At 39.0% G+C, this 135961-nt stretch overlaps 1 long non-coding RNA gene across 1 annotated transcript; it reads right to left on the bottom strand.

The window, feature by feature from the left end:
* Positions 1-31769: 31769 nt before the first annotated feature.
* LOC122809629 lies at positions 31770-101020 on the bottom strand. The gene is made up of 4 exons (XR_006365930.1): positions 100926-101020; positions 99199-99255; positions 98277-98437; positions 31770-31927 (listed from the first exon to the last, which is right to left on the bottom strand). It is a non-coding gene; the product is annotated as an uncharacterized LOC122809629 (long non-coding RNA).
* Positions 101021-135961: the final 34941 nt, after the last annotated feature.

The raw sequence follows: 135961 nt of genomic DNA, 5'->3' as shown, positions 1-135961 counted from the left end.
ACTGCCTTAAGCTATTAATTTGAGAGCTCAGTCATATAGTGAAGTGAGGTATGTCTCACGTCATTCACCCCTACAGGGACTATGTCGGAGCCATACCAGTACTTGTGGTTGAGTGACTTAAGTGACTCAACAGATCCTGGTACCTGACAGACAGCTAATCTCACTCCTTATTCAGCCTGGTGGCACAAATATCCGTGTGACTCACAATGGAGTCATCTGTGACCAAAACATTAGGTTTTGTGCTGTTATACCATATGGGCTTATTGTTGAGATACTGATATGTGTATTATTATGCATTTATTTTGCATTGCTATGTGTGTAAATGGTTTCTGTTTGGGAGACCTTTGATCTTCTGGTAAGTTACTAGTGAGTACTGCCACATATGTGGGTTTGAGTGTCATGTTCTTATTTAGTGTGTGTGTGTGTGTGTGTGTGTGTGTGTGTGTGTGTGTGTGTGTGTGTGCGTGTGTGTGTACTGATGACCTGTTTGGCATTCAATTTGTCCTTATATGAGAGTCTTTCCTCCAATTTCATAGTGTAACTACATCTCTCACATAAAGTAGTTGTTTGTTTGAGGAGTAAGTGTTTGTCAGTATACCGTAGACATTTGATAAATTGTCTCAGGATGCCCATGTCTGTCAGGCTGGCAAGAAAGATGTTGGGAAACTGCCCATCCATGATTACAGGCTCTTATTGTATGTTTTGTTACGAAATAGAATGAGGTAATTTGACAGGATTGAGCTGATAGCACTGAGACTACAAGAGGGACATATACATTGTGTATGCTAAGGTTGATCCATAAGACAATGCTGCTCATTGCACAATAGAGTTGCTCCTAGATTAGCAGGAAAGCTTTTCACTGGACAGCTGTTTAGTGAAAAACTGAACTTTTAGGCTGTTGGGTTTATACAGGACACTGTTATCCACAGCTGCATGAAGAGCAGCACTGCACAAACATGAGCCTTAACATGAGCAAAGACAAACAAGTTTTAAGATAACTGCCAATTATGAAAGCACACAGTAAGCTTTCCACCTGCAATCCCAACTCCAAAAGGGCATATCAATATACTTCTTCCACAAGGGTGCAGAAAAACACCTTCTTAATATAGAATAGCAGGTGTGGAGTACAAGTGTAACAAGACCACAAAAACTACCTACAACAGCCATACAACTAACAGATACAATGTAATACATTGCAGTTAAATAATTCTATCTATAGTTAAAATCTATACAATAGAAGGAGAAAGCTACTAAATGATAGAGCAAAATCCCAAAAAGGGAAGGCATCACTGATCAGTATTAGCAAAAAACTACAGACACTCATAAAATTGTCTAAGGCCAGCTTCGAGAGAAAAATTGCACAGGACACTAAGGATAATCACAAGGCTTTCTTTAGTTATGTTAGGAACCTGGGTGGTAATTCCCAGATATGCTCAGAATTAGTCCAAAATGACAAAAAATACACCGAACCCACAGACATTGCCAACATCCTAGCTGACAGGTTCAGCGCAAACTCCCCCCCCACCAAAAGGGCAAATATCTATCCCAGCAGAGTGCTGCCCCCCTGACATCTCAGATGTTCAGGTAAGAGCCGCCCTCTCCAAAGCAAAAAACATAGCATCAATGGGACCAGATGGTGCCCCAGGCTGCATCCTACATGAACTCCAAGAAGAGCTAAACCAGAACATAAAACTACTGTTCAATCTCAGCCTTACTACAGGATATGTGCCCAAAGAGTGGCATACAGCAACAGTGGTCCATCCTGGAAACTATCACCCCATAAGCCTGATTAGCTTGGTCTGCAAAGCTATGGAAAGGATCATCATGGACCTCATAAATAAAGATATTGGGGACCTACAGACACTAGATCCTACCCAGTTCGGCTTTGTTAAGGGCAGATCCTGCCTCTTAAACCTGGTTGATTTCTTTGAAACAGTCACCAAGGCCATTGACGAGGGGAAGGTGGTCCACACAGCCTACCTGGACCTCGCAAAAGCCTTCGATACAATACCCCACTCGGGCATTATAGATAAGCTCACCAGCTTAATTATAAACCCCATGTCACTAGATGGATTGCAAACTGGCTCAAGGACAGAACCCACATGGTTAGAATTGCTGGAGCCATGTCAGACTCCAAACCAGTTACAAGTGGTGTCCCACAAGGCTCAGTCCTGGGACCTCTCTTGTTCGGTATATATTTCTTGGAGGTACAGGCCAACATGGAAGGACTGTGGCTGACCAAGTTTGCAGATGACTGCAAACTGGGCACCATAATCGACTCTCCAGCTGACACAAGCATCCTCCAAAAGGGCCTCATAGAAACAGACAACTGGTGCCAGAGCCATGGCCTCAAGCTAAATGCCAAAAAGTGTATAGTCATCTCCTTTGGCAAAAACAAAGTGCCCACAAATTACCACATAGGTGGTAATCCATTAAGTACAGAATAAGTAATTAGGGACTTGGGGTACCAAGTTGATAGCAATCTCTCATTTGACAACCACGTGGCCAAAGTGGTTAGAAAAACATTTTATATAGCCCACCTAATCATGAAGGGATTTACATCTAGATCAGGGGAGGTCATCATGCCTCTTTACTCATCCCTCATCAGGCCCATAATTGAGTACAATGCCCCTTTTGGGATGTACTTTACCAGACACCTGCAGCAACTGGAAAGACCCCAAAAGTACCTCACCAAGAGGATCAAAGGGCTCAAACAGATGCCATATGCTGCCTGGTTAAAGAATCTCCAGCTCTACTCAGTGGCATACCACCTGTTCAGAGGCAATCTGTGCCTGACGTATAAAGCCATGTCCAACCCGGAATTAATGGACATGCTGCACCTCAGAAAATCCAAATCCCATCGAGCTACGCGCTCGAGAGACTTGAACCTCAACACTGAAATAAATAGGACATGCTGGAGGGGCAGATTCATAACCCAGACGCACCCTTCACTCTGAAATAAAATCCCAGTCCAGGTTAGGCAGAGTCCCTCATTGACTCTCTTCAAGAGGAATCTTGATGAGTGGATGGGAGATCGTAGGTTTACCCCAGGTATCACTTCTGTGTCACTGTTAGACAGAGGCACAGTATACTAACCTTGAAAAAGGGCATAGCAAAATAAATTTAAAATGGGTGGCGAAAGCCAAACACATTCTGGCTAGGCTTATAAATGCCCTAGGGCAAATAGCCTAGTATGAACCTATGAACCTAATTAAAGTAGCAACAGACATTACAGTTTTTTTTTGAGATTGCTAAAGTACAGTCACAGTATATAACAAAAGTGCAAAAAATATATTTATAGCCCTTTTGTGTGTCTGCAGCTCAGATAGAATAGGTAAACACCTACTGCCACTAGATGAACAATCCCAGTCTTCCTAATGTAAAAGTACAGTAAAGAAGTGGCCAGAGTGAAGTGTTACCACAAACAACTTAATATGAAATGTTACCACAAACAACTTATAGATATGATTACAGCAGTGTACTTTAAGCGCCTTATAAAAGCATGAATACATAATAAAAGTGCTTTACTTTGTATAAATTAGCCAAGAGACACTCAATTGCACAGAATTTGTAAAGGCACTAAAAACAAGATAAGCTGATCAATAAGCCCTCTAGCTAATAAAACTACATTCAGAAATCGCAAGTGTTCCCCAACCTAAACAGACCAGACTACCTCCTACTGCACTACATAGAAAATCAACTGACCTCTTGATGTAAAAACAAGTGCTTGCTACAGTGTAAAAATACATTACTTTATTCAACAGCTAGCTAGATAATAAATTCAGAGCATGTAAATTGGTAGAACAGACAATGAGAGTCAAAATGCACTTTTTCAATATAAGCATAAGGAACGGCAAATAAATAATTCAAGATATCAACAGCACTGTAAAAAGGGAGGAGCTTATTAAGCTCAATTTATAGTAGGGGTGGGCAGCTTAAAATCACCAAGTTTAAAAAACAAATCTACAAGGAAGGAGGTGTAAAAATAACTAGCAAGGAATTACCAGCAGTGCTCTTAATTTATGCAGGCTTGACATATTTTCTGAAAAAAAAAAACAAAGTCCCAGAAATTCACTTTCTATTTAAGTATCACTCAAGAAACAATTTAACCAATAAAAATACACGTGCAATGTGTAGCCTAGATAATTTAAATGTCTATCTCTTATATACAACAAAAACACCAGGCCAAGCACATTTCTTAAAACCAAAAACAAAATGGAGCAGGTAAAACAGAAAGCAGCTCTATCACTCACAGACAAAAATATAGGTTTACTCTCCTCACCCAACATGGAATCACCAGCAGTGCTCTTAGTTTATTCAGGTTTGAAGTCTTTGCAGAAACAGACAACGATCCAGAAATTAACTGCCTATTTAAGTATTACACAAAAAGCAATTTAACTAATGAAAAAAACATGTGACATGTATAGCCTAGATAAGTTAAGTGCCTATCTCTCACATACAACAAAACCATCAGGCCAAGTAGATTTCTTAAAACAGAAAACAAAATGGAATAGGTAAAACAGAAAGCAGCTCTACCACTCACAGACAAAAAATATATAGTTTTACTTTTCTCACCCTACTGCCACTGGATGAACAATCCTAGTCCTCCTAATGTAAAAGTACAGTAAAGGAGTGGCCAGAGTGAAATATACCACAAACAAACTTAAACAATATGAAATTCTACCACAAACAACTTAAATATATTAATACAGCAGTGTGCTTTAAACAGCTTATAAAAGTATGATTACTCAATAAAAGTGCTTTACTTTGTATAAGTTAGTCAAGAGCCACTCACTTGTACAGAATTTGTAAAGGCACTAAACACAAGATAAGCTGGTCAATAAGCCCTCCAGCCAATAAAAGTACATTCAGAAATTGCAAGTGTTTCCCCAACCTAAATAGACCAGACTAACTCCCAGTGCACTGCATAGAAAATCAACTGACCCCACCAGGTTTAAAAACAGATCAATAAGGGGGAGATGTAAAAATAACTAGCAAGGAATTACCAGCAGTATTCTTAGTTTACAGGGGCTTGAAATATTTTCAGAAAAAAAAACAAAGGCCCAGAAATTCACTTTCTATTTAAGTATCACTCAAAAAACAATTTAACCAGTGAAAATACACTTGCAATGTGTAGCCTAGATAATTTAAATGTCTATCTCTCATATACAACAAAAACACCAGGCCAAGCGCATTTCTTAAACCAGAAAACAAAATGCTGCAGGTAAAACAGAAAGCAGCTCTATCACTCACAGACAAAAATATAGGTTTACTTTCCTCACCCAGCACAGACTCACCAGCAACGCTCTTAGTTTATTCAGGTTTGAAATCTTTGCAGAAATAAAGACCCAGAAATGTACTGCCTATTTAAGTATTGCAAAAAGCAGTTTTAACTAATGAAACAGGATGTGAACTGTATAGCCTAGATAATTTAAATGTCTATCTCTCACATACAACAAAACTGTCAGTCCAAGCAGATTTCTTAAAACAGAAAACAAAATAGAACAGGTAAAAGAGAAAGCAGTTCTGTCCCTCAAAGACAAAAATCTAACTCCAAGATTGAGAATCTTCTACATTTATTTTTAAAATGTATTTTTCTTTCTGTTTTTTTTTTTTTTTAATTATTTATGGCTTAGAGATCAAAATGACAAACTGTTTGTGGCTTATTTTCACTAGAGACCTGGGAAGAAAAGCTCTCATATATACAAGTGATTACAATCTGGAAGCAAAATATTAAATCAACATCTTAGCACTTTTTGTATAAACTCAAATTATGACATAGATTTCAGCAGAATTATACAGAGGATTATGATCAGTTCACTTATCATAAAGAGCACATTATGGGTTCAACACATGAATGCCGAGAAATTCATTCTTGAAGTGAATCTTGGCACCCATGTGGAGAACACATAATATGTAGTTATAATTGGAGAGCTGATCATAATTCTTTGTAGTGCATAGAAATTTATCTGCTCCATGTATTAGAAATTAGTCATAAGTAAGATTAAAAATTTGCAGTTTCAACATGTAAGACCTTTATATCATTTAAAATTCCTTGCATTTACAAGTACCATTTCTGTTGCAACACAGTATTACTGTGATTAAACTTTCTTCAAATGTTGCACTTGCTATATTCTGTGCTTTACTTCATCAGATGGCATGCTTTACTTTAATCACAATAATTGTATTTTAAAATGGGGCATTATACAGTTTGTCTTATGAAAGATGGAATATCTAATGAGTTTCTTTATCAAAAACTGTGCCATCTTCCAAAGCTGGCAAAGTAGTGGGGAAGTTGTTGGCATTCTTATGTTTTTCCTGTGTAAGGGAAGCAGCTTGAATCCAATAGTGAGTGTAATGCAGCAGACAGCAGACAGAAATGTGAGTTGAGTGCCCTGCTGCTGCTGTTTACCAGTAGGTGCTCTCTGCGTTTAGTGCAGACTTGATGTTAACAGCCCCTAGGGTTAATATTTGTTAAGTACCCCTCTAAGAGTTGTTAAGGTCAGGTCTCGTGCTATAGCTACATTAAACAAGGTTGCAACTTAGTCATTTTTTTTTTTTGCATAATTATAGTGCTTCATGCATTGCAAATACATTATCATCAGTAATATATAACATAATCATATAGAATATGCTAAATCAAGCTTTACAATAATAATGTATTGGAAAAACTCTGGCATTCATAACATTGTGCTTTGGGGTATTATCTATACACATATACAACTCTACAGCTTAATAACTTATTACCACTTACTACTTAATTCCAAACCTACTAATTATTGTTTTAATTACAGTCATAATAACCTTCTTTAGCTTGTAAAATAAAAACAAGACTGCCATTTGAAAAGCTTTATCAGTAAATACTCAAATCTGCTAAAATGGAAATAATTAGTCAAAGTTTTCATTAAAAAGTGTTGCAGCTGGTAATGCAAGTGTGTCATGTTGACAAGTAAAAAAATATCCCTCAAAGCAGTCTAATTACTAATCTTCATTTCAAGGCTTCTGACTGCATCCTGATCATAAAAAAGTACTCAACAGGTTGAAATGCATATTTTTAAATAAGATAAACATAACAAAGACTAGCACAAACCTGCAGAGTACTATTTAAAATAATGATTCAATATCTGAACAGTAAGTTTTACTGTTTTCCTGTTTTAGGCACTAAGCAACACCACAAATAAAGTTGGCCTCAGTACTGAAATTTCAAAGTAAGATGCCAGTGTCAATCCAAATTGTCCATTCTTGTATATAATCCTGAAACTACTTGATTCAGCTAGATCAGCTAGTTTTATCACAGAAGGAAAACAGTTTGGTATAATTTGCACTGTTGAGGACTTTGAGTCCAAAAACATTTTACCAGAGAATAGTTTCTGTAGCATTATTAAAGTACATAATATCTGGTAATTACCAGACAGTTGTTCTAAAACCAAATTACTAAAGGAATACTTTGCTTCCTAGATTGTGCTCCCACTGTTTAGCAGCAAGTTCTTGGCAAGATATGGGAAAGAAGATTGTAGCATGCTATGCTTTTCACAGGGAAGGTGTGTCAGGAGGAAGAGGGAAAAATACAACTGTTATCCTTATACCCAGACATTTCTCTAGAAGTTCAGATATCTGCTTCTTTATAATCAATTTAAAATGGGAGTATTCACAACAGAAGGGTAATGACAGCTGCATTGCACAGAAGGTGAGGATAAGAGAAAGAAATAAAATTTAATTTGGTGGTAGGGCTGGAGGCCACAAAATCAAGATGTAAAATAGAGACTCTTTGTAGTCCAAGTATCTAGCTTGTCCTCACTCCAGATGTTTCCTGAACTGTAATTGTGTATGACTTAAAGCTGTCTTAGATGTAATATCTCATGCTTTTTACAGTTTGCTGACATACATTTTGAAAAAAGTAGCATGTGATGATCAACATTTGCTGAAAATAGAGGTAACTTCCCAGCAGTTCAGATGTACAATTTTAAGTCTTGTCAAGGGTGTGGCAAATTTAAATTCCAAATCACTAACAATGAGTCCCTGAAAGGTAGAAGCCAAACCAAAAAAACAAAAATATATCCTGCATAACCAAAAAAATAGTACTTTTAATTTTTTGAGATTTAAATTTCACTTCTATGGCATGGAGAAGGTGCTTAGTAACCAGCAGCAGTATAAGATTCAAGTAATTTTCCCAGATTAAGTTGTGCTCTACATGTTATGAAGCTGTATTTCAGAAAATTTCACCTGGTACTCTTTTAAGGAAAATGTATTGTGGTGCTTTATATAATGGGGGTCATGTGAGTTTTTTTCTGGACCAGTAAGACATGATTGGTGATTGGTGAGTGTGAAATGAATAAGATGATGAGGCATTCCTTGACTGACCTAATTCTTTGTAGCGTTATTGATAAAATTAAGTGAAAGGAAAATAAAAAGAGAACCGAAGTGTAGAAGAAATAAATGAATTCCAAATTATGAGGCTGGTGTCCCGGGTTCACCTATTGACTCAGATGCCTATTAAACCTGTCAAGAAAGGACGGGAGGGAGAAGCCATTGTAAGTTTGCTTATCCTCGGGTAAAGGAGGAAGTTCTGGCTCACCACTTGTCTGACACTTACTGGGAGCACTAGGTGTTGCACCTATGGAGCATGAGCCTGTGCTCTGTCTGAGTACATGAATGTAAGCCAAGAGAGAGGTGGAGGCAAGCTTTCTGCTTCTGTCAGCACAGAAGTGGCGCTCAGGGAACTACCACAAGGATGGTAGAATGTTCCACTAGTAAAGAGTAAGATAACCTACTAGACCTATAAGGTGACCCATTCCAACCCCTTGATTCTCACCATGGGGAGGGGGAGGACCTAATAAGACCCCCTGGCAGGAATGAATGGGTGGTATGGCTCTCATCTAACCTAGAGATATAAATAAATAAATGTGCCAAATGGATGAAAGTAATGTAGCTATCCAGCAATGATGGAAAAATGGAATTGCAACACATAAAAAAGACACAAAAAGCTGCTTCCTTAATCACAGTGTCATGATTGTATTGTGAAAGAAAAAGCACTAAGTACTTTCATTTTTATACCAAAGAAAACTTCAATGGACTGTTTATGAAAGAACTGCCCAACAACATAGCAAGATAACAGTCACATATATAAAAAACAAACAGTGAACTTTACCTTTTTGTGGAGGTGTACACACATCATAGGTTCATAGGTTCATAGGTTGGTACTAGGCTATCGGCCCTAGGACCTATGCAAGCCTAGCCATAACAATTCCCTGGATATTTCTTCCCACAATATTTACTTCTCTGGACCCCTGTCTAGCAGGGCAACTGACATGATCCCCGGGGTGAATGTCCTATCTCCCATCCAATCATCAAAGTTCCTTTTGAAGAGGGCCAAGGAGGCGCTCTGCTTGACATGTATGGGCAGTCTATTGCAGAGTATGAGGAGTCTCTGGGCCAGGAACCTATTCCTCCAGCATGTTTTGTTCATTGTGATGACAAGGTTTAGATCCCTGGAGCATGTGGCTCTGAGGGATTGGGATTTCTTTAAGTGGAGCCTGTTCAACAGCTCAGGGTTTGACATGGCCTTGTATGTTAATCAGAGATCTCCTCTGAGTAGATGATATGCCACAGAGTATAGCTAGAGTCTTTTTAGATGGTCAGCATATGGCATCTGCTTTAGGCCTGTGATTCTTTTAGTGAGGTATTTCTGTGGCCTTTCCAGCTGTTGCAGATGTCTTGTGAGGTACATAACCAACGGGGCATTATACTCTATAATGGGTCTAATGAGGGATGAGTACAGTGGGACAATGACCTCCTTTTTTCTGGATGAAAAGCCCTTAGTGATGAGGTGTGCCAGATAGAAGGATTTCCTCACTGTTGTGGTGATGTGGTTATGGAAAGTGAGACCACTGTCCACCTGTGTCCCTAAGTCTCTCATCACACTTTTGATGTTTAGTGTACTGCCACCTATGTGGTAATTCATGGGTACATGTTTTTATAACTGATCTTAAGCAAGTTAGGAACTGCAAAGGAACCACTTCTTATATTCAGTGAAAAGTATGTAAATACTTGTGTAAAACAATGTATTAAAACATGAACAAGTAAATTAAAGCAAAGGAAATACATATTACACTTTTAAAATTTGGTGCCTATGCTGGTTATCTAGAAGGATAAAGCCATGACTATCGCCTAGGTGACCTGGATTTAATTAGTTGCTCAGGAGCTTGACAACATTTACAAGGAGGATAGGTTTGTGTATCCAGAGGGAAAAGGGAGTAAGTGTGTGTCCAGGAGCAGCTCTGTAACTATGGTGGAGTGAGAGGTGCAGCTGTTCTGGGTGTAAACTGTTACAGAAACATGATTAGCAACAGCAATATGGCAGAAGTGGAGTATCAGAAAAGAACTGCCAGCATTCCTTTGGTATTGACATTTGTCAGTTCAGCATTAGTGTTGTTATTTATACGTTTAAACAATTGTAGCTATGCATCTTTTTAAACGAATTAATTTGTTTTCTGTAATACTAGAACTATATCTGCACCAAAGAGTCAAGAACAATGAGTCGAGCTGTCAACATTCAACATTTTCAAATTTGAAGTCATTGGTGGGGGGGTTGTCCAGGTTGCCAATTTAGTTAGCTACTGTTCTGTCAGTAAGCACATGGATACAATCTGATTCCCCTGGAGGAGACTAGGGAAACAACCAAATGGTAGCTCCTGTATGTGGGTAGGGTGCATCCTACTGAGATCAGCCCATTGCAAACATGAGGGATAGTTCAGCACTGATTCTCCTTACTGACACTGCCCATGAGCTGCCCCTGGGTGGTTGCAAGGGGCCTAGGGCTTAACTGAACCACCTCTGAAGGCTGCTTTAATGATGCCATTTCCTATTGACACTATCCCCAAACAAAAAGGTGAAAAAATTAGAGAACTGATTTTTTGAAAGTCTGTTTCTTAAGAAAATACTTAAAATTAACAACATTATTTAGTCATCCATATTTTTGTGCAATTAACAGTATTTACTAGTAATGCATGTTGTAATCCAGTAATGCTTCTAAATCTATATCTTCACCTTTGTCATCAACTTCATTTTTTTTCAATCATATGTATTTTTGAAACTAGCACAGAAAACACTGTAAAGGACACACTCCAGTGTAGTGCAGGGATGGAGTGATAGTAATGCTCATTCTGTAGCTGGGTTTGAAATATACCTTTAAGATAGAAGGAGATACCTTTAAGACGTAAGGAGAGTGCCACAAAAGCAAAAAAGGGGGAGGGGTACTCTGCCAGATGATAAAGGAAAACATGGGCACAGTCCATAGCAGAACTTACAAAGGTAAGTCAGAGCATGGCTGGAAAGTAATACTGTATTGTGCAAGAACTCTGGATAAGAAGATAGACCATGCATGTAGTGATGTGAGATGAGTGGGTGAATAGTGCTGGTATCACAGTAATATGGGCCAGTGACAAGATGCAAAATGGAGGTGCTTGGTTAAAGGCTGTTTATAAATGATGGACAAGAAAAAGATTTGTGGGGGCCAAGTAATTTTCATAAAGAAGATTATCAGATGTGAGGTTATAGAGGAGATGAACATTAGCCCTTATGGGGAGTAGGGTAAACAGGGTCAGAACCAAGAGTCAGTGCCTTAGTGGTTAAAGTGGAAGAGGGGAGAGTGTTGGAAGGTCATCTCAGTGTGTCAATTGACAGACACATCAAAGGATGATTTATTTATTTATTTAAATTTGTTGACCGGGAGTGTCCGACTGGATGTAGGTCCATTTTCAGCAGAGGCCCGGGGAGAAAAGCTCCACAGTTAAAATTAACCGACAGTAGTTACATTGGATTACATAGTGATTAACAATTTAACATAGCAATTACTTACAACATATTTACAGATGAAGAACATAGTACATCAGTAGACAACTAGAATCTTTATCTGTAAAGTACATAACATACATTAACAAATGTTACAATGAGAAGTTCCTGCTGTATAATAAGTACCAGGCTTATGAGCATCTGAGCTTGCTATAATCAAGGTAGTTAGTGGGGTGGAAAGAAAGGGAGTGGTTGGATGGGGTGGATGATATTAGAGTGGGAGTTGCAAGGGCATAGCCAGCATGTTTTTAGGTGCGCTTTTAGTAAAGTTTTGAAGTGGGTGCATGATGGTACGGAGGTAATTGTGGGTGGGAGTGAGTTCCATAATTTGGCTATGGTGCAAGAGAATAGTGCTTCACCAGCAGAGTTATTGGCTTTAGTGATCTGCAAGTGATTTTTGTTGCTGGATCTTAGTGGTCTGGTGGTGCGATAGGGTTGGAGTAGATTCTGGAGGGATGGGACATTTAGTGGATGGTTTACTAGTTTGTGGATGAGTGAAAGTTGATACCACTGAAGGAGATGAGGGAGTTCAAGCCAGCCCAGTTCAGCAAGTGAGAGACAGTGGTGACTACGGTAGGATGCTCCTGTGGCGAATTTGGCGATTTTGTTGTAGCAGGTCTCTAGCTTGTTTAGATCACATTGCCTTAGGTTGGTATATATTGGAGAGGCATAAATTAGGGTGGAAATAAGGTGGGAATTTGCTATTGAAATTTTTGCTGCTTTGGTGAGAAATTGCTTATTTCTGTATAATGCTCCTAGTTTTTTGTGGACTTTTTTATGGTCATGGATATGTGAATGTCAAATTTTAGTTTATTGTCTATTTCCACTCCTAGCAATTTGGTGTGTTCAGTTGGGTATATAGTGGTGTTGTCTTTTGCTGTGATGTTAAAGTGAGAGTTGTTTTTAGTATGTTTGGTAGGCTGGAAGATGAGTAGTTTAGTTTTGTTTGGGTTGAGTATTAACTGGGCATCGGATAACCAAGTTTCAACAGAGGAAAAGGCTACCTGTGAGACTTTTTGCAGTTTTGGTAGGGGCTGGGCTGAGCAGATGATGGTTGAGCCATCTGCGTATTGTATGAGTGTGCCATGTTTGGTGGCAGAGACTAGATTATTGGTGTAAACAGAGAAGAGTAGGGGTCCAAGGATGGAACCTTGGGGAACCCAATGGAGACAGGTAGTTGGGGAGATGTGTCATTATGCCATACAATGGATTGTTGGTGGTCAGACAGGTAACTCTGAAACAAGTTGGTGACTGATTGTGAGAAGGATAGGTTATTGAGGACAGAGATAAGTTGTTTGTGTGGGACCATGTCAAATGCTTTAGATAGGTCTAGGAAAGTAGCAGAGGAGAGATAGTCATTGTCTTTATGCTGAAGGATAGTGTTAGTAAAGGAGAGTAAGGCAGTGGTGGTGCTATGGTTTGGTCGGAAACCATGCTGAGTGCTGGAAAGGAGGAAAGAAGGATGAGGAAGAGAAACTGCAGGATAGAATGAAGCAGTGGTATTTGAAAAAAATGATTATATTCCATGGGAACTCAATCCACCAGAATCAGCTATAGGGTTTTGCTTTTGATGGTATGTGCAGTTCTCTTCTCAACGTTTTGACCAGTAGGCAAAGCTTAATGCCTGCTATGCTATGATCATGAAGTTGTATGTTTAAACACACACACACACACACACACACACACACACACACACACACACACACACACACACACACACACACACACACAGACACACAGCTACTGTGCACAGGCGTTCCTTGGTAGAGTCATTTGTGTGAGTCCCTGTGCTTTCAGAGCTGAAACACACATATATACACCTGGAGACACTCTTATAGGGAGGTGACACAGGCTCCTCCCACCTTCTTTGGAAAATGAAGCAATGTCAGCCACCAAGTCCCTCCTCTCCCAGTCAGTAGCAAGATCTGCTAGTCAACAATCAGTCACAGAGGAAGCAAGTCTTCTTTGCTTTTTCTTACCACTACAAACTGACTTTTCATAGAGATGTCCTATCAGTCCAGGTTTGCTAAATTCCATGCATGAGAAACACAAAGGTAAACCCATGAATACGAGATAACTATACTTTATTAAGGCATCTGATGCTAAGAATCATGGAACTGTAGAGCCATTAAATAGTTTTTCATTGCATAACTGGATGGATACAGTGCTTGTTGATGAGGAGTTATCAGGAGAAACATCATTAAACAGAAGAGAATCCATAATTGTCATCATGGGATCAATTGTATTTAATTCTGCCTGTGCCAGAAATCTCAGTGTGTTCCTGAAAGCTATATTGCTTTACATGCCAACAACATACATGTTGTTGTGCATATTAGAATTGTCACTGTTTTATGTGAAAAATGTAATTCCAGAAGTCAAGATCTCATTAACAAATGTCTAATTCCATCTGCATTCCATGTACATTCTCAGTACATTTACAGCAGCAAAATTAACAACTTACTTCCTGTTACACCACCCTGTCCAAGAAGGAATAGGAGGGAAGGTTTGCATAATGGTTAACGTCTTAACCTCAAAAATGATAGCAACTTATGATCAAACACTATCAGTTACAGATAGATGCCTTGTCCTGTGAGGTTTCAGTGTTGAACAATGACATAGTGTCGGACTATGAATTTTTCAGATACAGGTATGACTATGACCGTTCCTTCTCTAGTATCAATCAGTTGCTGGACAGACTGAGGAGCAATAAAGTCAAAAAAATGAAAAGGGACAGGCTTGCTTATGACAATGGGTCAGCCTATCCAAAACTATCTTCAGCTCAAATTTCTAATGCAATGAAACCCTTTATTGCTGTACAGCAGTCCAACAATGTTGTGCAATCTGATGACAATAACCAGATTGTTATTAGACGTAGTGAACAGATCCGTAACAACAACGACAACAACTGTGATTATAACCAATAACAAGTGACTGATAATACCAACGTCTCTTTTAACAATTGTGTAAATTTTCGGAAAGACAACCCTACAGGAACAATTCCGAAGAACAAATCATTCCAACAGAACCAGAAGAACAATCGACGCAATTTCAAACGCAGGAAGTAATAACTAATAACTATCCTCGTTTGAACATTGTTACTAACAGTGATGGTGACTTTAACATTTATAATTTTTCATCATTTTCTATCGACTTGCCATTGGAGAATTTATTAGCTAAAGGTAGTACATTCGTACCTGACAAACCATTTAACTTAGTCAAAACTGTCACAGATCTTAAACTGTATGTGAGAAAGTTAAATTTTAATTTATTATTTGGTGACAGTAACTCTGGTGATCATGAGTTAAGGGTGGCTCATACTTAAAATCCCCCACTACAACCTACCCTGAAGATGTTTGAACAAGTATTCGAACTGGATTTTCGATTCCTTTTGAATCCTCATTCTTGTCCATCAAATAGACTAAGTAATGTGAGTCGAAAGGAAAGGGTATTATTGCAATCCATGAGGAACGCTAATGTCAGGGTGGTTAAACCAGACAAAGGTGGGGGATTAGTAGTCTTTGATCAACATGACTACACAGTGAGAATGAGGCACCTGTTAGACACAGAGGCTAACTCTAAAGCATCCTTGAGTGAGGTCAACACTGCATATAAACGGATAAGAGGCTATTTCAATGACTTCTTCATTGATGCCATCATTGATATTGGTACGTTTAATTTCATCTCCCTTCCTTGGCCAAAAATCCCAATTATGTTTGGGATACCAAAAATCCACAAGGATGTGGAAAACCCCCCCTTGAGACCATTAACAGATGGGAGGGGTTCATTAACTTACCCTTGTGCCAAGGTAGTGGACAATATTTTGAAAAAATACTTGGTGTCAGAACCCCAAGTATGCAAAGACTCATGGACCTTTTTAGAGAACATTAACAACTTGGAATTTAACCCCAGTCAAAATTTCTTAACTATCGATGTTAAGGACTTGTATACATCTATTCCAAACTTAGAGGGCATAGAATGGGTGAGTCTTTTGCTTAAATCTAAGAAAGCTTCTTCAAACTAAATTACTTTAGTGGAGTCTTTATTAGACATCATTCTCACTAATAATTATTTCTTATTCAACAAGGATTTTTATTTACAGAAATGAGGGGTCACTATGTGGTCGCCATGTGGTGCCAGCTTTACCAACTTGGAGATGGCGTACTGGGAAAGAATTAGAAGTTATGTACTCACCATAACGTTCCATCTGAGTAGGTGACTTCATTCGGATGCAACCTGTGTGGGTATCGGATCCGACCTCGGATCCGAGCCGGCAATTCAAAAGCTTAGGCTCCGAGCTCCTAGCTCCTCCCTCTTACCCATAAGCCCTTGCCACGCCCTGACTGACCTCAGATTGAGTTTGCCTCAAATACTGACCACAGTATACTAAAACAGCATAAATACTCACTCTAAAAAGGTCAGGGGATGGAAGTCACCTACTCAGATGGAACGTTATGGTGAGTACATAACTTCTAAATCTGAAGTAGGAAGACTTCATTCGTCTGCAACCTGTGGGACAGAGTCCCTAGCTACCTGAATCTCCATCATGGAAGGATGTTCGGATGCTCTTCCTCTAGAAACAACATCCACCTTGTAATGAGAAATAAAAGTATGTATCATCAGAAACTGCCCTAGTAGAATGAGCCGTAACCCTCTTAGGAGCAGGTCTGCCTGAAGTGTCATATGCCTGCAATATGCAATTAGCAATCCATTTAGACAGAGTGACTTTAGACACTGCTTTACCAGAGCAAATTTAGCAAAGGAGACGAACAGCTGATCTGATTTCCTGTGGCCAGCTGTCCTGTTAATATAAAACGTAATTGTCTATGAACATCCAATGAATGCAATTTGTATTCCCCTTTGTTTGAATACTTGGGAAAAAGACAGGCAAATTGATTGACTGGTTAATATTGGATTCAGAAGAGACCTTCGGAAGAAAAGATGGATTGGTCCTGAGGCACACCCTATCAGGGAAGAAAGAAAGGTAAGGCGGTTTGACACAAAGAGCCTGAAGCTCAGACACCCTTCTGGCTGAAGTGATAGCTACCAGAAAGGCAGTCTTCCAGGAAAGGAATTTTAAATCAGCAGAAGCTGCAGGCTCGGGGAGGAGCAGTAAGGGTCTGCAGGACTAAAGACAAATCCACAACCTCCTTGACTGGAGGCCTTAATAAAAACTCCCTTGAGAAAGGATTTGCAAATTTCGCTGTCATAAGGGGAGCTGTGTCCTGTCCAATGTGATAATGCGATATAGCCAATTGTACTTTAATCGTGGATGAACTGGCCTTGATGAAAGAGGTCTGTTAGAAATTCTAGCACCGCAGAGATAGGTGCTGAAAAGGATCCACCGTTCTCTGCCCTGCCCATATAGAGAACCTCTTCCATTTACTCCGATAAACCTGTCTGGTAGAAGGTTTATGGGCAGCCACCAAAATTGCTTTGACGGTGAAGAGATACGGGAGTCCTAATTAAGGTTGGAATTGGAGCAGCCAAGCTGTCAACTTCAGGGGTTGGGAACTGGCATTCCCAGAGGGTGAGAGATGAGATTGGATCCAGAATCCATGGTGGATTGATTTTGTGAGACCAAACCAAGGTTGTCGAGGCCAGAATGGGGCAATGAGAATCATTCTGCTCCCCAAACTGTTGGCTTTCTGCAGAAACCTCTGCATCAGAGGAAGTGGAGGGTAGGCATAAAGAGACCGGGAGGCCAAGCATGCACCAGAGCATCCTCGGGAACGCTACTTGAAGGTTTAGGGGATGTTGGACTTTCGCCCATTCCCAAACTCTCATGGCCTCTCGACAAAGGGATAAGACCTGGTTCCTCCCTGCTTGTTGATATACCAGACTACGGACATGTTGTCTGTCTGAATCATTTCCAGGACATTTATATGCAATGATGTTCTCTGTGGGTTCACGTGCCTTGGACAATCTTAGAATGCCCCCACCCGAGGGCAAAAGCGCCCCGGCCACTGTGGGCTCGGGAAATGCAGGGGTCTTCCTGCTATGGGCTCCGGAGAAAGAAGCCACCACAGAAGACCACTGAACTTGAAGGGTCCATTGAAGAACCATGAAGTAGAAGAGGGATTGCTGCCGCCATAGAACCTAGGGCCCTCAGGACCGAAGCTGCAGTTGGTGACGGTTGAAGGATTGCTGTCACATGACACCTCAGGCTGACGATACGGTCTGGGGTGAGGAAGGCTCGCATTGATCTGGTGTCTAGTCTTCCTCCTATGAAATCTATAATTTGAGTTGGATTCAGGAAAGATTTCTCCCAGTTGATCGTTATGCCCAGCCTTGGTGCTAGTTGAAGGAAGTAATCCCTGGCTGAGCACAGAAGATGCCTTGATGATGCCGTCAGGACCCAGTCGTCCAGGTACGGAAAGACCTGTAATCCCTGGAGCCTCAGGTGGGCCGCTACCACCGCTAACACCTTGGTAAACACCCTGGGGGCTGAGGTGAGACCAAAGGGGAGGACCCTGAACTGATAGTGACTGGCTCCCAGCCAGAAGCGAAGGAACCTCCTGGATCGTCTGTCCATCCGAATGTGGTAGTACGCATCCTTGAGGTCTATGGAACACATCCAGTCGTTCTCCCTCAACAGGGGGAGTATAGATTGCAGGGTGACCATCCGGAACTTTTGCTTGGTTACTGACAGGTTCAACAGGAAAGGTCTAAAATTGGTCTTAAGTCCCCGTCTTCTTTGGCACCAAAAGAACCTGGAGTAAAACCCTAATCCGGCTTGATCTGGGGATCGGGTGGAACATCTGGGAGGCTGCGAGATTTGGGGATCTTGATTAGGGGTATTGAATATCCTCTGGATATGAGTGAAGCACCCAACTGTCTGTTGTTATGGACTCCCAAGAAGTCAGGTGGGCAACCCTTCAGGGCTGCTGCGTGGGTCTTTCAGAGAAGGGTTCTCTGGACCCAAAATTGCCAGGAGCCCCTGCCACCTCCCGTCCTCCTCTGCCACGGAAGGACTGGTTATCGAGCAGGTTGGGACTGCTGCGACTTCGGAACCACATCTTCTTCTGTCCCTTTTGGTTCTTAGAGAAGGACCTCTGGGGAGCTGAGCGGACTCCGACGGCAGACAGCGCTGGACAAGTGTAACAGTCTTGCCAAATAAGGCAGAACCACAATGGCGGAGCCAGGCCTGTCGCCTCATGACAAGGCCTGCTCCGCTGGCTCAGCGGCTCCCTCAGTAGCATGAGACAGCAGCCGCATAGATGTATTGGATACAGATCTGAGAGTGGCCATTCGGGTGGAATAAACCTGCTTATCCTCACTCGAGATGGACTTTTAATCAGATCTCGCTGCATCCTAATGACATCGCCATGTAGTTCAGCTCTCAAGGAGAAGGTCGCTGAACTAAACACTCGCTTCCCAATTCGATCCATCGAACGGGACTCCTTGCCCGGAGGATGGACGGAGGGACTCTCCTGTGCCAATTCCCTCTTCGTGGCTGCAGCCATCATCATGGCATCTACTGGGGACCCTTACTCCAGTGGGTGCGGTCTGATGGAGGAGAAAGAATGCGGTCAGGCGTTTTGGGATAGGCTCAATGGTGTCCGGATCCTTCCACGCCTGATAGATATAAGATCTACCAGGGGTCAGCAGGAGGACACCCAAGAGGTAGAAGGGCCTGCCTCGAATGCCTCCAAGAACACAGACAAGAAGCCTTGGGGGCAGACCACCCCTGATCCTTAACATCTCCATGATGTCTCCAAATGAGACGTCCTCAGGGGGTGACCTAGGGAGCCTTCCTTCATCCAAGTCCGTGTCTTCAGTGACAGGGATCCATGTGCCTCTTGCACTTCTGCGCCCGAGGTACTTCATCGGGGCTGTCAGTACTCTTCAGCAGATGGATGTTCCAAGGGAACCACTTGGGACATCTGTCCCTGGGACCGGCTGGTGGGGGCCTGGCCCAACTGCAATGGAGTGCGGGATGGAGCCGTGGCAGGTCCGGATGTCCTCGACAGTGCCCTTTCCATAACGTTGAAAGCCGAGGGGAGCCAGCTTCTCTAAGCCCGAGCGACCCCCCACCGGATCCGGCGTACGGATCGGAGTCGAGCGAAAACCGCCGGATCCGAGAGACCAGTGTGCTCCGACCTGCACCAGCTCCCTCGGATCTGAGGGGATCCAAATCATTTGCATTTGGGCCTGGATGAATTTCCTCATCATCCGGTCCATATCAGCTTTGCTCATCGAAAAGTCGATCTAGAGGCCGCGGCGGACCTAGAAACCGCCCGGAGACCTCCTGGAAGCCTCCTCCTCCTCAGGTCCAGGAGAGAACCGAGGGGAGTGGAGCCGAGGAGGAGGAAAGCTAGAAGGCACACGGAAGCCCGCTTAGATGGAGGAGCCGAGCTGGCTCCTCTTGTGGTGCTTCTCCTGTGCCTCTCCTCTTCTCTCTCCTACTAGAAATCCCTTCTCCGCATTTTTAAGGGAGGTTGAGTCCCAGCCAACAAGTTGCTGACTGGGCAGTATCTGGGGTAAAGACCCGTGACCCGCCAGCATTGAACCCTGCACAAATGGTACAACCAGAAGACAGGTGTTCAACCCCCAAGAGTGTGGCCATCTGCTGGGGACAGAAAAGACAGCCTTAGGGGCTTCAGACATGACACCTAAGGCCTAAACACACACAGACACACACAAAACTACGAAAAACCCGAGAAATTTAACTAAAGAGGGAGGGAAAGCCTTAATCACACACAACACTAACTATTTTTTAAACAAAAACTGAGAAATTTAACAATTTTCCTGTCAGAAAACCACTTATCTCAAAAAACCACGCCAGGAGCTCAAGAATTCGCGGCAAATGAAATCTGAGGTCAGTCAGGTTATGGGTAAGAGGGAGGAGCTAGGGCTCGGAGCCTAAGCTTTTCGGATCCGATACCCACACAGGTTGCAGACGAATGAAGTCTTCCTACTTCAGATCTTTTGTTTTCAAAGCTGAGCACTTCAGGGCGAACCTCGTTTACTACACACGTTTCTTGGATGACATCTTCGTGTTATTTAATGGAGATGGCATTCAGGCTAAGCTTTTTATTAAATTCCTGAATTCCACAACTGATTTCCTTGTGTTTACATCAACATTTCACATAGCCACGATTGACTATTTAGATGCGAAACTTTCAAAAGATAAAGTCAACAGGGGGTATGTATCACAGATATTTAGAAAACCCACATATTGTAACTCATTCCTACACTTTTCTAGCTGCCACCTGTTCCACCAGAAGTGGTCCATTATAAAAGGCCAATTGATAAGGGCAGCTAGAATGACCACACTTGAGTTTGATTTCCATAAAGAGTGTGATTTACTTAGGAATATGTTTGAAAAGCATGGGTATCCTAGCGACCTTATTGGAACTTTAGTTAGTGAAGTTTCTGATAAAAGAAGACTTGGAATTGTCTCTCCCATCCTTGGGCTAAACAGTTTAGAACAGGACAGTCTTGTTCCTCACATGGCAGATTGTCAAAACAGTGTATTTGTCCCAACATAAATTCCATCACAAACTTTAGCCCCTAACTTCAAAGGTGGATTTATCACTACCTACAGTAATGATAGTGGCCAAGTCAAACGTATTTTATGCAAAAACTGTCAGTTTATCTTGAGTGATATTTCACTATTCTGCAAACTAGGTCCAGTTCCAAATATTGTATTTCGTAGAGGCCACAACCTTAAAAACTTACTTGAATGTGGGGGGCAACAACTTAAAACACATAGGTATGCTGGAATGAATTTGTGTGAATCTTGTAGGATGTGTAGATTCATGGAAATGGGCAATACATTTTGTATAGGTGACAACAAGTATGAGATTAAATTTAAACTCAACTGTAATTCTAGACTAGTAGTCTACATAGCAAGATGTGTCTGCTGTCCCGCATTCTACGTGTGGATGACTGAACGTAGACTGCAGGACAGGGTTTATGAACACACCTATGCTATTTCAGTCAATAAAATTGACAACCCACTAGCAAGACATATAGCAAATAATGTGGGCCACAAATTTACCTTTAAAGCTATAGATCAAGTTCAAGCTAATTTGAGAGGTGGCCCAGTGAATTTACTTTTAGAGGAACATGAGCTGGAATGGCAAATCCGTTTGAATGCATTTGTTGTACCAGGTTTAAATGATGCTTGTAACATTGCCTGTCTTCTGAAACTAAGAAGTTTGAGATGGTAATTGGTATTTTGCTTGAATATAATTCTATTTATTTTAGCTCTACAATATTTTAGAGAGATATATCTGGTTGATTATTCCGTAATTTTGAAGTTTAGTCTAATTTTTTTATTGTTTGAGTCTAACAGTTTAATGCCTTCTGTATAACTATTTATAACAGTTTTGATGACACTTTTAATCTGACAAACTTGCAGCTTTTGTATTTAGGTTTTATGAACATGTGTTTTTTTAGCAAATGTCTCTTTAAGAATTTGACATACTGGAGGTGTGGTCATCATATGACATGTCTCAATTACTTATAAACTACTGTTTGAAACTGTGTATCTTTTCTGAAGAAGATGCTACATTACAAGCAACGAAAAGCGCTTCAATAAATTGTTTTATTTTATATTTTTTGGATTCCTGAAACTTCCTGTGGTGGGTCTTGGTGCTGCTGACTTGGTTTTTGTGTTTCAGAAGTTCGTTGGCTTCCTTTCCCTGGTTTATATGATAGCTACAGTGTTTGATTCTGACCTCTGGGTATTAGCTAGGCTTGTAGTAATCTACAGACTGATAGCCTAGTACTTACCTATGGACATGAGCTTAAACTAATTCTGAAAGCTGCACATAGGTTCATAAGCAAGTACTACTCTAGCTGCCCTTGTAGTCCATTTTAGGCCAAGCCATATTATCTTTTTGTGCTCACATGGCAAACATATTAATTTTTCAGCATTTCATGTTATAAAATAATGAAAATGTTTACACATTAACGGAGTCATTTATTTTCAACAATATTTACACAACATTTTAGGCAAAATAACTTCCCAAACCAGATATTAAACAGGGAAAAGGAGATAAATTACAGTGTTCCTGTTATTTTAAGTATAGCCTTTTTCTAGGATCTTCTATTCACTTGAATCAAGCATGAAGGAAAACAATGCACACTTAAGTAAGATCTCATTGTTGTATTTTTATTAAGACAATAACTACACCAAAATCTCATTCCAAAGGAACATTTGAACTCATCTTTGAAACAGGATATTAATGCTAACATGACACTACTCAGAGATATGTTAGTTACATGACTATTACTTTTCACACTCAGCTGATCAATACACAACCCTTCCTCTCTTTAGATATGCTTCTTCAGTGTAGAAAATTATGTTTGCAACAAGCAGAAACTAGTTTAAACAGGAATCTTTTTTCCTCTTATAATCTATGCGAAAGGATTTTTAACTAAAGTTCACACATTTGATTCATTATGTTTCCAAGTTCCTTCCTATAAAAAATGCAACATCAAAAATAGATGTAGAGGAAGAAAGTCAGGAATTCGCAAACAATGCTGTTTGGATGCTGAAAATTGATTATTCCCTTTGTTATGTAGTCTAATACATACTAGAAAGGAAACATGTTTATTAAACAGTTTTTTCATATTAATAGTAAAAATCTGATAGTGACAGTGAGCCATATTTTGAGACCTATAATAACTATCATTGTATGCAAGAGGGGGGAGTTAGAATTTTATTCAAAATGCTCAAGTTTTTGCATTTTATAGAGGGAACCAAAGGAAAGCATACAGATTTGCTGGAATAACCTTCATCAGGACAGCAGAAGAAAACTTTTTGGCATTATAATCACCATTGACTAACTGAGGTAATATCTGCATTTATTTAACAGAGGAGTGAGATGATCTTGAAAAATCCAGTGCAGCCCAAAAACCAGGCTAGAAAATGCAGTAAGGGCCGCATAGTATTTAGCACACTTAGAAAAACAAAACAAAATTTAAACAAGCAATTTTACTGTGTATGTCCTCAGTACATAAATGGATATCATAGTATGAACTGTGCTTATTTTAAAAAAAGTGAAAAAATATCACATCTCAACAAAGTAGACAGAAGGTGTCTAATCGAATTAACAAAACTTATCAACGTTATTACTGCAAAATATGAAAATGCAGCGATGAAGGCCAATAAAACATTGGGTCATGCAGCATGAAGGTGGGATACCACCACCACTAAGTATATCTTCCATTGTTCAGCCCTCATAAAGCTCTTCCTGAAATAATTTGCATAGCTGTGGAGATTGCGCAGACAATAAGAAAATGGAATGGTCGACCGTCTGTAACTAAGTGTGACCAAAATAATAAATTGCTTGGCATAAAAAACAAGACTTGAAAAGCTATGAATACTCATATCAAGAATGAGAAAAGGAGAACAGAATGGAAAATGAACACATGGCATTTTCTTTCTTTCTTTTTTGTTCCCTGCAGCTGGTTATCGTCTACCACCAGGTTCCCTATTAGAAGATCGAAGACGCATTCTTTCAAATACATCTTGGTCAAACTCAAAAGATGGAAACGGCAAAAGATCAAAGCAGCTTTTAAGTGAATTCTTTCCCTGCGAAAGAATTCACTTGGCCACTTCGTTACTTTGCTGTTTTTGGCACTGTAGTGTGGTCTCGGAGTTGGTATATTTAAGAAGAGGGGGCATATTTGGGGTGGGGGGGGCAAACCCCCCCACTTAATGTAATGTTTAAAGTGTTTTATTTTTGTTGGAACAGCATTTTTTTTTCCTAGGAAAAAAATTGTTGTTCTGACAGTCCAAAATCATAATCTTTCACTTACATAGGGTTGATTAATCACTGTTCACTTTCTAAGCGTTCGGTGATCTAATATAGACCCTACCACCCGCTCCTATCTTCATTCACTGGATCTATTGGACCCATGTTAACCTCCCTCAGACAGTACTGGACCTATGACTAGGGTTAGTGAGGAGACTGCATTCTCTAGTGCAGTGTCATACTGTTCCTGACAGATGTTTTTTCTGTTATGCCCTGGCCCATTCTCATGGAGAGCCTTTCAGTGTATCACTAGCAGTGAGATGCTTACCAGGCTCTTCATGCTGCAGTTGCATTGGGTCAAGCTACATCCTTCTCCCCAAGATGAGTGAGCTGGTGTTGTTCAGTCACTTCCATCCTCTAGCACTCATGTTGCTAATCGAACATTGGTCATCTGAGGTGATATCAGAGTTTTAACTCTCTCCTGCTGAGGCTTGGTGCTGACATGTGGCATAGCTTAATAAAAACTGTGGGAAGGTAGAGATAAAGAGAAGGGAAATATAGTGGAGATGAAAGGGAGGCATTTTAGGCTACACCTGAGCAAATACTGCTTTTCAGCAAGGGTAGTGGAGTCTTGGAATTCAATGAGTGAGGCATTGTGCTATAGCATAAGTCACCCAAAGGTGCAGAGTTTCTTGGGAGTGAGCAAGGAAAGGATGGTGCAAGGATAGTGGAGAGGATGGATAGTTGCATGGGAAGTATCTGCATGATACTGAAGGATTCAGGGGGACATGAATCTCCTTCCAGTTGCACTACCATATCTCTGCATGTTTGGCGTTATAGATTTAATCTGAAATGATACCGCACAGGTTCAGATGTAAACTCATACAGGGTTGTTCAGATGCTCTCACTATGTTGTTAGAAAAACAAACATCTGGCTAGAATGTGTTCTTTTCAGATTGCAACTTATAAATTTGAGCTATTATCTGCTTTTATTCCTTCTTATGTTTATTTTTTTAAGATTCAAGATGATAGCCAAACAAAATGATAAGACTGCCAAAAACAATAACTTCTGAAAGAAAAGTATATTACTATTTACAGATCTGATATTACTGGGATGTTTACAAAGCATAAAGAGGATTTTGTCAGTGTGATAATAAATACTTTACAAATTTAACATTAAAAAAGTCTAAGGATAATTATCAGATTCCCATAAGTTGTACGGAAAAAAATAGCAGATGCCAACCAATATCAATCAGACCATTATTAGCTCAGTACACAAGCATCCATAAATGGATATGAGAAGATGGTTTGACTCACAGAATTATAAGACATTGATCTGCAAGACTGAAACACCACTGGCCAAAATAATTTTTCAACAACCATTTTTTTTTGTGGCCTTAATCTCCACAGCATGATATATGGGACTTTGACGCAGGACCTTTAATTTAAGTCCCAGCTCACAGTCCCACAGATGGCTATTCATGTTCCAGGCAACTTGTATGGGGTACCACTGTAAAAGTATTCATGTTTTAGAAAGATAAGTATAATAGCCATGGTGAAGAAGTAGAAGTGATTAGAAATTTTTAGGTAAGATTTTGGTGTAATTGGGAGATAAGGGTTAAAGTTCAGGAGCAGGGTTTTTCATTAGGGTGAGGGTGTGCCTGGGAGGGTCTATGGAGTGGCTAGTAATTTCTGTTCAGGGAGTGGGGTTTATGATTAGGATTTCAGAGCAATGGGAAGTTTTAAGGTTAGGGTTAAGGAAGGGAGGGTTGGGACTAGAGTTAGAGAGTAACTAGGAGATTTTGGTGTACGGAATGAGGTGTAGGATTAAGGATAGGCAGAAAATAGGAGGTTTAAGTTTAGGGTGTGAGGTGAAGGAATAGGGATAGTGAGCACATAGGAGACTTAGGTTAAGCGAGTGAGGCTTAGGATTAGGTTTAGGGAACTACTGTAAGTTTTAGGGCTAGGGATCAGGGTTTAGGATGAGGGTTGAGGAGTGAATGGGAGTTCTAGGGCTAGAATTATGGAGCAAGTTCAAGGATTAGCGTTAGGCAGTGGGTGGGACTTTTAAGGTCAAACTAAGGGTTCTGGGTGGGCCTAGGTATGGGTATAGTAAAACTGAAGAAATAGGAAGTCAGGTTATTGACATTCCAAGCAAGTGGCAGCGAGCAGGTAAGCTGTATGCTAACAGCATGCAAGCACCTGTAGTAGATTGTACTTTTTCTCATCAATCATATCTTGTAAATGACAGCAATTACCAGTAAGTCAAAGGGTGAAAATTTTGCTATTAGAATTCTTTTTTTGAAATTTGAAGATATGCACAACTGTACAAGAAACAAAAAAAAAATCACACAACTTATATTGTAATGACTACATGCTTACACAAATGAACAAATAATCAGTTAAGCAAATTTAAAGACAAACATAGTTTTAACTATTCCACAAACATGAATCATGCAATTCCTGCTCATACTCTTTAAATACACACTTAAACTCTTTGATTCATAAACATACTCAGTACAATTGTGGTAGGCCTACTGCAGACAAAGCTCATAGTGCAATGTGGCCTGAGGTTAATTATCAATTAACTAGTTGCAATTTCACAACCCTGTCCCCTCTTAATTAAATAAAAAACTTACCCATGAAAATCAACTGACTCAGGGTAAAGGATTCCACAGTTGCCTGCAGGAGTGACAACATATTTCTAACTATTCCACAGACATATGCCTGGCTTACAGAGCAATCTCCGACCCAAACCTAATGAATTTGCTGCATGCCCATAATCAAACGGGACTAGAGCTACTCATTTCAGGGACCTAAATATGGCCTGTAACATGAATAGGACATAATGGAGGGACAGATTTGGCCCCCAACACCTGCTGCAACTTAGGAATAGGCTGCAAAGTCATGTGAAGCAGAGCACCTCTATGACACTTTTCAAAAGGAACCTGGATGAGTGGATAGGGCACCATACATTCTTACCACCGCTAGCACCTACAACCCTTCTGGACATGGACAGTCATTACTAAATACAGTCCTTGATATTTACTAGAATATCTATGGTATTACACTGGGATGAAATGTCTAGGCTTGAAATGACCTTCAGGTCGACAACCTTGTAACCTCCTATGTTCCTATGATCCTATGATCCTATGTCAGATGAGGAAAATGTGCCATGGCTCATGGACATGTACTACTGCAGGAGAATACAGGAAAATAAGAAAACTACATTTAAAGCCCTTCTGCAATGTTTAAATCTGTTTTTTTTACCTAAAAAAGGAGTGAAAATTGGTGTATAAGACAGTAGGAAAATGGATAAGTAAGCAAAGGACCTTAATACAATGGAAACAAGAAAGGTAAGATAAGGGAAGGAAGAATGATATATATTTTGGTTTGGGACAGGCACCCCTTCTTTCATTCTTTCTTTCTTTCTTTCTTTTTTTTTTGAGAAGGGAAGCTGGGGGAAAGATGTAATGGAAAGTAAAGATATGATAAGATAGAAATGTTCAAAGCAGGGGCACCTGCATATACATAAAACAGAAATAAAAAAACAGACAGAAGAAGTGTTAACACACACTGAGGGGTGAGGGGAGGTGAAATTAAAGATACACAGACAAAAGGAGGACACTGCTGATTGAGACAATTGGGCAAAAAGATGAGAGAACAGTGACACACAAGGAAAGGGAACACCAGGATGGGGAAAGGGTGGGTATGGCCTCTCATACTGAACTGCCTGTGTGACACCCAGAGGTAGGTCACCCTGACCACCCTCCCCTCTGTGCCCTGCCAAAATTGATGATTGCAGTGGCAGGATATGTTGTGCATCTTTTATCCTTAAGAGAGGACCCCTTGTAGGTGGATGATACAGACTTCCAGTTGCCGACCTGCCACTTCCCTGCCTGACCACAACACCACCACACCACCACACCACCCCTCCATTAACGCCCTGCACATCACATTCTTTTCAGCATCATGCTGTAACTACCTGAAAAATAGATTGCTAGGTCTATTGTATGTGGACTTGACAAACTTTTTATAGTCACTATACCATCACGACTGCTTGTACTGAATCTGATTTTCTACTGTCATTTAATTAAACATTCAATATTTTATTTAGAACCAATTTCATTAAGTACTGCTAAGAAATAAATGACTGTGCACATCACATTAAATAAATTAATTTCTAACGTTATATACCTAAAACATAGGGATACGTTAAAACCCTTAACAGTATCAAAGTTTCTAGTAATGCCATGGTAACAAAAATTATATTGCAGTATCTGGGCAATGTGAGGTACATAAAAAGATTATATCCTGTGACAGTTCTAGCCAGTCTGTTCTACATATTGTGCACAGCATGTTAGATTTATATATGTGGGTAAAAGTCAGCATCTAAGGTACACATGAGCTAAAAGCATGCCCTTCCTGTAAATGTACTTTGTACTGTAATCTGAATAAAGTCAGGATTTAATAAATGAACTTAATTATGTCTAAAATTTGCAAGATGGTCATAGTATCAGGAGTTTTGCATAGCAGTTTAAAGGCCCCCCAAAATCTGTAAAACATTAAAGTTGAAAGCAGCTCGGCAGACTTGACCACTTTTGTATTTAACATACTATGCCATGGTGGGTATATCTGTATGACTTCTCATCCATCCATCGTGGCTGTTGACCAGCAAACCTAGTCATCATTTTTGAGGTTTGCCTTAAACAACATCATTGCAGCACAATAACAGGATGAGGTCCTGGTGGCGTACAATCTGTTTCAGGATGTAGATAGTCATTAAGACTGTCCAGAACATTTTTGCATATCTTCATCCACTATGTATATAAGCAAAAGAAATCTAAATTTCTCTTAAATTAGTAGAAACTATAATAAAGAATGCTTCATCCTTCTGTAACAGTTTTCCATCACAGGAAGCATTTTAAGGCTACGTAACATACAGGACTAGCTCATTCTTTCCTTGATAGTTTTCAGCCTAATAACAAAGACTGGAACAACTGCAAATTAGCCCAGCATCATCTCGGTACTGAATTTCAGTCCATATCACTGATAAAAACAGAGAAGTGGGATAAATTACATAGAAAACCTTGGGGCACCTCCATATTGGCAGTCCTAGGCATAAATATTTTATTGTGTCATTTAAGTGTCTGCTGCATCCACATATGATAACAGAGTCCTATGCATAAAAAAGCACTGTACAATAATTGCACTTATTGGGCTACAAAGATAATGAAATGTCACTTTTACAGAATAGTAGGCATTGACCTATCACCTTATGTGACTTGTAATAGCTCATAACCATATTACCTCTCGCCTACTCAACATCAATTTATTTCATAAATCTAAAACTGTGTTGCTGAATTATGAAATGATACCTGCATCATGATTCTTGTCCTCCACTCTTTTCCAGTTGCATCCCTTTTTTATCCACTACTTGTCAGTTTGTTAAGAAATGTAATAATACATTTATTGAATTAGATCTGCTGTCACTGAGGCCTACTGTGAATGATGGTTTACAGCACTGAATAAGTCGTGGATTTATATAAGTAATTCAAACTGAAATGACTGCGTCCAACACAGTAACTGCTTGAGTATAATGACACATTACCAAGAAGTTTTGTTCCAAAAGTTGACAGCCATTAATACATTTCATGACACCCTCCCTCTCATCACATTACTGTTTTTTCTCAACCATTTCCTTCCCAAAATCATTTTACAAGATCAGTGTAGAGCATCCCCACTTCAGCCCATTTGACTGTATTCCAAAAGCCATAAGTGAACAATATACCTTGAACCACATGACTATTTCCTTTCCAGGCCAGTCTGATAAGGATTCTTCTTCTCATGTTCGATCAATCAGTTGTATCAGCTATCATACAAACATACAGGAGCAACACCCTGTTAGGATGGCTGTCTGTCAAAAATCATCATCAGCATCAACAGTCAGCTTGTTATCATGTCTATATACGGACGTGAACACTAGGAAAACATGCCAACTCCATACAGAAGAAACCTACTGTGAAATAAGTGTACCATGAGGCAGCTACGCTAACTCATATACACACATTCATACTCATAACCATATATATTATTATATTATGCACTAAATTACATTTTATATATATATATATATATATATATATATATATATATATGTCTAAATATGTCTATATATATAAATAAATATATATATATATATATATATATATATATCTATATATATATATATATAAATATATATATATATATATATATATATATATATTTATATATACATACACACACGCTCACACACACACACACACACACACACACACACACACACACACACACACACACACACACATGTGTGTATATATATATATATATATATATATATATATATATATATATATATAATATAATATACATGTCTATATCTATAGCTATATCTATATATGTATATAGATATAGATATATATCTAAAACACAGTACATGGTAAAAATTCATGGACTAATTTGCTTTAGCCCACTGGTAGTTGAACAGGTTTCTTAAGAAATTATTTTACATGAAGGCAAGAATCCCCATCCTACCCATTCAGAGGGTCTGCACCTCTTACACCTTCCTAATAAATTCAGCATTGAGTAAGAGTTGTCTTGAAAGCTTTCCTGTATTAAAATGTTTACACTGTTTTTTACACAGGTTGGATTATTTCCTTTGTTTTGGTCTATAGTTAGACAGGCTTTGACTAAGCAGTCCGTTATGAAACAACAGGAAATTTACAGTTGACCCTTCCATTTACCTTTGCTGTATACTTTCTGTAGGTGGTACAACACTGAATGTGCCCATAGCTGCTAGTGATTAGGATGTTTTGTTAACTGTCTATGCCTTCCATGTTCCTACCTCCATTCCTTCATCACATAACTGACTTTTCTTCTTGCACATACTACCTTTCCCATCTGTTGAACATTCCTCTTGTTAAATCATTCATTTGGGCACAACATTTCTCCTGTGTGCCTGCTCTGTATTCTCTGACCATGTTCTCAAATCCTCCATTTTGATGCCAGCCAGCCTAATTGATCCATTCCCTTTACCTTTCTTGTGAGACTCATTAGTATCCTATAATGTAAATAAGTTAGACTGCCACTTTTCTGTCCGTGTACTGCATTTCACAACAAAATACACAACACCAAAAGTAAGAATATAAAACATCCTCCTTACCGTTTCCTATATTTGAGGCTGTTAAAGCTGGATGTTTGGGCTTGTGAGCAAACGTTATAGCATTGTTGACCAGTGCTTCCTTTATAGTTTCAAACCCATGAAGAAAGACAACGGGTGTACTTCCTAGATAGATTCTGAAGACATTCCCATATCTTTTTGCCAGCTGGAATTGGAAGAAAAATTGTTAATCTACTTGCTGTATTATTCACACTTTAAAGCATAAGCAGAATGGACTGACTCCACTTTAGTATAACCAACCTAAACGGACTATATGAAGCCACAAATAAATTATTTCACAAAGGCAATCAATTCCCTTTTCAGCATTTTATACATCCATTTACTTAACACCAAGGTCAAGCAGGAAGATCTGTGCATTTCTGGATCATCCCTTTATGCTTGTCATGCCTAGAAAGAATGTTACTTTTCTGTTTTGTGGTGGTATCCTTCCATGCTCCATCTAAAAGTTTTTAAAATAGGATGTTTATAATCTCAGTCATTTCTTGTTAAACCTTCCAGTTATGCCAGCTAACATAGTGATGTGCTTGAGATTTACAGTCTGTAGATCCCTTGCTTTTCTGCCATGCTGGATGTGACGTTTCACTTATCTTCCATGATCATTACCTGCATGTGATACCATGTCATATCTTCCTCAAATGAAAACTGAAAATAGCACTTTTGCTGATGTTATTTTGGCAATGGTCTCATTTTTTCAACCAGCTACATAATAGTTTTTTTTATACAATGAAGTGTGTCAGGTTATATTTACCAATGACATTTCTTAGCTTGTGATGATTTAAAGTATTATGCAAAACAGACATTACTTTGCATTCATGTCTCCCATTTGGACATATCAACTATGTTATGTTATATAATATTGCTCTGTTGATTAATCATAATTCTGAGACCTCAGCTGAATGGCAAGCCAAATGAAAGAGCAGCAATGAATGCTGTTCACCTGTTTTGGTAGGGAGAAGGTCACTACTAAGTCTGTATTGTAGGCAATTCTTAATGTCAATGTACTGTCTGAATTCAAAATGTCAAAGACATCTTAATTATAATGCATAGACAAGCAAGTAATTTATCCCCTCACAGTTTTCTATAATATATGAGATAAGGTTTACCATGTCTTGTGCAAGGCAGATAATACTTGTTCAGCCTTAAAGATGTTGCAAAAGTTTATGGCATTTATTTATTTAATTAGTATTGATTACTGGGGTAGAGGAGTGATCAGGCTTCCTAACTGCAGGCAGAGCCTAGGATACAAACATAGTAGTAACAGTAAACTGCAAATAAGGTATTTTACAGACATTTATATAACTAAAGTCGAGTTTTCCCAGAGTACATGTGGTTTCCATTTAAACCTTCTAGTCTATGATTCTTTAAGTATTGGTGTTGTGGTAGCACGTTCACTGCTATTTTCATTTGGATTAATTTACAGAGTGTGCAATAAAGCCAGGATGTAAAATGCAATGTAGCAAATGCATATATGCACATTCACAAAAAGAAGTTACTGCATATTGCATACAGGGCTAGATCTGGCACAAGGTTACTTAGGCAGCTGCCTAGGGTCCAGTGATGGTTGGAAGTAGGGGCCTTGCCTGGGCTCAAAAAGTAAAATAAAATTAATGCTCAGAAGATTTTTTTGTGATATGATACATAATGTTTTGTATGGCACTTCAGCATGCACAATAGAACAAGGACCACAATAGCATGCAAGATGCAGGAACAACAGTGAGAGAGATTTCAGAGCGAATTAATGTCTGCATGGAGGATTGGATTATTTTTTTTTTGTTTTGTTTTGTTTTTTTTTTTTTTGCAGGAATGAATCAGTGGATATTCTTGCAGGATGCACAGAAGATCAAATCAAAGTAATTTGTGTGTGTGTGTGTGTATGTGTGTGTGTGTGTGTGTGTGTGTGTGTGTGTGTGTGTGTGTGTGTGTGTGATGCCCCATTTAGGGGCTTTGTCTATTTAGGCAACTTTTTCAAACTCAGAGTCAAACCCTGAATCTTCACCATGAAAAACAAGAGCCTTAATCCTTCACATCAACTGCCAGGCCTCTTTTAATACTTTTCCTTTAAATCCCTGAGGATTACAATCTGTCAGTGTCAGTAATAGTTACATAGTTTGGGCTACAGTTTGTCTAGCACTTATTGCAGATGAGTAAGGCTATGAAAATGGTTTGATTCCCTCAGACTTCAGTTGTCTTCTATGTGACTCTGATGAATTTACTTCAGACAGTACTCCTGGACTGCTCCTGAAAAAGGACACTTGTATCCAATGGGCTGGCTCAGGCTGTTAGCAAATGCACTGGAACTTTGCCATTTAAACTTCTGCACCCTTCACACATTTGACTATGACTCCTACTACATCTCTTGTAGTTTAATGAACTAAAAGATGCATTTTCAGTAAATGTGAATTTCAAGGGAGGAGAAGTTTATTGTTTCTCATGCTGTCTGTTTTCAGTTTGAAAATGATTTGCTTTATTTAGAAAAAAGCAGTTAGGTTTTTCTATTAAATATGAAATAAGACTTTTAAATGAGCTTCAAATCTCTGTGATAATTATAATGGTAAAGAGGAAATTGGTATGTACTCTGGTCTGGCAGTTGCTTCAGAGTTTAAAGTTGTGTGCTGTATTCACTTTGGTACAGGGTTTGATGCCCATGTTTGCCTACTGTGTGAATTAGAGCAAGTCACATAACCAGCCTTTGTTCCAAGTCATCCCTGAAAAGGGACTGTGTCCATTGGACCCACCTAGATAACAAATCAGATCATTATTAGTACAGCAATTGAGGTGAAACAGCCAAGCAAATAATTGGATGCTGGTAAAGCTGGTATGGGCCTGATTCATTGCTTTGCATGGGGCCACATTTGTTCATGATTCAGGTCTGGAGGTGCATTGTGTAATGATACAGCATTAATAACCATTCAAATAGGTAATACCTGCCCTGAGTGATGGAATAGCTATTCCTGATGATATGGAAAGCATAGGAAGGTCAAAAATGAAATGCTATGTGTCATGCGAGCATATACGCCCCCAACAATAAATAGTATGTTTTATGAAGTAATATTTCTGAATTTTCTATAACTTCTGGGTTGTTTAACAAAAGCTGTTGCAGTATTTATATTACTTGCAACTGTTTTGCTTTATTCTTTGCAATGAAGATTTTTTTTATTATTATTATTAATAGGTCAGGATTATGTAATACAATCTAAATGTGTTGCATTTCAATAGTCTAAACATGTTGCATTTCAATAGTATATTTTGCAGTGTCTTCTTTACAGTCCATAGCAATTGCAAAACAGGTGACATTTGTTAGGTCATATATTTTGCATATTTGGAGTGATGATCAGAACTGTCTGATCTTCAGCAGTCATTATTGGCATATTATTGTGATACAGTCTTCTCTACAGTATCCGACTGTAAAGGATTTCAGCATTTAGTTAGAAGCTGTTACCCTGGCAGCTATTTCAGAGGACTAAAGCTCTGTCTTCTTAATGAGCTACTTCCTGTGGCAAGGATGCAGGGTTTGAATCTTTCCAACTTCATTTACCTATTGTGTGACATTGAGCAAGTCACAACCAGACAGTGCTTTGGAGTGATTGGGAATGTGGATTATGCTCCTTAATGGTTTCCTGAACTGCTTGTCTAGTAACTATGAACCTGTTGTCATGTTTGCTATCCATCCAGTATTGCATAGCTGATCTTGTTCAGAAAAATGATATGGCAATATCACCAACACACCATTTTTAATGCAACATAGGCAACTTATTCTTCAAGGGTAGCAGGCACTGCATTTGTAGGTGAAGCACTGAAATTCAAAGTTGTTTGTCAGGAGCAACTCCTGAATTAGAAATAGTTGTCTTTTATGTGGAGTTATTCAGATGACGTTTACCTCTGCACAGATTATACATATTGATTTAACATATGTCATTGGGTGATTAATCTTCCTTATCTGGCTGGATCGTATAGTTTGTTAGTAGTGATCTTTATACAATTTCATGTAGTTCATCCAAAGCTGCCAACAGAGTACATGTAATTTAATTCTTCATAACAAGAAGGGGCGTGCACCATCAGCAAAGTGACTATAACTGCTAAAGGGGGTGGGGGCTCTCTGTGGATGAAAATACCTTATGCTCTTATCATCTGATCAATTTTAAGCAGTCTTTATTCTGGCTTTTCTGGACCAGTGTGCATGTGAGTGTTTGCATGCGTGTGTGTGTGTGTGTGTGTGTGTGTGTGTGTGTGTGTGTGTGTGTGTGTGTGTAAATTAAGTACAAATACTTTGGCAACTGTGTGTTTTTGTAAAACTAAGCTGAAATATGTGACTCTGGCTATTATTACTGTTTTTCAACACATACATCTGAGAATGATGTAATCAACAGTGTACCTATAATTGTTGGATTTGGTTGATGTCTGTAGTTAAAAATGATTGACCCTGTTGAGCTGATAAAGTTAAAAAGTCATTAATCTGTCTTTATGAGACTAGTGTGCATTTATTTTATACTTTATCGTGGCCATTTTTATCACAATTAAACAATTGATATGTACACAGTCAATGTTCTAGCCATAGTTGTTGAGTACAGATACTTTTGGATTATAATGACAGTGGGCTAAGTGGCCTTTTATGGTTGAAATGTTCTAAAATGGGTACTTTTTCCATTGGATCATACATTTTTGTCACTGGGTTCATTGTGTCATACATTTTGTTTTACTGCTTACTGGAAACAATCGAAACTACAAACATAAAACACACTCTAACAAATGTTGCTGTATTAAACAAGAAATATATTTCAGAACAATCATGAAGGTGAATAAAAGAACACATGCAATTATGCATGTTCCTTAATATCTGTGCTGGAGGCTCAAGGTTTGAAAACAGTCCTGGGCCATGGGGCATTTAATCTTCTACTGGTTAGATGCATTTTTCAATGAATGTGAGTTTCACTGCTTTTTCAATAAATTTGTTTACTGCTGCTCATGCTGAGTCTGTTTTCAATGTGTGATTGTTTTGTTTAGCAAATAGCCATTAGTGTTCATTCTATTAAGTATGAAATAATAGTTTTAAATTCAAATTTCTTTAATGATTGCAAAAGTAAAGACTGAAAATAGTATGCACACTGACAGGTGACAGGTTTGAACAGTGTTTATTGTAATTGGGTAGGCAGGGGCAAGTAATGAGTCACTGGAAAGGCTGAGGGTGGTCCATTATCCTGCATAGAGCCCTATTTGTCCATGATCTAGCTCTATCTGTACATTACAAAGATGTGGAACAGAAGTATATAATGAATAAAAATAGTAGCACAGGAATGCCTATATACAACAGGTGTATGGTTGGTAAGAGCACATTTGGTGTCACAGGCAGTGAGTTGTGGTTTATCAATGGGAAGATAATGAGTGAACAAGTGTCATAGGAAAATACTGCATGGAAGGCAGAGGGTTAAGAGACAAGAGGAAACAGCATAAAGGATAGCATGAGTAGCATTACTAAAACAGGAAGAGTGCATGATGAAAGGAATGAAGGATGAAACAGAACATACAAGGAACATGTGACTACAAGTTACATGTCAGAGAAGTTATGAGAGAGTCAGTCAAGTCTTTGCATGAGATGAATTTTAAATTGCGCAAACACGGAGACTTAGGTGATGTAGCCTGCATTCAGACATTTGTATTAAAAATGTTCAAATAGGTATTGTTTATACTGAGGTCTGAACAGTTTGTAGTCTGTTATTTCATTAAGATAGTAACATACTGATTTCCACAGCATAGGGGTAGAATAGAGAAGGTGTGGAATGCAGTTTAATGGGTGAAGTTTGAAAAGTAGGGCTGTCAGAAACATGGCTTCTAAGGTTGTAGTTTGGATTAGGTGCAATTAGTTTCATTGTGAGAAGGGAAGGTATATCTTCATGAAGGAGCTTGAAAAGGAGAGAGCTAAGCAACAAATTGGCTCTGCCTTGAATGGGAAGCCAACTGACCACTTCAGTGGTGTAACAATAATGTTCCTGCTCAGATCATTTGACAAAGAAGCAGCATATTTTGTTAGAAAGTGGTGGCAAGATAGAAATGTTTTTCTGTGAGGTTGTGGCAAAAATGGATACATCATATTCTAGTTGTAAAAACAATAGACCTTTGCCTACAGCTGCCCTTGCAGGCCATATTCTCATTAGGCAAATGACAGTCTTTTGGACATGGCTACCCCTAGCAGGTTTTGAGAGGAACTGAGATATCCTTTGGGTCCAAAATAGCAGGTAGTTTTTTTTGGTTCTAACTTTCTGAATGTGGTCTTCAAAACTGGGGAAATGATCAGATGCCAAAGATTCTAAAAGAAGTGAAGGATTCAATTAGGCTTTTGCCTAGGTCTTTGATATGGAATGGAAAAGAGTCCATACTATAGATCTTTTCATTGTGCTAAATGTGCCAAATAGCATAAACTTCTTTTTTTTTCCTTAAGGGTTGATAAAAAAAAACTTTATTTGTGCAGACCCATTTGCTTAGTTGTAGAAGGGTATATCTACAGGTAACTACATCATCTGCATAAAGGTTGAGGTGCAAATGTGGAAGGTTAACAGGCAGTTTATTTAAGAAAATAGAGATTAATATAGGGTCTAGGATTGATCTCTGAAGTACCCCAAGATAAATGGGGCTATATCTGGTAAAGAGGAGCCAATGTTAACTATGAATGATTCACTGTTGAGGAAAGCTTTGAACCACTGAGTAGTATCAAAGCTTATTCCAGTGTCTACTAGAATAGTCATCCAAATCAGAGACTTGGGTTAAATCAGTGAAGACATTCCAAGTGATGATACCTTTATAAATGTTGGTGAGAATCTCATCAGTCAACATCCAGAGTGCAGGCATGCTGCTTTTATGTGTCTAGAAGCCTTGATGATTCCTATAAAACAAGTGGTATTTGTTGAAGTATGAGGTCAGCTGGTTATGAAGGAGTTTTTCAAGGATTTTACAAAGGCTAAGAATAATTGATACAGGCTAGAACTGAGAGGGTGAGGCGGATTTGGCATCTTTCTGTACAGGTCTGGTAAAGGCAGATTTCCATATAGTGGACATAATGTTTTTTGTAATTGTAGATGTGTTTTGGGGGCTCACAGTAGTAGATAAATCACAAGCAAAAGTTGTCAGAACCTGAGGGTGCATCCAGTGGGATTTGTTCAGGTAAAAGTGTAGATTGATTGCTTGTAATTTTGAAGACGTAGATGGGAAGATGGTGCTCTGTAGGGTTTGGCAATTTTTTTTCTGGGAGCAAATGCATTGATAGGAAGTAAAGGAAGATTGGTGAAGTCATCAGGAAAGTCAGTTGGAGAGAGGTTTCCAATGGAGCAGTTAATGTGGCCAAAAAAGGAAATTTCTTTTAAAGTAGAGTAGTTATAACTTCATGTCAGAATCACTTGGAGGAATGAAGAAGGGTGGCTTGTTTTGAGTTTAGGATATTTAACTTTATTTCTGCATATGGCTTCTTTAGTAATGTCCTGCAGCTTGGTGTACTTCTGACTAAGGTTTGGAAGGGATCATTTTTCCACTTTTCCATGCCTCTTCATGGAGTTGCATTAGGTTTTCAGCTCCTTAGATATCCAGTAAGATGTATTATTTTTAAACATTTTGAGGCTTGTTGGGAAGTAGGCATTTTGCAGATTAAGTAAAAATGGTGTGAGTAATTTAGCAATGGAGTTTGGATTTGGGAAACTGAGTATTGGCCCCATCTATACTTGCATGATAGGCTTGAAGTCTAGATATTTTTTATAGAGTTTGGTCCGCAAGATATATATATATATATATATATATATATATATATATATATATATATATATTTTTTTTTTTTTTTTTGGGGGGGGCTGGTGATATTTTATTTTAAGATTTTGAATGTAGAAGGTTAAAGGCAGTGGCCACTGAAGGTACATGATTGGTTGAAGATAGATGACATCCCTTCACTTGACACCAATCAGTGCTCATATTACTTTAAACTAAAAGCAAACTGCACTCCCCTGTTTCCACATTACATCATAAGCTCAAGTTGGAGCTTAAAAACTGATATCAGAAAACTGTGCACTGCTGTAAATTAATGGAGAAATAAAAAACAACTGCAAAGCTTGTGCTAACATAATAATCTCCACCATGTCCAATCCCTCCGGTACTAGATTTTTGATATGCATTTATTCATTTGCAACATAAATTTCCTTTACAACAAGAATATAGCAGCCCCAAGGTTCCTTTTAAAATGTCTTTTGTCGATTGGTTTAATGAACTGGAATTAGACCCTGTTCAGCCACTGCTTGAGCTGTATGGCAAAATGCAGGACATAAAGATGCACTATGTTACAATGTAATAGAGAAAACAATACATAAAATCAATACATATGAAGTAATCACAATAATGTACATTTTACAAGATACAGTCAACCCCTATTTGATTAGTAGATTGGGCAATTGACAGAGTTGCTGAGAGGAATGGACATGCCCATCCAAAGTGGGAGGCCATTTGTTGATGATGCTACCTTAGGGGAGACAAGAGGGAAGTTGTCCTCAGTCATGATCAACAAGTGAGGGATACAGGTCAGGTAGTTAGGGCATATACAGCAACTTCCCCCTAAGATGGAAAAGGATGCAGGTGAGCCCCCAAAATGTCCTTAGGATAGATGGCCCCAGCAAAACTGCAATAAGTCCAAAGGGGAGTTGGAAATTAGATGCTAGACTGGCACTGATGTGGGGTACTGGGGTCTGGGCCATTAGATGAAGCCGCAAGGGGGACCAAAAAATTAAAAATGCTGCAGGATCATAGCAAAAACAGCAAGCTGGCCATTGATCATGAAATTAGGAATCAACTATCTCAGATGCTTGATACTACATGAAATGCAGTCTAGCAAGTTAGGTCTTACAGATTGTACTAGCTAGAATGAGAACCACTCATTTGTTAAGGGCAATACTTTTATCTGCATGAATTGACTCCTTAATTTTACAAAAATCTTACATTTAATAACTAGTTTATAATATGCTGCCATAAACAGCAGATTCAGTGCTGGTTTGTACTCACTTTATTTGGTCACTTGAGCTCAAATCAGAGTAACTAGAGTATAATAGCTCAGGTGGCTTTTCACTTGTGTTTCTCTACTCTGCTTGGTCACTGCACTAAGAGTGAGGCAATTTTTTCACTGACTGTCAGAGGTCATTGCAAATTAGATATCTAACAGATCCCTGGTTGTGAAAGTTACTTGCACACTCTCTGAATGTAAAATTGTAACATATGGGGTGCCCTAAGGATGCATGCTAAGCCTTATCATGTTTAGAATTTATTTTGCAGAAATCCAATCCAATAGGCTGCATGTTGGGCAGGCACCATTATCATCCTCTGATACCAAACAGCTCCATCAAGGGCTGGAATGCATACCTGGTGTACTGAAAATGGTCAAGAGTTAAATGCAAGAAAGTGAAGCATAGAGTTCAGCAAAAAAGTTGTTCCCATCTCATATTCTGTAAAATGTACTCCTGTTTAGACAGACATGGTCATATGAGACCTGGGTACTTAAAAGGACAAGTCTCTCTTATTTGATAATCATATTTTCACTATAGTCAGGAAATCCTTCTATCTGGTGTAGTTAATTACCAAGGGAATATCTTCAAGAGCCATTGAAGTCATCCTACCACAGTAGTCTTCCCTTATCTGTAAATCCACACACGCCAAACTAAGAACAAAAAGCACGTAAGCGGACTGGATGGAGAAAAATAATAAAATTTATTGAGTGCTTTCGTCACAATTACTTAGACTTCTTCAGAATAAAAATATGCATTACAACTTCCTCTTTTATAATGACCCTAATTAACATATCCATTAGGTGATTGAAGATATTTTAAACATACAGACTCCCTAAAAAATAAATGCTGTGCATAAGTGAAAAAATGTATATACAAGACTCATAGTTAAAAGACATAAACAAATGTAAAAAATCTTTTGGATACAGGAAAAATATTATTTAAAATCACAATTCAACAATAAGGTAACTTTATGTTGTATGTTCTAGCTGAAAAATCCTTCTTAATCAATTGTCAATGTTAAATGTAAAAATCAGCTTTTAATTTCAAAAAGCTGGTTAATGAGACCACTTTATTTAGTCTTGGGCTGGTTGTGGCATTTAACCTCAGCTGCCAGATAAGTTCTTTAAATTCTAGCAGCAAATCTGTGGGCCTGCCTCTGTCATCCACTGTAAATTGTTCCAAAACTGTAAATTTAAAATGATGACCAGGGCAAGTGTAAATATGTTTTGCAAGTGCATTATTTTGGTTGCATTTCCCAATATCATATATGTGTTGATATTCCAATTTTCTCCATTACACAAGCCCACATACCCAAATACAGAAGAAAGCTGACATTATAGAACAATTTGTCCATGCTGCCAGAATGGTCACATACAGAATAAGCTTTTGGGATGAATGTTGCTTTTTGAGATTTATGTTTCTGAATTGTGGATATCCACTGTTTTTTATAAATGAGCACATGACTGAGGTTATGAATACGAGTGAAAGAAAACATTTTGTCCATATTCTTGGCTCAATGGTTCATGACTTGTATAATCTACCAGTTATAAATACTCCTACATCTGAATTAATGACTAATACCAACTCATTCATTACAGTTTTTCACCCTGACAGTCACTTTATTAGGAGTATATTTGTAAAAACTTAGATGTCTTAATAAATGATAAAGAAATGAGGGAACATGTTGGGGAAACCCCATCTTTTGTGTACAAGAGAGGCCAAAATGTAAAAACTTTACTTGTTAAAAAAACGGCAGCAGTCAAAACATTGTGGCATGACAAAATGTGGTTGTTGCCCCCTACTGTAAGTTTATTTTAACTGGGTAATTATTCAGAATTAATGGAATTCAGCATGAAATGATGAAAAACTACAATTGTAATTCAACTAAAGTTGTCTATTGTGCCCTATGTCAACAATGTTCACAGTTTTATGTTAGCAAGATGGAAAGGCAGTTACATGATAGAATGTACGAGCATACTTACTATTTAAGAAATAAAAAGAACACAAATACTCTCTCCAAAAGTGTCACTGAATATCCTGAACATACTTTTAAATTGTTGTTGTTGGAAGAACTTATTTCATCAACTAGAGGGGGCCCGTGGACATTATATCTAGAGAGAGTTGAACTTCATTGGCAACTAAAACTTAATGCCATGAACTGGCCGGGACTTAATGATCAAATATCCATTTGTTGTATTTTTTAAATTAAAAGCCTTAGAGAGATAGTGACTGTAATATATTACAGTACATTATGTATAATCAAAACAAACAAATCCAAACAGATCCCTGGTTGTGAAAGTTACTTGCACACTCTCTGAATGTAAAATTGTAACAAGTGGGGTACCCTAAGGATGCATGCTAAGCCTTATCATGTTTAGAATTTATTTTGCAGAAATCCAATCCAATAGGCTGCATGTTGGGCAGGCACCATTATCATCCTCTGATACCAAACAGCTACACCAAGGGCTGGAATGCATACCTGGTGTACTGAAAATGGTCAAAAGTTAAATGCAAGAAAGTGAAGCATAGAGTTCAGCAAAAAAGTTGTTCCCATCTCATATTCTGTAAAATGTACTCCTGTTTAGACAGACATGGTCATATGAGACCTGGGTACTTAAAAGGACAAGTCTCTCTTATTTGATAATCATATTTTCACTATAGTCAGGAAATCCTTCTATCTGGTGTAGTTAATTACCAAGGGAATATCTTCAAGAGCCATTGAAGTCATCCTGCCACAGTAGTCTTCCCTTATCTGTAAATCCACACACGCCAAACTAAGAACAAAAAGCACGTAAGCGGACTGGATGGAGAAAAATAATAAAATTTATTGAGTGCTTTCGTCACAATTACTTAGACTTCTTCAGAATAAAAATATGCATTACAACTTCCTCTTTTATAATGACCCTAATTAACATATCCATTAGGTGATTGAAGATATTTTAAACATACAGACTCCCTAAAAAATAAATGCTGTGCATAAGTGAAAAAATGTATATACAAAACTCATAGTTAAAAGACATAAACAAATGTAAAAAATCTTTTGGATACAGGAAAAATATTATTTAAAATCACAATTCAACAATAAGGTAACTTTGTGTTGTATGTTCTAGCTGAAAAATCCTTCTTAATCAATTGTCAATGTTAAATGTAAAAATCAGCTTTTAATTTCAAAAAGCTGGTTAATGAGACCACTTTATTTAGTCTTGGGCTGGTTGTGGCATTTAACCTCAGCTGCCAGATAAGTTCTTTAAATTCTAGCAGCAAATCTGTGGGCCTGCCTCTGTCATCCACTGTAAATTGTTCCAAGACTATAAATTTAAAATGATGACCAGGGCAAGTGTAAATATGTTTTGCAAGTGCATTATTTTGGTTGCATTTCCCAATATCATATATGTGTTGATATTCCAATTTTCTCCATTACACAAACCCACATACCCAAATACAGAAGAAAGCTGACATTATAGAACAATTTGCCCATGCTGTCAGAATGGTCACATACAGAATAACCTTTTGGGATGAATGTTGCTTTTTCAGATTTATGTTTCTGAAGTGTGGATATCCACTGTTTTTTATAAGTGAGCACATGACTGAGGTTATGAATACGAGTGAAAGAAAACATTTTGTCAATATTCTTGGCTCAATGGTTCATGACTTGTATAATCTACCAGTTATGAATACTCCTACATCTGAATTAATGACTAATACCAACTCATTCATTACAGTTTTTCACCCTGACAGTCACTTTATTAGGAGTATATTTGTAAAAACTTAGACGTCTTAATAAATGATAAAGAAATGAGGGAACACCTTGGGAAAACCCCATCTTTTGTGTACAAGAGAGGCCAAAATGTAAAAACGTTACTTGTTAAAAAAAAGGCAGCAGTCAAAACATTGTGGCATGACAAAATGTGGTTGTTGCCCCCTACTGTAAGTTTATTTTAACTGGGTAATTATTCAGAATTAATGGAATTCAGCATGAAATGATGAAAAACTACAATTGTAATTCAACTAAAGTTGTCTATTGTGCCCTATGTCAACAATGTTCACAGTTTTATGTTAGCAAGATGGAAAGGCAGTTACATGATAGAATGTGCGAGCATACTTACGATTTAAGAAATAAAAAGAACACAAATACTCTCTCCAAAAGTGTCACTGAATATCCTGAACATACTTTTAAATTGTTGTTGTTGGAAGAACTTATTTCATCAACTAGAGGGGGCCCGTGGACATTATATCTAGAGAGAGTTGAACTTCATTGGCAGCTAAAACTTAATGCCATGAACTGGCCGGGACTTAATGATCAAATATCCAATTGTTGTATTTTTTAAATTAAAAGCCTTAGCGAGATAGTGACTGTAATATATTACAGTACATTATGTATAATCCAAACAAACAAATCCAAACTGCAACTCAGGAAACAAACGAAGGATCAAGGACACAAAGTCTCCAAAGCGAAAAAAATAAATAAAAACAGATTTATTACTTTGCAACTAAACAGTATGACACAAAAATAAAACAGTTAAGTGCTTTTCTTCTTAATTTAGAAGACTTCTTCAGACCTACAACAGTAGCACAAGTGCTCACTTTAATACAGACCACATGGTGGTTTCAAAAAACATTAACCAATGGTATTGCAAAAGTAATTAAGCCTGGACACATGACATCAGCAACAAGTCAAACACAAAAACAGCAACTGTGAAAACCTGTAAAGAACAAAAATATAAAAATGTATATAGCTGCTTTTGTGCACAAATAAAGACACATTAAATCACTGCATTTAGGTGGACAGAGTGCAACTCTTAAGATATTTGATAAGAAATGATGAAAAAACTATGGAAAATATATATATAAATGTAAATGTATGTGTAAATGTTTAAATAGACATTGTTGTGAGTTACAAGAGCACTCCAAGTGGACTAAAAGAACGCTACACTCAAAATAAAATAAAATAAGAGACTGCAATTTCAACTTTAACCAGTTTTAATTTCTCAAGTGTAATGCTTTCACAAAACACCAACAAGGGTGAAGCAAGCTTAGATGTAAGATGAAACATATTTTTAAAAGAGTAAAACATGAAGCGAAAAAACTTGCATTCTTTTACTCAACTACAAATAGAGCTGTTTAGACAAAAGACTTGTCTAGCGCATTAGGCTCTTTAATTTCAGAATACAGGCAATGGAAGTGACTTCATTCAAACCTGGGGGGTTATAAGAGTTGAGACGCAGTTGCCAAATCAACTCCTGTCTTTCCAAAATTAGATGATAAGGAGCCCATTTTAGATTAACAGTAACCTGTCAAATCACTCTAAAGTGAAAGTGGTGAGTTGGGTGTTCAGCACAATGTCTTGCCAATGCGTTAGAAGGTGACTTTTTTCTAATATGGTATTTGTGCTCATAAATCCTCTCTTTTAGTTTTCTATCCATCTTACCAACATAATATGCTGGACAGGCTACACAACTAGCCAGGTAGACAACGGATTTAGGGTTACAGTTAAATCTACCCTTAGTTTTTACCTTGAAGGAACCTGCTGTGAATTCTGTATCTGTTGCTATATATCTGCAATAGTTACAGTTTTCACATTTAAATGTACCACCAGATCTACTACAGGTCTGGGGTTCCATTTCTAAGATCAGTTACAAGTTCCTGTTCTTCCTGTAAATAAAAGATGGTGTATTGCCCAACTTCTCCAACATATCTGGTTCCATCATGAAGATGCTCCAGTTTCTTTTAAATATAACCTCAATTGCTTTGACTTCCAAACTAAATGAGGTAACCAAACTACTTGAAACCTTTCTAGTGGATACATCTACTGTTTGTGTAGAATCATGATTTGTATTAGTGGTTACTTCCAAATTCACATCCTCTTCTGAGATGACTGACCTAATAGTAGGTCTAAGAAGTGGTTTATAAAACCCTTCTCTCCTTTTGTTTATGACTTCATTTACTAAATCAAGGACCAATGTGCTTGGTTATCTCTCTTAAAAAACATAACTTTAAGTGTCTCACATTCTTCAAGGAAAGCCACTTCATCAGTCACCATCCTTGCTGCATGGACAAGTTGTCCTTTAAGTACAGATCTTTTCTGATGTATAGGATGGCAACTTGTGTAGTGAAGCATGGTGTTAGAATATGTGGGTTTATGGTAGATCCTGGCTACATAGCGCTGTTCTTTTTTAACTCAATGTCTAAATATGTAATGGAATGCTCATGATATGTGTGGGTGAGCTTGAAAAAACTGGTGCTGCTGTTAAGATGTTGCACAAAACTCTGGGCTTTGGATACAGTACCCTTAAACAGTATAAAAATGTCATCCAAAAATCTTGAGTACATCTTTATTCTGTCAGACCACTCATTATCTGAAAGAATGTTTTTATGTTCCCAGCTAGCCAGCACCAAGTTAGCATAGCTCCCCCCACATGGTGAACCCATAGCCACACCAATTTGTTGTTTGTAAATCGTGTTGTCAAACATTAGAAAGTTGTTAGACAGAATAACTTCCATGATTTCTTGAAATAACCTAATTTCTCTACTGTTGTCACCATGCACTAATAGTCTCTCCACTACCCCCTCAATACCTTCCTCATGGGGAATAGAGAAATATAAGTCAACCAAGTCTTCTGTTAAAAACATTAAAGATTCATCATATTCAATGTTGTTAATGGACATTAGAAATGCCCATGAGTCTCTGCAAACTTGTTCTTCTTTTTCAAAATACTTCTTCAAGATAGAATCAATGTACTTCACACTTGCTTATGTGATAGACTCCTGGGAGTTGACTAAGGCCCTCATGGATGGATTTTGTTGTTCTTTGTGCAATTTTGGTAACCCAAATAATGTTGGTATTTTAGAGCTAGGTGTAGACAAGTAATTGAATACGTCCATGTCTATCATACCTTCGATGAATAAATCATTCAAGAAACAATTAACCTTTTTATAAGCCCCATTCATCTCACTGACACTGGATTCAGCATAAATACCACTTTCAAAGACCAGACGCATTCTTGAATTGTAGTCACTCAAGTTCATAACTACTAGTCCACCTCCCTTGTCTGGTTTAAAAATGGATAGGAAGACTTTTGGTTAAACTCAGGATATTCCTCTCTCCAGCATCCATCTTTAGTGTACCAACACTATTCTTGTTGTTTCTTTGCAGGTGCCTAAGGTCAAACTCACATAAATGTTCAAAAACACCCAACAATGGGTGCATTAGTGGGTTGAAGGTACTGGACACTCTCAGGCTGTTGTTAACAAAACGGTTCTCACCAAACATCAAGTTTAAATTGAGTTTATGAGTGAAAGTTTTAGATCAATTAATGTATCAGGAAGTCTAAAGTGGTAATTTGGAACAAAGGTTAGACCTCTGCTAAAAACTTCACAAAGCCTAGGGTCAATGTCATAATCAGAGAAGTTATAAATTTTAAAATCACCTTTTCTGTTAAACAGAATGGTAGGTTTAATAGTTGTTTGTTCCACTTGGTTACCTACTTCTTGGCTCCTTTCACCCTCGTGTTGTACTTGGGTCGATGGTTTTGGCCATTGTTGGAAAAAGAAGACTGGTCATATACGTTGTTTGAAACACCACTTTGAGCTCTATTACCTTGACTCTGGGAAGAGTTGTAGTTCCCTTCCCTTACTTCATCAATAGGGACAGTGTTACTTTGTTGGTTAGAGAAATGTTCTGTTACACACTGATTAAAGTTTGTAACCTGAGACCCTCTCTCCTGACTTCTTAAAGCCTCTCCTGATTGATCTGGAAAATTCCTAGACTGGGATGGGGGTGGTTTAGGGTAAGCAACACTGTTCTTATAGTTGTTAATATCTCTCTTTAGTTTTTAAGCTTGATTTCAGTGTTTTTCAATATCTGTTGTTCAATAGAGCTGAATACCCTTTTGTATTCAAACTGATATCTCAGGAAATCTTGGTGTTCCTTGATTTCCTTATCTAAGCTTGAAATATCTGTTGCCAAACAATCAATAGTAGAGCTGTAATGTTTGGACATTATACCAATTAATTCTAGACCATGCTTATCAAATAAATTGGTAAGATCATTGAAAAAAGGTGTACCTGCTTCCAATCCAGGCGGGTATTGCCACGAACGAAGACCTTTTGGCACAACACCTTCCTTCCTACATTCTTCAAAATAGCATATCTCCAGTTGAAGCTTTTTAGCCTTTAATGGTTTCTTATCAAAGTCTCTTAAAAGAGACACCAGTGGTGTGTTACCTCCAGCCGGCAGCTCCCGTATATTATTTTGCACTTCTATATTTAAAGATGGTCTCTCATATAACCAGCTACTGACATCTGGGAGCCCAATAAGCCCCGAGGATGAACTGTTCGATTCACCACTGTAACCTGCACCAAGTTGTACTGAAGCCAAATGACTTCCCCTTACACCTCCTTCACTCCTTTCACCAATTTGACTCAGTCCGCTTGTTTCACCATTAAGTGTTGACTGCTTGTCTCTGCAAGAATTGTCTCTGCAAGCATTAGGGGTTTCACGTAGTAAAAAAGAAATTCCTTCCTGTTCAGGTCTTAGATAAAGGTTGTTAGGAAGAGCATCAAAATGAACTGTCAGCTCGTCGAGCCTTTTGTTCAAGGCAGCTAAAATAAAAGTCAAGTTGCTGACATCCGATGCATTACCGAGTGTAACGGCGTTCTGCTCATCTGACTGCTCAGGAAAGTTGGAGACAGTGCCAGTGGCCATAGACGAACAAACTGTATAATCCAAACAAACATTGTGCTGAACACCCAACACACCACTTTCACTTTAGAGTGATTTGTCAGGTTACTGTTAATCTAAAAGGGGGTCCTTATCATCTAATTTTGGAAAGACAGGAGTTGATTTGGCAACTGCGTCTCAACTCTTATAACCCCCAGGTTTGAATGAAGTCACTTCCATTGTCTGTATTCTGAAATTAAAGAGCCTAATGCACTAGACAAGTCTTTTGTCTAACTAAGTCTTTTAAACAAATTCTATTTGTAGTTGAGTAAAAGAATGCAAGTTTTTTCACTTCATGTTTTACTCTTTTAAAAATATGTTTCATCTTACATCTAAGCTTGCTTCACCATTGTTGGTGTTTTGTGAAAGCATTACAGTTGAGTCGATCGATCCTGGTTAAAGTTGAAATTGCAATCTCTTAATTTATTTTATTTTATTTTATTTTGAGTGTAGCGTTCTTTTAGTCCACTTGGAGCACTCTTGTAACTCACAACAATGTTATATAAACATTTACACATAGATTGACATTTATATATATTTTTTCCGTAGTTTTTTCATCATTTCTTATCACATATCTTAAGAGTTACACTCTGTCCACCTAAATGCAGTGATTTAATGTGTCTTTATTTGTGCACAAAAGCAGCTATATATATTTTCATATTTTTGTTCTTTACTGGTTTTCACAGTTGCTGTTTTTGTGTTTGACTTGTTGCTGATGTCATGTGTCCAAGCTTAATTACTTAATTACTTTTGCAATACCATTGGTTAATGTTTTTTGAAACAACCATGTGGTCTGTATTAAAGTGAGCATTTGTGCTACTGTTGTAGTTCTGAAGAAGTCTTCTAAATTAAGACGAAAAGCACTTAACTTTTTTATTTTGTATCATACTGTTTAGTTGCATAATAAATCTGTTTTTACTTTTTTTTCGCTTTGGAGACTTTGTGCCCTTGAGCCTTCGTTTGTTTCCTGAGTTGCATATTACAGTACATTAATAGTATTATTTTGTACATTTATAGCAACTAGATAACTAACTGATGGAACTAATTTATTATTTAAAATAATTTTAATATTTATATCTCCCCTTTAAATTTTAAAGGTACGATGACATCATGGGGTGCTTGGCTAACATGTGAGTTGGTTTAGTTATCGTGATTGGTAAATAGAAAGGGTGGGTTTTTAAACTTGGCTTATCTGATGAAGTCTTTATTACAGATGACAAAAGTGCTTATTTTAACCAATTTTATTTGCAGGTCTAGTGCTTGGGCTTGGAATAAGCATCCTTACTGGTCCTTTTGAATTTTGTGTTTTATTTTCAAGTTTTAGCTTCTGGTATTTAGATCCTGCATCTGAGCAGGTTTCTGCTTACATGTCGTGCAGCAACATGCACTATCCTGCAATTGTGCACCAAAGACGGACATTTAAAGTTTACAAATTTTCCCTTAAAACTCAGGCAGAAATATCCATTCGCCAAGCTCCTCTGTGATCATTTCTGAAAAGCCACCCCTAGTGACAACAGTCTTCAACCTAGCATTATGGGCCTTTGGACTACCTTTGTTTATCCTGTCAACCTTGTTGACTTGAGTCTCTTGAGGCAGTGTAACAATTGCCTCATGTACACAGACAACCCTCTACTAATAACACAGTCTTGCACAAAGCTTAAAAGATGAATTTACGCCAAGAATCTAGAATCCATGCCCTTTCTCACTCAAAACAGTAACACAGAGAAGGATGTCAACTCACCCATCACTACATTTTCACATAGTACCACTACTCACTCACATACCACTACTCATACACATGGTACTCATCAAACACGTAACTCCACATACATGGAGGTTCTCTCCACAGCACCCATGACACATAGCAACACCAATGTCTCACCCACCAAGCCAGTAATGCATAATAGTCAATGCATAATTGTCAAAAAACAAGTTTTCTTGTCATTAGAGACTCAGTAGTGAGGCACACAGATGTTCCTCTCACCAGGCTGAACAAGAAGAAAGTCACAGTCAACTGCCTGTCTGGTGCCAGGTTTTGCCAAATCATGCATGCACTCAGGTCTCTCAGCAACAAGTACTGTTATGACTCTGTCCTAGTTTATGTTCATGTGAATGACCTAAGATGTATTTCACTGGAATATATGAAGAGAGACATGGTCGAGCTCTCTGAGTATGTGTCCCAGGCAGGCATGACCCTAGCCCTGAGCAGCATACTACCGTCACCTAGAATGATGCCACAGTATAAACAAAAAAATGATTGATTTCAATAATTGTCTTAATTTTTGGTGTCATTCCAAGAGGATCCAGTTCCTGTCTACATGGAAATCCATGGTCAGCAAACCTCACTGCTTTGTCAGAGACAGCTTGCACTTGGCACACCTAAGCTTTTGGTTGCTGGCAAAGGTTCTTGCCTCTGCCATAGTGCTTTTTTTAGGCAAGGTCTCCAAAACAGCATTACCAATGTGAAATTAACCAATCAAAACAAAATAAGGGTCATGCTGCTAAATGCTAGGAGCTTAAACTAAAAACTGCACTCCCAGGAAGCACTTCTACCACTAGAAGATGCAGATGTCTGTGCAGTCACAGAAACCTGGTTTAAGGCCTCAGATAGTACCCTGGTCCTACAAGGCTACAATGCCTTCCACACCCTCAGACCACAAAATGAACATGTGAAAAGCAAAGAAAGCAGTGTTTCAATCTATATTTGAGGTAAATTCACCTCATGTCTAGTTAGACAGGACAACTCCATGGAGTTACTCCAGGTCCAGGTTATGGTGGGTAAGATCTCCATTCAAGTCCTAGCCAGTTATAGATCCCCTTCCTTGGGTCACGACACCCATGAATCCTACTTTACCAAAGTGAAGACAATCCAAATTTTGCCAAACACACTGGTTATGGGGGATTTCAATTATCCCATCATCAACTAGGAAACCTACTGTAGCCCAAACTTGCTATCACAAAAGTTCCTTGACTTTGTGAATTCAAATGCCCTGCAACAAATTGTCCATACCCCAACAAGAGGGACAAACATTCTTGATCTGGTCCTCATCAACATGTCAAACAGTGCACTGCTGCAATTGTTGGATCCTCATTAGTTAAAACCATCCACAAGTCATTCACCTTTTAACTGACACTAACACCAGAATTCACAAAGGGTGAAATCAGCCTAAAACACATCACCAAGGGAAACTATACCCTCCTATGTGAGGGTATAAATGCATTCCAAGCCCCACTCCAGCTGAAAGTGGTAACTAAGCTGAAGCTTACACTAAAGCCCTGTACAATCACTTGCATAAGTGTATAAGCTCGGTTGTACCAGACAGAATCAAAGCCAGAGCCACAAGTAAAATCAAGCTACCATGGTGGATTTTTAGCATCAATAAACTCTACAATAAATGCTAAAAGTTGCTGTACAAGAAAACAAAGACAAGGACCCAAGAATAGAAAAGCACCCTCCTGTGCCTTAACAGAAAAATAAAATAACTTGTCAAATCCTCCAAGGGATCCTTTGAGAGAAACCTAGCAAGTACTGCCAAGGATAACCATAAGGCCTTTTACAGCTATGTACGTAACCTAAAAGGTAGGATCTGAGCATGTGCAGAACTGGTGGCCAACGGTTCATAGGTTCATAGGTAGGTACTAGGCTATCTGCCTGAAGGCATTTATAACCCTAGCCAGAATGTGTTGGCTTTCCCTGTGCCTCTGTCCAGCAGAGCCACTGAAGTGATCCCCGGGGTAAACTTTCCGTTTCCTATCCACTTGTCAAGGTTTCTCTTGAAGAGTGTTAGCGAGGAGCTCTGCCTAATGTAGATTGTAATCTTGTTCCAAAGCATGGGGAGCCTCTGGGACAGGAATCTATCCCTCCAGCATGTCCTACTTATTGTTGTGGTGAGGCTTAGATCCCTAGAGCATGTGGCTCGAGGGGATATGGTTTTCTTTAGGTGGAGCATGTCCATCAATTCTGGGCTGGACATGGCCTTGTAAGTCAGGCAGATATCACCACTGAATAGGCAGTATGTAACCAAGTACAGCTGGAGTTTCTTCAGTCGGGCTGCATAGGGCATCTGTTTGAGGACAGTGATCCTCTTGGTGAGGTACGTCTGTGGTCTTTCCAGCTGTTGCAGGTGTCTTGTAATGTACATCCCAAATGGGGCATTGTACTCTATGATGGGTCTGATGAGTGATGAGTAGAGGGGCACAATGACCTATTTTGATCTGGATGAGAACCCTTTTGTGATTAGTTGGGCCACATAGAAGAATTTTTTAACCACTTTGGCAATGTGATTATCAAAGGAGAGATTACTATCTACTTGGGTCCCCAGATCCCTTATTACATCTTCTGTATTTAGGGGACTACCACTTATGTGGCAGTTTGTGGGTAATTTGTTTTTTCTAAAGGGGATGACTATGCACTTTTTGGCATTTAGCTTGAGGCCATGATTTTGACACCAGGTATCCATCTCAGTGAGACCCTTTTAGAGGATGTCTGTGTCAGCCAGAGAGTCAATTATAGCCCCTAGTTTGCAGTCGTCTGTAAACCTGGTCAGCCATTGTCCTCCTGTGCTTGTCTGTATCTCTGAGAAGTATATGCCGAACAGGAGGGGTCCTAGGACTGAGCCCTGGGGAACGTCACTTGTAACCGGTTTAGAGTTGGACCCAGCTCCCGCAACTCTCACCATGTGGGTTCTATCTGTGAGCCAGTGGCAACCTATCTTGTGGCATGGGGGTTTATGTTCAGGCTTATGAGCTTGTCTGTAATACCAGAATGGGGAATGGTGTCAAAGGCCTTTGCGAGGTCTAGGTAGGCTGTGTGTACCACCTTTCCCTTTGGCTATAGCCTTGGTAACTGTCTCAAAGAAGTCCACCAGGTACAGGAGGCATGATCTGCCCTTAACAAAGCCGAACTGGGTAGGGTCCAGTGTTTGGAGGTTCCCAATGTCTCTGTTAATGAGTTCCATGATGATGCACTCCATAGCCTTGCAGATCAAGCTAGTCAGGCTTATAGGGCAATAGTTCCCAGGGTCTGTTGTGGCTCCATCTTTGTGGAGCGGAATAACCATTGCTGTGTGCCACTCTATGTATATGTAGGCCTATGGAGAGGCTGAGTTTGAACAGTGTGTTTAGATGAGGGGTTAGTTCATCTTTGAGCTTGTGTAGGATGCAGCTTGGGACACTGTCCAGTCACATTGAGGCTGTGTTTTTGGCTTTGGAGTGGGCTGCTTTAACCTGAGTGTCTGTGATTTCAGGGGCTCTACATTCTTCTGGTATGGTTATGGGCCCTTTTGGGGGCAGTGAAGTTTGCACTGAATCTGTATGCCAGGATGTTGGCGATATCAGTCGGTTCAGTGTATTTTGTGCCATTCTGCACTAACTCTGAGAAGACAATGATCTCACAGAGGTAGCGAGCCTGCTAGCAGATAGCTTTAGCAAACATTTCACTCCCTTATCCCCTCCTAACTTACAAAAAACCCTCCACCAAACCCCCCCCCCACCTTACATATCTAAAGAGCAGGTCCTAAAAGCCCTGTCCAAGACAAAGAACACAGCCTCTGTGGAACTAGATGACATCCCAGGCTGTTTTCTAAACAGGCTAAAACATGAACTAGCATCACCACTAAGTACCCTTTTCAATCATAGTCTAACCACAGGCTTTGTTCCTGCAGAATAGAGAACAGCTATAGTTATTCCCCTCTACACAGGTGGCCTAGCAATAGACCCGGGGAATTACAGACCCATAAGTCTGACCAGCCTCATCTGTAAGGCCATAGAACATATCATTATGGACCTCATAAATAAAAACATAGGTGACCTCCAAACTTTGGATCCTACCCAATTCAGCTTTGTGAAGAGCAGATCTTGCCTATTAAATCTGGTGGATTTTTTTGAAAGTGTGACCAAGGCCATTGATGAAGGCAAATGTGTTCACAAAGCATACCTTGACTTGGCAAAGGCTTTTGACACAATCCCACATTCAGGCATTACCAATAAACTTAGCAAATTGAATATAAATCCCTTTGTTGTAAGATGGGTTGTCAACTGGCTTATAAACCGGACGCACACTATCAAACTGGGTGACTCCACATCAACCAGCAGACCTGTTACTAGCAAGATGCTACAGTGGTCAGTGCTGGGCCACTTACTGCTTGGTATATACTTCTCAGAATTTTAGGTCAAAACTAAAGGGTTGTGCCTGACCATGTTTGCAGATGACTGCAATCTAGGTGCAATGATTGAATCCCCAGATTATGTTAGTATACACCAGGAGGGTCAAACACAGACCAATAACTGGTGTATTAGTCATGGTCTCAAACTGAATGCAAAGAAATGCATCATCATTCCCTTCAGCACAAACAATGTCACTTTAATTTTGACCACCACATGTCTATCATTGTAAGGAAAGCTTTCCACATAACTCACTTGATTAGTAAAACCATTGTCTTGAGAGCAAAAGAAGTTATAACCCCCCCCTATACTCGGCACTTATCCGGCCCATAATTGAGTATAATGCCCCATTTGGCATGTACCATACCAAGCACCTACAGCAAATAGAGAGACCTGTTGGTGAAGCACCCTCCAAGAGGAAAAAACGCTGAGAGAAGAAGGGAGCCACTTTTGAGATTTTAAGTATTTTTTCTCTGTTTATTTGCTAAGTTTTTCTGCATAGCTGCCTAGCTTGAGCATTTTCTGGCTTGTTAAACTTGATTTCTGTATTAGTAGCTGTATTTAGAGCACAACCAAAAGCTGTTTGCTGAATTTCCTGTTTGCACTTAATTTTAAATCGTTTTTTTCTTAAAACTTGCATATTTTCTGTCCTTGACCTAGCACTCTTGTGTGGGGTCATTTACTGCACTGTTATAACTTGATATTACTTGTGAACCTCTGCTATCTCTGTAAAAACAAAAACAAAAAAAAATCTTGCTTTTTCCCACTTTTCTGAGAGTTAAAAGTTCAGTTACAGGCTTGCTGTTCCTGAACTGTTTGAAAGTTTCTGTGAGGCCATTTTGCTTGGGCTGAAGGAGGGTCTCTGTGTTTATCAGTGGCAGTGACTAACATTGAGCAGCTTCCTGCCCCGGAGAGGTGGTTACTGACTTGAAACTGTAGTTTTATTGGCCACTAGGGTCATTTCCATAACTCCTTCATCTTCCTCTCTTAAAACCTAGTTGCCTCGTGGTTTGAGCGTCTTTTCAGGCTTGTTGGCTGTTGGTGAAGCACCCTCCAAGGGGAAAAACGCTGAGAGAAGAAGGGAGCCACTTTTGAGATTTTAAGTATTTTTCTCTGTTTATTTGCTAAGTTTTTCTGCATAGCTGCCTAGCTTGAGCATTTTCTGGCTTGTTAAACTTGATTTCTGTATTAGTAGCTGTATTTAGAGCACAACCAAAAGCTGTTTGCTGAATTTCCTGTTTGCACTTAATTTTAAATCGTTTTTTTCTTCAAACTTGCATATTTTCTGTCCTTGACCTAGCACTCTTGTGTGGGGTCATTTACTGCACTGTTATAACTTGATATTACTTGTGAACCTCTGCTATCTCTGTAAAAACAAAAACAAAAAAAAATCTTGCTTTTTCCCACTTTTCTGAGAGTTAAAGTTCAGTTACAGGCTTGCTGTTCCTGAACTGTTTGAAAGTTTCTGTGAGGCCATTTTTGCTTGGGCTGAAGGAGGGTCTCTGTGTTTATCAGTGGCAGTGACTAACATTGAGCAGCTTCCTTGACCCGGAGAGGTGGTTACTGACTTGAAACTGTAGTTTTATTGGCCACTAGGGGTCATTTCCATAACTCCTTCATCTTCCTCTCTTAAAACATAGTTGCCTCGTGGTTTGAGCGTCTTTTCAGGCTTGTTGGCTGTTGGTGAAGCACCCTCCAAGAGGAAAAAACGCTGAGAGAAGAAGGGAGCCACTTTTGAGATTTTAAGTATTTTTCTCTGTTTATTTGCTAAGTTTTTCTGCATAGCTGCCTAGCTTGAGCATTTTCTGGCTTGTTAAACTTGATTTCTGTATTAGTAGCTGTATTTAGAGCACAACCAAAAGCTGTTTGCTGAATTTCCTGTTTGCACTTAATTTTAAATCGTTTTTTCTTAAAACTTGCATATTTTCTGTCCTTGACCTAGCACTCTTGTGTGGGGTCATTTACTGCACTGTTATAACTTGATATTACTTGTGAACCTCTGCTATCTCTGTAAAAACAAAAAAAAAAAAAATCTTGCTTTTTCCCACTTTTCTGAGAGTTAAAGTTCAGTTACAGGCTTGCTGTTCCTGAACTGTTTGAAAGTTTCTGTGAGGCCATTTTGCTTGGGCTGAAGGAGGGTCTCTGTGTTTATCAGTGGCAGTGACTAACATTGAGCAGCTTCCCTGCCCCGGAGAGGTGGTTACTGACTTGAAACTGTAGTTTTATTGGCCACTAGGGATCATTTCCATAACTCCTTCATCTTCCTCTCTTAAAACCTAGTTGCCTCGTGGTTTGAGCGTCTTTTCAGGCTTGTTGGCTGTTGGTGAAGCACCCTCCAAGAGGAAAAACGCTGAGAGAAGAAGGGAGCCACTTTTGAGATTTTAAGTATTTTTGCTCTGTTTATTTGCTAAGTTTTTCTGCATAGCTGCCTAGCTTGAGCATTTTCTGGCTTGTTAAACTTGATTTCTGTATTAGTAGCTGTATTTAGAGCACAACCAAAAGCTGTTTGCTGAATTTCCTGTTTGCACTTAATTTTAAATCGTTTTTCTTAAAACTTGCATATTTTCTGTCCTTGACCTAGCACTCTTGTGTGGGGTCATTTACTGCACTGTTATAACTTGATATTACTTGTGAACCTCTGCTATCTCTGTAAAAACAAAACAAAAAAAAAATCTTGCTTTTTCCCACTTTTCTGAGAGTTAAAAAAGTTCAGTTACAGGCTTGCTGTTCCTGAACTGTTTGAAAGTTTCTGTGAGGCCATTTTTGCTTGGGCTGAAGGAGGGTCTCTGTGTTTATCAGTGGCAGTGACTAACATTGAGCAGCTTCCCTGCCCCGGAGAGGTGGTTACTGACTTGAAACTGTAGTTTTATTGGCCACTAGGGGTCATTTCCATAACTCCTTCATTTGTCCTCAGAGGAGTGGTTTAGGGCAGTGACTTGTGGTTTGTTGGCCAATTTGGGTCATTTCCTGTCTTTTCCAGCCCCCTGCTATAAAGCACGCTTTAGCGATTTAGCGATTTAGCCGATTTAGCGGAGTTGCTACTGTTGCACACTAGGGCAGCCCGGTTAAGCAGGTTTAAACTATTGGCTACCTAAAGTCCACTCTTCAAATTTTCCCTTAAAACTACCTTCCTCGAACTATACTACTGATCTAATCAGCGTATCCTATAATTAAAAAAGATCATCTCTACTTGACTCCAAGTAGACTATTCTCTATCTGTTAAACGTAACACTTGCTCCTACAGTACTTATTACCTTGATACGGCACTCTTGTCATAGATAGTACCCCAAAAAGGCAATCCCCATTTCTCGGTCACCCACGTCCCGGAATCTTTTTAAAGTTTTTGTCTATTCCTTCTAGCATGTCGAGGGATCAGTTGCTAGTGTCCTCTCCTGCTCAGCTGGTGAATCTGGGAATATTGAGGCAATGTTACAATTGCCTCATGTACACAGACAACCCTCTCCTCCTCCCACAAAACACAAATACATGCGAGAGATGCAACTATACTGCCAAACTGGAGGCTGAGCTCTCTCAACATAGGACTGGCAAGACCAGTCAGGAGGAGAAGGTTACCACACACACTATAGACCCAGTCTCACATATTACCATTACAACCTCAAATCATACACATAAACACACAAAGACATACTCGGAGGCTCTGATCTAAAATCTACCAAAACAGCAGAGGCCACCAAAGCAGACACCCAAACAACCACCACCTCAGAACACAACACCTGCAACACATAGACCTCACAGTCAGAGTGTCAAACAGTCACAGCCCTTAAGGCCAAACACAATGCCAGACACACTAGTCATTGGTGACTCCATAGTCAGACACACTGACGTCCCGCTCACCAGACTGAGTAAGGAGAAGGTCACAGTAAGCTGCCTGTCGGGCGCTAGAATCCGCCACATAACGCAAGCACTCAGGTCTCTCAACAGCAGGTACAAATATGATTCAGTCATTGTCCACGCTGGTGTAAACGACCTGAGACTACCTCCTTGGACTACATGAAAAGAGACATTGAGGAGCTCTCTGATTATGTAGCCCAGACAGGTATGACCCTGACCTTGAGCAGTATCCTACCTTCACCAAGAATGATGCCACAATACAGAGATAAGATGATCAGCTTTAACAATTGGCTTAAACACTGGTGTCATTCAAAGGGGATCCAGTGTCTGTCTGCCTGGGATGACATGCTGGACAAGCCACGCTTCATAAGGACGGCTTGCACCTGTCACCCTGGGATTCGGATATTGGCAAAGGCTCTTGCCACCCCCATAGTGCCTTTTTAGGCAAGGCTCAAATTCTAAACCTACCACCCTAGAACACAAAAAGGAAAAAACTAAGGGTAATGCTGCTCAATGCCAGAAGTCTAAATCTCAAAATGCACTTTTCGATGCCCTTCTCAGTATGGAGAACATCGATGTCTGTGCTGTGACAGAAACCTGGTTCAAGGCTCCTGAGAGCACCCCAGCGCTATCAGGTTTTACCTCATATCATGCGTTCCGGCCCCAAAATCTGGACAATACCAAGAAAGGAGGGGGGGTATCCATATTCATCAAGGACACCCACACCTCAAGACTGGTGGCAGCATACGATGCATCGGAGACCATCCAGGTGCAATTAACCATAGGCAAGACTGCTCTGCAAATTGTAGCATGTTACAGGCCACCCTCACAAACTCAGGAACCTCACATGGCCTTCCTGAAAACACTAGAGGGGATAAATGTATCACTAAACACCATCATACTAGGTGACTTCAATTACCCTAATATAGACTGGGAACACTACTCAAGCCCAAACACCCTAGCCCAAAAGTTCCTGGAATTCATAAACTCAAATGCCATGGAACAACTAGTCACCATCCCCACAAGAGGAGATAACATACTTGATCTCATCATCACGAACATGGGAGCACAATGTTCAACACCAGAGGTGTACCCCTCACTGGTGAGATCAGACCACAAACTAATCTCGCTGGAGGTCCTCATCCCACCCCACCTGAAATAAAAAGACCACAGTAAAGAACTTCTCAAAAGCCGACTTCACACTTCTAAAGACTAGTGTGGTCTCCTTTAAGGCCCCGAGCGGAAAACAGTACTCAAGCCGCTGAATCACTTACAAATGCCTTCTACCAGCACCTGCAGGACTGCATGGATAAGGCAATCCCAAGCAAAACAAAGACTCTTTGTACCAAAGGCAAGCGTCCAGTCTGGTGGACCCCAGCCATAAACAAACTCTACAACAAAAGGAGGAAGCTACTACAAGATAGAGCAAAATCCTTAAAAGGTAAGACACCCTTGATCACTATAAGTAAAAACTAAGAGCTCTCATAAAATCATCCAAAGCAAATTTCGAGAGAAAAATAGCTAAAGACTCAAAAGACAATCATAAGGCCTTCTTTAGCTATGTTAGAAACCTGGGAGGAAACTCCCAGATATGCTCAGAGCTAGTTCAAAATGATGTGAAGATTACTGATCCTACAGACATTGCCAACATACTGGCTGACAGGTTCAGTGCAAACTTCTCCCAAAAGGAGAGATATCTATACCAAACGATTGCAGCCCCCAAACATCTCCAGCGCCCAAGTGAGAACTGCTCTCTCCAAAGCAAAAACACAGCATCCATGGGACCTGATGGTGTCCCCGGCTGTGTGCTCCATGAACTCAATGAGGAATTAAACCCACAGCTAGGACAGCTGTTTTATCAAAGTCTTACCTCTGGATACGTACCCAGTGAGTGGCGCACTGCAACTGTGGTACCACTTCACAAAGGCGGTGCCTCCACCGACCCTGGAAATTACCGTCCATTAGCTTGACAAGCCTTATCTGCAAAGCCATGGAGAGGATCATAATGGACCTCATAAATAAAGACATAGGGAATTTGCAGACTTTGGATCCAACCCAGTTTGGCTTTGTCAAAGGCAGATCATGCCTTTTAAACTTGGTTGACTTCTTTGAAACAGTCACCAAAGCCATTGATGAGGGAAAGGCAGTCCATACAGCCTACCTCGATCTGGCTAAGGCCTTCGATACAATACCCCATTCGGGTATCATTGAAAAACTCATCAGCTTAAATGTCAACCCATACATCACAAGATGGGTTGCAAACTGGCTGAGTGACAGAACCCACAGGGTCAGAGCTGCTGGCGCCATGTCAGACTCAAAGCCTGTCACAAGTGGTGTCCCACAGGGCTCAGTCCTGGGCCCACTCTTGTTTGGCATCTACTTTTCCGAAGTACAAGCAAACACAGGAGGGTTATGGCTGACAAAGTTTGCAGATGACTGCAAACTGGGCGCCATAGTAGAAAACACATCTGACACAGATATCCTTCAGAAGGGTCTCACAGAAGCGGATAACTGGTGCCAGAGCCACGACCTAAAGTTAAATGCCAAAAATGCATAGTCATACCCTTCGGGAAAAACAAGGTTACCCTAGCTACCAAATAGGTGGCAATCCACTGAGCACAGAAGAAGTTATCAGGGACCTGGGGACCCAGGTTGATAGTAGTCTGTCATTCGACACCCATGTAGCTAAAGTAGTTAGGAAGACCTTCTGCATTGCCCACCTTATCATGAAGGGATTCTCATCTAGATCAAGGGAGGTCATAGTCTCCCTTTACTCATCACTCATCAGACCAATGATTGAGTACAATGCCCCATTCGAATGTATCTGACCCGACACTTGCAGCAGCTGGAGAGGCCACAAAAGTTCCTCACCAAAAGGATAAAGGGTCTCAAAAATCTGTCCTATGCTGCCCGACTGAAAGAACTCCAGCTCTATTCAGTCGCCACCGCTTGCTCAGAGGTGACCTTTGCCTAACATACAAGGCCATGTCAAACCCAGATTTGATGAATATGCTTCACCTCAAAAATCTAGATCCATCAGAGCCACAAGGGCGGAGACTTAAACCTTGACACGGCTATTAATAGGACGTGCTGGAGGGATAGATTCATCACCCAAAGACTCCCTATGCTGTGGAACAAAATCCCGGTACATGTGAGGCAGAGCACCTCGCTGGCCTTGTTCAAGAGAAATCTTGACCAATGGATGGGAGATCGCAGATATACCCCAGGGATTACCTCAGTGTCACTGCTCGACAGAGGCACAGCAAAATAATGGGTATAGTTCCCCATACTAAAGGGGTGGCGTAAGCCACAAAACGATGGGCTAGGCTTGTAAATGCCCTCGGGCAGATAGCCTAGTATGAACCTATGAACCTATGAACCTATGAACCTCAGAGGTTTCTAACAAAAAAGATCAAGGGCCTCCAGCATGTGCCTTACACAGACCAACTAAAATCCCTGTCACTATACTCCTTATTGTATAGACTTTCTAGTGGAGACTTATGCATGGCCTACAGAGCAACCCAAAATCCAAACCTAATGAACTTACTGCATATCAGTAAATTAAATGGGTCTAATGCTACCCATTCCAGGGACTTAAGTATGGCCTGCACCTTAAATAGGATATGCTGGAGGGACAAATTTATCTCACAGCGACTGCCACATCTTTGTAACAGGCTACCAATTCATGTGAAACAGAGCAACACTATGACACTGCTCAAGAGGACGCTGGATGAGTGGATGGGGCACCATAAATTCTTACTGTGGATAGTGCCTGTAACCCTCCTGGACATGGGCAGTCATCATTAAATACAATCTTGGGTTGAAATGGGTAGGTTTAAAATGACCTTTGGGTCAATAGCCTACTAATCTCCTATGATCTTATGATGCTATGATATTTCTTGTTCATTGTCTCCACGTGTACTGTGCTCATACTTTGGTTCGTATAGATACTTGATGTGTTTGGATAGATAGATAGATAGATAGATAGATAGATAGATAGATAGATAGATAGATAGATAGATAGATAGATAGATAGATAGATGCATACGAAAAGGGACATTGCATTACATAATGGGTCTGATCATGGCATAGTAAAGTGGAATATGAACTGTCTTTGACCTGGATAAGATACCTTTGGTTATCAATTGCACTACATAGAAATATTTCCTGACTATAGTTGCTACAAAGTGATCAAGGGATAGGAAGCTGTCTACATCTCCAATGATGGTATCCATCGGGAGGGGGTGTGCTCTTCCTACTGAAAGATGCTCTCAGGATTTGTTTAGCAAAGGTTACAATCATATGCATCTTTGCATTAAATTTAGGCCCATTTCTAAGACATCATTGCTTTGAAGGATCTAGCCTTTGCTCTAATATCAATATCATATGCTAAGTGAGCAACACCTTCCTTTCAGTCATTAACAAAATTATTTAACCATATATGTCTGTGTCCATGCTCAGGAGATCTGGTATGTTAGAATGTCTGACAATATGGAGCAGCAAATGCTTTGGCCAGTATGTAGAACCCATGGAAGGAAAGCTGAAGGCCATCCTTGGTGAGTCAACTTGGGCTGCTAATCATTCTGTCTCAAGCTAATACATACTGGATTCCTTTAGAATCACACCACATACTTAGGCAGTTGTAAATGCTATCTTCTCTTTATATTTGGGCATCATTCTGGGTAAGGGTAGAACTCCACTCCAGTTTTGCAGTCTGCATACTGGTTGCTCATGGAGTTATGTGGGTATGGTGCAGTTATGTTTGTGTATTGCTGCTGACACTCATTAGATTAGTACTGATATCTGGAAGTTTGGTGTGTTTTTTTTTTTTTGCAACCTTGGCATATGTTGGTTTAGTGTTATTTTCTCTATGCAGGGGCAACATGTGTAGTTGAGAGGATGCCCCCAAGTTATACAGATAACTTTCCTTCAAAACAAATTATTATTTGTTGTTGTTGAGCATTAGGCAGCTCCTACATTTTCTCAGAATACCAAGTGCAGTAAGGTTGGCAACAGAAGAGACAGAGTTATAATGGACTTCCATATTTGTCAGGTAAGTCAAAATACAGACAGGCGGGATGATATACTAAGGCAGTTTAGTCACTAGGCAAAGAAGATATACTGGGTAAATAAGCCATGTGGTGGAGCAGATGCATGAGGTGAGGTGAAGATACAGCAACACTGATGCAACAACTAATTGAACCTGCAGGGGAGATGTTATACAATACTAATACAAAAGTAATAAACAGCTATAGTTCATCACAGTACACAATTATAGCAGTAAGAGGGCATTGCATGAATGTGGTAATAGCATGAAAGATGAGGACCCTGCAGCAGAGAGAAATAAAACCCTTACTCCACCCCAAATGACCCATATTCAAGTAGCAGCATGAGCACTGACAGGACAGGGCTGGGGAAGATGGGAGTGAATGATCAGTATTGTTTCACCCATCTTGGGGAAGCCACACTAAAGGCTCCCTGCAATATGCAGCTTATAGGCCTGACCAGCTGCATATTGCAGGAGCAGTGAGCTGGTCAGCAGGTGGATGTACATTTGCAAAAAGTCTGATCAAAGAAAATGATGTTTGAGTGATCATTTCAAGTAGACTAAAAGGAACATTTAATTTTTTTATATACTTATTGTGTTTTTGCCATTTTGGTCACTATACTTACATTGTTTTGTCTGGTCATCTCTACTGTAATACTACTTTCCACTTGGGTTATCCTTTTTGAACCACCTTTAGAATGAAGAGAGGTTGGCTCAGATGCCACATTGCAGACTTTTTAAAGAATCAGTAGGCTTGGATGATGCACAATGATTATTGTTGGCATTTAACACATTCAGATGCCACTCATTTGGATGTAGCCAGATACAGTTCTTCTCAATAACTCACTTAAGTACAAAGGGAAATGTAAATATCTGTAGACATTGGTGACGGATATAAAATGGCCCGGAACAGTAAGGAGCTATTATAACAACAGTTTTAACAACTGACTTTTGATCAACACAAACATTATTATAAATAAACAACAGCAGCATTACTGAAGGAATTGAAGTGAAGCTTGGAGCAACAAGTTGTTATTGTGTCTTTCGGCTTTTCCTGGTTAGGAGTCGCCACAGTGGAACTCTGCTCCGCTAATGATTGGCAGTTGATTTTTACATGCCAAGTTGCCAGCCCTGACGCACAACCTTCAACAAAGGTACGCTCATTCACACGTCTCTACACAGAAGACACTCTAGCTGAGAATCGAACTGGACAGCATCTTACTGTGAGGTGACAATGCTACCGCAGCACCACCACCGCAGGATAACAAGGAGTTCCTAAAAACAAACAGCTGCAGCTGCATTTCACATAGCACAGCCTACAACCAAGTTGCCCTGCCAATAACAAACTTAAGCAACTGTGTAAACTAAGGAAGGACCAAGAAGCATGCAGATAATGTTAGATAACAGTAACAAATACTTTAAATCAAACTAGTTTTGTCTATATAGTATATTGTACCCCACAGATGTGCTTTGTGCATTATGTTCCAAACTGGTTATAATAGGTCCATCCAGCAGCAGTATATTGCAAGGAAATGCAGCACAGGGCAGCCCTGCCAAACAAAGCAGGTAGTCCTGCTATTCAGCAACATTTAAAAGCTACAAAGGTAATCAGGCAAAAAACTGTAAATTAAGTCTACTATAAGCAGAAGAACCAAACTACTAGCAATTTTGTACTGTCACTAGAGAAAAAGCCAAATACTGTTCAAAATAAACAAAACTCTGGAAGGATAAGAAGTATTTAAAGATTATCAGTAAATGTTCTTTAAACCATACAGCTTGAAATAAATAAAAAAAAATCTCTGCTGTCCCGTTGACTGGTAGCAGGGTCAATCTGGTTGGAAATGATCAATCCAGTACCAGTATACAGCAAAAAACAACTTGCAGCAACCAGCCACATGGAGTAGCACATCCTGCTATACATTACAATTTAAATGTTACACTTAGAAATCACAGTCAGTCATAAAAAATGCAAATTAAGCCTGGAGCAAAAAGAATGCATAGAGCACCAACGATTTCCTACTTTCATTAGAAAAAGAAGTCAGAAAGTGTCCCAGATGAACAAAGCTATGGCACAATAAATAGTGTTGGCAGAATAAACAGTAAGTGCAGTTTCAAAGCACTTATATGACACTGAATAAGAACCTCATCACTGATGTCTTTGGGACTGTTACCATTGTCAACTACAGTTAAAACTAGTCAAAGCAGTAGAAGTGTTTAACAAGGAGTGGTAGGACTGCCAAACAGTGCCATATATTCTTTCTTGTTTTAAAGTTACGGATCGATGTAAACCACCACCCTTAGATTTCTCAGTCCAGCACTCTTCTGCTGCAGCCTTCTGTTATGCCCATGTGAAGGGATGTCAAGGGGTACATATCCAGTTACTATGCCTTGAATGTCATGCCACATCCCCCTTTAGACTGCAGTTCCCTGTGGGATCTTTTATATGCACAGCAAGTGCTCCCTTACCATCATCTTCTGGGATATTAGATCAGACCATCAGTTGCTTCATCCTGTCACCTCCTGCTCACCCTGCCATCAGCTGTTGTCCATTCCTCAGCTAATGTCACCGGCTACTCAGTGGATGTCTTTCCTCTGTGCCATCTGACTAACTTTAATGGAGCAGTTGATTTCAGTACCATCAGGATTAAATGTTACTATGTCTGCAAAAAGGAGGTTAAAATTAAACCCACAACTTGTTGATTGGCTTGTAATAAATATGGGTTGTCTTTTGATGTTAAATAGATCTGATGAGGACAAGCATGATAACAGCTTAACTCTGTGTCTGACTTCCTTTTAATATTTTACTTGGAATAAAAACATTCTTATTCTGACCACTGTGTATTGGCTGTTGGAGTTATTGTTTTGAATTATTGCAGGTATATCTGTGTGCACATCTTCATAGATAAGAAATTCTACATAAAACACCTTCCCGAAAAATTAGTCTACCTAAACTCTCACACACCTAATTTATAGTCTTGTATATTTATTTACCAATTGATTGATTGAGTGGTTGATCGACATTTGATTACTGGGAAGTCTGACTGGGTAGGAGTCCATTTTCAGAAGAGGCGTGGGAAGAAAAGCTCCAAAGAATTACAAAACATTTTAAGAATAATACTTTTACAGTCTTTAAAATAATACAAAATAATGTTTAAAGAATTATACAATATTAGACATTATATAAAATCAATGGTTAAGAATAGATCTAGGTATATGACAATGATTTAAAAGTTAGAGAAATTTTAGCCAGTTTATAGAGAAATTAAATGTAAGTTAGTATAATAAAAACAGAAATTGCAATATGAAGTGAGAGAAAAGCTGGCTTATGGTATATTTAGACAGAAACCCATGGGAGAGAACTTGATAGAGGTAAGGAAGTGAGTGAAAAAGGGAGAGTAAGGAGATGAATGTATTGATAGGTTATTTGCCCACATTAACTTTTCTATCTTTGGTGAAATCAACAGATTTTATTCAATATGCATTTATTCAGAAGCAAACATTTTTCATGTTTTTTCTGTTACTGCAAATCATTTGTTCCATTATGGAGTCATACCTGTACCTCTCAACTGTGCAGATTTTCTCAGAATATTCAAATCTTTACCGCATATTTTCAGTCTGTTTCTCAAAAATGTTTTGTTTTTTTGTAAAATGCTTAGGATTGAAGTCACTAAATGACATACATCAGAGTTTCAGACTTTATATCCTTCAAAAAATGCATGCTAACAATTTAGGCTTTATCCAGATTTCCTGCACAAAGAGCTTGAGAGGCATATTCAGTATTAAAGCTATTAACAAATCTCTTAGTCATTCTAACTTGGATTGGGTCATCATAACAAACCTGCGTGTAATGCTTGAGCCATAAACCTGTACCATAATAAAAAAATGTAGCTTTAATGACATAGTCTATACCACCAGGGAGATGGAAACTCAGCTCAATAGCTGATTCAACACCAGGAACTCAGAGAAAGTTGAAAGGAAAATAAAAATAACAAGAACAAAACAGATAACATTTCATCATCCAGCACAGCAAAAAAAGAGCACTGTTATGTTTTATAACTAGAAACATCTCCAGTCTGCAACAAGGTCATGGCACAGCAACAAAAAACAATGGTAACAAAGCTAAAGGTCAGGGCTCAAAGCAACAGGATATCAATTAAGTGGCTTTTTTTTTTTTTGCAAAGAATCTGCTGGTAAAAGGGATACTCCAAAAAATGGAAGACAAGCTAGATGACCTGGAATAAGGATACGGAGATAAAATACCAAAAGAATTGGAATAAAAGAAGACATACCTGAGAACCAAAGACCTACCACAAGGAGTGTATAATATATCCACTGGGACTGCTGAAATATCTGCACATTTCAAATGGATGAGCAAGTAAAGTTGGGTGTAGAAGGACCAGGGGACTCTGCAAGATGGGTAGTATGTAAAATGCACAGTGACCTACCAAAATAATGACTGCAAAGGCTATTCAGGGGCAAATGCAGACTGGCAGATGGGAGTACCATAAAGAGAGTGGTCAACTGCAGTAATGATTTAGTTTAAAGAAAAAAAAATCCTTTAACAGCTATGGGAATTATGCAGCAATAATGGGCCCCATGACTCTGTAAAATACACAACTACAGCAGTAGCATAAAATGGCAGTGAAATGCATGACTTTACTTGCAACAGCAATTTCACCAAACATGCATGCATAACATAAACATCAAGGGAAAGTAGCCGAAGTGTCAGTGCCATGACAGAGGTGGAGCTAGAATAATAAATGCAAGCTTTCAGAGGGTGGACCTAGAATACCAAAGACAAACTTCCAGGGGATGGAGCTAGAATAACAAATAATAACTTTGAGACTCAGAATCCAACCTACAGGACCCCCCCCCAAAAAAAAAAACATGTTGCTTGTCATAAAACATTCAAAAAGTTACACACCAAAATGACATCAAAGGGGAACACCAGAAGCTAGCTGACAGCCCTATTAGAATAAGAGAAGAGCAAAGATTTTCTAATACAAAGCATTTGAGGAGGTTGTGGGAAGACAGTAACATAAAGAATCAGCAAAGACAGATTTGAATGATCACGAAGAGAAAAAAATTGCAAGAAATACAAAGGAGCAGGAACAGAAAGCAAAAGCAGAAGACAAAATTGTCAAAAAGGCAAGAAAAGATGGCATAACTAGTCTATGTGGATGAAAAGTCCAGCAGAGGCAGCCAAAGTGGAAAGGACCAGGGAAAGGAGGAAGGAAGCAGCATCCCACCAAGGAAAGGAGAAGAACAGAAAAATCAAGAGAAATGGGTGGTTGTAACGGAAATAATTTGGCCAATAAATTGAAAGGGAAATAAAGGAGATGTGAACAGACTCCAGACATGTACCAAGAGTGAAAGTAAGTTGAACATAGTAAAAACTTTTACTGCTTCTCTTCGAATTTCAAATAGAAAGCTAATGTCTTGTGACATTGTGTGTGTGTGTGTGTGTGTGTGTGTCTGTGTGTGTGTGTGCATGTGTGTGTGTGTGAGAGAGAGAGAGAGATCAAATGTTTAGTTTGTTCAATTGTTTCTTATTGTTGCAATTTCTTTTTAATAAAGAACTTCCAGTGATGGTGAAATGATATACAGCAGGTGCATAGGGTGGGGAATTAGGAATAGAGCAAAGAAGACAGAATCCAAAATGTACACAGTTTATTAAAACTCTAAAATCCAAAATGTACACTGCTTGAGTGCAAGCAAAGGAAAGGCAAACCACTGTAAATGATAGCAAGTGAAGAGACTACACAGGATAATGTAACACCCTAACAGAACTGATAACTACAAAACTAGCTGGAGAGCTAATACATAGCACTGTCACAGCTATGCAAGAGGAAAAGAGAGACATTAAATGGAATTAGAATAAGCACATTCTTTACAGATACATGAAAGACTCTGGAGGTTCTGTGGAACTTAAATATAATGACAATGTTTAATTTTTTTCTGTTTTTACTAACAAAGGGTATTTGCAAGAAATGCCAGAGAGAGGCACTGCACAATGAGTAACACAGTCCTTACATTTGAAATGCTCTGGATAGCTATGGCCTAATTTTTAAAAGAGAATACATGTTATGAATGTTACTAATAGACAATAAGTCATGGATAGAAATAGTGCTGCATAAGAAGGGCTTCTGTTATATGAAGTGTCTGTTATAAAACAAGTTTTGAGAATGAAATAATATTTTTACAAATTGCAAAGGAGATACACAAAACTAAATTAAAATGCAACAATATGGAGGGTTGCCCAAGAAGCTGGAAGATAACTTTTGGTGAAACACTTTCTCAAGGGCACAGCAGCTGAAATAGATACAAAGAGGAAGGGGCAAGTCACTGGGATTAAAAACAGAGGTAAATATATCAGATGTCAGGACCTGATGCTTGAGAGGTTTGAGTAACAGACATAAAAGCAACAGGCAAAGAAAGCCAACCAGATGTAGAGTCTATGAGGAAGAGACAACTGAGCACAAAAGATGAAGGGATGGAACACTGGGAAGGACACAGGAAGAAGTGATCTAATGACCAGGTAAAAAATAATTTTCAAATAAGTGAGCTGCATACAACGGGAAATTGAAGTTACCATTGAAATATACATATTCCTATTAGGAAGAGTCTGTACTTAAACATTAAATTTCACTACCTTTAAATATATGTAAGCCACCACATCTAAACAAAAGTAACCATAAAAATAACTGAAAAATAAAATAAAATGAAACAGTCTTTCTGTGGGGGTTGGGGTGGCAAACAACTCTGTACCCCACTCTCCCTGCTAATTATATATTCCATCTCCAAGATTACACAGCAGTGTGTAAAACAGACCACTCACACAAGAGCACATTAATAGCAGTGTAAGTGAATATATTGTAAGATTCACCTACATTGCTAATACAAAACTAAATGCACATGGTGCATTACTGATATCAGTGTAATTGAATGTAAGAAAATAAAATATTCACTTACAGAAATGCACATGATTAAACAAATAAATTGCTTGAAGAGATTAGCATCTATGCAATGTTAAACATACATAATGTGACCAAGTGCATTAGACTAAGGGAATGGAACCCATTAAAGTATACAGACAACAACAACATCAGTATTATACACTGGCATCACTCCAATTTTATATCAATCCTCTTCCTACACTATCAGGTTTCTGTGCTATAAGCAAATGACTATGTTTATACTCTTTCAAAGTTCCTCAATAGAATCAGAGTAAACACAGCATTCTCATTACAACTCACCATAATTAAACCCAGCTCCGTTTAAGTTTAAGAATATGACTAATTTATGGAAAACATAATATACTACATTTTCAAATTGCAGCATAACTGACACTAAAGCTTGTTCTATTTTAAAAGGTTAATAAGAACAAAAATATCCCTCTGAGAAATCAACAATGTGTACTCTGTCCTAAATAAATGATTGTATGATCACCTTCCCTATTAATAGACATTTCTGTGAATTTGTGCAGAGCTAATATAACAGAGAACTAAATTCGTTACTTGTGTATTATCGCAACCAAATGTCAGAGTGGTCGTAATTCGTAATCTTATTTCTAAACTATTGAATCCTGCAGTGGAAAGGGAGGTGTAGACTCCAATTTTGTCTTTTAAGACATAGCTTCAAAAACAGGGAGAGGAAGAATGGCAAAAATCCCTCCCCCTTAGAAGCATCCTTTACCGGCATAACTGAATGCAACATTTGCTTAAGGCATTCAGTAGCATCTTGCAAGTAACATCAGCTGTTCGGCCTTGACAGTAAAGTGCTTATTTACATCTGGCTTGTTAGCCTTGTTAGCATTTCATTTTCATGTCACTTAATGTAGGGCTCCAGTAAGGCTTGCAATCCATTAATGTTCCATGCAGTGAGGTCTTCTTTTGAAATTGTGTTTTTTTTTTTTACCAGCATTACGAGCCTCTCTAACAGGCTTCGTCTCATGGCAGAGAAACTGAATACATACAAATACATGTCCTGAGAACTTGCTAGTAAGGAAATCCGGGAGTCTAGGTATGTTGAAATTCATTATGCACAAACATATTTGTAAGATGTCATCTTTTAACGGCAGGGTTGGTAACTACAGAAATGATCACAATCATACTTGCCATCACGGAGTGTGCTTTATAATGCCCCCCACACCCAAAAAATACTACTGAATTGCAAAAATGTTATAGTAGAAAAAAATAAACTGCCTAATTACTAAGTAGAAACCAGAACATTGTACAATGTACCAAAAGTAAATGGGAAAAAGTGTTAAGGGCATATGACTATAGCAGCAGCAAGTGATTTGGAATGTGGTTGCGATAATACGTAAGTACACTAAATTGTCCTGACTGTGAGCAGAGTTGGAATCTTTTCCGATCTGATATTCTAAACTGATAAGTACACTTTCTGCAAATCACTTTGCACTGTGCTGTATTTGTATATTTGCTTTATTATTTATATATTTGCTGTATTGTTTCTGTCTTTTATTGTTGTCTGGACTTTGTTTCTCAAGGTAGCACAGACACTAGTTTCAGGTGGGGGTTGTTGAGCCAGCCCATTTTAGCTGTTAGTCATTGGCTGAGGTGATTTTTCTGTGCTGTACTTCCATTACAAACTGCATTTCTATAAATTTGTGCAAAGCTGATATAGCAGAGAAGTAAATTCTCCTGGCTGTGAACAGAGTTGGAATCTTTTCCCATCTGATATTCCAAAGTGATAAGTACACTTTTTGCAACTCAGTTTGCACTGTGCTGTATTTATATATTTATATATGTTTCTGTATGTTTCTGTCTGCACTGTTTTATTCCCCACCCTCCCTGCCAAGTGTTCTTGTAGTCTTAAAGTTGGTGGCTCTGGATTTGCTCGCCCCTGCTGTAAATCTGATCTTGGTCACTGCTCCCAGTCAAATCTCATTTGATCACTCAACATAGTGCAGTGAGATTATTTGGGAAGGACTACCCAATTGCTTCTTTGACTTTGAACACTTCTGTTTCTTCCCTCACTACTTTAAAAACATGTCCTCTTTATTCATCTGCTTTTACTGTAATTGTGTTCTTCATACTTTATAACCTTATTTTTGCTGTGTGCTCTTAAGTGTATTCTGCTGCATTTGATACTGCTTGTTAGTAGCCTAATTAAGTTTATCTGTTATTCTAAGCATTTTAAGTCTTAGCACTTGTGCTTCAGGTGAGTTACTTTATATTTAAGAAAGTTCTTGTGGCCTGCACTCTTGTGGACAAACCCTTAACAAAACCTTCTCTCCATAAAGTCCTCCATACCATTGCTAGAATCTCCTTGTGTTCTGAGTGTGCTTCTCAAACAATCTTTGTTTTCTGATACTCTAAGTGCCTCCATGTTGATTTTTTCCTAATTTACTGCTCAGAGTTCTGCACTGTCTTAATTTTTGCTTGATTTAATTACATTTATTTAAGCTGTATTTAGGTTCATAGGTTCATAGGTAGATACTAGGCTATCTGCCCTAGGGCATTTATAAGACTAGCCAGAGTGTATTTGGCTTTCGCCTCCCTATTAGATTAGCCTACTGTGCCTCTGTATAGTAGGTCACAGAAGGTAGCCTTTAAGTTTAGTTTACTGTGCCTCTGTCAAGCATGGACACAGAAGAGATCCCAGGGGTGAATTTGCGATTTCCCATCCATGCATCCAGATTTCGCTTGAAGAGGGTCAGCGAGGGACTATGTCTAACATGAATTGGGATTCTATTCCAGAGTGAGGGGAGCCTCTGGGAAATGAATCTGTCCCTCCAGCATGTCATATTTATTTTTGTGCTGAGGTTTAAGTCCCTGCCAAAACTGGATTTATTTTAACATTGCTAGCTTGCACTGCATTTGAATTGTTTTTACTGCTGTTTTATCTGCTTTTCTGTAAAAAAAAAAGTTTTAAGCTTGTTTCCCGCCTTTCCTGTAACTAGTCTAGTCCAGATACAAATTTGTTGTATCCAGGACTGTTTGTAAGCTTTTTAGCCCACCCAAGCCTTTCTGTGTTGGAAGGAAGCCTTCTAGCTTATCAGTGGGAGTGGTAAGCACTAGATAGCCTATCTACCACAAGAGGAGTGGTTTCTAGCCCAGAAACTGTAGTTTATTGGCTGTTTGGGCAGTTTTTCCATCTCTTTCAACTTTCTGATTTAAAAGCCCGTGTTTGTGCTTGTTTCCCACCTTTCCTGTAACTAGTCCAGTCCAGATACAGATTTGCTGTATCCAGGACTGTTTACCCAACGAAGAGAAGCCTTTTAGCTTATCAGTGGGAGTGGTAAGCAGTAGGTAGCCTATCTACCACAAGAGGAGTGGTTTCTGGCCCAGAAATTGTAGTTTATTGGCCATTTGAACAGTTTTTCCATCCCCTTTGACTTTCTGGTTTAAAAGTCTGAGTTTGCACAGATGTGCACTTGTTTAAGCTCTGTGGATCCAGTTTTGGCATCCTGCACACTGCAAGAGCATCAGGAAAGGAAAAAAGATACACTAAGTGCCTCCATTTTGATTTTTTTCATAATTTACTGCTGTCTACACTTGTTTTAGTCATTTTTTTATTTAATTGCATTTATTTAAACTGTATTTGCTTTAATATTGCTACATACTCAAGTGTACTAGCTTGCACTGCATTTGAATTATTTTGCTGATGTTTTAGCTGCTTTTTTGTAAAAAAAGTTCTAAACTTAAATCCTGCCTTTCCTGTAACTAGTTTAGTTCAGATACAGCTTTGCTGTATCCAGGACTATTTGTAAGCTTCAGAGCCTCCCCAAGCTTTTCTGTGTTGGAGGGAGGCCTTCTAGCTTATCAGTGGGAGTGGTAAGTACTAGGTAGCCTATCTACCACAAGAAGAGTGGTTTCTGGCCCAGAAATTGTAGTTTATTGGCTGTTTGGGCAGTTTTTCCATCCCTTTCAACTTTCTTGTTTAAAAGCCCACATTTGCACGGGTTTGTGCTTGCTTAAGCTCTGTGGATCCAGTGTTGACATCCTGAAGACTGCAAGAGCATCAGGAAGGAGAAAGAGATACTCCAAATGTCTCTATTTTGATTTTTTTTCTAATTTACTGCTTTCTGTGCTAGTTTTTAGTCTTTTTTTTTTATTTAATTGCATTTATTTAAACTGCATTTGCTTTAATATTGCTACACTCAAATGTGCTAGCTTGCACTGCATTTGAATTGTTTTACTGCTGTTTTAGCTGAGTTTCTGTAAAACAAAACAGAAGCATTTTAAGCTTGTTTCCCAACTTTCCTGTAACTAATCTAGCCCAGATACCAATCTGCTGTATCCATGACTGTTTGCAAGCTTCTGAGCCACCCCAAGCCTTTCTGTGTTGGAAATAAGTCTTCTAGCTTATCAGTGGGAGTGGTAAGGGCTAGGTAGGCTATCTACCACAAGAGGAGTGGTTTCTGGCCCAGAAATTGTAGTTTATTTAGAAAAGTTTTTCCATCCCTTTCAACTTTCTGGTTTAAAAGCCCGTCTTTGCATGGGTTTGCACTTGTTTAAGCTCCACGCAGTGGTTCCAAGCTGAGGTAAACTATTACTGGTGCCAGAAAGTCTGCTCTTCAGTTTTTCCCTAATATCTTGATAGTTCTCTCTCTCTCTCTCTCTCTCTCTCTCTCTCTCTCTTGCATTTCAAATAGCTTAATCACTTTACAATTCAACAGGGTTTTGTAGCAATTATTGTAGCACACTTAAGTACCATCGGCACTAGTTGTTCTTCACAGAAATAGCTCTAGTACTTAGTAGTTATGACCACCCTTCTTGGCATGATTAAAGGGCAGTTCCCTGTGCTTTCTCCTATTAACCTGGTGCACATGGGCATGCTAAGGCAGTATGTGCACAGACAACCCTCTCCTTTTACCTCCCAACACTCAGACTTGTGAAAGATGCACTTATATCACCAAATTGGAAGCTATGCACTCTCCAGCCAAGACTGGACTAGCTGGTTAAGAGGAGAAGGTCAACACCTGCACCACACCACATCGAGCACATAGCCCTCTAGAACACCCACCATCACAGCTCTCACATAAAAACACAAACCACACACCCACTTTCACAGAGACTCTCAAAAGAAATTTACCCAAACAGCAGAGACCTCCAAGACAAAAATGCACTCGACCAACACAACACAGCACAAACCACAGGACACATAGCTCACCTCCACACTGTGCCCTTCAACCTAAGCCTCTAAGGCTAAAGAACATGTCCAATACACTAATCATAGGTGACGCAATAGTGAGGCACACAGATGTTCTACTCACAAGGTTAAATAAGGACAAGGTAACAGTCAACTGTCTATCAGGTGCCAGAATCCGACACATGACACATGCACCCAGGTCACTCCACAACAACTACAAGTATGACTCTGACATTGTCCATGTGGGTATGAATGACCTGAGATACATCTCCCTGGACTACATGAAAATAGACAGGTGGAGCTGTCGGATTATGTGACCCTGGCAGGTTTGACTCTAGCCCTTAGCAGTGTCCTACCATCACACAGAATGATACCACATTACAAACAAAAAATGATTGACTTCAACAATTTGGCTAAATTTCTGGTGACATTCTAAGGGGATATAGTATCTGTCTGCTTGGAATGACATGATTGACAGACCTTGATGCTTTGCCAGAGATGATCTGCATCTGTCAGCCCTGGGTATCCGGGTACTGGCTAAGGCTATTGCCATCTCTATAGTGCCTTTTTTTAGGCAGTGTTCCAAAGACCAAATTACCACCGTAACAGCTATAAATATATGCTGCTCAACACTAGAAGTCTAAATCTCAAGATGCACTCTCTCAAAGCACTCATCAAAATGGACAACACTGACATTTGTGCTGTATTGGAGACCTGTTTTAAAGCAGCAGAAAGCACCCCTGCGCTACCAGGCTATAACTCATTCCATGTCTTTCAGCCCCAAAACATGGACCGAAGCTCAAAAGCTGTGCTGTCTCCATATTCATAAAGGATATGCACATCTCCAGACTAGTAGCCCAGCATAACGCATCTGAGATACTTCAGGTAAAACTAACATTGAGTCCAGGTCATAGCCTGCTGTAGGTCTCCAACCATGTCCCTAGAATCTTACTCCACATTTGTAAGCACCCTGGAATCTATCAAGGTCCAACCAAACATTCACATAATAAGATACTTCAACTACCCCTCTATCAATTGGGAAAACTACTCAAACACCAATACACTGGCCCAATGCTTCCTAGAATTCTTCAATTCCAATGCCCTGGACCAGCTCATTCTGGCCCCCACTAAAGGAAGCAATATGCTTGACCTGGTTATTACTAACATGGGCAACCGTTGCTCTACACCAGTAGTGAATCCCTCCCTGGTCAGATCCGACCATAAACTAATAACCATGGAAATCCACATCTCACCCAAACCTCCTGCAAAGGTAACCACCTTGAAAAACTTCTCCAAAGCTGACTTTGGGCTCCTAGAAACAGAGGTGGCTAACTTCACAGCACCCATGCCAATGGAAAATAGCTGCATGACTGCTGAATCATACACCAATGCACTGTACGAACATGTACATAAATGCATAAAACAAGCCATACCCAACAGAAGCAAGATGCCCTCATCCAAAAAAAGAAAGCAAATCTGGTGGTCCTCTGCCATTAATAAACTCTACAACAGAAGGAAGAAACTGTTGCAGAAAAAGGTGAAGTCCCAAAACTGGAAAATCTCCCTTATTAGCCTCAACAAAAAGTTGAGATCCCTCATCAAATCCTCCAAAGCCAGCTATGAAGGCAGATTTGTGGCAGACACTAAAAACAAATCACAAAGTCTTGTATAGTTATATCCAAAACCTCCATGGCAATACCCAGAATTGCTCTGAGTTACTGCACAATGGTACCTCCTATACTGAGCCAACATATATTGCCAGTGTGCAATGGATGAGAAAGAAAAAATTTGGAGTGAGTTGGATGAAGTGGTGATGACTGTACCCAGTGGTGAGAGAGTGGTAATTGGAGCAGATTTCAATGGACATGTTGGTAAAGGGAACAGAGGGGAAGAGGAAGTGATGGGTAGGTATGGTGTTAAGCAAAGGAATGCAGAAGGTCAGATGGTAGTGGATTTTGTGAAAAGGATGGACATGGCTGTGGTGAATATTTATTTTAACAAGAGGGAGGTGCATAGGGTGACATACAAGAGTGGAGGAAGATGCACACAGGTGGATTATATCTTATGTAGGAGGGCCAGTTTGAGGGAGATTGGAGACTGTAAAGTGTTCACTGGGGAAAGTGTAGTTAGGCAGCAAAGGATGGTGGTTTGTAGGATGACGCTGGTGATCAAGAAGAGGAGGAGTGTGACAGCAGCACCAAGGATCAAATGGTGGAAATTGAAAAAGGGTAATTGTGAGGTGGAGTTCAGGGAAGACTTAAGACAGTGACTGGATGGCCGTGAAGAGTTACCAAATAGCTGGGTAACTACAGCAGAGCTAGTAAGGGAAACATCTAGAAAGGTGCTTGGTATGACATCTGGACAGAGGAAGGATGACAAGGAGACATGATGGTGGAACGAGGAAGTACAGGAGAGTATACAGAGAAAGAGGTTGGCAAAGAAAAAGTGGGATTGTCAGAGAGATGAAGAAAGTAGACAGGAGTATAAGGAGATGAGGTGCATGGAACAGAGGGAGGTGGCGAAGGCTAAGGATAAGGCATATGAAGAGTTGTATGAAAGGTTGGACACTAAGGAGGGAGAAAAGGACCTGTACCGATTGGCTAGACAGAGGGACCAAGCTAGTAAAGATGTGCAGCAGGTAAAGGTGTTAAAGGATAATGAGGGGAAACATACTGACAAGCGAGGAGAGTGTGTTGAGCAGCTGGAAAGAGTACTTTGAGGGGGTGATGAATGAAGAGAATGAGAGGGAGAGAAGGTTGGATGATATGGGGATAGTGAATCATGAAGTTCAAGGAGGAAGTAAGGATAGCTATGAAGAGGATGAAGAATGGAAATGCTGTTGGTCCAGATGACATACCTGTGAAAGCTTGGAGGTGTTTAGGTGAAATGGCAGTGGAGTTTTTAACCAGATTGTTTAATGAAATATTGGAAAGTGAGAAGATGCCTGAGAAATGGAGAAAAAGTGTTTTGGTACCAATTTGTAAGAATAAGGGTGATGTGTAGAGCTGTAGTAACTACAGCACGATTAAATTTATCAGTCACAGCATGAAGTTATGGGAAAGAGTAGTGGAAGCTAGGTTAATAAGGGACGTGATAATTAGTGATCAGCAGTATGGTTTCATGCCGGGAAAGAGCACTACAGATGCAATGTTTGCTCTGAGACTGTTGATGTAGAAGTACGGAGAAGGTCAGAAGGAGTTGCATTGTGTTTTTGTAGACTTAGAGAAAGCATATGACAGGGTGCCTAGAGAGGAGTTGAGGAATTATATGAGGAAGTTGGGAGTGTCAGAGAAGTATGTAGGAGTGGTACAGGATATGTACGAGGGTAGTGTGACAGTGGTGAGGACTGTGGTGGGAATGACGGATGCGTTTAAACTGGAGGTGGGATTACATCAAGGATCAGCTCTGAGCCCTTTCTTATTTGCAATGGTGATGGACAGGTTGACAGACGAGATCAGACAGGAGTCCCCATGGACTATGATGTTTGCAGATGACATTGTGATCTGTAGAGAGTAGGGAACAGGTGGAGGAGACCCTGGAGAGATGGAGATATGCTCTAGATAGAAGAGGAATGAAGGTCAGCAGGACTGAGACAGAATATATGTGTGTGAATGAGAGGGAGGATAGAGGAATGGTGAGGATGCAAGGAGTAGAGTTGGTGAAGGTGGATGAGTTTAAATAATTGGGATCAATAGTTCAGTGTAATGGTGAGTGTGGAAGAGAGGTGAAGAAGAGAGTACAGGCAGGATGGAGTGCATGGAGAAGAGTGTTAGGAGTGATTTGTGACAGACGAGTACCAGTAAGAGTGAAAGGGAAGGTCTACAAGAGGGTAGTGAGACCAGCTATGTTATATGGGTTGGAGACAGTGGCATTGACAAAAAGGCAAGAGTTAGAGCTGGATGTGGCAGAGTTAAAGATGTTAAGATTTGCACTAGGTGTGGTGAGGGTGGACAGGATTAGGAATAAGTGTATTAGAGGGTCAGCCCAGGTTGGAAGGTTTGGAGACAAAGCCAGAGAGGCACGATTACGTTGGTTTGGACATGTGCTGAGGAGGGATGCTGAGTATATTGGGAAAAAGATGCTAAGAATGAAGCTACCAGATAACAGGAAAAGAGGAAGCCCTAAGATAAGGTTTATGGATGTGGTGAGAGAGGACATGCAGGTGGTTGGTGTGACAGAGCAAGATGCAGAAGACAGGAAGAAATGGAAACAGATGATCTGCTGTGGTGACCCCTAACAGGAACAGCTGAAAGAAGATGATGACTGGCCGACAGTTTCAGTACCAACTTTACCTCTCTCTCCCCCCAAAAAGACCAAGAACAATACTGAAAGATTGCCAGGCACTCAGCATTACTGCAGCACAGGTTAAAGCGGCATTATCTAAGGCCAAGAATACAGCTTCCATGGGACCTGATAATATCCCTGGCTATGTTATACATGAACTACAAAGTGAACTGGCACCACATCTGTGTGCCCTGTTCAGTCAAAGCCTCACCTCAGGCTTTGTCCCTACTGAATGATGCACTGCTACAATCATCCCTCTCCATAAAGGGGGAGTGACTACAGACAGTGGGAATTATTTCCCCATTAGCCTGATGAGTCTGATATGTAAAACTATGGAGCGCATCATCATGGACCTTATTCACAAAGATACAGGAAATCTCCAAACTCTACACCCCATACAATTTGACTTTGTGAAAGGGAGATCATGCCTGCTCAACCTGGTTGACTTCTTTGAGTCAGTCACCAGGGCTGTGGATGAAGGTAAGGCAGTGCATACAGCTTACCTCAATCTGGCCAAGGCCTTTGATACCATTCCTCACTCGGGAATTATTGATAAACTCACCAAAGTAGGCATCAACCCCTATACCACTAGGTGGGTTGCAAATTGGCTCTTAGATAGAACACAGATAGAACACAGATTAGATAGAACACACACTATGAAAGTAGCAGGCTCCAAGTCAGACTGCTGACCAGTCACAAGTGGAGACCCACAGGGATCGGTCCTGAGTCCTCTCCTGTTCAGAATCTACTTCTCAGAAGTCCAGGCCAACAAAAAGAGATTCTGGTTGACAAAGTTTGCAGATGACTGCAAGCTGGGAGCCATTATTAACTTCCCAAGTGATGCAGATATCCTACAGAAAGGCCTCACTGAGACCAGTGACTGGTGTTGAAACCATGGCCTTAAGCTTAACGCCAAAAATGTGTCGTCATTCCCTTTGGTAAAAACTTAGTTCCCACTAATTTCCACATGGATGGGAGCCCAATGAACACTGAAGGCATTATAAGAGATCTGGGAATGCAGGTTGACAGCAACCTCTCCTTTGACCACCACATTGCCACTGTGGTCAGAGAGTCCTTCTATATGGCACATCTTACTACCAAGGGTTTTGCATCCAGGAAGAAAGAGGTTACCATCTCTCTCTCTCTCTAGTCTTCCCTCATTAGACCAATCATTGAGTATAATGCCCCATTTGGCATGTACCACATCAGACACATGCAACAGCTGGGGAGGCCCACAGAAGTACCTCAAAAAGAGTATCCTAGGCATTAAACACAAATTTAAGCTTGTTTCCTGCCTTTCCTGTTAAGTGGTATAGACTATTTGTAGGCTTCTGAGCCCCCAAGCCCTTCTGTGTTGGAGGGAAGCCTTCTAGCTTAGTTTTTTTTCTAATAACTAGCCAGTTTTCTAGTTTCAGCACTCAAATCTGTTTCTTTGATCTCAGCACTTGTTCAGAACTCATTGTAAGCACTACATAAGCTGCAAATTAATACAGCACTCAACTTTCCTCACCTGTCTAGTGGAAAGCAGTTTTTAGTACTTAATAAATAAGCACTTATCCAGGCATGGCTAAGGGTCAGCTCCCAGTGATTTCTCCTGTCTACCTGATGAATCTGGGCATCTTGGGACAATGGAGCAATTGCCTCATGTACACAGACAACCCTCTCCTCCTACTACCCAACACTACAACGTGTGAGAGATGCACTTATATAGCCAAACTGGAAGCAAAGCTCTCTTCACCCAAGACTGGACTAGACAGTCAAGTGGAGAAGGTGAACACTTGCACCGCACCACACTCATCACATAGTCCCTCAAAACCTACACCACCAAAACACACACATAGAAACACAAAACACACACCTACATTCGCTGAGGCTCTCAATAAAAACCTGCCCAAGCATCAGGGACATCCAACGCATAAATGCAAGCAAACTCTACCCCCCAACACAACCCAAATGACACATATCCCACAAACTCAGTGTGCCACTCAACCACAGCCCATAAGGCATAACAACGTACCCAACACTCTAGTCATAGGTGACTCTATAGTCAGGCACACTGATGTTCCACTCACTAGACTAAACAAGGAGAAAGTTACTGTCAGCTGCCTGTCAGGTGCCAGGATCCGCCACATAATGCATGCACTCAGGTCACTCCACAATAAGTACAAATATGACACTGTCATTGTCCATGTTGGTGTGAATGACCTGAGATGTACCTCCCTGGACTACATGAAAAGAGACATGGAGGAGCTCTCCGATCTTGTATCCCAGGCAGGTATGACCCTAACCCTGAGTAGCATCCTGCCATCACCCAGAATGATATCACAGTACAAGGACAAAATGATTGACTTCAACAATTGGCTAAGCTTCTGGTGTCATTCTAAGGGGATCCAGTATTTGTCTGCCTGGGACGACATGATTGACAGTCCATGATGCTTTGCCAGAGATGGCCTGCACCTGTCGCCCTTAGGATTCTGGATACTGGCTAAGACTCTTGCAACCCCTATAGTGCCTTTTTTAGGCAAGGTTCAAATGACAAATTCACCACCATAACAGGTACAAGCAAGCAAAATCTGAGGGTAATGCTACTCAATGCTAGAAGTCTAAACCTCAAAATGCACTCACTCGAGGCACTCCTTAAAATGGAGAACATTGACATCTGTGCAGTGACAGAGACCTGGTTCAAAGCTCCAGAGAGCACCCCTGCATTACCACGCTTCAATTCATACCACACCTTTCGGCCACCTAACCCAGAAAGAAGCACTAAAGGCGGAGACGTGTCCGTATTCATTAAGGATATCCACACCTCCAGGCTAGTTGCACAGCATAATGCATCCGAGATTATCCAAGTGCAACTAACTCAGGGCAAGACCGCAATCCAAATTGTAGCTTGCTACAGACCCCCCACCATGCCCCAGGATTCACACTCCTCATTTCTTGATACACTGGAAAGTATTAGGGTACAACCCAAAACCCTAATAATGGGCGATTTCAACTACTCCACCATTAACTGGGAAAACTACTCATGTACCTACTCTTTTGCTCAACGTTTTCTAGAATTCATAAATTCCAATGCCTTGGATCAACTTATTCACACCCCCACCAGGGGCAGCAATATCCTAGACCTGGACATTACCAACATCAGAAACCGGTGTTCCACACCAGAGGTCAATTCCTCGTTGGTCAGATCCGACCACAAGCTAATCAGCCTAGACATCCACATCCCACCCCCAGCCCCAATTAGGGAAACCAGCGTAAAAAACTTCTCGAAAGCCAACTTCACACTTCTTAAGACAGAAGTGGCAAACTTCATGACACCCATGCAGACGGACAATAGAGGTATGACTGCTGAATCCTACACAAATGCACTTTATAAGCACTTACATGAGTGTATAGATCATGCTATCCCTAATAGAACCAAGATGTTATCCTCCAAAAAAAGGAAGCCAATCTGGTGGGCCTCTGCCATAAACAAACTCTACAACAGAAGAAAGAAACTGTTGCAAAAAAGAGTAAAATCCCATGACTGGAGGAACTCCCTGGTCAACCTCAGTAAGAAGCTGAAATCCCTCATAAAATCCTCCAAAGCTAGTTACGAAAACAAAATAGACACTGACTCTAAAGACAACCACAAAGCATTCTATAGCTATGTCAAGAATCTAAATGGGAACACTCAGATCTGCTCTGAAGTACAGCATAATGGCACTAAATATACAGAACCAACTGATATTGCCAACATCCTAGCAGATAGGTTCAGTGCTAACATTACCCCCCTCTCACCCCCTAGAGGGACATCTCTATACCTGAAGAATGCAAAGTTCCTATAATCACGGCTGCACAGGTAAAAAACACTCTCCAAAGCCAAGAACACAGCATCCATGGGACCTGACAATATCCCAGGCTGCGTTCTACACGAACTACAGAATGAACTGGCACCCTACCTAAGTACCATGTTCAATCATAGCCTCACCTCAGGCTTTGTACCCACTGAATGGCGCACCGTGACAGTTATCCCACTCCACAATGGCGGAGCCACGACGGACTCCGGGAACTACCGCCCCATTAGCCTGACGAGCCTGGTCTGCAAGGCCATGGAACGTATCATCATGGAACTCATAAACAAAGACATTGTTAATCTCCAAACTCTGGACCCTACACAGTTTGGATTTGTAAAAGGCAGATCATGTCTCCTAAACCTGATTGACTTCTTTGAAGCAGTCACCAAAGCCATAGATCAGGGTAAAATGGTACACACAGCTTATCTAGATCTCGCCAATGCTTTTGACACCATCCCCCACTCTGGAATTATAGATAAGCTCACTAAACTAGGTATAAATCCCTATGTCACAAGATGGGTTACCAACTGGCTCATGGACAGAACCCACACTGTGAAAGTAGCGGATTCCAAATCCGACATCAGACCAATGACAAGTGGAGTACCACAGGGTTCAGTCCTGGGTCCTCTCCTGTTTGGTATCTACTTCTCTGAAGTGCAGGCCAACACAGAAGGTCTTTGGCTAACAAAGTTTGCAGATAACTGCACACTAGGAGCCGTAATCGAAACTTCTAACGATGTGGACAAACTACAAAAGAGCCTCAATGAGAGAGATACCTGGTGTCAAAGCCATGGCCTGAAGCTCAATGCCAAAAAGTGCATTGTCATCCCCTTTGGTAAAAACTCTGTACCCATGAACTACCACATAGCTGGTAGACTACTTAATGCCAAAAATGTGATAAGAGACCTTGGGACACAGGTGGACAGTAGTCTCTCCTTTGATAATCACATCGCCACAGTGGTCAGGAAATCCTTCTATGTGGCTCATCTCATCACAAAAGGATTCTCATCCAGAAATAAAGAGGTCATTGTTCCCCTCTACTCATCACTCATTAGACCCATTATAGAGTACAACGCCCCTTTTGGTATGTACCTCACAAGACATCTACAACAACTGGAAAGACCACAGAAATACCTCACAAAGAGGATTACTGGCCTCAAACATATGCCCTATGCAGACCGTCTCAAAAAACGACAGCTTTACTCCATCGCATATTGCCTACTCAGGGGCGAGCTCTGCCTAACATACAAAGCTATGTCAAACCCAGAGCTGTTGGACATGCTTCACTTAAAGAAATCCCAATCCCTCCGAGCTACACGCTCTAGGGACCTTAACCTTGTCACCACAATAAACAGAACATGCTGGAGGGATAGATTCCTGTCCCAGAGACTTCCCATACTCTGGAACAGACTACCTATCTATGTCAAACAGAGCTCCTCATTAGCACTCTTCAGGAAAAATCTTGATGATTGGATGGGAAATGGGAAATTCACCCCGGGGATCACTTCTGTGGCTCTGCTCGACAGGGGCACAGGAAAATAATTTTCTTGGGTGGCGAAAGCCAGGGTGCATTTTTTGGCTAGGCTTGTATGGGCCCTAGGGCCAATAGCCTAGTACCAACCTATGAACCTATGTTCTACAAGGACAGACTCAAAAGACTCCAGCTATTCTCTGTCTCATATCATCTACTAAAAGGTGTTGTCTGCTTGACTTACAAGGCCATGTCTGACCCAGCTCTGTTAGAAATGCTACATCTAAAGAAATCCCAATCCCTCTGCGCCACACACTCAAAATACCTCAACCTCATTACCACAATCAACAGAACATGCTGGAGGGACAGGTTCATAACCCAGAGACTGCCATGCACTGGAATAGACTTCCGATACATGTCAATCAGAGCACCTCACTGACCCTGTTCAAGAGAAATGAGTGGATGGGAAATAGAAAGTTCACCCCGGGGATCACTTCAGTGGCTCTACTTGATAGAGGCACTGGAAACTAATGTCGGGTAGCACGATGCCAGGGCACTTCTATGGGCTAGGTTTGTAAAGCCTTCAGGGTCATTAGCATAGTACACACCTATGAACCTATGAATAGTGGATTATGTATTAAAACATATATATATATATATATATATATATATATATATATATATATATATATATAGATATATTCCATACAAAATAACATAGCAGTTAAATAAACATTCTTATTTATTATACCATTGTAGCCAATCCCTTTCAATAAATATATGAATTTAGGAAGCTGGGGGGGGTCACTCATGTATGATCCTTAATTTATCAATTGCTGAAACTAACATGAATAAGAATTTTTAAAAATGAAACTATTGATGTATCTATACATATATATATATATATATATATATATATATATATATATATATAGATAGATAGATATAGATATAGATATAGATATATAGATGTATAGAGATATGACAAGAGAGAGAGGATCATAGAATCATAGGAGGTTGCACCAATTTTCCCAGTTATCATTGCTCAAGGACTAGAACAGCTTTGGTATTTGCCTGCACATTAGGGCATCTACACACTGCCCCTGTCCATAAGGGACATAGGTGACAAGCCAGGCGTGAATTTGCAATTTCCAGTCCATTGGTCTGAACTGCATCTGAATAGACTTTGGGAACAGCTCTGCTACACATGCATGAGAAGTCTGTTCCAGAGAAGAGGCAGTCTCTGAGACAAAAACATTAATTGCTTTATAGGTCCGTCATGTATAATAGGAAAACAACCACTAGGGCCATTATAAACCTAGCTATGCAACCCAAATATGATCCACAAACTTGACTTTATATAGGCAGTGATTTACTAACTGCCTCTGTCCATTACAGACATAGGCGACAGACCAAGGGTGAATTTTTGATTATACATACTTTGGTCCAAGTTGCACTTAAATAAGGATTGGATGGAACTCTGCTACACATGGATGGGGATACTGTTCCACAAAATGGGAATTTTCTAAGAAACATATTTGTTTCTCCAACATGTCCTATTTATGTCACAAGTAAAATTTAAGTCTTTTAATTAAATGTAGGCAAGCCAGAGCTGTCTCAAGATTGGCTCAAGCCTGAGTATAACCTTTGCTGTTGCTCGTGATCCAGCAGGTTATGGAGAGGACAAGGAGACAAGCCACAATCATAAGTTTTTTTTTTCTTGAGTAACTGCTGACTGCTGACTGTTGATTCAGACAAGACAAGAATGGCACCGGATCCATAGGATGAGGGGGGCGAGTACCCCCCTCATTTTAAATAAAGTCATGAACTATGCCCTTTGGTCTTTGGTCAATTTTTTTTAAATAAAGAAAGCTGTGCCAAAGAAAAGCAAAAAGAGACATCAAGAAAATATTGAGTTTGTGTGTGTGTGTGTGTGTGTGTGTGTGTGTGTGTGTGTGTGTGTGTGTGTGTGTGTGTGTGTGTGTGTCATACCTCTCAACTGTCCAGAGTTTCACAGAATGTCTATATTTTTGCCTTATATTTTGGTGTGTTCCTCATAAAATTTTCTGGATTTTTGTTGACAATCAGTGAGGACTGAATTCACTAAATAATGAGAGACATTTGAGTTTCAGACTTCATAGCTTTTGGAAAATGCAGTGTAACAGAAAACCTTTTATTATAGCAACCTTCCAAGTCTATGAGAGCAATATTTAAAATGTGCCCCTATTTTTGGGGTTTTGCCCTGCTCCCCCCATTTTGTTTGGCTTTGTCCAGATTTTTTGTGCTAAGAAGTTGAGAGCCATTTATATAAATGTATGACTGCCTATGTCATAGTTGATAATTTAATAAATATGTTTCTTGTTAAAAAAAAAGAATAGAGACATTTTATACATCCTAACCCCAAACAGCTTTGAGTGCCTGGATCTTAGATTCTTAGTACCTTTTAGGCATTTGTTTACTGTGTATGTGCAGGCATTACTAATGGGGGCAAGAATCATATATTACCAAATGGGAAATGTTTTTTAGTTGGTGACAAAACCATAACCTGACCCCATTCAGAATAGTGTTTCACTTATTTACAATATTTGTGTGAGTTGCTTTTCTATTTGCCTGTCTTACTCCCCTGTCAAGGTTAATTTGTTTGTCATTTCAGCATGTCTGCCCATGGATCCCCCTTTTTCAAGGCATCCCCATGTCAGCATATTATTAAATGGATTTTGCATAAGAGATGTCCAAGAAAACCAGTGGCACCTCCTTTGGACATTAATTTAGTGTTAGAGAAGGTAGCACTTGCTCCGTTTGAACCAGCTCATTTGGCTGACCTGAGGTTGTTAAGATGAAAAAGAATTTTACTCCATGCTCTGACTTCTGCAAGAAGAATATCTGAGTTGTAAGCTCTTATGGTAGGACAACGTTATTTTATTTTCTACAGAACAGGGTTTGCTTGAGAACTAATCCTTCTGTTATACTTAAGTGACATTCAAATTTACTTAAAGCTAAACTATCCATATACCTATGTTATTACCTGAGCCCCAACATAAGGGAGAAAGTATACTACATACCTTGAATGTCCATATACAGTTCAGATACTATCTTGACATTATAAAACATTTTCAGAACTTCTGCTCACTTGTTCATTTCTTGTTAAGGTAAAGAGAAGGGACAACCTGTGTCAAAGCAGTCTATTGCCAAATGAATATCTCAGGCTATTACCTTTTGTTATTCCCACCTCAACAAAACTATTCGAGGAAAGAGCCATATTCTATCATGGGTTGATTTCATCTATGTTTTTTTTGGAAAAGGTTGGACTCTAGAAGTATTCTAGAAGCAGCAACTTGGTTCGCTGTGCATACTTTTACAAAGATCAGCAAGCCAGATTCCTTTTCCAGGTCTAGGTCACATTTTGCTAGGACCATTTTTCAGGACTTCCTGAACCCTTCTTCTTCTGCCTCACAGATGTTCTAAGCTTTGGTAATCTACCCACATAGCTTAGGCTATCAAAGCAATGATCAATATGAAGAACATAGTACATGGCAGTAGATGTACAAATGATCACTGTTGCAGTAGCCATGCCCTTCATCCACCCTACCCCCTTGTTTTTTTTGTTGTGTTTTTTTTTTTTCAGTGCATGGGTATTTTTCTTTTTCTTTTTTTTTTTTTTTTGTTATTTCTAGCAATGTTTTCTCAGGGCTCAGCCTCCCTCTCTCAGCTGGCATGAAAGCTGTGAAGGTCTTGGTGCACAACCTTATCCTTTTAGCCAGCTCAGCTCAGGCTAATGATTTGGATAAGTGGAAGGTGCCCTGAAGTTTTGCAGGATATTAAACGTATAGCTTAGGCTACTGCAGCAAGGATCATTTAAACATTTACTGTTATAGTAAATTTACTCACACAACTGTACTTTTCTACAACCCAAAAGGATTACATGTAAATTTGCATTTTATTTCAATATTATTTTCTACAGTTGAAATACTAGTTGGGCTGACAACTCCTAATGCAGTTTTAAGTAGCAAAGTCTGTGGCTGTGCCTATGTGTGTGTGTTCTTTTAATCAAACTCAGAAACCAGCATTTATTGTCCCCAACACTCTAGGACATACCAGGGAAAACAGAAGCATGGAATCTGGTTTCAGTCTATTTCTGGATATGGTGCTGACAGCTCAGTGTATAATTTTTATTCAAAATTTTGAAATTGCCAACCTGTTTTCCTTATATTCACTTTCACAATATAAAGTATACATTAAGCTGCCTAGACTATGTCCAGAAACAGACTGAAACCATAAAGTCCATGCCATATAGCAATAACAATTGTTGTTCACCACTATGTAGTTTAAGTGTTGCAATGCCCAAATAACACAAAGACATCAGAGTTTAATGTTGCTTCTGTCCTCCTTTCATTTACTCATTCAGCTTTTTAGCACACAGACAGTCTTTTTAGAATGGTATTCTCAAAGGCAATGCATTCAGGTGAAAGTACATGTCCCATTTACACTTGGAATGGGGCGATGAGAGACAGGAGTTTATTTTATAATTTTACTGTGAAATTTATGTGGAATTATTCTTAATGCAACAAGAGTTGTCCATATATGCAACTATTCAACACATATCATATGTGTACATCTTTTGTCACAATTAACAGTAGAAGAAAAAAGTAAAAAATGCCCTTTTCAGGTCACTACATGCCCTTCTGGACCTCCACTCCCCAGCCTTCAGCATCTTCTGGCACCTTTGCCAGACCGGCAGGCTGTGAGTGCTTTTTTTTACTTCAGGTCTAAGGATATCTAAGGATTGAGGTTGGCTAGAATACCAGACAGGTCGGTGGCATGTGCCTTAGTGCTGAACAGGAAGACAGTTTAATCATATTTTGTGGGACAGAACTACCACAAGGCACGGACGTTGGGCAATTCTTTTATAAAAACATGTCCAGCTCATTTTTAGGATGGGGGTGTTGTTTTCTTTACTCTAGAGTGCTTGCATGTTTTCACAGAGGGGAAAGAGCCTGTTTCATTGAGAGAAAGAGACATCAGGAGAGCTTGCAAAGCACTACCAATGCTAAGGACAGCATGGGCAGAAATCTTTTGTGTTTCTTTGTTTTTTTGCAGTAAACCCCAGTGTCTCAATTGTCCCTTCTTTTAGCTCAATGCTATGAATCTCTGAGAGGTACTGAGTGTATGTTTGGGGGTGAGTATACATGTGTTGAAGAGCATTGTTAAAACTACTATATTATTGTAGTAGTTTCTGTTTTCTTTCACTGTCCTCACCATCAAGCATCAGCCATGAGCAGAGAACTGATATGCCTTTTTGGGGAAGGAGCATGGAGGCATCTTGTACATGAAAAGCACAAGGCCATCAGATAATTACTGCTGGCAAATAAAAGTGTTATGACTTGTGGGGGGAGTATATTAATTTACCAGTCACAAGCTGAAATAGCAAACTGTTACTGTAGTTCTTACATTTTTCATTCTTTTCTCAGTGAGAATTACTGTATGGAAAGGTGATATGTCTGCAGGCATACAACACATGAGAGCATTGGGAATTAATGGTTATATGGTTTGCTGGAGGGCACATCTAAGATGAAGGTTTGCCATTAGTATTATATTTTGTTGCAATTTCACAGTCAGAGGTGGTATACCTTCTCAGAAGGGACACAGTCCACTGGGACAGTGTGTGTATTTTGTACCCAAATAGGGTATTAAGAATACTGATTTTTTTATTCCTGTGGGTTGCCTTAAGGGAACTTAAATATAGTTTCTAGCATAAAGCTAACAAAAGCCTACATTTCAGAAGGCTTTTGTTGCTCCATTTAGGTAGTATATCTACTTTTTACCTTGGGGCTGTTTGACCATTTCTTCCAAAGTGTGGTTGAACCATTGTGCATAAATCATCATTAGACCAGAAGGGGAAAAATGAGTTTTTTTCACAAGCCAGGGCAACATTCCTTTTCCTGCATACAACAGGTGTACTTGTATGCTATTGCTTATTATAATTTTTTCCTCATGTTTCATTGTAGGCAGACCTGTAATCTGAGCACAGTGAAGGAGGTAGCTGGGTGTAAACTGCTATGAAGTGTGATCAACATACCATCAGCATTCATTCCAGTGACTGTTGTCAATGTCAATGTCTGTTTGGTTGTAACTGTAGTGGGGTGTTTGTTGTCGTTACTTAACTAATCATCTCTGGATTTCCAGATGTAATTATTTTTAACAGACCTGCTGCTGAGATTGTCTGCTCTGGTTTGGATCTCATTGGGCTCTAAGAACCAAGGCAGACTCATGGGTCAGCTCTGGTTTGGCTCTTTTTCAAAAATCCCAGGCTTGCCCACCTTTACTTTTAGTCTAGTAATATTGGATCCCCTTAGAATGACACCAGAAGGACAGCGAGTTATTGAAATCAATAATTTTTTGCTCATATTGGAGAATCATCCTCGGTGATTGTCATATGCTTCTCATTCCTAGGCTGAAACAAACCTGAGATACATAGTCTGAAAGTGCCATAATGTCTCTCTTCATATAGTCTAGGGAGATACATCTCAGGTCCTTTACACCTACATGGACTATAATGGAATCATGCTGGTACTTGTGGCATAACAACTTGAGTGCATGTGTGATTTGGCAGATCCTGGCTCCAGATAAGCAGCCAACAGTTATCTTCTCCTTGTTCAGCTTGGTTAGACGAGTATGGGAAGTGTGTTTGCCTGCCTTAGGGACTTAGAGTTTGGGGCTCCACTGAGAATTATAGTATGTTCGGTGGTGGTGGTGTTTTTTTGAGTGTTTCTGGGTTTGTTGAGGTATAACTTTGAAAATTTTTGTTGTTTAGGAAGATTGTTTTTAAATGTCTCAGCATACATTAGTCTGTGTGTGTTGTGTACAGCATTAGGTGGGTGTTGTGTGTATTGTTTCAATAACCTGAAGTGTGCTTGTTTGCAAGAGTTTTGCCTCCAGTGTCATTGTGTAAGTACACCCATCACATACCGTGTCTGCTTCTTTAAGGATAAAGTGATTGTCAGTAAACATGAGACAACTAGTACATTGTCTCAAGATGCCAATACTCTCCAAGTTGTTCACAGAGACTTTAGGAAATTGCATATTAATACTGTCCAGTCTTTTGATTGATGTGCTACTAGGGAGTGGTTCATTGGGTTTGAAGGCTATTATGGGTGCTTTGTTGGTGCAGGCTAATAAGGGTGCTTTACTGAGGCAGATTATGTGAAATCATACTAAATTCTATTAACTTTAATGTTTACACAATGCTGCATTCTCCTAAATCTGTAGGTGGTGCCACTCGACATCTAAAGCTGGTCTAATACTGTTGGTACACAAGGTATTTGCTCTATATTGCTTCTTTACAGTGTACAGCTTTGTGGACCATTCTACAGGGAATTTGCTTTCTAGGTGTTTCTAATGTATGGGGCACTACTCTACCATGCAAAATTTATAGCAGCACAGGAAAAAAAATAGAAAATTAACTAATGAGCCCTCTGGCCAATGAAATGACCACACTATGAGTCCTTTTGCATATTTTTCAACTCAGATAGATCAGGCAAACACCTCTTGCCACAAGATGAATAAATGCTGTCTTCCTAATATAAAAACACAGTAGGATGACCCACAAGTTCAATGCTACTAAAAAACAATTAAATAGCTATCTGTAAATCCCTTGCTGAAGGTAATTTCAAGGCAGTCTTACAGCAATGCCAGTAAGAAGAGCATTTTTTTTACAAAAAAACAATTCAGTGAAATGCACACATAAAAAAAAAACTGTAGCAATCATGCAAAATAACTTGTGTGATTTAGAAATCAAACATATTTAACTTTGCCTGGATAGCGCTCATACCTCTCAACTGTCCAGACTTTTAGGAGAATGTCCATATTTTTGGCTCATATTTTTGGTCTGTTCCTTATAAAATATGTGGTTTTCTGGTAAATCACTGGGATGATCTTAGGACTGAACTCACTAAATAATGACATATATTTCATTTCAGATTTTAAATCCTTCAGAAAATGTATGTTAAAATAAGCTTTGTTACTCTAGCAACTTTCTAAGTTTATAAGAGCATTACTTAAAATACATCCTTATTTTTGGAACCTTGTCCCCCCATTTTGTCTGGCTTTGTCCAGGTTTCTTGCACTAAGAGGTTGAGAAGTATGATAACACTAGATATAAATATAACACTTCTGGAATGCCGGCTAGGAATCCAAGCTTTGCTGAACTCTAGGAAAATTATTAGGAGGCAATATGTAGTAAAGAAGGTTTATTCAAGAACAATACTCATTTTCTGGGTGGGCACTCAATATCATAGATCTATTTAAATAGTACATATGCAGCTTATAAAACAGTCAATAACTATGAAAGCGGGAAGGAGAGAATTTGGAAATTAGATTATTATAAGGAGTGGTGGATGGAGACACAACACAGCCTTATAAAACCACTATAGCAAAAGGGTGGGAGGGTTGTGAAAACATTTTCAAGGAACAGGCAGGCTAGCTAGAGAGGCATCCAGTGAAATCAAGGCAATCTTGGAGCTCTTTCAGAAACTTTACCTTAATGGTTTAGTGGGGAATGGGGCAGATGCAAAATGCAAACAAGAAAATGATAAGCAGAAATTATAAGCAATGAAGTAGAAACTAGAACAGAGAAAAATCTCTCAGTATTGAACTTCTACTACAGTTTAAGGCACTCAACTATGCAAAAAATTTTCAGTAACACTATTTGTGTAAAAATGCAGTAATAAATAAAGCGCAGATCTATAGTAGTATACAGTCTTGCCACAACTGTGAATTAAACTACAAGACTGTGGCCCAGCAGGGTTTAACATATAAATGGATAGCTTTTACAAGTAATTCTACTTGTGGAAATAGAAGTGCAGAATAATGCAGAAACGCCATCTTCCCACAACTGCTAATTAAAATACAAGATAAGATCCCTGAACAAACTAAAAATGCAAACAGATAACTTTTTTGGATAGAACATGGAAAAAAGCAGAATATTACAAAAAAAAACTATACTACACAGGTCACTATAAATACATCTTAAATATTTAAGCAGAACTGAAATAATTAAAATAATTTAATTGCCTTTCCTTTATGATAAATAGACAGTTACTCACAGTTCTACACTCTCCATGTCTTGGAAAAAAGACACTGAGTGGATATAGTTCTGTGCTGGAAATATCAGGCCAGCTAGAAAGGCATCCAATCAAATACTGGTATTTTTGAAGCTCTTTCAGAAATTTTAGCTTAATGTGTTAGTAGCAGATGGGGCAGACATAGATTGCAACTTTAAAGAGCTAAATGAGCAGAATATAAAAGCATCAAAGCATAAACTGGAGCAAAGATAATTCTTACACTATTGAACTTCTACTAAAGTTTAAGGCACCAGACTATCCAAAAATTTATCAGTGATACTCTTTATGGGAAAAATGCAATAATACGTGACCAAGGCTCAAGTCTGTAGTTAGTCCTGTTACAACTGTGAGTTAAACTACAAGACTATGGCCCAGTGGGGGTTAAAATACAAAACAATAGCTACTACAATGAATTTGATGTGTGAAAATAGAAATGCAGATTAACAAAGAAACAATCTTCCCACAACTGCTAACTAAAATGCAAGACTAAGGTCCCAGAACAAACTAAAAATACAAAGATAACCTTTTTGGCTAAAACATGGAACAGAACAGAAAAGTACAAAGGTGTATCTCCACACAGTTCACTATAAGTGCAACTTAAACATTTATGCAGAAATAAAATAAAAATATAATCTGCCCCACCATTATGTATTGTTTATGTCACATATGAGGCTTAGATCCTTAGATTGGGTAATTCTAGTGCTGATTATTTTGCGATCATGCAGCAGATCTATCGAGACTAGTGAATTAATACATTGTACAATAGGCATAGATCACCTCTCAGTAACCTGGAGGAGACTGAGTATAGAGATAGGGCTTTGAGGTCCATTAGGACATGTCATTTATATCCTGTATTCTGGCCACTCCAGCTGTTTCATATGCCTGGTTAGATGCATCCTGAATGGTGCATTGCACTTGATTATTGGTTTAATGAGGGTCCAGTATAGTAGGACTATGATCTCCTTAGATCTGGATACCATGCCCTTACTTATAAGTTGTGCTACACAGAGTAATTTTCTCACCAGTATGGACACATGGTGATCAAAGTTTGGGTTACTGTCAAATTAAGTCCCCAAGTCCCTCACCAGTGGGTCTACTCTTAGGGTACTTTATCACTGTTGTAATTTGTAGGAGTTTTCATATTCCAAGAGGGTATAATTGGACTTTTATTTTGCATTAAGTTTTAGACCATGGCTCTGGAGTCAGTTATTTGTCTGTGTCAGATGCTCCTGGAGGATATCTACATCCTTGGAGGATTCAGTGATTGCACCCATCTTGCAGTCATCAGCAAATTTTGTCAGCCAAAAGCCCTCTACATTTGCCTTGACTTCAGAGAAGTATATTGTGAATGGAAAGGTCCCAGTACTGAGCCCTGTGGGACACACTTACCCACAAACCATTTAACTATCCATTGGGTGACACAGGGATTTGTTCCTATATTTCACCTGTATAATTTCCCATTGAATGAGCATGATGTTAACATCTGTTTGGTCAGCTCCATTTGGTCAACAGAAACAGATGGTAAACATGTGCAAGAGTTTAACAGTTCCTGTGTGTGGAAATAGTCCCTTTTTCTGAGGATTGTGCAGTCTTGGAGTTACTATATATATATAATTAGCAGTAGGCATTGGTTTAGTCCACTCCAGGGTAATCCTCTGAGCATGAACACAACATGTCAATGTATTGTGTTACGATGTTAATACATTGATATATTGCACATCAACACTGTGCTTATTCAATGATAAATTATAGATCCATTTATATATATATATATATATATAGAGAGAGAGAGAGAGAGAGCATGTGATCAAATTTTCTTTTAGATGAAATCTATTTAGACAAAGAAGCAGACATTGGAGAGGTGTGTGAGATAGAAAAATATGACAAAGACCATAAACCAGTGAGTGTCACTTAATGAAAGTTTTGAATTCACAAAACAAATAGTAATTATGAGTTCTGCAACTCTAAATAAATTTAATGAAGATCTTGTATTAGAGGGCAGACCTTATAATCTCATCTATTGTGGACACAGATATACTGTGGAATGGAGAAAATGGACACACATATTTTATCATTCTGTCACTTCCATTAGTTTATTTGGGTTAGAATAAAGTAAGAAACATTAATTATAAGATATAATGCTTCACTGAATAAAGCAAAACACCTCAGGTAAGATAAGATAAGGTACAATTTTTGTTACTTTGTTTTTCTGACGACAGTGGTCCTTTCAGTTTCATTATCTCAGATTGCTTTAGAGTGCTAAGGAGACAGCACCCCTTGAACTGATTGCATACATATTTTGCTAGCAGTTATTTTATTTAAATAAAACAGGTGTTTTTTTTTTTTCTGAAACAAACAATTTATTTAGCTAAGAGCACAAGTCATACTTTGTAATAACATGAATCACATTAAAATGCAGTGTTTTCTGTTTTAAATTGCCTATCACTTTTCAGTATTATTCCTTAGAAAGTCAAGAGAGTGATTTCATTTTTATTGCTTTAGACCAAACCAGTAGGATACACCAATACAAAAAATGTATTAAAAGTATAATACCACACAAATCATGAGTGATTTTGTCTCCAAACAAGAGACTTCATCAGATACAATATCCATACCCCTTCATTTTGTGGCATTATACTTTTAATACATTTTTCATGTCGGTGTATCCTGCTGGCTTGGAGCAATTTTTGTTGATATTATTTTGTAAGGAATTGTCTGCCACTTACTTTGTTCTTTGATATAAGAAAGATGGGGATCTAAGTAAACACAGTAGTTGTGAGAGTCATATACTTGCTCGGAGTATAAATAACAGGATACAGAGTTACAGGTGTAGTTTACGCATTGATCAGTTTTATTTAACTTACCTTGCTGAAATCATGGACTGGATTCCTGTAATCCAATTGCAGGAAATTCCCAAGCACTGGTATAGCCCATGGTCCTGGAGGGAAGTTTCTTGGTCTCTTCCATAGCTGGAAGACAAGACTCATGACTAAGATAATCAAAGTCACCCAGAGGTACTGCATTGCTGTAGAAATGTGAAACAAGACAAACACAAAGAACAGTCATTTGCTGACTTAAAGCAACTAGAGGCATTAATGCAAGCATGGTGAAGTTTGAAGCAGGGTAAGGAGCATTAGAAACGTTATTTAAACAACAGATCATTGAGATCTTGGAAAGTGTATTCTTTAATAGCAGCCTACCATAATAATAGTTACTTGTTATTAGAGTTTAAAGAACAGATAAATACTTCAAAGCTAATGTCTAGAAATATTATGTCTGGATACAAATTAACCAGTATTCCACATGTTTCCTGTGTTACTTTCGAGCCAAGTAATATTTTCCAGGAAAACCCATACATTTTTTATCTTTCCTGATTTTATGAAATAAAAGGTTATTCCATTCCCAAAGTTGTAACTCTGAGTACAGATCTTGCTTTATCTAGTAACTGAAAGTGACTGTGGTGTCATTACCATTGCATTGTTTCAAGTCAGGAGAATTGAAGCAAAGTATATTAATTTTCTAAAGTAAATATTTCATGCATTTAACTTCAGTGCTAATTAATGATGAAGAAGAGATTTCATCTTAAGACATGAACTACAAGCAACATTGTGTTTTGATATGCTTTTGTTTAAGGTATCCTAAAGGTATGAGGTATAATTATATTTTTGACACGTGACCTAGTTTTTTTTTTTTAATGAGGGCCTGTGCAGAGCAGATGATACAGTTTAAAATATGTAAGCAGAATTATATAATCCTAAGATATTAAAAAAGCACAACATTCCTTACCTGGTAGATTAAAACGTTTGATATGAGAGGCTCCACTGACTCTTTTCTCTTAACTCTCTGTTAGGACAAAACATCACAGACATGTCAGCTACATAATCATCAGAAAAGATAAAAGTTGCTTAAGTTATTGTTCAAACATCTAGCCGGATATGCACATGTCTTGTATATCTATTTATTTGTGCACTTTTTTAAAAATGTTTTTTTTTCCAAGCCAAAGATAAGCATATATTATATCCAGATATTGTAACCATGTTTTAAAACAGCAACATATACATCAGTAGAAATAAAGTCAAAAAGTCTTAGAAATATTTCTAAAAGCAGTTATGTTAATACTGTCATTGTGACAATGTTCATATTTTAGGGAGAGCAGTAAGGTTAATAAAGCTAAAAATTAAAGTAAAAGTACAGTGGAAAGGCACTCTAAAATCACCAAGAAAACAGTCAAAAAGTGCCTGTCAAGGAGAGGATGAAAACATTTTTCCAGGGCCTTAAACGGGACGCTGCATTCAAAACAACTGCGGGACCCGGCCGCAGGTTGACTGAAGACACCTGTAACACTGGTCATCTGAGGAAGTCTGATTACGGAGACAAAAATGCATATACTGCAAAGGCGTTTATGTGTGCTTTCTACCTGTGAAGTTTTGTATGTATTTGGAATAAAATTCAGCTTGGAAAACTACCTCAGTGTTTTACTCTATGCTATAAGCACTTTTTGACTGTTATCTTAAAAATTAAAGTAAGCTTCCATAACTACTAGAGTATTCAAACCATCAAAAACATTTTCCAGTAGAACATTAGAGGTATAGCGGCATGGACAAACTAATTTAAGAGTCTAACAATATGTGTCTAAGTAAAATGGAGATCTAGTTATTCAGAAGACTGTAAATCATGTAAACTCTACTGCGGTAAAGTGACAATTGTATGTTTTCATATAAAAATATGAAAATTACTCAGACATGTATATTTAAAAAAATTGCCTCAGTCCGATGCTTGTACAATAGTAACAGCAGTTGTTCAATCTCCCACAGATGGCTGTGTGTAGTACCTTGTTCAAACAATGGAATAGACTAGGCAAATATTACATAAGATAGTTATGTAAGGTAAGCTGTGTGGTGTATTCTGCCTTATCTGGTTAACAGAGCCAAATTAAAACTGGCAAAATGGTTCCTAGTTGGGATGCCTTATGTAAGTAATCTGTATAAATTCTTTATGTCCATATCCGTTTTTGCTGGGCTTTCCTGTTTCCTGTCATATCGCAAAGAGATGCAAATAGATGAATTGATGATATCCTGAACTGCTCGTACTTATGTTTTTGTGTGTGTGTGTGTGTGTGTGTGTGTGTGTGTGTGTGTGTGTGTGTGTGTGTGTGTGTGTGTGTGTGTGTGTGTGAACTGCTGTGGGCCACCTTCTGTGTAGAACTGCCCATCTGTCTTATGCTCATTGCTGGTTTGAGTATTCTCCAGCTATACCATGATGCTATAACAATTAAATGAACATTTGAGAAAGAGTATATGAAAGTAGCAGAGCTATTATCCACTCCAAATACCCAATCAGCATATTGCATAGCTTACTTATGCAACTCACAAGGCACAGAATAACAAATTACTTACACAACCTACTCAGCTGACAAAGTACAGATCAGTATATTGCATACAATACTTAATTCACAAAGTAAAGGTTATCTCTGTCAAAACACAAAAATGAAAAGTAAATGTGTCCATACATACCTGATCTGTTCAGATTGGTTACATGATATTGTCATGTCTCTGTATTGCTTTGTAATGCCTTATATCTTTAATGTTTACATATTTCCTGGGGCATTTCTCAACGTCTTTTGGTATTGGCAGATGTGGGAGAGGGGTGGCTACAGGAAACTGTTTTTTTAACTTCAAACTAACTGAAGATTAAGTAAATTCTTATATCCTGCACACAGCCTTACTGTAAATCAACTTTGACTCATTTATTAGCTTAGAATGTCCATTCCTTTGGAGTAATGTTCCTTCCATTTTAATCATTCCTTACATCCGATTTTACTGTCTTTTGTATATGGGACATATTATTGCTGTGCAAAATCCATTATTAGAGACGGTCTTCTTTGCCTGCTCTTTAAGAAAAATTCCATTTCAGAGTAAGCTGTACAGACATTCTGCATGTGCCCCGTTTGGGCTGACTTAGTTTATGCAATCAAGATTATTTAATCTGTAGTGCTGCAATCTGAGACAGTATGTATGTGCATGTACATGTGTGTGTCCATGTGTGAGAGTGTGCGTGTGTGTGTGTGTGTGTGTGTGTGTGTGTGTGTGTGTGTGTGTGTGTGTGTGTGTGTGTGTGTGTGTGTGTGTGTGTGTGTGTGTGTGTGTGTGTGTGCCCGCATGCACGGGGAGGTTTGTGTGTATATGGATGAATGTTTTTTGTTTCCCTATGGTAGGACAAGAATGAGACTGCATGCATATGTGTGTGTGTGTGATGGTCGTGGGGGAGTTTGTGGGTGTTTGTATGTATGTATGCATGTTTGTATTTATGTATGTATTTGTGTGAATGTGCGTGTGCCTATGGTAGGATGAGATTGAGCCTAACCCAGCCACTGGAGATGCACAAGCCAGTGCATTTCTTTGTGCCAGTCCCAAGTCCGGATAAATGGGGAGATTGCGTCAGGAAGGGCATCTGGCATAAAATGTTGCCAAATCATACATGCGGACAACAGTACAGATATACATACTGGATAGGTCAAGGCCCAGGTTAACAAAGACCACCACCAGTACTGTTGGCCAACAGGGTGCTGACAGAAATTGGGCTACTATTGGCCGAAGAAGGAGAAGAGGGGGAAGGCATGCCCAAAGGCAGGTAAAGGCTAGGACTGTGATAGTGAGGGTTGGAACTTTGAATGTTGGCAGTATGACTGGTATAGGGAGAAAGCTAGCTGATATGATGGACAGAAGGAAGGTTGGTATATTGTGTGTGCAAGAGACCAGATTGAAGGGGAGCAAGGCTGGGTGTCGGAGGCTGGTTCAAATTGTTTTATTATGGTGTGGATGGGAGGAGAAATGACTTAGGGGTTATCCTGAAGGAACAGTATGCTAATAGTGTTTTGGAGGTGAAAAGAATGTTGGATAGAGTGATGCTTATGAAGCTGGAAATTGATGGTGTAATGATGAATGTTGTTAGTGCATATGCTCTACAAGTTGGGTGTGCGATGGATGAGAAAGAAAAATTGGGAGTGAGTTGGATGAAGTGGTGGTGACTGTGCTCAAGGGTAAGAGACTGGTGACTGGAGCAGATTTAAATGGGCATGTTGGTGAAGGGAACAGAGGGGATGAGGAAGTGATGGGAAGGTATGGTGTTAAGCAAAAGAATGCAGAAGGTCAGATGGTAGCTGATTTTGCGAGAAGGATAGACATGGCTATGGTGAATACGTATTTTAACAAGAGGAAGGAGCATAGGTTGACATACAAGAGTGGAGGAAGATGCACACAGGTGGATCATATCTTATGTAGAAGGGCCAGTCTGAAGGAGATTGGTGACTGTAAAGTGGTGGCAGGGGAAAGTGTAGTTAGGCAGCATAGGATGGTGGTTTCTAGGATGACATTGGTGATCAAGAAGAGGAGGAGGAGTGTGAGGGCAGTACGAAGGATCAAATGGTGGAAATTGAAAAAGGGTAATTGTGAGGTGGAGTTCAGGGAAGATTTAAAGCATGCACTAGGTAGCAGTGAATAGTTACTGAATAGCTGGGTAACTACATCAGAGCTAGTAAGGGAGATGGCTAGAAAGGTGCTTGCTATGACATCTGGAAAGAGGAAAGAGGACAAGGAGACCTGGTAGTGGAATGAAGAAGTACAAGAGAGTATACAGAGAAAGAGGTTGGCGAAGAAGAAGTGGGATTGTCAGAGAGATGAAGAAAGTAGACAAGAGTATAAGGAGATGAGGTGCATGGCAAAGAGAGAGGTGGCGAAGGATAAGGCATATGAAGAGTTGTATGAAAGGTTGGACACTAAGGAGGGAGAAAAGGACCTGTACCGATTGGATAGACAGAGGGACTGAGCTAGTAAAGATGTGCAGCAGGTAAGGGTGATAAAGGATAATGAGAGAAACATACTCACAAGTGAGGAGAGTGTGTTGAGCAGATGGAAAGAGTACTTGGAGGGGCTGATGAATGAAGAGAATGAGAGGAAGAGAAGGTTGGATAATGTGTGGATCATGAATCATGAAGTGCAGTGGATTAGCAAGGAGGAAGTAAGGATAGCAACGAAGAGGATGAAGAATGGAAAGGCTGTTGGTCCAGATGACATACCTGTGGAAGCATGGAAGTGTTTAGGTGAAATGCCAGTGGAGTTTTTAACTAGATTGTTTAAGGGAGGGTGTTGTGGCCTAATGGTTAAGGTGTTTGCCTTATAAACACAAGGTGCAGGGTTTGAGTCTCACAAGGGATAATTGGCTAGGCTTAAAGGGTTGGGAGAGTGGCCTAATGGTTAAGGTGTTTGCCTTGCAAATACAAGGTGCAGGGTTTGAGTCTCACAAGGGATTATTGGCTAGGATTAAAATGGCTTGCAAGGGCAGTTAGCTTAGTACTAATCTATGAACCTATCTATAAAATCTTGGAACATCTGAGGAATGGAGAAAAAGGGTTTTGGTACTGATTTTAAGAATAAGGGTGATGTGCAGAGCTGTAGTAACTACAGAGGGATTAATCTGATCAGTCACAACATGAAGTTATGGGAAAGAGTAATGGAAAATAGGTTAAGAAGGGAGGTGATGATTAGTGATCAGCAGTATGGTTTCATGTGAGGAAAGAGAACTACAGATGCAATGTTTGCTGTGAGAGTGTTGATAGAGAAGTACAGATAAGGTCAGAAGGAGTTGCACTGTGTCTTTGTGGACTTAAAGAAAGCATATGATAGGGTGCCTAGAGAGGAGTTGTGGTATTGTATGAGGAGGTCAGGAGTGTCAGAGAAGCATGTAAGAGTGGTACAGGATATGTATGAGTTTAGTGTGACAGCGGTGAGGTCTGCAGTGGAAGTGACAGATGCGTTTAAGGTGGAGGTGGGATTACATCAAGGACCAGCTCTGAGACCTTTCTTATTTGCAATGGTGATGGACAGGTTGACAGACGAAATCAGACAGGAGTTCCTGTGGACTATGATGTTTGCAGATAACATTGTGATCTGCAGTGAGAGTAGGGAACAGGTGGAGGAGACCCTGGAGAGGTGGAGATATGCTCTAGAGAGAAGTGGAATGAAGGTCAGTAGGACTAAGACAGAATATACGTGTATGAATGAGAGGGAGGATAGAGGAATGGTGAGGATGCAGGGAGTAGAGGTGGCGAAGGTGGATGAGTTTAAATACTTGGGATGAACAGTTCAGAATAATGGTGAGTGTGGAAGAGAGGTGAAGAAGAGAGGACAGGCAGGATGGAGTGGGAGGAGAAGAGTGTCATGAGTGATTTGTAACAGACGGGTACCAGTAAGAATGAAAGAGAAGGTCTACAAGAGGGTAGTGAGACCAGCTATGTTATATGGGTTGGAGACAGTGGCACTGACAAAAAGGCAGGAGTCAGAGCTGGATGCAGCAGAGTTAAAGATGTTAAGATTTGCACTGGGTGTGATGAGGGTGGACAGGATTAGGAATAAGTATATTAGAGGGTCAGCCCAGGTTGGAAGGTTTGGAGACAAAACCAGAGAGGCAAGATTACGTTGGTTTGGACATGTGCTGAGAAGGGATGCAGAGTATATTGGGAAAAAGATGCTAAGGATGAAGCTGCAGGTAACAGGAAAAGAGGAAGGCCTAAGATAAGGGTTAAGGGTGTGGTGAGAGAGGAATTGCAGGTGGTTGGTGTGACAGAGCAAGATAAAGAGGACAGGAAGAAATGGAAACAGATGATCTGCTGTGGCAACCCCTAACGAGAGCAGCTGAAAAAAGAAGAAGAAGGATGAGATTGATCCTATGTATGCGTAGCTGTCTGTGGGTGTGTACAGGAGTAAAACTTTGACAATGTTGTGTCTGTGTGTTGTGTAAATGCATGTGTTGGGGTGTGAGTAGGAGATATTTGTATGTATGTAACTGTTTCAATGAGTGTTTGCATATTGTGGGGCAAAGCTAAAACTGTGGATGTGTATCTGTGTGTGTGTGTGTGTGTGTGTGTGTGTGTGTGTGTGTGTGTGTGTGTGTGTGTGTGTGCATGCACGAGTATATGCATGTGAGTGTCAGTGTGCGGGTGTTCCCACCACTGAACCAATAATTAAGGAGCATCAATCCTCCCCACTGGCACAAGTGGGGGATGTACACTGGGAGGATGACAGATACACACACAGTATTTTCCAATGCAGCTCTCTGCATCAAATGCAATTTCCCTTAAGACCACACAGAGACTACAGTCAGTCCGGGCTGGTTTCTCCCTCTTCCTCCAGATCCCCAATAAGACTCCTCACTGGAAAACAGCTACAGAGTTGAGATTGAGATGAGTGACCAAACCAAGACCTCTAGCACGGTCTCTCTGTCCAACCAGTGCTTTGTGTCCCTGCCCAAGTAGCTGACACACACACACACACACACACACACACACACACACACACACACACACACACACATGCGCACTCTTTCAGGTTTGATTTACAAACACACACACACACACACACACACACACACACACACACACACACACACACACACACACACACACACACACCTGGGAAAGGCTGGAACAGGTTTATTAACTATGCCCTCTTCTGCCTAGACTATAAGGTAGTTATCACTGCCACCAGTCACTCCTTATCAGCTACTTTAAGGCCCTTAACAAAGGGTGTTCAATCCTAGCGTGTAATGTTACTATCAATACAAATGATAGTTTGACCAAGAGCATGGCTATTAGGAGTGGCCCACAATGACACCAAACAAATATGCAAGCACTCCCAGAACTTAAATATCTCTAGACAGATCAGCCACAAGGAAAGGTTCAAATATATTTAATAATACACATTAAAAGAACAAGAAAACATTCAGTATATATTTACAGTGACAGCAGAGTTCAAAATCACAAGAAATGCTTAAAACCACATTTCATGATTGTCTCAAATAAATAAAGAAAAACATCTAAAATTAAGCTTTGCTCTATTCCTGACTACATCTAAGAGAATTATTATAACCTAGAAACGTACTCAGAGCAAGGCAGAAGTGTGGTGAATGGATCTTGTCAGGTCTAATACACAGAGAATGTTGTCTCTCACTAAGAGACTTCCCAAATTAATATCTCAAATATTACTGCTCGGATAACTTGCAGAATGACATCACTTTTTGTCATCTGACTCTATCCCAGATGAAAATCCCACTGCTAAAATCTGATGGTATTTAGCATCTACCTTTGAAAATAGATAGACCTCAAATCTTTTGACCGATGTTATAAGTCATAAAACAATTTACATTCCTCCATATTTAAGGATAATGCAGAAAACTTCTCTAGTACAGACATTATGTCTCCTGATGCACAAATGACAGATAACATCTTTTTATGGCCTTGCCATAAAGTTATTTAATTTCAGCTATTTTTCTGAAGTTAACCTCCTGTATTCCAGTTTCCACTGTTAAAGTATACATTTAAACAGTTACAATAGTGCTTGTACATTTCTGTTCTATTCCAGTAGAGCACACAGGGGATACATTTCAAACGGCACTTTGTAAAATACCACTTCAGTACACATCTGTACAAACCATCTTATATGACATACAATTTTATTACACCTGTAACACAAACATCCTATACAAATCATGTTGATATTCACACATCACATATAATTATTTACAAAATTTCATATAGCTGTGCTGGCAGTATCACCTTTCATGACACCTTACATCCAATTGTACCATCTCTTTTATATGGGCCATATTAATCCTATGCAAAATCCATTATTAGAGGCATTCTTCTTTTTCTGCTCTTCAAGAAAAATTCCATTTCAGAGTAAGCTGCACAAATGCACTGCATGTGCTTCTTTTGGACCGACTTAGTTTCTGCAGATCCAGAGTATTTGATCTACAGTGCTGCAGTCCTGTAAGTTTTGTTTTATTCATTTATAACTGCTCTCTTATTCCATGCTCTGTTTATTTTCTTATGTTGTTAGTAAGAATGCATGCTATGGTGAGTGTGCGTGTGTGTGTGTGTGTGTGTGTGTGTGTGTGTGTGTGTGTGTGTGTGTGTGTGTGTGTGTGTGTCTGTGTGTATATGGTGAATGTGTATTTGCCTATGGTGTGACAAGACTGAGACTGCGTGCGTGTGCATTTGTGTGTGTGTGTGTGTGTGTGTGTGTGTGTGTGTGTGTGTGTGTGTGTGTGTAAATGTGTGTGTGTGGTTGGGAGTGGGGGTGTTTGCATGTATGTAAATGTGTGAATGAGTGTTTGCCTAAGATGGGACAAGACTGAGACTTTGTATGTGTTGTATCTGCATGTGTGTGTGTGTGTGTGTGTGTGTGTGTGTGTGTGTGTGTGTGTGTGTGTGTGTGTGTGTGTGTGTGTGTGAATGCGTGTGTGAGTGTGCGTGCGCATGCGTGCAGGGCATGTTTGAATGAATGTATATGTGTGAAGGTGTGCTTGCCTATGGTGGGAGGAGACTGAGACTGTGTATATGTAACTGTATGTGGGTGTGTATCTGTGTGTATTTGTGTATGTGTGTGCTATATGCATGCATGTACTACATACTTGTATAAATTTATAGGGCATTTGCCTGAGCAGTGTTTAAAACTCTGCCTCATAAATCCCTCTATGTAGGTGGCACATATTGTTAATATTCTCAAGATTTTATGTTAATGCCATGGTATAAAGATACAAATCTATAATAGGTAATGTATGTTTGAAAACAGGGATCCATAATGTTGACTTTTTCAAGTTATTAAGAGCATATAGTTGAGAAATCATCACACATATGCATTTTAATCTTCCTCTCTGTCTCTTTTATTTTATTATTATTATTATTATTTTTTTGGTTTCAACATTTATGCAAAGCTTGGTATTGTGCCCCTAGTGACTGTCAGTGGTCACTAGCAGTGAATGATTGTTCACTTCCCAAGGCAAAAAATCAGAAATTTAATTCTGACTGCCATCAGTAATATAAGTAAGAACTGACATCAGTGCACTTCTATCAGCCCTCTGGACAATACTGAGTGAGGAAAATAGACCTGTTTCTTGACTTTCTCTATGGCTCACGGTGATAATGCAGTGAGCTTGGAGAATGTGAAGAATTAGTGTCAGGGTTGAATGCTGACTACTGATACTTTTATTGATCGGACCAGAATAAGTAGCATCACTGAATGTTTATTATGACTTGAACAACCCAACTGTGTAATGAATGCTAAATATGTTACTTATAGTCTGTGTGAATTGCTGTTAACCATGACAGTGATCATATTTAATTAAATAACACTTTCATATGAATCTTACTGAAATACTTAGAAGTGATTGTCAAACAGATACCTGTTATGTAATTTCCTCTTTGGCTCAACATGTTAACGTACTATTTGTGCAACAGCAGCAGTAATGCAGGGTTTAATTCCAACGTTTGATAAATTCAAGATACTGTTGTTGGAAAATGAATTACTGTTAGCAGTAATACCATATTTTGATATTCATTATGTGAAAATAACATTTACTAAAGTGTAAGAACAGAAAAATCATTAACATGATGAATGTGCAAATATTTATAATACATACTAGATTAATTGAACATATCTCCCAAGTAGTAATCATGATAGTGACACATTTCCTTTAAAACTATATCATTACTGCTTGCATTTGGTGTGTCAGAAATCAGTCTTAGGTAATCTCCTGTGTGGCCACTTTCTCAAGAATTGTTATTGTCTAAAGGCCAGATGATATGTAACAGAAAATCAACTTATGTGACAAACACTCTGAAAAGGATGAATGTGCCATGTTAATGTCTATGTTCACTTCTATCCTTTACTTGTAGTTTTTGTTGTTTATTTCATTTAATTTCAGTTTTTTTTTCTTTTTGCTTCTGCATTTGTGATCTGCGTGACAGCGCACAGCAACAGTTTATGTCTGAAGACAAAAGCTCAAAATTTCAATCTGTGTTGCCATCACTAGTGTAGTTGATACTGGTGCTGTTGATTATTCCATCAGCCCTGTGGATAGTACTGAGTGAAGAAAATACACCAACAGATTACTTTTGTATGTGACTCAAGATGCAGTGAGTTTGGAGAAACAGCTATGGTAATCTAGGGTCCAAATCCTGATTACACTTTAAATTTGGGATCAAAATAAGTGGTGTCACAGATTTTTATTAGGAACAGAACATTAAGGAAAATTGATTATTAATACTATTTTTGCAACATAACCATGTGTAATGATTGCTACATAAGTCAACTATAACCTTTGAAAGTATGTTACCAATTATAATAGTTAATTTAAACTACACTTCCATGAGTATAATGTATACAAATTTATTTTTAAAAGTATGATTCATCACATATAATTATTATGTGCGTAGGACAGTATGTCATGTAAAGTATATGTGGTACCTACCACATGTGTTACTCAGATCATGCAACTGCATACATATGAATTTTATTTACATAAAAATATGGGCTTTTACATATAACTCCAGTAACATGACAAATGAAAGTCACACACATACAGGCATAAACTAGTAACCAATGGCAAAAACAAACTAAAAAAGTAAAAAACACCTAAGGTAGCAGAATAAAAAAGTATATCAGGAGGCCAGCAGCACTTTCATTTCCAAATAGTGGAACTTCATTAGAACTCTGATGAAGTTTCACTATTTGGAAATGAAGTGCTTAATGTTGATTAAAATTGTTTGATAAGTATCGCTGGCTTCCTAATATACTTTTTTACTCCGCTACCTTAAATGTTTTTGATACATACAGGGATGTCATTATTGCATATCCACTCATGCTGAAATTGTTATACCTCACCTTACAAGTTAAAAACATTAGTTGATCTGTGCCATTGACAGTTAATAATTGGTGTTTAACATTTTAGCCTTCATTTTAGTCATGGGTTCAATTCTCAGGTCGTATTGCTCAAAGTTTGTATTTTGTATGGTACACTAACCCATTATGTAAAACTTTAACTCTAAACAATGATTATCACCAATATCATAAAGTATTTGCTGATTTTATTGTGGAACATGTGTAAGAACAGTAGTATCACACATGGCCAAATCTCACTGCCATATTTCACACCTGCATTGTATTTTGATGGAATCATTCCCAGTTTCTCTACTAGGCCAGTTTTATGCTTTCAGCTGAGCAAATGCAGCTGGCAAGCTTGTGTGTCATTGCACTCTGACACTGAGTACTAGATTCTTACTCTGCTAAAGCTGGACACAAATGCACCTCTAATGTCTTCTATCTATCCCCATTCATGGTGCTCCAACCTTCTTTGTCCATCACCATCACTGTCTGTCTTGTATGTCCTATATGTCTTTACCTGCTACCTAATCTACCCTAATTACTTACCTAACCCCTATATTCCTAACAGCCTTCCCCAACATTACTCTCTCTCTCTCTACCAGAAAAAAACGGACACCTCTCCGATGAAAAATGTTACATCCCATATATCATCGCTACTTCGACTATTTGTCTACATGACACACTTGTTTTGGTCCAATTGACTATACAGCACTATACTGTTTTTGTCATCCATCCCTGATGTGGTGACTCGAAATTCATCTTATGTTGTGAAAAAGTGAATAGCTATGGTAGTCTCTTGCCACCACCCTGCACATTCCTTAATTCTCGCACCTGTGTCCTACCCTCTGTTCCCCCACACACATTTTCACAATTGTCCTGCCAACCCCTTTTTCACACATTTCATCTGAGATAAACACAGAATTACACACAAAAATGCACTTTAGTTTTTGTCCTCAGCATCTGCATAATACTTGGCATTATACACCAATGATGAGGGATGGTAAATGGTATTTCATGTCCTACAGCAAGAACTGGTGAGTCTTTGTCTTAAACCACAGGAGGTTACCTCTGCACAAATGTCGTTAACCCCACTATGCTTTAGAAATACATACTGAAATGCTATGGTCAGACATTTACTCTTGCATATTTATTAAGATAATGGATGTAATGTACAATTTATGGGATGTTGCAACTGACATTACTGTGATTAAGCCTATCTACATGTTTCAATCTGCTGTCACTGTCCCTTCAAATTATTTACTGCAATACTGAAGTGAGAGCTCCTATGAGATCTGTTCAGATAATGCTCTAGTCTGTAGATTTTTTTGCATAATGTAAAGGGTTTGAATACAGAATTATATCAAACAATTATTTAATGTAGTTTTATGTTACTATTGTGTGTGTAACTGTTGGCTACATATGTTATTATCCACCATTTCCTGATTATGTCTTAATCATGTTCCTTCTTGCCTTCTCCTTCTTGTCCCTTATTGGACACTTTATTGTACAGAGCATGACAGAATTATTATGATGGCATGCCTAAGAGTAACACAACATAAATAAATGGCCCATAAACAAAACTATTTCTACGTCTCTATCTCTTGTCTCCCAAATCCCCACCCTTCTGTCTCATCATGTTTTGTCCTCAGCATAAGCACAATGGCTGGTACTGATCATCAATAGTAACTGATGGTAGATGACAGTTCATGTTGTATGACAAAAACTGGTGAGCTTATGACTTTGGCCTCCTGTGCTTAGCATTGCTGCACTATGGAAATACAGGTAGATAACACTATGAGAAGAGAGTTATTATCATATGTTATTTATTTTTTATTAATTTATTTTACATTTATTGACTGGGAAAAGTCTGGTTGGACACATGTCCGTTTTCAGTGGAGGCCCGGGGAGAAAAGCTCCATTTACATACAATACACAATCATATTACTACAGACTAGTAACTATTTACAATACAGATATAACACACTTCTAGTTCATTATGGTACATAGCTGACATAATTTTGTGTGTACATTTGTTTACAATTTATAGATGCAGTATTTTGCAGTTATGCTTTCATAAGGTCACATTAGAATTAGAAACTTGGTGGGAAACTTTGGTCTATGTTTATGTAAATAGTTGTTGCTTGTATACTTGTCTTTACCCAGGGGCATTACAGCAGCATAGCCACTTGTTTGTAAGGTGGTTTTTAGGAGTTTTTTAAATTGTGAAGTGGAGATATTGGATATAAGGGCAGCTGGTAGAAACTTCCAGAGTTTGGAGATGTAGTAGCTAAAGAGAGAGTTCCCTACTTCATTGTTATATTTGTTGACTTTTAGAAGATTAAGAATGCTGGATCTCAAGGCTCTTATTGTGGTGTGAGGTCGTATTAAATGTTGGAGGGCTGGGATTTTGCCTGGTTTGTAGTATAGCTTATGTGCTAGTGACAGTTGATTGAGTTGAAGTAGTAGAGGGAATTCCAACCAGTTTAGGTTTTTGAGGGAGTTGCAATGATGTGGCTTATAGGCAGATGCTGTAGCAAATCTAGCTATCTTATTGTAGCAGGATTATACCTTGTTTAGTTTGGATTTGCAAAGGCTGGTTAGGACTGGGGATGTATAGAGGAGGGTGGATAGCAGATGTGTCTTGGCTATTGTGGTTCTGGCTTTGTTTGTGAGAAATTGTTTGTTACAATAGAGCAGGCCAAGCTTTTTGTGGACTTTCTTGATAGTATGGGCAGTGTGCAGGTCAAATCTTAGGTTGTTGTCTATTTCAATGCCTAAAAGTTTGTTGTGGGCAGTTGGGGTGATTACAGTTTTGTTATCAGAGGTTATTGTGAAGTTGTCTGTTGGGGGGAGGTTCTATGAGAGAAAAATAGCAGTAATTGTGTTTAATTTGGGTTAAGAATAAGGTGGTGGTTAAAGAACCAGGTTTCTGCTAGTGTGAAGAACTCTTGTGTTTGTGAGTGGAGAAGGTCTAGAGTGGGGGCTACACATATGATTGTGGTATTTATTGCGTATTGAATGACTGTGGCTCTGGGGGTGGAGGTTGGGAGTTGATTGGTGAATAGAGTGAAGAGCAATGGGCCTAGGATGGAGCCTTGAAGGACTTCTAAGGATACTGGTAGTAGAGAGGATAGTTGGTTTTCCCATTTTACTGCCTGATGCTGATCTGATAGATAGCTCTTCATCCATGTTATGGAAGAGGAACTAAGGTTTAAGGTAGAGAGTGAGTTGAGAAGTCTATTGTGGTTAACCATATCAAAAGCCTTGGATAGGTCTAAAAGTATGGCTGAGACAAATTTTCCATTATTTCTATGGTAATTAATGGTATTAGTGAATGATATCAGTGCGGTGGATGTACTGTGGAAGGGCCTAACACCATGCTGGTTTTTAGATAGCAATTTGTTTTCTAGGAGGTAGTTCATAAGTTGAGTGTGTAGGACCCTTTCTAGGATTTTAGATATGGGTTTTAAGATAGCAATGGGATGATAGTTACTGAGTTCAAAGGAGTTACCTCCTTTGTGTAGTGGTATTATGTGGGAGATTTCCAATAGTTGGGGTACTTTGTACTCTGTGATAGATCTGTTGATGAGAATAGCAACTGGATAAGCTATGGCTGTTGTTGCTATTTGGAGGTATTCGGTGGGTAGGTTGTCTGCAGCCAGGCTGGTGGGTTTGAGCTATTGGAGGAGTTTTTGGATGGTTTTGATAGTTACTGGTTGGAAGCTAAAGTGGGAGCTGCTAGCCTGTGTTTCCATTGTAGCTGGTGTGTTTGTTGGGTGAGTGGAGTTTATTTGGTTATTTGCTAGGGCTTGGATTGTCTCAGTAAAGTATTTGTTAAATTGTGTGGGGATATTGTCATTGTTTTTCCCTGTTTTGGGTGCAGGTGTAGTAGTTTTCACAGATTGCAGTACAGAGTTGACTGCAGCCCATAATTTTGGGGGTTTTCTAGCATATTTTTCTTGTAGATTTTGGTAATTGGTGATTTTGTCTATTTTGATGAATTTCTTGGCTTTCTTGTGCAGTTCTAAGTATTTTTGTTTTTCTACTTGGGTTTTGTTTTTATGAAATTTTTCCCATGCTTTGTTCCTTTCTTTGAGAATAGTTTTGGTGGCTTTGGTTAACCAGGGGGCATGTCTGGCTTTTATGCTAGTGGTTCTGAGGGGAGCATGTTGGTTTAGTATGTTTAGGAAGGTTGAATTAAAGTGTTGCTCTGCCACATCAAGCAGTAACTGTTTTAAAGGGGAACAGTTGCAACATTTTAGGTCATTGTTAAAGGCACTAGGGTTAAAGTTCTTTTTGTTTCTGACATCTTTATGTGTTACTTGACATATATGAGGAGTTTTGGTTCTAGGTAGATAAGTTGGTTGGTGGTCACTGAGAATGTCTGGAAGACATCCAGCTTCAGCTGCAAGGGATGGGTGGGATGTAAGTATCTAGCAAAGTATGGTCTGGTGTTTGGTTCTTTTATCATTTCTGGTGTGAGATGTAATGACTTGGGTAAACCCATGGAGTTTAATATGGGTGATTGGATTTTGGCTAGAACAGTTGAGCCAATCCACATTAATGTCACCTAATATTTTATTTTCTTGAGGTAGGGAGTTTGTGACCCATTCTAGTAGGTTTTCCATAATGGTAATATTGTTTCCAGGGTGTATGTAGCCTCCTATGATATTAATGTGGTTTTTGGAGATTCAATTTAAACTTGACAAGAATGAGTTCTACATTTTCGCTATCTTGGAGGGTAATTTCTACTTGCTCAAGGTTAAGGTGGTTATTATACTTTATGGCTACACCCCATTTTTCTTAGACTGTCCTTCTGGTAGATATTATACCCAGGAGCTGTAATTTCATTATCGTGTATTTCAGGCTTTAGCCAGGTCTCGGTCAGTAGGACAATGGCTGGTTTATATACAGCTAAATGGGCATGTAGATCATGAACCATAATGAACATACTTCTCATATTTAGGTTGAGAATGAGCAGAGAGGTTTTTGCCTATGGAGTAGGGTGTTAATTAGTTTGGGGTTTGGGGTAACTGTTTTGGCTGGACCTGAGTTGAGGTGTATTTCCCCACTAGTTATGAGTTTTTTTAGTAAAGATTGGTAGAGCTTGTTGAGTAGTATGTTGAAATCAGTGATGTCATACAAATACATACACTTTATATAAGAAGCAGTACAACATACTTAAAATACATGGATAGTCACCACACATGAGGACTAAGTATGTACCTGTGTTACCCATATAATTATTGCTGTACTGAGCATATCAAAACAATCCTGTCTTAGTTTGTGATTTGTTGTGGAGTTGACTGGTAAGAGCAGTTTTATTTGAATTTATATTGCATTTGTTAACACTATTTTAACTGTTTGTAGGTAGGAAGAAAAAGCTTATTAACAAGCTTTACTTTGATTCATATGTTGTTGTTTTACCTTTAGTTTCACTTTTGGTTGTGAGAAAGGGATAGGTTCTGGACAGGCAAGCTCTAGCCACCACAAGTCGCCTAGACAGCTATAAATTTACACAGACTGCAGAGAGGAAAATTCTGAGCACATCAAAACAATCCTGCCTTGATTTGTGATTTGTTGTGGAGTTGACTGGTAAGAGAAGTTTTATTTATTTTTATTGTTAAAAGGAGTTGAGAATGCGAGCGATAGGAATTACAACTTCTGTCTGGCTGGTAGAACTTGTATGGTCAGAACAACTTTATTGTATTTTATTATTTAGTTGGATATTGCTGGTATAATTTTTGTCATAGAAGTTGATAGAAGCTCCTTTGAATTCTTTGCTACTGACTTTGTGTAATTTTTTCCATTGCAATATTTTATTCAATTAAAGTTGAATATGGATTCCTTAAATGAGTATGCAATTAACGCTTTGCTAATGCACAAGTATCTTGTACAGTGTAATAAATGCCATGCATATTTAAAGGTAACAGCTGATAACACTGGTGATCTTTGTTCCTCATGTCAAAAGTTGGATGATTTGCTTACCACTGTTAGAAGCAAATCTCGACTTAATGATGATGATTGCACATGTGCAAATGGCATGGCTTGGAGAATTGTTGTTTCATATATTAATGACTGGACTGATGAATTAAATAATGTTAGGCATAGAACAAATAGAACAGATTTAGGAAATGATGCATCTGTTTTCTGCAAAGAACATTCGACTCCTATGAAACATGATGAGGCCCCTGAGAACTATGGAATTGTGGATGCAAGTACTCAGCAATCTGAGGATCCGGTTTGTTTAGAAGGAAACATAAAAAGAAAGAAAGGAAGAAGTTCTCAACAAATAACAAGGAAGAAAAAGAAACTGACTTATGACTGTAAAGGAAAGAGAATGTGTAGTAAAATGGATTCTGCTTTGTTATGTAACACACTGGTGACAGGGAATGAAGATATCTGTCTATCAGAAAACCCTCAGTCTACAGAAAAAGGCATCACCTTTCCAATGGAAAAGGTAGAAGAAAGAGGCAAGGAGCAGGTGAAAAGGAAGAAATCAAAACTGAACGTGGAAGGATTGAAGAACATTACTGTAAGAAAAAAGAAGAGAAAGACAGATGTTGACTACATGGCTCCAGCTGTGGATTTACAATGACAGCTGTATGAGAATTTAATATGCAATGAAAAAAGTGGAATTAATAAGACTAATAGTGATGCAGATCTATCCTTCATAACAATTGATAGAGCAGAAATAACTATATTAGAAGCTGAAGTTTCTTCAGAGATGGTCAGCAAAGATATTCTTGTAATTAGAGATTCAGTTATTAGAGGAACTGATACTTATATTTGCAGAGATGATAATGAACATCAAGTAGTTTTATGCTTCACAGGAGCAAAAATATAAGATATGAAACAAGCCTTGGAATGCCTTAGTGTAAGGAAGTATGAATCTGTTTTAATTCATGTTGGTACAAATGATGTCACCAACAAAGATTATTTGACCGTTAGTCGGGAACTGACATCCCCCTTAGATAGTATTGCTTGTACTGGTGTTAGGACATATTTTTCACAAGTCACCTGTAGAAAGGATTGTCAGGTCACTGAATGAAAAGATTTTTTGAATAAACACCTACATGGAAAAAATGTCCTGTTTTAAAAAATGGAAATGTGTAGAGCATCCAAGCCTTCTTTTGGGCACACGTGCTCAGACAGTTTGGTATACAATTGTCTAGATCAGGGAAGAGAATTTTTGCAGCAGATATTTTGCAATATTTGACAAACACTAGCCAGGATTTTTGGCATGTCAAAAATGTAACAGTTCACAGATAGCAACAGTTGATGCATCTCTGATGGTTGTTAATGCTAGGGGCATTAATAATAAAGTTTTGTTATTAGAAAATTTGCTATGTTCCCACAAGACTGATGTTGTTATAGTTTGTGAAACATGGTTAAAGAACAATGACTGGAAAGCAGCTCATTCACGGTACAAATGTTTTTACTGTACCAGACATTCTAACAAAAAATCAGGTGGAGGCGTTATGATAGGGATTAAAGATAGCTATGAGACTTGTGATTATTACATGTTCAGTGATAACACCAATACTATAGACTGTGTAACTGTGACAATAAAGACAACCCTGGAACATATAACAATTTTTAGAGTGTACAGACCACCAAAGTCAAGTGCAGATGACCTAGAGTAATTCATACATTTCTTATATGAAACACAAGAGGAAACAATAATATTAGCTGGGGACTTAAATTTACCAGAAACCAACTGGAATAATATTGATTCAACAATGTTAGTAAAGAAATTATTCACAGAGTATATTGAGGAACAGCAAATGCTTCAGATTGTAAAAACCTACCAGGGGATGGAATATATTAGATATTGTTTGTGTTCCCAAAGAAATTACTGTAACTTCAAGTCAAGTTTTACCACCATTGATGTGCAGTGATCATATGGTCATAAAGGTTAATTTGTTGCTAGACAATTCTGCCAAACTGTACTATATAAAACTAACTGGAGTGAGTTGTTCAGTGGAAAAACTGCAGATGGAATGTGAAAAGTTTTCAAAGAGAAATTGTTTGTGCAAAAAGTAAAAAAAAATGTTTAACATCAGGATCTAGGCACGCAACATCAGGGGGGGTATATTTCCATAAGAACAAGATATCTGATTAAGGTGAGAGACAAAAAATATAAGAAATGGAAGAGAGGTCGAACTACAACTTTGAAAACTGAAATAAACAAGCTGGACAAACAGATTTAGCATAGTGTTAGACAAGATCAAGTAAAATTTGAAGAAAATGTATATAAAGATATTGAGCAAAATAGGAAACCTTTTTATAGATACATAAGATGTGGAAGGAGTAAAGATACACAAATTGATAAACTGTGTGCAGATTCTAAAATTTATTCTCAGACACAACAGATTATAGATGTATTTACAAAATCTTATGCAAAACAATTTAGCTCCACAAAAGAGATAGTAAGTTGTCTTAGTGATATCCAGGAAACCCCAGATACTGGAATCAAATCATATTATATTGAAAAAGAACTGTGCAAACTGGATCCAAAGTGCAGGGAGGAGACGGAATAAGTAACAATAACTGAGAACACTAAAGCAAGAACTTACACTGCCATTACATCTATTATTCAATAGGTTATATAAATATGGGGAGATTTCTCAAGATTGGAGACATGCACTTATTAAACTTGTCTTTAAGGGAAAGGGGAGAAGGACAAACCCAGAGTCATACAGACCCTTAAGTCTACTTTCATGTTGTGGAAAAATAATGGAGAAGTTAATACTGGATAAGTTATTGTCAAAGCTGGATAAGTTGGGACTCGAAGCCATATATTAGCATGCATATGTGGAAAATAGATCTATTACCACCTGTAACACAATGTTTTATAACAATATAATAACAGCTATGAATGAAAAATTGTTCTGTGATGTGATTTATATAAATTTAACTTCAGCATTTGACAGGGTCATGCACAAAATACTGATCAATAAATTAGTGCAACTAGGTATTGATGTATTGTTGATAAGATGGATAGCTTCATGGCTTACAAATAGGACATGGCAAGTATCACACACCAACTGGACAGGTGAAATCCTTGGTTACAGTCAAGGTGTTCCACAGGGCACTGTACTAGGCCCTTACTTGTTTAGATTGTATCTTTCAGACCTTACTTTTTCATCTGAGGTGTTCTACAGTCTATATGTGGATGACCTGAAATTGGGTAAACTGATTACAAGTGTTACAGATAAGGCATGTCTGTAAAATAATTTGACTAATTTTACCATTTGGCACAGGAGAATAATATGCTGATAAATACGTCAAAAACTAAGTATATTTGATTTGGGAGAAATAAACTGAAATGTGAATATTTAATACAGCACACGGTGATTGAAAATGTAAAGTCATTTAAGGACCTGGATATATGGGTAGCTTCAGCTATGAGTTTTTCTAATCATATCAACCAATTGGCTAATGATAGTTATAGAATTATAGGGTGTATAAAAAGATTTATAAAGTTTAGGAAATCAAACATAATGAAGTCATTGTTTGTTAGTTACATTAGACCCAAACTTGAGTATGGAATAACAATATGGAAACCCTATATGAAAACAAGCATGGATAAACTGAAAAGAGTACAGCAGAAATATAGCAAGGGCATCTATGGATGTGAAAATCTAAGTTGTTATGAAAGACTAAAATATCTGAACTTGTACAGTGTCTCTTACAGATATTTAAGAGAAGATCTTATTCGGGTATATAGGGCATTTAGGAACAACTACCTCTGGGAATGTTTGGGGTTGTCAAAAAGTACTAGAGAATAGTCAAATAACCTATGTAGAAGATTCTGTAGGAATGAGAAGTGCACTAACTGGTTCTCTGACAGATTAGCTGATGCTTGGAACAGACTACCAAATTACATTAAAGCAAGTACTAGTTTAGATATTTTAAGAACAGCCTGGGCATTTATTATGGGAACAAGTGTTTTGGCATATTGACAGGCTAGAAGGGCTTTAATGTCAGTGCTTGAAACATTTGTATGTATGTATGTATGTATATGTATGTATGTACTGCAAATATTGGTAAAACTGTGTAACTCATGACACAGAAAACATTAACATAACACACATTGGTTATGAATATGATCAGAATCAGAACTGTCTCTATGTCTGATATCCTACTTTGTGTGAAGGTTGGCACGAAGCTCCATAGACTACTGTTAATTCCCATTTTAAGTTAAAAATCTCAAAATATAATTATGCATGCGCTAATACGTTACCATCAGTCTCTCACATTTGTTCATAGGAGGTTACTAGACTAATGACCCAATAGCCTAGCCATATTTTTCCCAAGTTGTCCCAGCTGTCAATAGTTAAGTGGGTGAAGTTCGCAAAGGTATGAGTCTATGGTATAGTAATTAATACCGACTGCCTCTGTTCATGAGGGACATGGGTGCCACACCAGGAATGAATTTTACAGTTCCAGTTTGACTCAGTGCACTTAACTGTTTCTTTGGTATTTTTTGTGATTTTGCTATAAAAGTGTCCCTGCAAGCAAATAGATAAGAAATGTGTCCATTATAATATCTCCATTTTCTTTGACCACAGCAGTCACACTGGTGCTTTCTCCTTTAACTGTGCTCAGTTCATTGTTTTAGCAATCCACTGTCTCCTTTCCAGAAGTAGACGGTTAACTTGCAAAACTTCAGAAAAATGGTTGAAATAAAATTGTTTTATAACTGCACTATAAAAGTTAGTTTCAATGCAGCAAGAGGAGAGGATGTCTAAAATGAGGGGGCCTTCTGCATTGTATTGTAATTGATTTATTGTTTTATGTCTTCCAGCAGTTGCAAACATCTGGAGACTATGTATTTTCAAAGGGAGATGCTAAATGCTTGCTGTTTCTAGCAATGGTTGGTAAGCCTGGGAATCAAAATCAGTTGACATAAAGTGATGCCATACTGCAAGAATCCCAGCAGTAATATCTATTATTAATTTAAGAACTGTCTGAGAGAGAGTGACAGAGAGAAAGAGAAAGAGAGAGAGAGAGACTGGGCATTTTGTATTTCGTCTTTGACCTGGCAGCATCAGCTGGAAACGTCCACTTATCACATCTGTCTTGCCTTGCTGTAAGTAAGTTAACAAGGGTACAGTAATTTCTTTTAGATTCAGTAAGGAATATAGTAAAGATTAGTGTAAATGTTTTCTGTATTTATTTGATACTATCCTGCAATGTTGTTTTAAATATTTCCTATGATTTTGAATTCTGATGTCACTGTGAAGACAGCCAGCCACAGTGGTGCAGCAGTTAGTGTTGCCACCTCACAGCAAGAGGCTCTCCAGTTTGATCCTTGGCTGGGGTGTCTTCTGTGCAGATCTGCATGTCTTCCCTGAGGTCATGGGGGTTTCCTCTAGGTGCTCCAGTTTCCTCCCACATCACAAAGATATGCTGTAGGTGGATTGGACACTCTAAATTGGCCCTAGGTGTGCATGCATGTGTGTGCCTTCTGTGGAAGGTTGGGCGCCGGGCTGGCAACTTCACACCATAAAACTCCACTGTCAATCATGAGCAGACAGGTGATCCACTGTGGCAACCCCCCTAACTGGGAAAAGCTGAAAGAAGAAGGAAATTAAATATATTTAAACCTATCTTTGTGGATGATATTTGTGAGACATATTTAAGCTCTTGGAATACTTACATATCTATTTGGTGACACTGTGCAGACCACTCCTAATAGCCTTGCTCTTGGTCAAACTATCATTTGGATTAATAGTAACATTACACAATAGGATTGGACACCCTTTTTAAGGGTTTTAAAGTAGCTGATAAGGGGTTCTGGTGGCAGTGATAACTACCTTATAGTCTGGGCAGAAGGGGGAATAGCTAGTAAACCTGTGACAGCCTTTCCCAGGTGTGTAATTGTGTGTAAAACAAATCTCAGAGTGTGTATGTCAGCTACTTGGGCAGGGGCATGAAGCACTGGTTGGACAGATATAGCATGTTAGAGGGCTAAGCTTGGAACCCTGGCTTAAGACTCAACTCTATAGCTGTGCAAGTGGGGAGTCTTACTGGGGATCTGGAGCAAGAGGGAGAAACCAGTCCTAGACTGACTGTGGTCTCTGTATGCTATTAAGGGAAATTGTACTTTACTGTGTGTGTATTTGTCCTCCTCCCAGTGTGTACATTCCTCACTGTTGCCAGTAATGAGGATTGAGGCTCCTTGATTACTGGGCCAGTGTTGGGGCATCACATATTGATTGGTGGGCAGTGATGGGATATCCACATCACAGGATACATGCCTTCTTTGCCACAAACATTCCTGATGTAGTCATAGCTACTGAAACCTGGTTAAAAAAGAAATAAAGGCTAACGAGATCCCCCAGGATACAATATACTCAGGAACTGCAGACAAAACAAGCATGCAGGTGGTGTAATAATCATCTAAAAAATTCCTTAACCATCACCTTACTTCCACAGGAAATACCCATATTTAACAATGCTGAATTTCTAATAACACTCCTAAAAATCAACAACAGGAAAACTATATGTTTAACAGGAATTTATATGCCACCAGGGAATAAAATTGATATTGCTGAAAGCATCCTGTATTGGACATCACAACAAATGAAGCTTGACACTATAATACTTGGAAACTTAAATATAGACTGGCATCTCATAAATTCTACTACCCCCAATGAATCCATAAACTTGTTCAAGTTCAGACAATTAATAACAGCACCTACTAGACTAAAAAAAATTCAGGGAGACACTCAACATTAGATTAGATTCTTGCAAATATACCAGACAAAATGACAAAAGTAGGCTGCCTGTCATATAGCATAAGTGACCATATAACAACATATGCTATTAGAACTCACTGTAACCTGGATAAACATATTATTTATAATTAAATATGAAATACAACCAATTTCAGCAATGATATTTTCAATAATGGTACATTTATTTCTTTTTTGCTGGATGACTAACAAACATTTGATGTTTCTTTTGGATTTGCACTGAAGAAGCCTTCTGCTGAAACTGGTTTGCTGCTTTTATGTGGATTTAAATTTTATTCATGCCACTTTGAGTGCTGGTTGTATTTTGTTGCTAGTGTTTATCATTGACTGAGCACTTTGCCATGCTTGCATGGAGTTTGGTTATGCTACAACTAATCAGAACCCAGCCGAGAATATGATCTAACAGAATGAGGAAAGTAAGGATGTACAATACTATAACACTATAAAGAAAGCTAACAAGTTAAAATGCTTACTGTTTGACAGTAAAAAGGTGATCTACTTTAAAATAATAATAAAATGATGTATGAAAACTATATGAGTAAAAGTTAGAGAAAGAGGTTTATGCCATGTGTGCCTTACTATGTCTAGGCAATTTAGATCCTGTATCCCAGCTCAAAAAATAATTTTTAGGTACACCTATTTGCTCACCCAATACTTCTAGCAAAGTACTCTGTAGGGAATTTTTTAAATTATTGTGCAATATTTTATATAACCTACTAATTATCCCTTTTTAACAGTAGCTTTTGTTCTAGATTCATCACAAACTCTACCAGAGCATGGCTTTTGGTTAGGCCTCCATTATCCTTTTCTTTTTGTCTACACTTTGATATCAATCCTTGAGAGGGATGGTAATATCTAGCCTGCAGTCCAAATCTCTTCTTGACCTCTTCCCACTCTATTACCTTTTTCCCTATAGTTGTTTGTTCCCAATATCTTGGATTATCTGCCAGTTTTCTCCAGTGAATTCAACCCCCCCCCTCTGAATTATTCTCTGTATTTCTAATTGCAGTCATCTCTATTGGCAGATTCTGTTTCTCCATCCTCATGTTGGCTTAGTTCTTAGAATATTTTCTGATAATTTATAAATATATATTTTTTTAAATTTTTCCAAGTCAAGACTTTTGGGTTTTTAATGCCATGAAGGAAATGGATCCCATTCCTAAGTCAAAGTTTGATTAAAAAGTATGAAAAAATAGCCAGGCAATTGTTATGGCTAGGCTTGTATAGTCCCTAGGGCCGATAGCCTAGTACCAACCTATGAACCTATGAACCTATGAAATTAGTATTGTTTCAGTCTTGGATGTCAGCCAGAAGTGCTCTTTGCAGCACCTGCAATGTGCCTAGTAATGACTCCTTCTTCAATTTATACAGAGTTACATGTATCAGTAATATATCTAAGTATCACTGTAAATTCTTTTTTATAAGACCTGTTGCTGCTACTACTACTGGAACTATCTGGGTATTTTTCTTCCACATTGCCCTCATTTCTGCCTCCAAATCCTGGTATTTTATGACCTTGTCTCTCTCTGTACTTGACACTGTAGTCACTGAGTGCAACAATTTCAATGATCAATGCTACTTTTGTCTTCTTTTCCTGATTACTATATCTGGTTTTCTCTCTATTTTTGAATGTCAATAATGGATGATCCCATGCGATATAAACGTTATCATTTTCTGCGATGCTTTGTTGATCAAGTTTCCAGTATTTTCAGCTACTTCAATATTATAATGTTTGCACAATCCTCAACAATAGTTTTGCCACATTATTATGCCTTTCGATATACAGTCCTTCTGTCATTAGTATATCACAACCAGCAACAAGATGTGCAACTGTTTCAATTCTGTTTTACAAAACCTACATTTATCTGATTATCCCACATGTTTAATGGACTTTTTAAACCAACATGTACATAGTCCATTGTCTTGGGCTGCCAATATTAACCTTTCATTTTTTGGTTAAAATTCGCCTCTCTTAGCCATTCCTGTGTTCAGTCATGATCAACAAGAGGTTGTTCTAAGAGTTTTCTATATTTGCAACTGTATTTTTGCATTTTCCACATTTCTTGCCTTCTCATCTGATCCTTTACATTATATTCTTTCTTTTGTTTTTCGACACATTCAGTCACTGCCTGATTTTTATGTACTTCTGGTTTGATTTCCATTCCTGCTTGATGCCAATATGCTTCTGCTAAACTAAGCAGGGGAGTTATCTTAGACTTATTCTCCTCATGTTTCAGGTCAGCAGATATATATCCAGTCCCACAATTTCAGATCTATACATATAATCAGTTTCGAGAAGGTCCATACCTCCTTCAAAACATGGAATATATAGTCTTGGTATGCACTGATTTTTATAAATCATTTGATGCCAATCATTAGCGGACCGGAGTTCTGCTGTAGCCACCCCTAACTGGGAAAAGCCGAAAGACAGACAACATTTAATGACCATGAAACATCCTTCTTGTTTTCCTGTCCAACCTATGCAACACCTATTGTGGCCAGTCAATCATTCCAAAACTGCACGTTATTACAGGAAGATCAAATTGGTTTATAGCTTGGACTTTGCTCCTAGATGTCAACACTGTTTTCAGTATTAAATTTAGTCTTCTAAAATATTTCTTAATAAGTTATAGTCACATTTTTTTCATGTTTTATTGTTGATCCTTCATCAATTCCCAAATATTTATATACTCCCTCTTGCTCAAGTTCTGTTTATATCACATTCTTGTCTCAGACGGATGTTTTCTTAGTGCTGCAGCTTTCCTGCTTTAAAGGTTGTTTTTACACATTTATCAAGACCAACTGACATTCTTACATCATCTGAAAAAGTTTTGACCACTTGCAGTTGTGCTATCAGTTCCTCATCTGATGAACTGTACAGTTTTAAAACATCTACCAAAAGAAGATGAGACGTCTTTGCACTTTCTTATTTTCTGGGAGCCAAATTGTAGACATGACCTAATCTGTTAAGTAGATAGCTTTATTGGTTAAAGGCAAGACAAAAGAGCAGCAGTGACAGATAGTCACCCTGGAATATTCCCCTTAGAATGTTTTTATCCCTGGAATGATAATTTGTCCTTTATCAAGGCTTAACTACAAAGTGGTTTGCCACAATTTCATGATTGCTGTAATATAATTGATCAGTGTAAGGTATATCTTATACATTTTTGAGCACTCTTTTATCCATGGATGTGGGATACTGTCAAATGCTTTTTTGTAGTTTTTCTATGACATACTTAGATTCTTCCCCTTTTTACAGTTCTCCATTATGACTTTATTTAACAGCACATGATCCTTTGTTCCATAAGACTTTTCTTTTCCTGCCCTTTTGTTCTATGACCATGAATGAGTTTTCTTCTAAATGACTATAAACTCTGTCGGCATCAATCCCAATGTATAGTTTATACATCATCGGAAGGCAAGTTATCAGTCTATAGTTTTTAGGATACCGTGCAGGTTCATTCTTAACTCATTACAGTCAAGTGTGCCTCCAAGCATTTCTGCAGTTACCTCCTACTGTGCCTCTAGGCCTCAAATATTGCTTGTTCATATTTGAATTAATAATTCCAAAACCATGCTACATATAATGTATCAGAATATTTTATCATAAAGCATACATGATGGCAAACACAACTGTATTGATATTTGACCTCTGTCAATCAATATTTGGTAGAAGTGTAAGGTGATAACTTTATTTTTAAAGGCTCAAGTCACACCTACTGAAGTTAAAGGTACACACTCAAAAGAGCTGTACTGGAGGGGAATGAGTTAAGTAGTATAGTTTTTCCTGTGGTTAACCAGGCTAGTGTCTGTTTGGAATGTGCATATAAGTAGTTCTTACTCATGGCTAAATCTTCATATAAAGATGTTAATACTTTTAGCCAGATGTTAGGTACTGCATCTGGTTCTCGGGTTTTCCAATTAGGAGCTTTTCTTAACTTCATTTCAATCTCTCTGGCTGTCACTTCATCCCATTTCATAGCCTGTACATTTGAACTTCTTATTCTTTCTTTTACTTCTTCTATCCATTTAGCATCTTTGTTATGTTCCACAGAATATTCATAGTATGTTTCTCCAAAATGTATCTATTTCTTCTTTTTTTGGTGGTGTTTCAATTCTTTTGCATTGTTCCCAATTCTCTATAAAACTTTTTTGAGTTATCAGTAAATTGCTTAATTTGTACCTTTCCTTTATAATCATCTGCATGTCTTCTAAATTTGTCTACTTGTGCTAATATTTCTAGTTTATTATTTGCGACAGTACATGGTAGATCCTGATCTGTTTTGATACTGAGCATTGCTTTTATCATGTTTATCTTTCCGAGTATTTGTGTTGATTTGTTCCCTTTTCTATGCTCTTCTAACAGTGACACTTCTAGTCTTAATTGCTTTATAGTTTTATCTATTCGATACTTCCATGATGGCATTCGAATTCCCCCCTCCTTTCCCTTACTACCCATTGTTTTTGTGGTAAAGCTTTACCTGTTATTAATTTAGCTGCACAGTAATGTATCCTACTTACTTCTGTTATATGACATGAATATTTATGGACAGTCCTAATTACTGTGTTCATTTGTTTTATCAAACGTCTAACTTTTTGGGTTTTATTGACTTTCTGTCATCTGTTTCTTTCTTTGATCTTAATATGTGTGTCTATTTTTATTAAATTAAGCAGCTATTCTCTGAGATAATTTTCTTCTAAACTGAGGTCACATTCTGTTCTCCATTTCCTGTGGGAATTCTATAGAAAGTTCCAGTGTATCTTCCTTTGCCACATTCTCTTCAATTTCATCCTGTGTCATCTGTTGCTCTTTCATATGGGAGCTCAATGGCCTATTACGCCACAACACCGACTGTGTCAGAGTTGCCACAGTTTCCTGTTCCTTCTCTTGCTGTGTAAATTCAGCTGAATATTTGTACTGGTTTACCATGAAAGGCCCCAAGGTATTTTCATATGGCAACTGATCAGTTGTTTCCCACTCTACTGGTTTCTCTTTAATTTGAGAATCTATTGTTCTATCCTGCTGTGATGTTATCAGTTAGATTTTCTACACTAAATCCTTCACTTTGCAGATAATCATAATGTCATTTTCTATTTCTTTAGCTTCTCCATTACTAATCATCTTTTCTACTTTTCATCTTTGTTTTCTTATTTTTTTGTATTGTAAAATGTTCCATGTCCGGATACCTTTGCCTGTATTTCTATTCAAATATCTTTGGTGCTGCCCTTTTTGTATTGATTAGTTTTACTTTCTCCTTTGCATAACTATTGTACCATATTAAATCTCTGTTTCTTTCCCATGTCCATATTTCCCATTCAGATGTCTCCTGCTCCTCATCTTTCTGTTTACTTTGGGGACTTGTTGTTTCATCATGCTGTGATGTAACCACAAAAAACAAGCAGAACTCAGGAAATGGTGTATTAAAATTGAATAATAAGTCAGATAAAAGGACCAGGTAGCCCAAAACTCATGAACAAACCTTTATTTCAGAAAATAAAATCATGGTTTAACTCTTTCATCAATAAATGACATCTGAAGAACCATTGAATAACATGTACAGTACTAGCAATGAATGAAACCTGTTCTAAAAATACCCCCCATAAAATCTACCCAATCATGAATCAAGAAAACTAAAAAAAAACAAATCTTCTACTGTATAATGTGCCCAACAAATTCAATAATTGTGCATGATAAAAACCATCCTAAACCCCCATTTGATTTACACACCCTGCCATTGTTCTTCCAAAAAGTACTTGGAAAAGAACTACTAATCCAGTGCAAAACAACCAGAAATCAACCAGTGAAAACATTTTAGAAAAGAAGAACCATTCTCAAAGGTTGGTAACCATATAATGACCTAACAATAAAATTTATAATTTTGTAGCTCTGTGTTGACTAATAATTGAGATGCAGTCATTAACTCAAGGTTGAGTGGTGGTGTTTAATCTCAATTGCCACATCATTTTATGATGTAACAAATTGTTTTTCCTGTCACCATTCAGTACATCAGGTCACTTCTACTCCAATGCACAAAAATTAAACTGCACAAAGTTCTTACATGTTGATGCATGCTTTGTAAGAGCACTTTTGCTCTAGTTTCTCTGAATACTGTAAATATATTGATAGATTCTCTTATTAAGTGCACTGTTGGCCTTTCTAACATAGAATTCAGGACATGACCCACACCATGCCATGTAGGCAACTCTAGCAGAAAAGCAAGTGAATCATTTGTAACTGGCACTGTAATTGATCACATTTAATATCAGCCTATCTAGGTTAGAGTCAATATACCCACACTGGTGACAACAACCACATTTAGTAGTTTGTGGAAACCCTATGGTAGTTTGCTTATTTAGTTTCTCCAGAATTCTCCTGAAGGTAAAACAATTTTTGTAAGCAAAGGTGAGGGGGGGGGGGTGACTGAAAAGCAAACTTAAGTTGTCATTACAGTGCATTATCTACCAGTTTTTGTTAAGTATCCCCCTAATATCTTTTGAATCACTTGTTAAATGCAAAGCCATGTTACTGCCAAAATTAATCACTGAACCAGTGGCAGACCCAAAGACATTTTCAGCATCATTGGACTGCATACCATGCTTAATAATTGCACCATACATCCTAGTTCTTTCTTGAAAAACTTTTTCCCCAGCTCCGTCAATGATACTTTGAGAATATCCCCTTTCTAGAAACATGACTTTTAATAAGTCAAATTCCTACAAACATATTTTGTCATTAGATGTTAGTAGTTGAGATGCAAATAAACTGAATCTTAACCATCCACCTTTTTTGATGTAGGGGGTGGTTACTCTGGAAGTGCAAAAATGTGTTGCAAAACATGGGTTTCCTCTAGATTGAAGTCTCAATTACACCAAAGTTACCTTTTTGTACATAAATGTCAAGAAAATGCATAACTTGTAGGTCAGTGTAAAAAGTAAACTCAAAAAACAAAGAAGTTCTCTCAAGTTGTTTAACAAAATCAGACAGGAAATGACCATCACCACCTGTCCATATAAAAAATATCATCAAGGTAGTGATAATAACAAGAGCAATGTTTAAAAAGATTCAAGTGAAAAACAGAATTTATCTCCAATCTCACTAGCATGCCATTGGCAAATGTTGGAGCACATGTGACCCCCATCACAACACCACAGATTGTTTGTAATATTCACTTTCAAATGTAATAAACTTATTATCCACTATGACTGCCATGAAATCCATAATGAGAGAAACATCACAGGCTGAAAACACTGCATATGTGGAAATAATTTCATTAAACCTCTGAGTGCCCTCTTCATGGGGAATAGCAGTGAACACATTTTTGATGCCACATGTAACATTGGTATGTGATACATCAACAGTGACTTTGTTTAAACAACCCTTTAAGTTTTCTGTCCACAAACTTGACTACTTGCTCTGTAATTGTTCCACCAGCAGAAACTATGGGGCATAACGGGGGTCTATGACAATGGAATGTGTTTTAGGTATTCCAAAAATTTTTGAAATACAAGGATTTTTGACTTTGAAAAAATCATGGTGTCCAGAAGGTATGGTGTCAAAAAGTAACAGTTCATCGAGGTGAACATTAATAACATGATAGGCTATATTCATTTCACTGATGGAAGAATTATATAGGTAGATTGGTCATTTAACAAAAAATGCATCCTGCCTGCGTGTCTACTATTGTGATATTCATAATGACCAGTCCACTGCCTTTGTCAGACATTATACAACATGATTTCCCATCATTTGTAATACTATTCAGAATGTCACATGCCTGCTTAGATAAATTGAAATATTTGTTCTTATGTTTATTTCCCAATAGTTCTCTTATTTCTCTTTCACAGTTTTTTTTTCAAAAGTATTAATGATGGGATGTAAAATGGGTTAGCTGTACATTTCCATCTAAGGGTAATGTTAGCAGGATCATATCCCGTATTACCACCAATCAAAATTTGGAAATTCAGTTTCCTTGTAAAAACTTTGAAATCTAATAGGTATAAAAGTGAAGCCCTTCAAAAAATGTTGGTGATGTTCAGGGCCAACAACATCTGAAAAAGTATAGGTGTTGAAATTAAAAATGGAATTTACAGACACGGTACATTTATCACTTCTGGATACCTGTAAATCAACAATGTCAAAAACACAGGCTTCATTGATAATTAGTTGTTGTTCCTGCACCGCTTGTTCCATGTCTTCCCATTGTGGAATTGTTGATAATTGGAATTCCTCCATTGTTTGCTGGCCAGGCATTCAGACCTCCTCACAGCAGGAAGTTCTAAAGGAGAATTATCACCAGGCTGGACAAGGAGAGGGTCATGGTCAGCTGCCTGTCCAGTGCCAGGAGTGTCACTCAACAACAATTATTGTTATGATTCTGATATAGTCCATCTTGGGTTGAAAGACTTGAGACATACCTCTCTGGAGTATATGAAGAGAGACATAACTAAACTGTCAGATTATGTGTCCCAGCCAGTTATGACCCTAGCCCTAAGCAGCATTTTACCTTCGCCCATGATGATGCCACAGTATTAAAAGTTCAACTTTAACAACTGGCTTAGCTTTGGTGTCAGTCTGGGGATCTAGTATCTCTCAGCCTGGGAAGACATAGTTGAAAGGCCATGCTGCTTTGCCAAAGATGATCTGCACCTGTCTCCTCTAGGCTTTCGGATACTGGCAAAGGTGCTTGCCTCCCCAATAGTACCCTTTTAAGGCAATGTCAAAAGAATATATTTCCAGTGTAATAAAATCCCATCAAGACAAGCTCAAGGTTCTCTTGCTTAATGCTAGGAGTCTTAACAGGAAAGTGCACTCCATGGAAACACTTCTCACCTTGGAAGATGCTGATGTCTGTGCAATCACTAAGACATGGTTCAAAGCTGAGGACAGCACTCCGGCTGTCCATGACTACAATGACCTCCAAACATTCAGACCTCAAAATGAGCATGAGAGAAGCAAAGGTGGAGGTGTAGCCATATTCATTAATTCCAACTACACCTCAAGACTGATCAAACAGTATGACTCTGTTGAACTACTGTGTCCAATTAACTATAGAAAAAATAATCTACCACATCATTGCTAGCTATAGGTCCCCCTTCATGAAACAAGAAAATCGCTCTGCTTATCTTGACTTACTGGAGTCATTCGCCATACAGCCAAATACCTTGGTCATGGGACATTTCAACTATCTTTCCATCGACTGGGTGACATACACTAGCACAACCACTCTTGCCTAGAGGTTTCTGTGCTTTGTCAACACAAATGCTCTGGAACAGAGAGTCTGCACCCCCACCAGAGGCTCAAATGTACTTGAAATAGTGCTTAACACGTAATAAGCAATGATATACAAAGTTTAAATACCACCCCCCCCCCAAGAATCACAGGAAATCTTAATCCTAATCCTAATGAATCCAATGCAATGGTGTACACAAATGCTCGGTATACACACTTAAGCAACTGTATAGACTCAGGAGTACCTGACTAGATCAAATCCAGGACATCCCAAAAAATAAGCCACCAAAGTGGACCTCAAGTAAAAACAGGTTATACAACAGGAGGAAAAAAATGATGTCTAAGAACAAGAGAGAACCAACTCGGCAGAGAAAGAATTCAACCTCTGCTGAACAAGCAAATCAGAAATCTTGCCAAGCCCTCTAAAGCTAATTACAAAGCTAAAATGGCATCCCTAACTAAGGAAAATCATAAGGTGTTCTTTAACTATGTCCAAAATCTAAAAGGGAATGCCCAGCTGTGTGCCAAACTGGTAGTGGGTGCTACAACACATACTATACTGGAGGAAATTGCCAACCTGCTAGCTGACAGATTTGACACAGACTTCATCTGCCCTGTCTCCACCAGCCATATCCCAAAGCATACCTGACACCAGTCCTCGTCCTATTATCACCAGAGATCAGGTTATATCAGTGTTCTCCAAAGCCAAACACATGGCCTCAATGGGACCAGATAAAATTCCGGGTTGTGTACTAGAAAATCAGAAACAGGACATAGCAGACCCATTTGGTGCCCTCTTTAACCACACCCTGAGAACAGGTTTATTCCAGCAGAGTGTAGAACAGTAACAGTTATCTCATTTCACAAAGAAGGGCTGTCAGCCAACCCTGGTAACTATAGACCTATAAGTCTAACCAGCCTCATTTGCAAGGCCATTGAAAGAATCATCATGGACCTTATTAATAAGGCCATAGGCTACCTTCAGACTCTAGACCTAGCCCTGTTTGGCTTTGTCAAGGGTAGATCATGTTTGTTAAACCTAGTAGATTTCTTCAAGAAGGTCAACAAAGCCCTGGATGAAGGAAAGACAATATATTCCACCTACTATGACATTGCCAAGTCTGTTGTCACAATCCCCCACTCAGGTATTATCAAGAATCTCACCCAGCTGTGGATTAACCCGTACATCATTATATGGGTAGCCAATTGGCTCACTGACAGTACACATACTGTCAAAGTAGGTGACTCTACCTCTAGTAGTACCACAAAGATCTGTGCTGGCCCTTTTATTGTTTGGAATCTATTTCTGGAAAGTCCAGACTAAAGTAGACAGCCTTTGGCTTACCAGGTTTGCTGATAATTGCAAATTGGGTGCAATCATTGAGTCCCCCAATGATGTTAACATATTGCAGAAGGGGCTAACACAGACAAATAATTGGTGGCAAAGCCGCACACTAAAACAAAATGTAAAAAAGTGCATTATTAACCTCTTTGGCAAAGTGAAATTTGTGCTTATTACAATATTGGATGCCTCCCCCCCCCCCGAGTTTAAACCCAATGGTGTGTGATTTGGGAACACCAGTTGATAGTAATCTGATCTTAAATCACCAAGGTTCCACAGTGTTGAGAAAAGCCTTCTATGTTGTGCATCTCATAAGTAAGGGCATTGCATCCAGGTCTAATGATGTTTTAACTCCACTGTACTCAACCCTCAACAGAACTTTAACAGAGTACAATTCTCCCATTTGGCATGTACCTTACCAGACACCTGCAGCAACTGGAGAGACCCCATAGGTTTCTCACCAAGAAAATACAGGGCCTCCAAACCATGACTTATGTGGATTGACTGAAAACTCTGTCACTGCACTCTGTGTCTTATAGGTAACTGAGAGGAGACTTGTGCCTGGCCTACAGGGCAATCTCCAACCTCCCTAATGGGATTATCGCACATCTGCAAGTCAAATGGCATAAGAGTCGCTCACTCTAGGGATCTTAAGCTAGTCTGTGAGATAAACAGAGCATGCTGGAGAGACAGAGATATCTCCTGGAGTTTGCCATTCCTGTGAAACAGAGCTCCTCTCTGACCTATATAAATGCAACCTTGATAAATGGATGGGTGACTGCAAATTAACCATGGGGGGGGGGTGCCAATGTCTCTAATGGACAGGGGTAGTCAGTGCTTATCATAGACTTGCTCTCTGAATATTACCCATCGAACCAATTGGGAAAACTAGAGATTAGCATTGTTAGACTTGTAAGGGTTCTATGGCCATTGGTCTAGAAACGTCCTATGAACCTATGAGCCAATGAACCTATTGGAGCTCAACTAGCAATTACTGTAAGTATTCCCCTTTTCTTTTGCCCCTGAAATTCTGCTAAATATCAACTGTTTGTTAATTTTGACTGAAGATCATGCTGGACAACTCTCCATTACAGAGTGTTTTTTTTATTATTGTTTTGGTTATTAAGTTGAGTTTATCACAGCATTGTGATATATAAAATACAATGCATCTGTGTAAGAGAGATAGGCACAGCTAAATCAACTTCAATATGTTATGATCAAAAAAAATCTCTGGAATCTGTTTGAATCTACTGTATGAAGATTTATTTAAAAGGGATAAGCATGGGAGTTCAAATTCCAAGAAGAGGCAATCCCTGAAATTGTTGTGTATCAAGGAAGTTCTTGTGCATAATTAATGAAATACACCTACAGCAATATTATGCAAAGGAAGATCTCTATTACAAAAAAGTAATTGACATAGGGGGCATTCAGTAAATTCTATGTGATAATTTCAACCATGTGCAAGTCGCGGCTCAATGTGCACACAGCCGCAATAAGTTTTACATTAAGTAAGCACTGCGTATTGGCGCAAACCCACGCGCAGACATGGAAACTTTTGTGGCATGCAAATTAAGCATAAGTACCTGAATTGTGTGCTAATGAAGAAAATTAATATTGTGGAGTGATTCAAGAAGTTGTAAAGTAATCGTGTAGACTCCGTGTTCGTGTTGACCATGTATGCGAAAGGTTACCGAATACAAGAGTCTACGTGGAAACTAGAACAAGTAATTTTCCATACATTCATAGAGAACAGACCCCAACATGCAACCCAACACACATTATGACATTCCCAAACATGTTGGATGCTAGAAAATTATGTTAAAATAGCAACAATTCCTTATTAAATGCCATGACATAACTGTCACTTTGCACCCCCACCTCCAAATGAACAATGTACTCATAACTAATGTAGACAGTTAAAAGTGTAAACCCCATGAAATATAGAATCCCAAATCTGAAATTTCTCTGTGCACATACACCTGAGTAACACCCTCACTTGACTGTACAGCATTGGGATCCCCTTCAGTTTCACTGCCTACATGGTTAACAACCATGTAGATTCAGGACTGTAAACACGGTGAAGATACAAAATGAGGTCAAAACTCAATAGAATTGCTGAATTCCAAAAACTTGTGACCGTGTATGGTTGTTCACTTCTTGTAGGCATTTCCACAGTGTTCATGTTGAATGCATGGCAACAGTGAAGGATGACATTCGGTGGTGTGTCAGGTTACACTTACAGACATGTACACGTAGGTCTGTGAAGTATAAAAGTGCATATAAGCAGTGCGCAATTCACAAATGCTGTGTCATCCTCTTTATTGTTTATTAAAATGTATATCTATCCGCATTACACTAAAATGTTTTTTTTAATTTTTGTCCATGTTTGCGCAATGTAGACCTTAGAGCAACCAAGGGAAATGGAGGAATGAATGGCATGTTTCTCAATGCATGTCACATAACTATTTCTATGGCATTATGTATATGTGTTGGG

This window comes from Protopterus annectens, chromosome 8.part0 (genome assembly GCF_019279795.1).
Source record: "Protopterus annectens isolate FY-2018-M chromosome 8.part0, PAN1.0, whole genome shotgun sequence".
Taxonomy (NCBI): Eukaryota; Metazoa; Chordata; order Ceratodontiformes; family Protopteridae; genus Protopterus; species Protopterus annectens.
This window is presented reverse-complemented; position numbering and strand designations above follow the sequence as displayed.